A 141,831-nucleotide genomic window follows, 5' to 3' on the forward strand; every position below is an offset into this window, starting at 1 on the left:
CAAGCAACATGAATCAAACATGAACCTTTGTTTTCTACACCTGCATTGCTTGCTGTTTGGGGTTTTAGGCTGGGTTTCTGTACAGCACTTTGAGATATCAGCTGATGTACGAAGGGCTATATAAATACATTTGATTTGATTTGATTTGATTTGTTTTCAGACACCTGGTGAAATAAAGCAATATGTTGATTATGTCAACGTAGCCCAAAATCACACAATGAAATTAGGGGTTATGAGGCATACCCTATATTTGACTACTTAATTACGTCACAATATTGTTATCTACGCCAGAGCCAGTAAGAATACAGGAAGTCAACTGTTACTGTATAAAGCCGCCCTGCATAAACCGGAAATAAATAGATTAGCCAATCAGACACCTGGCTGCTGGATGGAATAAGGAAGTAATCCACCTGGGGCAGCAGGGTAGCCTAGTGGTTAGAGCGTTGGACTAGTAACCGGAAGGTTGCAAGTTCAAATCCCCGAGCTGACAAGGTACAAATCTGTTGTTCTGCCCCTGAACAGGCAGTTAACCCACTATTCCTAGGCCGTCATTGAAAATAAGAATTTGTTCTTAACTGACTTGCCTGGTTAAATAAAGGTAAAATAAATCAAAAATAGGCTAATCCTAATCCACAGACAAAGGCCATTTTAATCGTAGATCTTCTCGGCAGGCTGGGTTTGTGGGATTGATCCACCAAAGATTGGAGGATACCCTAAATCTATTTCTCCAATAGGAATCCCAGATCATGCTTGTGACAGCACACACATGGATCTAATCTTCCTCTCTCCCATTGACCTCAATACAACCACATGGTGATCTGTTCAACTACCCCTGTTCTGTAGTTGTTCATGGAAGTAATTGTTGGATGTGCCTCTAAGTTTAAACCCTCTCTGACTCTCTACCAACTACAGGTAGTAACCGGCTTCTGCACAGAAGGCTGTAGTGAATGGAGGTGGATGGAAGCGCCTTTGATGTGGTTTAGATAATCTATTGTTTGCTTTTGGCTGTCTGGTGACATGTTCGGCAGTGTGAAGAAAATCATCTCTCTGTTTGAGACTCGACGGCAGCCTCGCCCCCTCTCTCTACCTCCTTCCCTCCCTCCATCTCTCTCTCCATCTCTAACTCCTTCCCTTCCTCCATCTCTCCCTCCATCTCTACCTCCTTCCCTCCATCCATCTCTCCATCCAATCTCTAACTCCTTCCCTTCCTCCATCTTTTCCCCAATCCCCTCCCTTCCTCCCTATCCCCTCTCTGTCCCCCTTAAAGGGACACTCTCCTTTCGCCTCCCTCTCCGACTACCCTTCCTCCCTCTCCCCCAGTTGTAGTTTTTCACAGTGAGAGAAAGAGAGAGAGCGAGAGAGATAGAGAGAGAGGAAGCTGACAGAGTCTCAGTCCCTGCACACAAATATTCCCTGGCCTGTTTACCAACAAAAGGCAACCACCATGACTACCATGACTCATTCATGACTCATACCACATGGATGTGGCCGGACATACACTGTTCACCACGGCACATTGAAGGCAGGTATACACACAAACACACTATAATATATGCCATTTAGCAGCATGGAGCACAGACATACAGACACGCACACACACACACACACACACACACACACACACACACACACACACACACACACACACACACACACACACACACACACACACACACACACACACACACACACACACACACACGGTCCTGAGGTTGGCACCAGAATGGTTGTAGAGGAACATTTTCCCAACACATCCCAAGTGTAGTGGATGTTTAGTAAACCATGTCCATTGACAGCAGTTAACAGTAATGTTACCATGTCATATTTTTCTACTGACGAAACCAAGACCAGTCTAGGATATCTGACTGTCAGTGCTAGTTGTCTGAGAAGGTTGTACAGGGTAACAGCCTGAACAGAGCAGCAGACCAGACTGGTAGTGTTTACAGCATTCCTGTGGTCAGCTGTGTTCCAGTCAATACTCTTTTAGTTCATTGTAGTTCTATGCTGTGGTGGGTGGCAGTTGGATTATTTGCTTTCTGCTTGTTTCCCTTCTGTACAGTTACCTTGGCTACCCTACCTGGGTTCTATCTTTGACAGGAAGGATCTATGTTTTCTGTTTGTAACATGTTGTTTTTGTTTTAATGGAACAGAAAGTGCCAGGGAAGCTCAGCTGAAATATGTGTTTTCAAATCATGGATAATTTCTCCACTTCATGGGTGGTACTGTACTACGGTATTCCACTACTGTTATGCTCCTGGCAGCCCAGAAGGGTCCCACACTGTGTGTGTGTGTGTGTGTGTGTGTGTGTGTGTGTGTGTGTGTGTGTGTGTGTGTGTGTGTGTGTGTGTGTGTGTGTGTGTGTGTGTGTGTGTGTGTGTGTGTGTGTGTCCTAAAGCCTAAAGCAATATCTCTTCTTCTTAGACACACACACACACAGACACACACACACAGATAAATTCAATTGCAGTGAGTCATCAACTTTGTTACACAATGACACAAACATAACAGAGTTTATTCTCCTGACTCCACCCATATCCCCACCCCTCTCCCTCTCTCTCTCTCTCTCTCTCTCTCTCTCTCTCTCTGTCTCCCTTTCGCTCTCTCTCTCTCTCTCTCTCTCTCTCTCCCTCTCTCTCTATCTCAATTCAATTCAATTCAATTCAAGAGGTTTGTCTTCAAATTCTTTGTTGATCTGTGTAATCTGAGGGAAATATGTCTCTCTAATATGGTCATACATTTGGCAGGAGGTTAGAAAGTGCAGCTCAGTTTCCACCTCATTTTGTGGGCAGTGAGCACATACAGTAGCCATGTCTGCCTACGGCGGCCTTTCTCAATAGCAAGGCTATGCTCACTGAGTCTGTACATAGTCAAAGCTTTCCTTAAGTTTGGGTCAGTCACAGTGGTCAGGTATTCTTCCACTGTGTACTCTCTGTGTAGGGTCAGTCACAGTGGTCAGGTATTCTGCCACTGTGTACTCTCTGTTTAGGGTCAGTCACAGTGGTCAGGTATTCTGCCGCTGTGTACTCTCTGTTTAGGGCCAAATAGCATTCTAGTTTGCTGTTTTTTTTGTTAATTCTTTCCAATGTGTCAAGTAATTATCATTTTGTTTTCTCATGATTTGGTTGGGTCTAATTGTACTGCTGTCCTAGGGCTCTGTGGGGTCTGTTTGTGTTTGTGAACAGAGCCCCAGGACCAGCTTGCTTAGGGGACTCTTCTCCAGGTTCATCTCTCTGTAGGTGATGGCTTTGTTATGGAAGGTTTGGGAATCGCTTCCTTTTAGGTTGTTGTGGAATCTCTTTTCTGGATTTTGTTCATTAGTGGGTATCGGCCTAATTCTGCTCTGCATGCATTATTTAGTGTTCTACGTTGTACACAGAGGATAATTCTGCAGAATTCTGCATGTAGAGTCTCAATTTGGTGTTTGTCCCATTTTGTGAAATCTTGGTTGGTGAGCGGATCCCAGACTTCACAACCATAAAGGGCAATGGGCTCTGTGACTGATTCAAGTATTTTTAGCCAGATCCTAATTGGTATATTGAATTTTATGTTCCTTTTGATGGCATAGAATGCCCTTCTTGCCTTGTCTCTCAGATCGTTCACAGCTTTGTGGAAGTTATCTGTGGCGCTGATGTTTAGGCCAAGGTATGTATCGTTTTTTGTGTGCTCCTGGGCAATGGTGTCTAGATGGAATTTGTATTTGTGGTCCTGGCGACTGGACCTTTTTTGGAACACCATTATTTTGGTCTTACTGAGATTTACTGTCAGGGCCCAGGTCTGGCAGAATCTGTGCAGAATATCTAGGTGATGCTGTAGGCCCTCCTTGGTTGGTGACAGAAGCACCAGATCATCAGCAAACAGTAGACATTTGACTTCAGATTCTAGTAGGGTAAGGCCGGGTGCTGCAGACCTTTCTAGTGCCCGCGCCAATTCGTTCATATACAGTGGGGAGAACAAGTATTTGATACACTGCTGATTTTGCAGGTTTTCCTATTTACAAAGGATGTAGAGGTCTGTAATTTTTTATCATAGGTACACTTCAACTGTGAGAGACAGAATCTAAAACAAAAATCCTGAAAATCACATTGTATGATTTTTAAGTAATTAATTTGCATTTTGGAGAAGCTTGGCCAGTTTGGAGAAGTTTTGCCGGTTTGGAGAAGCTTGGCCAGTTTGGAGAAGTTTTTCCAGTTTGGAGAAGCTTGGCCAGTTTGAAGAAGTCTTTCCGGTTTGGAGAAGCTTGGCCAGTTTGGAGAAGCTTGGCCAGTTTGGAGAAGTTTTTCCGGTTTGGAGAAGCTTGGCCAGTTTGGAGAAGCTTGGCCAGTTTGGAGAAGTTTTTCCGGTTTGGAGAAACTTGGCCAGTTTGGAGAAGTTTTTCCAATTTGGAGAAGCTTGGCCAGTTTGGAGAAGCTTGGCCAGTTTGGAGAAGTTTTGCCAGTTTGGAGAAGCTTGGCCAGTTTGAAGAAGTGTTGCCGGTTTGGAGAAGCTTGGCCAGTTTGGAGAAGCTTGGCCAGTTTGGAGAACGCTGCAGTGTTACTACATTCTTCTTAACTGAAAAGTAGTTTGATGAATAACTACAGTCAGAATAAGAGGTATTCACTCTCTTTCAAAGACATTAGACATATGCAGGGATTTCTCCTTTCTGTATGTTTTCTGTTGTTGTTTGGTTACCATGGTGATACAGTCATGTGACGTAATTACTAACTTTAGAAAATATATATGCCTAGTATAATTTGTTCAGTAACTACTTCACATGAAGAAGAGAACAGAACATTGCAGTTTCCATTTCCATCAGATCAAGAGGGACAAGGAGAGGAAAGGGGAGGGGAGAGTGGGGTGTGGTAATCAATGTTTAAAACCAACAGCCCATCCCTCTCTTCCTCACTCCCTCTCTCTCTCTTTCTCTGACTGTCCAACTCCTCGCACAACTTCGGTGAGTGAAAACTAAACCTAGTAAAACATGTACCTGAGTGCCTCGCTGATAAAATGCTTCAGTTTGTTTTAGCTGTGTGTGTCTCTGATATGTTAGATGTGCCAAATTATACATTCTCAATGGGGGGATTACAACATTTATTTGCAATTGTGTGTAGTTTAATGTTTTATACTTGACTGCAAAAGTATGAATGACTTCAGGATGTGCTTTGCAACAGTTAGTAAGCTCCTGTCTACACTGTTTGTGCTCTTGAGCCGAGCTCTGCGGAGGGCGTAACTCTGTCTGCCTTTCCATTCAAACATGTGTGGGTGCTACTCAGAGCACTACGCAGTTTAAATGAAAGAATCTCTCTTCTCTTCCTCCTCCTCCCCTCTCTCTCTTCCTCCCTCAATCCTTCCATAGTGCAGAACACTACCTCTTTATATCCTCCACACCCCCCCCCCTCTCTCTCTCTCTCTCTTTCCTTCACTCTGTCCTTACCATAAACTCTCTCTCCCCTCACTCTGACCATTCTGTGAGTAGATTGTGTTTCTAGTTATCAGATGGGCAGTCAGGGGGGGGGGGGGGGGGTAAGAAGGTGTGTCTGGTTGGATGCCTGCTGGTCCTGGGGCAGCAGACAGTGACTCAGAGAGAGATCAGTGGAGTCCACCACAGTGACTGGGATTGTTCCTTACAACTATAATGTTGTGCTTACCATGTTCATACTGTATGGTTGCTTCAACGTCCTTATTTGACCACACTTACTGCAAGTCACACTGGAGAGGAGGGTCAGATAAATGAGGGATTTACTTTACAGAAGCTTCCTTAAACTCAAGAACTAGACTATGGGTAGGCAGAGAAAGAGAGAATAGAGCGAGCCACCTCCCTATATAGTGGTGAGATATGTGAAGGGACAGAGTGAAGAGACACACCTTAACCTAACTAGATAGAAAGAGGGTGGAGACAGGTGAGGGGTGGGGGAGGTGCTGGGATTTCTATGTTATCGTTTGCCTGAAATTACCAACGCGGCTTTCAGCCTGCCCACCAATGTCCTCCCATCTGTCTTTTTGTCTATGTGTCTGTCCCTCTCTCTCTATCTTTCTCTTTATATATATATATACTTTCTATCTTTCTCTCCTTAAAATCCCCCAGAGTTAATGAGGGAGACATGCAAGGGCGTTGGCTAGAGCCATGTCTGTTTGTGTTTAAACAACTCAGACCCCTCTTCTCTTCCTTTCTCCACTCTATATCCGCCTCTCTCTCTTACCTCTCTCCGCCTCTCTCCCTCTCTAATTGCCTCTGTTGCGTTGCTCTCCATCTCTCCTCCCCCTCTCTTCCTCTTCCTCCCTTTGTGGTAGAGATGTAGAACTTGTTTGCAGTAGTGGGGTGTGGTGTGTGTGCAGTTAAGTCTTTGCTGCGTGTGCAACAAGCGTTAATATTCTTTAAACCCTCTATTCAACCTGAACCGTATGTTTAAACATGATTAAACCAAAGCCAACATGACTTTATTTCTTGGAATGGTGATCCGGATGTAAAATAAAAATAGATTCGAATTGGATTACTCAGTCAACAATAAGACATTTATCCCTTTAACTTATTTTCTGGGATTTCACATTTCAAAAAGTCAAATAAATTAATCAAATATGTCATATAATGTTGATAATATTAGATGTATTATACTGTGAATACAGAGTAAGCAAACATTCCTCTCTCTGTGCGTGGACATCATGTCCACCAGCATCCTGCTATCATAATAAAACATTGATAATACTGCAAATTAATAACCTATACTTGTACCTCTCTCTCTCTCTCTCTCTCTCTCTCTCTCTCTCCTCTCTCTCTCTCTCTCTCTCTCTCTCTCTCTCTCTCTCTCTCCTCTCTCTCTCTCTCTCTCTCTCTCTCTCTCTCTCTCTCTCTCTCTCTCTCTCTCTCTCTCTCCTCTCTCTCTCTCTCTCTCTCTCTCTCTCTCTCTCTCTCTCTCTCTCTCTCTCTCTCTCTCTCTCTCTCTCTCCCTCTCTCTGTGTGTGTGTGTGTTGTAGTCACCATGTCACAGGTCCAGCAGGCTATGGCATTGCTCATCTCAGCCTTCCACAAGTACTCTGGCAAGGAGGGCGACAAGACGACCCTGAGCAAGGGAGAACTCAAAGATCTGCTCAACGCTGAGCTTGGAGAGATCATGGGGGTGAGTGGATCCTAGGAACAGTTCAGTTCAATCATGCTTTATTAGCAGCACGACCAAATACAATACTGCTAAAGACAGACACTATTGAAATATTGAATTGCTTGGAACATCACAAACACATGACCCGCCTCATCCAATAGAATAACTTAATCTCTCACACCTTTATAAACAAATAACAACTGTGTGGATTCTAGTTTTAACTTCTGAAATCAAAGTCTCACCTATTACCTCTCTCTCTCTCTCTGATCATTATAACAGAAAAACACTGACCAGGCAAAGGTTGACAAGATCTTCAAAGATCTGGACGCTAACTCAGATGGCAGTGTGGACTTCCAGGAGTACGTCACACTGGTGGCCTGCCTCACCATGATGTGCAATGAGTTCTTCACCAAGAAGTGAAACAGCTCCCCCTGCCCACTCTCCACAGAACAGCAGCTCTTGCTCCATGAGTGAATTCATGATAAGATTAGCAAGATCCTCAATGCAGGTTCAGAGGGACAGAGATGTAGGTTTACACACATACACAGAAAAAGGGTTGGGTTGATTATACACACCACACATAGACAGACAGGTGAAGGACACAGACACTGACCTGTACACATACAGACATATAGGCTACTATCTCATGAGATGGAGAGGAAGCTCTTTGGTTTGTTTAAAATGAAAAATGAAATAAACTATTTTAATATGTTTAGAAGAAAGCTGACTTATCATTTGTGCGTGTGTGTGTGTGTGTGGTGTGTGTGTGTGTGTGTGTGTGTGTGTGTGTGTGTGTGTGTGTGTGTGTGTGTGTGTGTGTGTGTGTGTGTGTGTGTGTGTGTGTGTGTGTGTGTGTGTGTGTGTGTGTGTGTGTGTGTGTGTGTGTGTGTGTGTGTGTGTGTGTCTGTGTTTGTGCATGTGTGATTGCCTGTGTATGTCCTAAATAGGATAGAGCAAGCAACATGAATCAAACATGAACCTTTGTTTTCTACACCTGCATTGCTTGCTGTTTGGGGTTTTAGGCTGGGTTTCTGTACAGCACTTTGAGATATCAGCTGATGATACTGTATCGCAGGTCTCCATATAGAACCTATTGGACAATACTGAAGATGAAAATTAAGATTAGCCGTAGTCCAGCAATCGCCCAGTCTTAGATTAAACCTAAAACAAGGCTGCGTATGGAAGTTTGTACATGTCTATCACCAGACGATCATCGCCGCGGGTCAGAGCAGAGAGGAAGGGGAAAGCAACAGCGGCTACATAAAAACTGTGTGTAAAGTAGCACGCAGTAGAAGGAAAGGTTGTTCAGGTGTCAGGAACAGGTGTCCTGAGAGTGTGTGGCTGTATGTTTTAAGCGTCTCAGAGTAGGAGTGCTGATTTAGGATCCGTTTTGCTTTTTTAGATCAATATGAATGATACTACTTGGACAGAGGGGGACCTGATCCTAGATCAGCACTCCTCCTCAGAGACTCCATGTCAAATTCAACTGATGAGAATTGAAATTGCCTGACACAACTCTGGTGTCAATAAAAATAACATTTAGGCCTACAGTAATCCAGGGTACTTGATATGTGAGTGTGAGACTAGAAGGTGGATGTTGTTGTGCTCCAGTCCAGTGCAGGGAGCCGGAGCCGGAGCAGAGGAGACCGACAGGGCCAAGTGAGGCCAGGAAAGAGTGAGGCTGTTCTGAGCTGAGCTCTTGGCTGTTCTCTCATCCATCAAGGTTTCGGCCAGAACATCTGAGCAGAACCCCCAGTGGGTTCTCATTACTGTTTGTGTGTTCATTTTACAGAGTAGGTTGATTGAGAACACATTGTATTTTATTTGGCACCTATTCCTTCTAGGCCTTCACCGGTTCTTGTGATGATTGAAAAGACAGGGGGCATTCAGGGACATTCACCATCAGACCATAGGAGCTTGTGTTAGGATTCAATACTCTTCACAATCAACAACATACACAGATAGATTGGCTTAACACATACGTCTGAGACATGTGACCATCAGTTTTATTAATTTATTCATGTGGTCTGTCCAGAGGAAGGAGGACAAAGGCAGTGGACATATTTTTATGGATGTCAATACTTGTCGTACTGGGAAACTAATTATCATACGCTCAGTGGCAGTGGGCAGGCAAGGAATGCCACAAACTTTGTCATTGGCTGAGGCAGTGAGTAGGCGGAGGTTGGAATGAGAGGGTTCCTGTAAGAGCCTATCAGAGTGCCAGACAGTGGGGTGTGCGTGGGGGAGAAGTAAAACAGTCTCTCATCATGTGAGAGCTCAAAGACACACACACACACATGCTCCTCACCATGGAAACGCTTCTCACCTCTGGGTTGTCGTGGAGACACTCCCCACCTGGACAGTAGACTCCGCCCTGCATTAACCGGAATTATATAGTTTAGCCAATCAGACACCTGGCGGCTGGATGGAATAAGGAAGTAATCTGCATAGGCTAATCCTAATCCACAGACAAAGGCCATTTTAATCGGAGGTCTTCTCGGCAGGCTGGGCTCGTCTGGCTGGACCTGTAGGATTGATCCAGCAAAGATTGGAGGATACCCAAAATCTATTTCTCCAATAGGAATCCCAGATCACGCTTGTGACAGCACACACATGGATCTAATCTTCCTCTCTCCCATTGACCTCAATACAACCACATGGTGATCTGTTCAACTACCCCTGTTCTGTAGTTGTTCATGGAAGTAATTGTTGGATGTGCCTCTAAGTTTAAACCCTCTCTGACTCTCTACCAACTACAGGTAGTAACCGGCTTTTGCACAGAAGGCTGTAGTGAATGGAGGTGGATGGAAGCGCCTTTGATGTGGTTTAGATAATCTATTGTTTGCTTTTGGCTGTCTGGTGACATGTTCGGCAGTGTGAAGAAAATCATCTCTCTGTTTGAGACTCGACGGCAGCCTCGCCCCCTCTCTCTACCTCCTTCCCTCCCTCCATCTCTCTCTCCTTCTCTTCCTGCATCTGTTTCTTCATCTCTTCCCCAATCCCTCCCTTCCTCCCTATCCCCTCTCAGGTCCAGTAAAAAAGCCCCCCAGTCCCCCTTAAAGAGACACTCCTCTCCTTCTGCCTCCGTCTCCGGCTGCCCTTCCTCCCTCTACCCTCAGACCAAACCCAGACCCCCCCTTAACCCCCCACCTGTCCACCAACCACTACAACTTCCTGCTAGATGGAGAGTAGGAGAAGAAGGCAGGGAGGGAGTGAGTGATACGGGTTGGGGTCATGGAGGGCTGAGAGGTCGTGGGGGGGTCAGGGTTAGGAACTCATGGCCGAGCGGACGGCAGGAGCTTCAGATAAGAAACCAAACATCTGTCACCATGGAGATTCCACAACACTTTTGGACCGCAACTAAACCTCAACTCCAGACCACTACTCAACCCCAACCTCAACCCCAGACCACTATTCAACCGCAGACCACTACTAAACTCCAGACCACTACTCAACCTCAACCCCAGACCACTACAAAACCAAAACCTCAACCGCAGACCACTATTCAACCCCAACGTCAACCCCAGACCACTGTTCAACCCCAACCTCAACCCCAGACCACTACTCAACCCCAGACCACTACTCAACCCCAACCTCAACCGCAGACCACTATTCAACCCCAGACCACTACTCAACCTGAACATCAACCGCAGACCACATCTAAACCTCAGACCACTACTCAACCCCAACCTCAACCCAAGACCAATACTCAACCAAAACCAAAACCTCACCCGCAGACCTCTACTCAACCCCAGACCACTACTCAACCCCAACCTCAACACCAGACCCTGGCCCCGCTCCCATCCTGGTCGCTGTGTCTGAAGGGTACACCTTCTGTCCGGAATGCTGAGGCAGCCCTGCTGCTCTTCTGCCACAGGTAACCATGGAAATGGCCTGGCCATTTATTGTCGGGAGGTGACTGTGTTCAGGAATAGACATCAATGTGAACCATGTGCACTAAGACACAATCTCCTTTGTTGTTGTTGTTGTTGTTGCAGTGGCTCCAGTAGCAGTAAGATTGCAATTGACAACAAGATTGAGCAAGCCATGGTAGGACAGTGTGTTTATGGTTATAGTGTCTGTAATGTGTTGTATTGAAGGACTTGGTGAAGACCCATCTGTTGCTGGAAGAATTGTGACATATTTGATGATATGCTATAATGATATGTTGTATATTGCTGTAGGACTTGGTGAAGAGCCACCTGATGCTGGCTGTGAGAGAGGAGGAGGAGCTACTGAGGAAGCGGATCAACCAGCTGTCAGAGAGGAACGCCCAGCTGGAGAGAGAGAACTACATACTGAGAGCACTGAGAGACAGACAGACACACTAACGCACTCATCCACGCACACATACACGCACACATACACAAAGAGAAGTTAACAGTATTAGTACATGCCTTTCATTTTCTATTTAAAGGGGTGTTTTGATTAGTCCTGTAAAATGTGTATTTATATTTAACCTTAATGTACCCAGGTGAGTCAAGAACATATTCTTATTTACAATGACAGCCTGGCTATGATGATGATGATGTAGTCTCGTGTAATGATGATGATGTAGTTATGAAGAGGCCTGGTTGCCAGTCTCTATAACGTACCATTTCTTAGTATATTCCATGTCGTGTGCCAATGGCAGTTAATGAGTGGAATGTTAGCTAAACGGAGACTGGTAACCAGGCTAATGAAGGGGGGTTCTGAAAGAGAAAGTGTGGTGTGCATATTCTGTAATTCTGCAAAAAAAATATGAGTCAAATAAATAACTGTTACTAAAGAAGAGTTTGACTTGTGCTCTAGAGTCCACCACTTACACAAGCACACGCAATGTAACATGCACGCCAAGGGGCGCCATTGTATAATTTCCTACTAACGAAGAAACCGGAAGTGTGATTGTTTTGTTCTGTAGAAGGTGTTATGTCGGCGCCAGTGGAGGGAATTTCAAAAGTGAGCAGATCCTGCTAAAGAGTCAATCTAACCTCGTGTATTAACAGTGAAAACAACAAGAAACGCGTGAGCTGTCATTCGGGACGCTTCCTCATAACAGTAAGCGGAGAATAAACGACATGATTGAATTTGCATAGCTTTAGTTAACGTTAGCTAGCTAATTAGCCAAACAACCCCTATAACGTTAGCTGGCTAGTAGTACAACAAGTAAAGTTAGCTGGCTAACTTGGTGACTGGTGAACTTTCTAGAATGTCTGCTGTCGTCGTTAGCTAGCTAGCTGGCTGTGTGCTGAAAGCTCCCACTGAATGGAATCTAGCCAGAGATCTAACGTTAGCTAGATAACGTAACATCGTCATATCTGGTTGGAAGTGTAAAGTTAACGTTATTCAACCTACATTACAGATCCAACAATGGTAAGGGACTGGGTTGGGCATAGGACTCAAAATATGTTCAGTTTGCTCCATCAGAAAGGTTAGGTTAGGGGGTGTTAGGCAAAGTGTAACTGCCATTCAGAACCATACAACATATTTTGCCTTGTATCTTACCTAACATCAGTAACAGAGCCGTCGCCCAAAGATAAAGACCCAGACTGGTGACCTAAGATGACCAGAGTAGGTCCCCTGCAGCAGCGTCCTCTAGCAGGGTGCAATGACCCAGACATCCGACTGGTCCCAATGCCTGCCCCGGTGCCCCTGGTCCCTGCTAGCCTCCTACGGTGCCCGGAACTGGACCTGTCTCTCCCCCTCAGCCCAGACCCGCCACGACCCAACCCAGCTAGCCTGCTGAGAGGACGCAGCCACCGGCAGGTCAGTCTGACACACACACACACACTGACGGATAGTCACAGATGGTGCTTTTCTCAGTTGTCAAGACAGCCGTAGAAATTATGAGAGATCTGTGTGTGTCGGTCTGTGTTTTTGGAGAGACATCACTGAAGTGTGTGCCCCTGACTCTACAGGTGCGATTTGCCTCTGAGGAGCCTGTGGTTGTCACGGTGATAGCAGAGCCTAGCAAAGACCCTCCACCTTGGCAATGCCCTGGACACTCCAGCAGTTACTCAAAGGGGAAAAGACTCCATGGTAACTAACCCTCCTGGTCTAGAGTCTGATGTACTCATGTTCCCCTGCACAGGAGTTGCATGCATCAACCAATGGTGGTGTGCCACGTCATGGACTGTGCCGTCGCACCAGATTGCTATAACGTGATGTGGTTAGGTTGATACGTAAAATACCTATCCAGGTGTTATAAGATCTGGCATGAGTCAGCAATGTCTGAGCAGAGGACTGGTCAATATCTCTTTCTGTATTCCTCACATAGGTGGAGATCTGTGTTGGAGGGCAAGGTCAGCAACCAATGAGGAGGCTCCCTGTGAGGAGAGGGGTGGCAGCCTCCCTGAAGGGGCGGAGTTAAATACTACTCTGGCTCTGAGGGCTGAGCTAGATAATGTGGCAGGGGCAGAGTTTAACTCCCAGAAGGCTGTGCAGGAGCAACTACAGAAGTCAGACAGAACCAAGAACAGCATCAGCGCCCGGGCTACAGAGGGTAGCACACAGAAACACACACATGCAGACATATACACACACACACACACAGAAACACACACATGCAGACATAAACACACACACACACACACACAGAAACATACACACGCAGACATAAACACACGCAGACAGAAACGCACACACACAGAAACACACACACACAGAAACACACACACAGAAACACACACATGCAGACAAACACACGCAGACATAAACACACACATGCAGACATAAACACACACATGCAGACATAAACACACACCACACACTAACTAAGTGTATGTCTTGTCTTTGTCTATAGGGGTGAATGTCCCTCCATCCCAGCACCTCTACAGGGCATTGGTCAATGTGAATGTGGAGGAGGAGGAGCTTATCAGCCAGGCTCTACGTGACAGGCTTCAGCTGGTCTCGCCCACATGCAGCCATGGCAACAAGGCAAGTCCCTCTCACTGACCCCATCTGATTACATTTACGTGTGTGTGTAAGTAATATGTAAATAAAGGTGTGTGTAGAGCGAAAGCACTCATGACCTGCAACTAGTCCATAACTGTATTTGTAATCCGTGTGTGTGTGAGCAGAAAGAGGACAGTCCTGACCTGCAGGTTTTCTTCAGGGGGGATCTGCTGAGAGAGAAGCCCCTCCTACCAGGGGAGGAGATTACCATACCACGCCCCCAGCCCATCCCACGCCCCGCAGACACAACCTTCGACCTCTACCACAGACACACATGCTGGGAGGCTGGACCCTGACACACACACACTTACTCTGAACCTCTAGACTGAAAGGCCCTGTCCCAAAACTTAAGAAGAGCATTATCCCTTCTTTCCCTCCCTACCTCCGTCATTCTCAGATATAAATATTGTATTTTAAACTAATTGAAGATATTAAAGGAATGAACCTGTATCATGTTGTTGAGCGATCTTTACTGCTTGCGTGTGTGCTTGAGCCTTCGTTTGCGCTTGCTTGCATGCGTGTACAAGTTGTGGGTGTTGGAGAGCGAGGGAGGAGGTAGAGGTGGTAGAGGGATGAAGAGGTGAGGGAGAGATTGTCCAGGGATCGAAGACGGCTGCGAGGTGAGTACACAGCTTCAATTCACACTGCTGGGTGTGTACTGTTTGTAACGGGGGTATAGAGAGCAATAGTAATGGTGTCTCTTGTAGACACTAACGGAAGCTAACTCTGCCATGGCTTGTTGGCCAAAGCCTATGGGGACATGTATGGGTTTTTTGGAGGGTTTGAGGATAAATGCCAAAGCATTTAAAAACAAGCACAAAGGCATTATCAAATCAAAGTTTGCTTGTCACGTGTGCCGAATACAACAGGTGTAAACCTTACAGTGAAATGCTTACTTACCGGCCCTAAATAGGTATTAGGTGAACAATAGATAAGTAAAGAAATATTTTTTTTTTAAACAACAGTAAAAAGACAGTGAAATAACAGTAGCGAGGCTATATACAGTAGCGAGGCTATATACAGTAGCGAGGCTATATACAGTAGCGAGGCTATATACAGTAGCGAGGCTATATACAGTACCGAGGCTATATACAGTAGCGAGGCTATATACAGTAGCGAGGCTATATACAGTAGCGAGGCTATATACAGTAGCGAGGCTATATACAGTAGCGAGGCTATATACAGTAGCGAGGCTATATACAGTAGCGAGGCTATAACTCAGACATATAATGTTAACTGACTGATGATATTCTATGTATAAGATCTAAGCCTGTGTTAACCTCAGACCTTATTTTCTATGTTTATCCCAAAACGCTATTCTTTCCCCATTTAATTTCCCCAATAGGAATGGCTGAACGAACCAGAGGTTAGTGTGTTTATCATGTAGTGTGTGTAACAGGGAGTTTTGTGTTGGTGTGTGATTGATAACATCGAGCAAGTCCTTTCCCTACCACAGGATAACATGTTTGTGTTTCAGTGGTGGTAACAATTCTGTAATTTTGTGAAAATGGTACTCCATCTCCCAGATTAACTCAATTGACATGGAATTGAGCCCAAATCACCTAGATATGTTGTTTTATATCCTAGATGTGTTGTGTTTTACATCTCCTAGATGTGTTGTGTTTTACATCTCCTAGATGTGTTGTGTTTTACATCTCCTAGATGTGTTGTGTTTTACATCTCCTAGATGTGTGGTTCAGGACCATCTCCAGTTAGAATCCATCAGCCTACGTCACCCTGTGCTGTAACCTGGGTGATATAGACCATCCACACTCTCTCTCACACACACACACACAGGCACGCGTCTACCATCTCAGCTCACCTCTCTCTCTCACGCACACACCCCAGTCTCTGAGACCCGGGCATCTCTCTCTGACCATGGACGTGTCAGCGCTGGGCAGTGGGAGCAGCTGTTCAGAGGATTGTGTGCTAGGGTCTGGCTGTCTGGAGGACTGTGGGAACCAGAGTGACCAGACTGACTGGGAATGGGAGGACTTCAGTGGGGCTGAGCTGGTGTGTGTGACAGCCGTGTGTGTGCTGCTGCTGGCCCTGGGCATCGCAGGAAATATGTTAACCATCCTGGTAGTTTGGCTCCGGCCACACCTGAGAAGCACCACCTACCTCTACCTGAGTAGTATGGCTGTCTCCGACCTCCTCATACTGCTTCTGATGCCTTTAGATCTGTACTACAAGGTAAGGGGGGTCTCTCTAGCTATGGAGGTTCCCTCCCTGGGGTTTAGCTAGCTGATACTGCGTGTGTGTGTGTGATTTGTGTTTCTCTCTCTCTAGCTGTGGAGGTTCTGGCCCTGGGGGTTAGACGATATAGTGTCTGAGCTGGGTTGTGTGTGTGTAACCTATCTGTGTGTCCGTCCCTCTAGCTGTGGAGGTTCCGGCCCTGGGATCTGGGTGATGCAGTGTGTAAGCTGAGTGTGTTCATCAGTGAGAGTTGTACCTACTCCTCCATCCTCCACATCACCGCCCTTTCTCTGGAGCGCTACCTCGCTGTCTGTCGACCACTCACAGCCAAGACCCTGGTCACACGGACCCGCGTCCGCACTCTCATTGGCTGCCTGTGGGTTGTGGCCGTGATCAGCGCTGGGCCGGTGTTTGCTATAGTAGGGGTAGAGGAGCTGGGGGGAGGTGAGGGGGAGAGCGAGTGTCGCTGTACGGACTACGCCGTCTCCTCAGGCCTGCTGGGGGCCATGATGTGGCTCTCCAACCTCTACTTCCTGGTGCCGCTGGGAATTCTGGGAGTTGTGTATGGTCTGATCGGCAGGAAGCTTTGGCTCCGCCCACAACGCAGCAGCCGAGACCGCGCCCAGCGACACACCATCAAGATGCTCGGTGAGGCTGTGAGAGAGTCTCTATATTTTAAAGTTACTTTGATTGACTGGTTTGGGCCTCAGCAATACTACAGCTAAGCAGCTATTGTGAACCATCTATATCACACATACAGTAATAATGAGTTCTAATGTCAACTCTTTCTGTCGCTCCATCCCATATTCTCCTCTCTCTCTAGGGATGATCGTGCTGGCGTTTGTTCTGTGTTGGCTGCCGTTCCACGTTGGTCGGACGTTGTTCTCTGTGACTCTGGGCTCCAGCGCTGATATGTACTACATCTCTCAGTACTTTAACCTGGTCTCCTTTGTGTTGTTCTACCTCAGTGCTGCTGTCAACCCTATCCTCTACAACACCATGTCAGCACGCTACCGCCACGCTGTCCGCAGCCTGCTGCGCTCACACACACCCCGCTCCCACCACCCCCCACTCACGCCACAACACTCTACCACCACCCTGTAACTCACACACACCCCGCTCCCACCACCCCCCACTCACCTCACAACACTCTACCACCACCCTGTAACTCACACACCCCCCACTCCCACCACCCCCCACTCACCCCACAACACTCTACCACCACCCTGTAACTCACACACACCCCGCTCCCACCACCCCACAACACTCTACCACCACCCCCCACTCACCTCACAACACTCTACCACCACTCTGTAACACACACACACACACAGAAAACCTTGGAGATAGATGGAGGAATAAGGCTTTGTTTAGAGGCACATTGTCTTTAGTGAGACATACTGTCAGATTTATTGTATAATATTTGGTTCATATATATTTTCCATTTTGATGACTGTTGGTTCTAAACCCCTGAAGGTGTGTGTGTTCTCAGAGTGATGTGTAATAAACTGTAATTCCAGCCTTTTGTCTTTGTGATACTTTAGCTCTGGTGTGTGTGTGTGTGTGTGTGTGTGTGTGTGTGAGTGTCACCATGGTGACTGGTGAGGGTAAGAATGGCCCCTGGGGAGTATTGGCGGGTTGGAAGATTGATTAGAGGGGGTTACTGGGATTATTGGTTAATGTGAGGGAGGGAGGGATGTAAGGTGTGTGTGTGTAGCAGTAGGAGGTTGCAGCCTTTGAGTTGACAGCGTGCTCAGAGTTCCACTCTTTCTCATCACAGACTGACTGATTTAGCAGACTTGACACCTGTAAGCCCACCCACCCCACTCTCTCACACAGCTCCTGGGAAGCTCTTGGGGGCCCCCATTCTAGGAAATCAGTGACATCAATTAACAAGGGAGACAAGGACACTAGGGGCTACTGCAAACCTCCAGGCTCAGTTCTGATTATCACAGCAATGGTTTTTTAAAGGCCCTTTTTTCACATCACAGTACAACATAGTCAGTCCTCTACTGTGCATTTGAGTATTTTGTATTAATGTACATTTTTGAAGTTAATCTAAATCAAACATTTGACTGATAATAAACCTGCACTCTTCATTGACTGATAATAAACCTGCACTCTTCATTTGACTGATAATAAACCTGCACTCTTCATTTGACTGATAATAAACCTGCACTCTTCATTTGACTGATAATAAACCTGCACTCTTCATTTGACTGATAATAAACCTGCACTCTTCATTTGACTGATAATAAACCTGCACTCTTCATTTGACTGATAATAAACCTGCACTCTTCATTTGACTGATAATAAACCTGCACTCTTCATTTGACTGATAATAAACCTGCACTCTTCATTTGACTGATAATAAACCTGCACTCTTCATTTGACTGATAATAAACCTGCACTCTTCATTTGACTGATAATAAACCTGCACTCTTCATTTGACTGATAATAAACCTGCACTCTTCATTTGACTGATAATAAACCTGCACTCTTCATTTGACTGATAATAAACCTGCACTCTTCATTTGACTGATAATAAACCTGCACTCTTCATTTGACTGATAATAAACCTGCACTCTTCATTTGACTGATAATAAACCTGCACTCTTCATTTGACTGATAATAAACCTGCACTCTTCATTTGACTGATAATAAACCTGCACTCTTCATTTGACTGATAATAAACCTGCACTCTTCATTTGACTGATAATAAACCTGCACTCTTCATTTGACTGATAATAAACCTGCACTCTTCATTTGACTGATAATAAACCTGCACTCTTCATTTGACTGATAATAAACCTGCACTCTTCATTTGACTGATAATAAACCTGCACTCTTCATTTGACTGATAATAAACCTGCACTCTTCATTTGACTGATAATAAACCTGCACTCTTCATTTGACTGATAATAAACCTGCACTCTTCATTTGACTGATAATAAACCTGCACTCTTCATTTGACTGATAATAAACCTGCACTCTTCATTTGACTGATAATAAACCTGCACTCTTCATTTGACTGATAATAAACCTGCACTCTTCATTTGACTGATAATAAACCTGCACTCTTCATTTGACTGATAATAAACCTGCACTCTTCATTTGACTGATAATAAACCTGCACTCTTCATTTGACTGATAATAAACCTGCACTCTTCATTTGACTGATAATAAACCTGCACTCTTCATTTGACTGATAATAAACCTGCACTCTTCATTTGACTGATAATAAACCTGCACTCTTCATTTGATTCACTTTCTTTCATGACAGACTCACTCAACCTGCCATGATGGAGAGAGAGAATGAAGGAATCTGAAATGTGTCTTTATATTGTCTGTATCTTGGGCTCTGTTTCAGAGTAGAGTTCCTATTCAGCCCATCCATCCCCCTCTACCTGCCTAGCACCATCATGGCACATTTGTCTTCTAGCCTCTGCTATTCTTCCTGCTTCCATTCTACTATACCTCTCAGGAGGAGAGCTGATAGATGTGGTATCAGGCCAATGGAAATACATTGTCCCCCAGCAAAATGAGTTGACATTTAGGCTATTGTTTATATGTGTATTTTACACTATGTTGTGGTAAAAATCAGAACATAATAGTTGTCTGGATGTCAAGCCCAACACATATCATCGTCACCAATCAACTGCATTGCAGTTAAAAAACTGACTACCACCACTGACTTCCGTATGCTAACTATACTACCAGCTTATACGAACGGGAGTTGGCATTTAAGTCACTTTTTGAAGAGGAAAAACTTCTAAATGTTATACAGCGAAAACAACCAAATATATCCAAATCGGACATTAGTAGATCTGTAAAGGGCCTGTTACAGGACATCAATCATGACCAGTGGCGACCCGTCATTCAGGGCAGGTGGGTCTAAGTTTTGAGCCCTACATGTTTTGCAAAACAAATGGGTGGGCTTGCCTGTTTTGCATGTTCTTTTGGCATTAATAGGTGTCACATATCAGTTTTGTAAACAACGTTAAAAAAAATATATACATATAATTGAGTTAATAAAGCTGATAGCAAACAGGTAGCTCCAAAATGCAGGTGTTTCAGCCTAGCTCAGTCCTTTCTGTAGTGGTGGGGCGGGCCAGCAGAAAATAGGAGCATTGCACAGTGATTGGCTCAGTGTTCTGTCACTCATGGGGATACTGTCACCCGCCTTTAGTAAGGTTAGACATTGTTATAATTTGGATATGTAGACGGACGAGTCGGTCAAGGATCGATTCAGACAAGGTGGTAAATTGTATGACAAGCTACAGTTTATTCAGAGTGAAGATATCTAGAACAGCGTAATTACGGCTCTCCCGCTGGTTCGTACGGAAGCGCAGACGAAGAAGAGGCCGATACAATCAGTACACCACTTATATATAGAACAGAAAGTAGGTTGATTCTGGAAGATCGGATCTTTGGATTGGTTCAGCTGGGGTGTAGTCTGTAGTCTTCCGCCATTGGCTCAGTTGTCTGTCCGTCATCGTAGAATCCTCTTCGGGCATTCAACGTTCAGCTACAACGGAGATCATGTGTGTGTGCGCTGGTTTTGGCCATTAGTGTAATGCGGGAGCTATCCTGTAGGGGACCCCACAGGCTCAACTCTGAGTTGTAGCCCTTTATCAACAATAGTTTGGTCACCTACATAAGAATTAGCATTTCTCTACAACATCAATAATGTGAGCCCTTTGGGTGCTGCATAGAGTTACATTAGAAGTGCCCTTCCAAGAAGCCTCACGGTCATTGGCCACAGAAATCACGTCAAATCACGTAGCTTTGATTGGACTGATCATGTCAACATCTTACTTTCACAATCTTAGCTTGCAGTCATCATCACGAATCAAGTCTACTGGCAAATCCTTTTTAATCCTTGTCATATGAAGATAAATAATGAAGAGAAAATATAGACAAAACGTATCGGTGCTCATCGGTCATTGGACATAAACATTACACAACAATTTGAAGATCGCAAATTCAACAATGAGTGGTTTGTAAGGAATCGGTGACAGTGACTAACTGCAAGCTTTGCAACTGGGAAGTCGGGAATAATACATTTTGAACGGTCATTCAACTCGGAATTTGTTAGAGTTGCGTAAATTCGAATCTGGTATCAGGATAAATATAACAATGAGTCACCGATTGTATACTATGTATTTTTTATTAGCTAAGTAATAAATGGCAAATGCAACTTTCGTATATACGGGCTCACTGTAATACCACGCAGGGCAGAACAGAGAACTGACAAGATGTATGTAAACAGTATTCTTTATACTGTGATAGACAGTTCCAACCCGTCTGTTGGCCTATCACAGTAGAGACTGGGCGTGGTTTAAACTTGCCCAGCCTATCGCAGGCGCCCCGCCTCTTGGCGCTTCTGTTGATAGATGTAACTGTTGCTGTGAAGAACATCCATGCACTCATGCTCCATACCGTTATCTCGCACCTGGCTCCTGTTATCTAACAAAAGACAGCTTGTTCTGCAACCCCATGCAACTCTGTATTTTTCCATCATGAGAAAGGCCCATGGCCCTGTAACTGTTAATGTTTCAAGTCAGCTATGTTGCATAACACATACATACATCCACACAAGCCAACAGCAGATAATATTCAATCATATATATGGTAATGGCTATAATGTAAAACACAGGATCCAACAGTCCCCCTTTTTCACACCTCCATGGGTGTGAACAAAAATTCAGCAATGAATCATATAACAGTTACAAAGTTTAAAATACCTTCATGTCCTCCATTCGATCCCACTATGTACTAGATTGGCTACCAGCCACCTAGGAACTTAAAACCCTCATGTCAAAAGAGAACAACAGCTCATTTAAAAACAGAATAAAAGAAAATGGTGTTAAATTTAAGTCCCCCTTTTGACACCTGCTAGGGTGTCTCATTATCCTTTATTTCAGCGGTCCCAACATAGTAATATGTTAATAGCATTTCATGAAAATAATAAAGCGTTTATTATTAATAAAACATTGTTATTATTATTATTTAATTTGGTACAGAAAAAGAGAAAAGAAAAATCATCCAAGAAAGAAAACAAATCAACAAGTGATATATGCTTTTGTCTCCCCCTTTTGACAGAAACAGGATAAGACTTTATTGTTTATTGACATGTAAGATGTAGGATAAAACTTTAGTCATGGAAAACAGAGCAAAGCATTATTATAAACCATCTGGTCCTCTCAGCTACTCCTATCCTGCACCAGGTGGGCACCATGCCACCCAGGGACTCCAAACCTTCACAACAGGGAGAACAAACATACTGGAAAGAACTTAACAAAACAAAAATGTAAAACAAGGAACTGTGGTGGTGTAATATTTATTCTACTACCTCACCCACAGCATACCATGGGTCATCCTCAGTCAGTCCCATCCTCCCCTGAAAGCTTGATTCAGTATCAGCATCTCCAACTGGAGCATCAAGCAAAGCCTTCACCACATCTGTAACAGACTTCTTAAAACACGGTATGATGCAAGCAGCACAACACATCAATAACAAAAATACAAGAATTAGGGTCAGAAATCCAGTAAACACCATACTAGTGTACTTACCAAACCAGGTTCCCAACCAAGAGAACAGTCCAGACTCCTCCACCCCCGCCATGGTCCTCATCTCAGCAGATAGTGCATCAAGCCCATTAAGGGCCTTAGATATACTACCATCTGGACTGGTGTTATTAGGAATATACGTGCAACATTGTTCACCGAACATCTTGCAGACACCCCTCTGACTGGCAAGAAGCATATCCAAAGCAAATCTATTCTGGAAACCCTAGATGTGGCCTCAAGCTGTTCAGACATACCAGTGAGTGCATCACGGGAGTAATTCACAAAACGCTGTTGATTATAGTAGATATAATTTATCCATGCAGTCTGTCTTGATTCCACTATGGCTGGACCTATAATAGGTAGTAAGTGCCAGAGTCCATCATTCCTACCCAAGGCCTGAAACTCATGAGGAACCCCCACTGGCACACCCAACAGATTATTGTGTATGTCAACTACATCCTCCGTCCATGGAGCACTACGTCTATGTCTCCCATGGGATGGAATGTTTTCAGGCCCCCTGGATACAGAACCCAACAGCTGCTCAGCAGTAACATCAACAATGGTCAGTGGAATTATCAAACTGGTCAGAGCACACGTACCTTGCCAGTCTCCTCTAAGAATGGGTCTCAGTACTCTTTTGGGTCCACATATCCACCACATATCAGCCAGACCACTAGTTTGGTTTAGACCTGCAACTGGCCAAGTGGCATTAATGGTTATGGTACTGCTGCAATCAGCTTCAGGCAATCTCCCATAGTCCATGCCACTACCTGTACCCGTGATGCAACTGTACTTGCCATGCCTAAACATAGCCATGCCTAAACACAGCTATATCAACACCCTTCTAGTGTAACAGGTCCTTGTAGCCATGCCTAAACACAGCTATATCAACACCCTTCTAGTGTAACAGGTCCATGGAGCCATGTCTAAACACAGCTATATCAACACCCTTCTAGTGTAACAGGTCCATGTAGCTAAGCCTAAACACAGCTATATCAACACCCTTCTAGTCAATGTAACAGGTCCTTGTAGCCATGCCTAAACACAGCTATATCAACACCCTTCTAGTGTAACAGGTCCATGTAGCCATGCCTAAACACAGCTATATCAACACCCTTCTAGTGTAACAGGTCCATGTAGCTGAGCCTAAACACAGCTATATCAACACCCTTCTGGTCAATGTAACAGGTCCATGTAGCCATGCCTAAACACAGCTATATACTCTCAGAAGGACGGCTCACTCTGTTTGCACTTGACACCACTCTCCTCCAGGTCTCACTCTGTTTGCACTTGACACCACTCTCCTCCAGGTCTCACTCTGTTTGCACTTGACACCACTCTCCTCCAGGTCTCACTCTGTTTGCACTTGACACCACTCTCCTCCAGGTCTCACTCTGTTTGCACTTGACACCACTCTCCTCCAGGTCTCACTCTGTTTGCACTTGACACCACTCTCCTCCAGGTCTCACTCTGTTTGCACTTGACACCACTCTCCTCCAGGTCTCACTCTGTTTGCACTTGACACCACTCTCCTCCAGGTCTCACTCTGTTTGCACTTGACACCACTCTCCTCCAGGTGTCACTGTTTGCACTTGACACCACTCTCCTCCAGGTGTCCCTCTGTTTGCACTTGACACCACTCTCCTCCAGGTCTCACTCTGTTTGCACTTGACACCACTCTCCTCCAGGTCTCACTCTATTTGCACTTGACACCACTTGTCACACCCTGACCATAGTTTGCTTTGTATGTTTCTATGTTTTGTTTGGTCAGGGTGTGATCTGAGTGGGCATTCTATGTTTGTCTGTTTCTGTGTTTGGGCCTGATATGGTTCTCAATCAGAGGCAGGTGTTAGTCATTGTCTCTGATTGGAAACTATATTTAGGTAGCCTGTTTTGTGTTGGGTTTTGTGGGTGGTTGTTTCCTGTCTTTGTGTTTGTTGCACCAGATAGGGCTGTTTCGGTTTTGCCACATTTATTGTTTTGTATTATGTTGAGTTTACCTATTAAAAAACATGAACTATAACCACTCTGCATTTTGGTCCGCCTCTCCTTCCCAGGAAGAAAGCCGTTACACCACTCTCCTCCAGGTCTCACTCTGTTTGCACTTGACACCACTCTCCTCCTGGACTCACTCTGTTTGCACTTGACACCAATTTTCTTCGACACCCAATGTCCATTTTTATCACCATCATCCTCAAATCCAACCTCTGCTGTCCTCATTTTCTTCAACCACTTCTTCCTCTTTTTCTCCCCTCCATTATTCCTCAGATATCCACCTTTGTGTCCAAAACATGTGAATACCAATTAATGTAAAACCCACAATAGCAAATAGGACTAAATAAGATTACATAACCTTGCCTACTAGCTATACTAATGATCTGCTGTCCAGAGCGTAACAGCAATCGATGTGTTCCCGCAGTAAAATAAATTGAAAGGAAGTCACGCTTCTTGCTTAGCAAGTACCATTTCCCCCCGATTCGGCCCATACGAGACCTCTGCCTTGCTAGCACACATGACTGCCCTCTTGAAGCATCTTACCAGTCAGCGCCACGTGACAAGCTAGCCAGTCACTGGCAAAAGTGGGGACACCTCAAGCTGAGGAGTAAGTTTCACACATCCCCATGTGTTACATAAGCTCACTGTTGACTCAAGATAAACTAATCAGTCAGTCTCTGAAACTTCTCAAAAAGCCAGCCCAAACTAATACAGCTAGCTAGGGTAGCTACAAGTCAAGTCGGCTACTTGAAGTAGACTACTCGCCCACAGACACAAACAAGCACTTTCAAGAATTCCTAGCTTTACCATCTAACTTAGTTAGCTAGTTATAACTAGTCAGCTAGACTGTTGGTTTATAAAAGTCAAAGAAGGCTTAATTCGTCTTTATCAATTTCTCATGCATTTAAATGGATAGACAAATCAACCACTAATGTAGCCATCTAGCCAGGCTAATGTTGCTAACTAGCTAGCTAAATGTAAGCTAGCTAGATAACAGGTATTGTGTCAATTTAAAACTTGCCCAAGACTGTTCACAGAATTGTCAATTTAAATGAATGTATTAATTACTGAATTGAGCATTAGATAGATAACATTAGATAGTTAATCCAGAGATTCTTACCTTTGCCTCGTTTCGGCAGTCTAGTCCAGATCATCATAGCCCTGGTGAGTAATGCTAAGCTTCAGACAGGCATTTGTAGTTCTGTATGATAGCCACAAATAGCAGCTAATTTGCTATTCATTTTTGGGGGGGTAAATACAGGCAATTATATTTATAAAAGTCACCTTGTTCGAGAGAGAATTACAGTTATGAAAACGTCCCGCCAAGGTAAGTCTACACGAAACACAGACCTTATTTGAAGTGTTTCTAAAATCCCCTATAAGAAAAATGTATGGTAAAAAAATCTATTGGAACCATTTCTGTGTTTGACCGCTAGGTTTTATGGGTATTATGACTCATACAATGGTACTCTATCGCCACATTCACATGCTAGATGGAACTAGGAAATGTTGAAATTTCCAACTTGCTGATTCGTTGAACTCGGCAAGTATATAACTACAACCAGTTAGCAAGTCGGAGATTTCAGAGTTTCCTAGTTCCGAAAAGGAAATAAAAGCGGCATATGCAACATACTTTGGAAGGCGTGACCCTATGGTGACAATATCATGCCAAATTTATTTGTGAACTCACAGCATGCATTTTATATTTAAGTATCATGATCTGTACAAATAAGTACCAATCCACAAATGTAAATCACCAATCCACAAATGTAAATCACCAAAACAAATGTAAATCACTTTCCACAAATGTAAATCACTTTCCACAAATCTAAATCACTATCCACAAATGCAGTTTACTAACAAACAAAAAAAGTTCCCACGCGTGTAAAAACAAAAGTTCTCACATGTAGAAAGAGATGTGTAGTCGTAGAAAAAAAGATCTCACATGTAGAAAGAGATGTGTAGTCGTAGAAAAAAAGTTCTCACATGTAGAAAGAGATGTGTAGTCGTCGAAAAAAAGTTATCACATGTAGAAAGAGATGTGTAGTCGTCGAAAAAAAGTTCTCACATGTAGAAAGAGATGTGTAGTCGTAGAAAAAAAGTTCTCAAGCATAAAAGGTGATTTGACGCCATAGAAAAAAGGTTATCTCACGTAGAAAGTGATGTGTCGACATAGAAAAAAGGTTTGTACCCATAAAAAGTGATTTCTATAAATCGCTGGCAGCCTCTCGTTTGGAAATGTTGCTGCCTTCCTTTCAACGCTGCAGAAATTATAGTATGGTAACCATAATATGTTAACCATATGTGTAGCCATAGTATTGTCATGCCCTGACCTTTTGGGTGTTGATATATGCTCCAGATCTCCAGTGCGCCTCCACGGCCCAGCATATCCTGCACCGGCTCTACGCACTATGCCTCCATTGCGCCTTCATAGCCAAATGCGTCTTGTGCCAGCTCTCCACACTCACCGAGCTGGAGTAGGTTTCCAGCCAGGACGTGTTGTGTCAGCTCCCCGCACCAGGCTTCCAGTACGTCTCCTCAGTCTGGTGAGACCTGTTCCGGCTCCACGTACAAAGCCTCCAGTGATGATCCATGGCCCGAAGCCTCCAGTGATAATCCATGGCATGAAGCCTCCAGTGATGATCCATGGCACGAAGCCTCCAGTGATAATCCATGGCACGAAGCCTCTAGTGATGATCCATGGCATGAAGCCTCCAGTGATGATCCATGGCACAGAGCCTCCAGCGGCTGTCCCCAGTCCGGAGCCTCCAGCGACGGCCTGCAGTCCGGAGTCTTCAGCGACGAGCTGCAGTCCAGAGCCTCCAGCGGGGGTTCCCAGTCCAGAGCCTCCAGCGATGATCCACGGTCCGGTTCCTCCGGCAACGATTCACGGTCCGGAGTCCCCAGGAACGATCCACGGTCTGGTTCCACAGAAGCAGAGGGATCAGCGTAGGGAGCGGGGGCTACATCCCGAGCCGCCACCGAGGGTAGATGCCCACCCGGACCCTCCCCTATAGGTTCAGGTTTGCGGCCGGGAGTCCGCACTTTTGGGGAGGGGGGGGGGTTCTGTCACGCCCTGTCCTTAGAGAGACGTTTTATTTCTCTATTTGGTTAGGTCAGGGTGTGATTTGGGGTGGGCATTCTATGTTGTCTGTTTCTTTGTTTTGGCCGAGTATGGTTCCCAATCAGAGGCAGCTGTATATCGTTGTCTCTGATTGGGAATCATACTTAGGCAGCCTTTTTTCCCACCTGTGTTTTGTGGGTAGTTTATTTTTCTGTTTAGTCTCTGTTACCTGACAGAACTGTTCGCTTCGTTTTGTTACTTTGTTCGAGTGTTTTTTGATAATCATGAACACTTTTCACGCTGCGCTTTGGTCCACTCCTTCCGACACCAGGCGTTACAAGTATGTCCAACGTAAATAATCAAAGCCCTAGATTACTCTATATTTGCAACACTATTGCGGAGTACACCAGTTCATCATCCAAATAGTTGAATTAGCTGGCCAGTGTAATAGCACCAATACTTTTGGCATGATATTGATTCCATACATATCCTTCACATTTAGTGGTGCTATCACACTGGCCAGCTAATTCAACTATTTGGGTGATGAACGGGTGTACACTGCAATAGTGTTGCAAATACAGAGTTATTTTTCTATGACTACAAATCGCTTTCTAAGTGTGAGAACCTTTTGTCTTTATGGCAGTCATTTTACTTAAGGCCCTTGGAAATTACCTGCAATCTGCAGGTATAAAACCATTCTAATGCAATATATCGATTTACAAATACAAATAAAAACGTGTTTGTTTGTGGATAGTGAATTGCATTTGTGGATAGCGATTTTCATTTGTAGAAAGTGATTTACATATGTGGACTGGTGATTTTGTTGCAACCCCTATTACCAGTCTGTTCAATCTCTTTTTTGTATCATCTGAGATTGATAAAGATTGGAAAGCGGTCGCGGTCATCCCCCTCTTCAAAGGGGGAGACACTCTTGACCCAAACTGTTACAGACCTATATCCATCCTGCCCTGCCTTCATAAAAGTCTTCGAAAGCCAAGTGAACAAACAGATCACCGACCATTACGAATCCCACCGTACCTTCTCCGCTATGCAATCTGGTTTCCAAGCTGGTCACGGGTGCACCTCAGCCGATATCATAACCGCGATCGATAAAAGACAGTACTGTGCAGCCATCTTCATTGACCTGGCCAAGGCTTTCGACTCTGTCAATCACAGTATACTTATCGGCAGACTCAACAGCCTTGGTTTCTCTAATGACTGCCATGCCTGGTTCACCAACTACTTCTCAGATAGAGTTCAGTGTGTCAAATCTGAGGGCCTGTTGTCCAGACCTCTGGCAGTCTCTATGGGGGTGCCACAGGGTTCAATTCTCAGGCCGACTCTTTTCTCTATATATATCAATGATGTCGCTCTTGCTGCTGGTGATTCTCTGATCTACCTCTACACAGATGACACCATTCCGTATACATCTGGCCCTTCTTTGGACACTGTGTTAACAAACCTCCAAATGAGCTTCAACGCCATACAACAATCCTCCAACTGCTCTTAAATGCTAGTAAAACGAAATCCATGCTCTTCAGCCGATCGCTGCCCGCACCTGCCCGCCCGACTAGCGTCACTTCTCTGGACGGTTCTGACTTAGAATATGTGGACAACTACAAATACCTAGGTGTCTGGCTAGACTGTAAACTCTCCATCCTGACTCACATTAAGCATCTCCAATCCAAAGTTAAATATAGAATTGGCTTCTTATTTCGCAACAAAGTCCTTCACTCATGCTGCCAAACATACCCTTGTAAACTGACCATCCGACCGATCTTGACTTCGGCGATGTCATTTACAAAATAGCCTCCAACACTACTCAGCAAATTTGATGCAGTCTATCAGTGTCATTTGTTTTGTCACCAAAGTTCCATATACTACCCATTGTTGCGACCTGTATGCTCTCATTGGCTGGCCCATGCTACATATTCGTCGCCAAACCCATTGGCTCCAGGTCATCTATAAGTCTTTGCTAGATAAAGCCCCGCCTTATCTCAGCTCACTGGTCACCATAGCAACTCCCACCAGTAGCACGCGCTCCAGCAGGTATATTTCACTGGTCATCCCCAAAGCCAACACCTCCTTTGGCCACCTTTCCTTCCAGTTCTCTGCTGCCAAAGATTGGAACCAATTGCAAAAATCACTGAAGTTGGAGACTTATATCTTATATATGATTTACACTTGTGGAAAGGGATTTACATTTGTGGATTGGTACTTATTTGTACAGATCATGATACATGAATACAAAATGCATGCTGTGAGTTCACAATACATTTGGCATGATATTGATCCAATAGTGACCATCGATTTGAGAAAATGTATCCACTCAAATGAGCCCAGTATCTTGATGTTGCGGTTGCGCAGTAGAGACCCACTCTAACCAGACGATGGGCGGGTTCCAGGGAGGGCAGTCTCTCAAGTCAAATCGGTTTTCGTTTACTTGGTCGCTCCTCCTCTCTCCATCGTTTCTAGCAAGCTAGCTAGATAACTAGGAGAGCTACCTTGAAGTTTGGAGACTCAAAGTGGATAAGGGGGAAACAGGCTGACGGAAAATGGCAGACGTCGAGGGAGAGGGAATTAATTCGGTGGCACCTCCTTTAGTTCAGCCATCCTCTCCTAACGGCTCCGGTGCCAGCCCAACGCAGGGCACCGGCAGTTGCCAAACGGTGACTACCGTTACGTCAGGCCCGCGACTGGTGCGGATAGTCAAGTCTGACTCGGGATATGGCTTCAATGTCCGGGGACAGGTTAGCGAAGGAGGACAACTACGGAGCATCAACGGGGAATTGTATGCCCCGCTACAGCATGTTAGTGCTGTTTTACCGGGAGGTGCAGCGGACAGAGCCGGTATCTCGAAAGGGGACCGGATTCTGGAAGTGTAAGTAAGAGTTCGCTTGCTATCTGGTAGCTGCTAACTACATGCTGACCACAGCAAAGTTAAAAAAGGACGGTAATTGTTATGTCAGCTCCTCTGCACTGCAGTTGGTTCGTGAAACAAACGTGTTCTGCTGTCCCAAATTTAAGCTCGCTAGCTAACGTTAACTCCATAATTCACAAGCTGTTGTCCTCGGCTCAGTGCAACGCCATAAACGATCATAGCTAGCAACGTTAAATGACATGTTTCACTTGACCTGGAGACTAGGTTAACAAAGCCTTGCTAACTCATGCATCTGTGCTTGTGCCAGTCTTATCGGGAGTGTACAGGGCAGAAGTGCCGGTTCATCCTAATGAAAAGACGGTCTGTGTGAGAGCATGTGATCATTACGAATTCCAGTCACACTGACTCTCTGAACTTGGATACAAGCTAACTATATTAACACCAGCACACACACAGGTTCCTTCCTTCCCTGCACATCACGTTACCCGAAAAACAGCATCTGTCATTCTTATTAACAACAGAACCAGATAATGGAAAAATGCCCATTCAATGCGTGCACATTAATAGTCCGCTACTATTTTACCTACTTGCCTTGATGATAATAGGTATTTTATTAGTGTGCCCAAATGCTTTCTATCTAGTCTCAATTAAATTGGGACTTAACATTTCCTAATTGTAATAGATCAACAATAGCCATAGTATGCCATCTGTGTCTGGATGCGGATGCCGCAATATATAGAGTGCAGCGTGTCTGTCTGGTCTTTGCGACAGGTTTAGTATGCACAAGGGTAGCTAGCTTGGTGATGTTAGGTTCTGTTGCCATGGCAAGGAGCAGGCAGCATACAGCTCAGCATCAGTACCAGTGTGTGTGTGTGTGTGTGTGTGTGTGTGTGTGTGTGAGAGAGGGGAAGAAAAAGTGAGCGAGGGGGGTTGCTGGATACGGGATACATAGGGCTCATCTGATTGGATGTGCTCTAGGTAATTCTCTGTTTTGATTCGTTGGCTCACTGTTTGCTGCTTTATGATTGGGTGCCGTGCAGTAGCCTGGCAGCTTGTTGACTCTAATATTGGTGTGCGTGCACGGGTGGTTGCACGCCCATTGTGTGTGTGTGTTGAGCAACACAATTATCTATGCCAGCGAGAGACACCTGCCCATGTGCTCCATATGCTCACACACAGCAGTCCCTCAGTGTTAGCTGCAGTGCTTGTGGAGCATCTCCACTGCTCTCCAAAATCCACACTCCTCAGTAACACAGTCCCAGAGAGAACACACACACACACACACAGTCCCAGAGAGAACACACACACACAGTCCCAGAGAGAACACACACACACAGTCCCAGAGAGAACACACACACACACACACAGTCCCAGAGAGAACACACACACACAGTCCCAGAGAGAACACACACACACACACAGTCCCAGAGAACACGCACACAGTCCCAGAGAACACACACACACACAGTCCCAGAGAACACACACACAGTCCCAGAGAACACACACACAGTCCCAGAGAACACACACACACACAGTCCCAGAGAGAACACACACACACACAGTCCCAGAGAGAACACACACACACACAGTCCCAGAGAGAACACACACACACACAGTCCCAGAGAACACACACGCACACAGTCCCAGAGAGCACACACACACACACAGTCCCAGAGAACACACACAGTCCCAGAGAACACACACACACACAGTCCCAGAGAACACACGCACACACACAGTCCCAGAGAACACGCACACACACAGTCCCAGAGAACACACACACACATACAGTCCCAGAGAACACACACACACACATACAGTCCCAGAGAACACACACACACACATACAGTCCCAGAGAACACACACACACACATACAGTCCCAGAGAACACACACACACACACACACATACAGTCCCAGAGAACACACATACAGTCCCAGAGAACACACACATACACACAGTCCCAGAGAACACACACACAGTCCCAGAGAACTTCTGCCTCTCAGCCCCCTACCCATGCCTTTATGACAGCCTCCAGTCCAGTCCAAACACGCATGGTTATATGACCCACAGTTGTTCCTGAATTCTAACCAGACTAGACTGGAGAAAGACTTGGAAGTGTTTTTGTCTGTCTTTCTGTGTGTGTGTGTGTCTCGGTCCAGTCTGTATGTGTGTGTGTTTGTCTCGGTCCAGTCTGTCTCTGTATGTCTGTCTTTCTGTGTGTGTGTTTGTCTCGGTCCAGTCTGTCTCTGTATGTCTGTCTTTCTGTGTGTGTGTGTGTGTTTGTCTCGGTCCAGTCTGTCTCTGTCTTTCTGTGTGTGTGTGTTTGTCTCGGTCCAGTCTGTCTCTGTATGTCTGTGTTTGTCTCGGTCCAGTCTGTCTCTGTCTTTCTGTGTGTGTGTGTGTGTTTGTCTCGGTCCAGTCTGTCTCTGTATGTCTGTGTGTGTATGACTACCTCAGCAGCTTTCAGTTAAACATTAGCCAGCCGAGAGACTAGTGATTAAAGGAAATGAGTCTGTGTTTTTTGACACCTGTAAGGGATACATGTAGTGATCAACATGTTAGGACACATAACACACACAGGCCCACAGATGACAGAATGGACCTACTGTGTTCTCGACCCACACACACTGATTAGGAGTTGTGCCGGCTGTGCGCACACTGTCAGTTTCCTTGATGAAACATTGGAGTGTGTGTATCTCTGTCATTGTCTGTTTGTTTTATGGCCCCAGTGTCTTCCTCAGTGTTAACTGCAGTGCTTGTGGGGCATCTCCACTGCAGGTGGTCTGTCTGGCAGTGTTGTGTGTTGATGCTGTAATCTTTGGCCTGCTTTCTGTTCCTCTGTCACTGATGTAACAACATGATAGTTAGCCTGGGTTTACTAGGCAAAGGGCTACTTTATCATTTATTTTCCTGTGAACTTATACAGAAATATCACGTTGACATCATGTGTATCCTGAAGGTAGGATTGGGTTCTTCTGTATCAATAGTTTCTACTGTGTGAACTGTGAGCCTAACTATAGTTGGTAACTGTAATATTTACTATAGGCTGCTGCAGTGCAGACGTCAGCACTCCTGCTGCTTACACACACACACACACACACACACACACACACACACACACACACACAGTCTCATGCCCTGGCAAGCTGCCATCTGAGTGGCCCAGTCTCTCTTTCTCTCACACACACACACACACACACACACACACACAGAGTCCCTGTAGAGGTCACAAGTCCAGCTTACTAGCTCATGCTCTGACGCACAATCATCTGAGTGACGTGACCCCCACCGTGACCCCGTTGCCATGGGAGACGTCAGAGTTCCGGCTGAGGTGAACATTAGACTTGCTGACAGCCTTATCATGACGTCTACTGACTGACCCTTAATATATGATAATCACTGTTATACAAGAGGGCTCGTCCATTCACTCCCAGACACACACAGACTGGTACTTAATATAGGATGATCACTGTTATACAAGAGGGCTCGTCCATTCACTCCCAGACACACACAGACTGGTACTTAATATAGGATGATCACTGTTATACAAGAGGGCTCGTCCATTCACTCCCAGACACACACAGACTGGTACTTAATATAGGATGATCACTGTTATACAAGAGGGCTCGTCCATTCACTCCCAGACACACACAGACTGGTACTTAATATAGGATGATCACTGTTATACAAGAGGGCTCGTCCATTCACTCCCAGACACACACAGACTGGTACTTAATATAGGATGATCACTGTTATACAAGAGGGCTCGTCCATTCACTCCCAGACACACACAGACTGGTACTTAATATAGGATGATCACTGTTATAGAAGAGGGCTCGTCCACTCACTCCCAGACACACACAGACTGGTACTTAATATAGGATGATCACTGTTATACAAGAGGGCTCGTCCATTCACTCCCAGACACACACAGACTGGTACTTAATATAGGATGATCACTGTTATAGAAGAGGGCTCGTCCACTCACTCCCAGACACACACAGACTGGTACTTAATATAGGATGATCACTGTTATACAAGAGGGCTCGTCCATTCACTCCCAGACACACACAGACTGGTACTTAATATAGGATGATCACTGTTATACAAGAGGGCTCGTCCATTCACTCCGAGACACACACAGACTGGTACTTAATATAGGGTTTGTCCACTCCCCAAGACAGACACTGACTAGGCAGCAAGAAACGTCAACAACACAATTCATTTTAGGCAGAAAGAACCAATGCTAGTTTCTAATTATGTATGAGTGCTGCTGCTCATTTGCAATGATGACTCAGTATACCCTAGCCCAATTATGAATGAATATTCAATCTCTACCTCCCTTCATCTGCCTCTCTCTCTCTCCATCTCTCCTCTCAGTAATAGTGTGAACGTGGAGGGGGCGACCCATAAGCAGGTGGTGGATCTGATCCGTGCGGGGGAGAGGGAGCTGATGCTGGCCGTGCTGTCTGTACCTCCCCAGGAGGCTGACTGTCTGGACCCTGGAGACGACGGCTCAGCCCAGTCCTGCTATGACTACAGCGACAAACAGGCCGTCCCCATCTCCGTCCCCACATACAAACACGCTGAACTCAACCAGGAGAGGTTTGTGGTGAGTAGATGGACAGAAGGAGAAAGAAAGGAAGGGGTGTGTGGAGAGAGGGAAGGAGTGGTGCGAATAACCTGTCCACATCTGTCCCAACATGCAAATACACTGAACGCAACCAGGAGAGAGAGGGAGGGAGAGATAAAATGACTGAGGAAAGATGTACATAACATGTAGGTATTGCCACAGGTAGCCTAGTGGTTAGAGCGTTGGGTTAGGGGACAGCAGGTAGCCTAGTGGTTAGAGCGTTGGGTTAGGGGACAGCAGGTAGCCTAGTAACCAAAAGGTTGCTTGATCGAATCCCAGAGCTGACAAGGTAAAAATCTGTCGTTCTGCCCCTGAACAAGGCAGTTAACTCACTGGTCCTGGCCGTCATTGTAAATAAGAATTTGATCTTAACTGACTTGCCTGGTTAAATGAAATAAAAATGCCAGTATATTTGAACTGTGTGTCTCTGTTTGCAGGTGTATAATGTGTACATGGCAGGCAGACAGCTGTGCTCTAAGAGGTACAGGGAGTTTGCTATCCTCAACCAGAACCTGAAGAGAGAGTTTGCCAACTACACCTTCCCCAAAATACCTGGCAAATGGCCTTTTTCCCTGTCTGAACAACAACTAGACGCTAGACGCAGGGGACTGGAGGAATACCTGGAGAAAGGTGAGGAAAGGGTGGAATGAGAGATGGAGGGATAACTGGAAGAAGGTGGAAGATGATGCAATAAATAGAGGAGGAAGAAAAATAAATGTGGAAAGGATTAGAGAGGAGGTAGAGATGGTCAGGATAACAGGCTACTCCTAGAGGAACTCATGGGAGTGTCTTAGAGAGGAGGTAGAGATGGTCAGGATTACAGGCTACTCCTAGAGGAACTCATGGGAGTGTCTTAGAGAGGAGGTAGAGATGGTCAGGATTACAGGCTACTCCTAGAAGAACTCATGGGAGTGTCTTAGAGAGGAGGTAGAGATGGTCAGGATTACAGGCTACTCCTAGAGGAACTCATGGGAGTGTCTTAGAGAGGAGGTAGAGATGGTCAGGATAACAGGCTACTCCTAGAGGAACTCATGGGAGTGTCTTAGAGAGGAGGTAGAGATGGTCAGGATAACAGGCTACTCCTAGAGGAACTCATGGGAGTGTCTTAGAGAGGAGGTAGAGATGGTCAGGATAACAGGCTACTCCTAGAGGAACTCATGGGAGTGTCTTAGAGAGGAGGTAGAGATGGTCAGGATAACAGGCTACTCCTAGAGGAACTCATGGGAGTGTCTTAGAGAGGAGGTAGAGATGGTCAGGATAACAGGCTACTCCTAGAGGAACTCATGGGAGTGTCTTAGAGAGGAGGTAGAGATGGTCAGGATTACAGGCTACTCCTAGAGGAACTCATGGGAGTGTCTTAGAGAGGAGGTAGAGATGGTCAGGATAACAGGCTACTCCTAGAGGAACTCATGGGAGTGTCTTAGAGAGGAGGTAGAGATGGTCAGGATAACAGGCTACTCCTAGAGGAACTCATGGGAGTGTCTTAGAGAGGAGGTAGAGATGGTCAGGATAACAGGCTACTCCTAGAGGAACTCATGGGAGTGTCTTAGAGAGGAGGTAGAGATGGTCAGGATAACAGGCTACTCCTAGAGGAACTCATGGGAGTGTCTTAGAGAGGAGGTAGAGATGGTCAGGATTACAGGCTACTAAGAGAGGCTCATGGGAGTGTCTTAGAGAGGAGGTAGATGGTCAGGATTACAGGCTACTAAGAGAGGCTCATGGGAGTGTCTTAGAGGAGGTAGATGGTCAGGATTACAGGCTACTAAGAGAGGCTAATGGGAGTGTCTTAGAGAGGAGGTAGAGATGGTCAGGATAACAGGCTACTCCTAGAGGAACTCATGGGAGTGTCTTAGAGAGGAGGTAGAGATGGTCAGGATTACAGGCTACTAAGAGAGGCTCATGGGAGTGTCTTAGAGAGGAGGTAGATGGTCAGGATTACAGGCTACTAAGAGAGGCTCATGGGAGTGTCTTAGAGAGGAGGTAGATGGTCAGGATTACAGGCTACAAAGAGAGGCTCATGGGAGTGTCTTAGAGAGGAGGTAGAGATGGTCAGGATTACAGGCTACTAAGAGAGGCTCATGGGAGTGTCTTAGAGAGGAGGTAGAGATGGTCAGGATAACAGGCTACTAAGAGAGGCTCATGGGAGTGTCTTAGAGAGGAGGTAGAGATGGTCAGGATAACAGGCTACTCCTAGAGGAACTCATGGGAGTGTCTTAGAGAGGAGGTAGAGATGGTCAGGATAACAGGCTACTCCTAGAGGAACTCATGGGAGTGTCTTAGAAAGGAGGTAGAGATGGTCAGGATTACAGGCTACTAAGAGAGGCTCATGGGAGTGTCTTAGAGAGGAGGTAGAGATGGTCAGGATAACAGGCTACTAAGAGAGGCTCATGGGAGTGTCTTAGAGAGGATGTAGAGATGGTCAGGATAACAGGCTACTCCTAGAGGAACTCATGGGAGTGTCTTAGAGAGGAGGTAGATGGTCAGGATTACAGGCTACTAAGAGAGGCTCATGGGAGTGTCTTAGAGAGGAGGTAGAGATGGTCAGGATTACAGGCTACTAAGAGAGGAACTCATGGGAGTGTTTACAGTGGGATCTGCCTTTCTCAGTGTTTCTACTTTCTCTCTCCCCTCCTTTTCACCATCCTGCTGCCCATTCTCCCTTCTCTCTTCACAGTGTGTTCAGTGAGGGTGATTGGGGAGAGTGATGTCATGCAGGAGTTTCTGTCTGATGAGTCTGATGAGGTAAGCGTGTCATTCTGAGTGTGTTTGCTTATTCCTCTCTCTAAGATGTATTCTTGTTTTAGACTCTTTCTCTCTCCTCTCATCCTATCCTCTGGGATGTGTGGTGTGTGAGGTGGGGCTGGCATCTGTCCTTTTTTCTTCTTTTTGGTTTCCTCTCTTCTGCTTCTCCATCTCTGTCTACACTGTGTGTGTGTGTGTGTGTGTGTGTGTGTGTGTGTGTGTGTGTGTGTGTGTGTGTGTGTGTGTGTGTGTGTGTGTGTGTGTGTGTGTGTGTGTGTGTGTGTGTGTGTGTGTGTGTGTGTGTGTGTATGTCTGGCCTATGAGTGGTCCTATGACCGCCTTCTCAACCGTCTGGCCGTAAGTCATCTCTTGCCACCCCCCATTCTCCGTAGAACTATAACGGCGTATCAGATGTGGAGTTGAGGATAGCCATGCCTGATAAAACCACCGTCACAGTCCGAGTCCGCAAGAACTGTACAACTGACCAGGTCTACCAGGTAACACACCCCTAACCTCTAGTTACACATACAGCCCTCACACCTAGTCCCCAGGACCATCAGCCCACAGCCCTCACACCTAGTCCCCAGGACCATCAGGCCACACCCTCACACCTAGTCCCCAGGACCATCAGGCCACACCCTCACACCTAGTCCCCAGGACCATCAGGCCACACCCTCACACCTAGTCCCCAGGACCATCAGGCCACACCCTCACACCTAGCTAGTCCCCAGGACCATCAGGCCACACCCTCACACCTAGCTAGTCCCCAGGACTATCAGCCCACACCCTCACACCTAGTCCCCAGGACCATCAGCCCACAGCCCTCACACCTAGTCCCCAGGACCATCAGGCCACACCCCCACACCAAGTCCCCAGGACCATCAGGCCACACCGAGTCCCCAGGACCATCAGGCCACACCTAGCTAGTCCCCAGGACCATCAGGCCACACCTAGCTAGTCCCCAGGACCATCAGGCCACACCTAGCTAGTCCCCAGGACCATCAGGCCACACCTAGCTAGTCCCCAGGACCATCAGGCCACACCTAGCTAGTCCCCAGGACCATCAGGCCACACCGAGTCCCCAGGACCATCAGGCCACACCCTCACACCTAGCTAGGACCATCAAGCCACACCCTCACACCTAGCTAGTCCCCAGGACCATCAGGCCACACCCTCACACCTGGTCCCCAGGACCATCAGGCCACACCGAGTCCCCAGGACCATCAGCCCACACCCTCACACCTAGTCCCCAGGACCATCAGCCCACAGCCCTCACACCTAGTCCCCAGGACCATCAGGCCACACCCCCACACCAAGTCCCCAGGACCATCAGGCCACACCGAGTCCCCAGGACCATCAGGCCACACCGAGTCCCCAGGACCATCAGGCCACACCGAGTCCCCAGGACCATCAGGCCACACCGAGTCCCCAGGACCATCAGGCCACACCGAGTCCCCAGGACCATCAGGCCACACCCTCACACCTGGTCCCCAGGACCATCAGGCCACACCCTCACACCTGGTCCCCAGGACCATCAGGCCACACCCTCACACCTTGGTTACCACTTGGACCCACATTAAGCAATTCTAGGCTGGACCGTAAATGGCCTCCTTGTTAATGCACAGGCCTCCTTGTTAATGCTCAGGCCTTTCTCACTCTCCCACAGGCTGTGGTCATGACAGTAGGAATGGACAGCATAACAGCCAGCTACTTTGCTCTGTTTGAGGTCATCAACCACTCCTTTGGTAAGTGTGAGGGTGAGATCTTTTATTTCATAGTACTAGTCTTGACAATCTGGACCCTCTATTTCTGAAACTATCTGCCACCATTGTCGCAACCCCTATTACCAGCCTGTTCAACCTCTCTTTCATCTCGTCTGAGATCCCCAAGGATTGGAAAGCTGCCGCAGTCATCCCCCTCTTCAAAGGGGGAGACACCCTGGACCCAAACTGTTACAGACCTATATCCATCCTGCCCTGCCTATCTAAGGTCTTCGAAAGCCAAGTCAACAAACAGGTCACTGACCATCTCGAATCCCACCGTACCTTCTCCGCTGTGCAATCTGGTTTCCGAGCCGGTCATGGGTGCACCTCAGCCACACTCAAGGTACTAAACGACATCATAACCGCCATCGATAAAAGACAGTACTGTGCAGCCGTCTTCATCGACCTCGCCAAGGCTTTCGACTCTGTCAATCACCATATTCTTATCGGCAGACTCAGTAGCCTCGGTTTTTCGGATGACTGCCTTGCCTGGTTCACCAATTACTTTGCAGACAGAGTTCAGTGTGTCAAATCGGAGGGCATGCTGTCCGGTCCTCTGGCAGTCTCTATGGGGGTGCCACAGGGTTCAATTCTCGGGCCGACTCTTTTCTCTGTGTATATCAATGATGTTGCTCTTGCTGCGGGCGATTCCCTGATCCACCTCTACGCAGACGACACCATTCTATATACTTTCGGCCCGTCTTTGGACACTGTGCTATCTAACCTCCAAACAAGCTTCAATGCCATACAACACTCCTTCCGTGGCCTCCAACTGCTCTTAAACGCTAGTAAAACCAAATGCATGCTTTTCAACCGGTCGCTGCCTGCACCTGCATGCCCGACTAGCATCACCACCCTGGATGGTTCCGACCTAGAATATGTGGACGTCTATAAGTACCTAGGTGTCTGGCTAGACTGCAAACTCTCCTTCCAGACTCATATCAAACATCTCCAATCGAAAATCAAATCAAGAGTCGGCTTTCTATTCCGCAACAAAGCCTCCTTCACTCAAGCCGCCAAGCTTACCCTAGTAAAACTGACTATCCTACCGATCCTCGACTTCGGCGATGTCATCTACAAAATGGCTTCCAACACTCTACTCAGCAAACTGGATGCAGTCTATCACAGTGCCATCCGTTTTGTCACTAAAGCACCTTATACTACCCACCACTGCGACTTGTATGCTCTAGTCGGCTGGCCCTCGCTACATATTCGTCGCCAGACCCACTGGCTCCAGGTCATCTACAAGTCTATGCTAGGTAAAGCTCCGCCTTATCTCAGCTCACTGGTCACGATGGCAACACCCATCCGTAGCACGCGCTCCAGCAGGTGTATCTCACTGATCATCCCTAAAGCCAACACCTCATTTGGCCGCCTTTCGTTCCAGTACTCTGCTGCCTGTGACTGGAACGAATTGCAAAAATCGCTGAAGTTGGAGACTTTTATCTCCCTCACCAACTTCAAACATCAGCTATCTGAGCAGCTAACCGATCGCTGCAGCTGTACATAGTCTATTGGTAAATAGCCCACCCTTTTCACCTACCTCATCCCCGTACTGTTTCTATTTATTTACTTTTCTGCTCTTCTGCACACCAATATCTCTACCTGTACATGACCATCTGATCTTTTATCACTCCAGTGTTAATCTGCAAAATTGTAATTATTTGCCTACCTCCTCATGCCTTTTGCACACATTGTATATAGACCCCCCCTTCGTTTTCTACTGTGTTATTGACTTGTTAATTGTTTACTCCATGTGTAACTCTTTGTTGTATGCTCACACTGCTATGCTTTATCTTGGCCAGGTCGCAGTTGCAAATGAGAACTTGTTCTCAACTAGCCTACCTGGTTAAATAAAGGTGTTCTCAACTAGCCTACCTGGTTAAATAAAGGTGAAATAAATAAAATAAAAATAGTCTTTTTCCATGTGCTAACTCTAGCATTAACCTGAATCACCTGAGACTTTGGCCTCTGCCCAGAGAGAGGGCGTGCGCGGTCCTCTTACTACATTCAGATTGAGAGTGGACCTGAGAGATCTGTAAAAAGCTCTATGACGCTTTAATGGCCTTAATGAATGATTGATAGCTAATGTTGGGTTGTTCTAACTTTGATATGGTCAGAATCTTCCCCCTAAAGCACATTTTACTCACATACAGAGTCGTTAAAGGGACAGTTCACTCAAGTCTCAATAGTCAAGCTAAAGTGTGTATGTTGTTTGTATATCCTGCTACAGTGGGTAGCATTGCTCATCTTTCCCATTAATTTGGGGTAGAGACCTGCACATTTCTCCCATGAATGTACCAACATGTAGACACCAGGATCTCTGGTGCCAGTCTTTCATTCATTTAATGAAGTCTGTCTCCACTCAGTAACATCTGTTGAGTCAGCCCTGTCCCTCTTCCATCAAAGACAGGCTAACGCCTACTCCTGTGTGTCTGTCTGTGTGTGTCTGTCTGTGTGTCTGTCTGTGTGTCTGTCTGTGTGTCTGTCTGTGTGTCTGTCTGTGTGTCTGTCTGTGTGTCTGTGTGTCTGTCTGTGTGTCTGTCTGTGTGTCTGTCTGTGTGTCTGTCTGTGTGTCTGTCTGTGTGTCTCTGTCTGTGTGTGTGTCTGTGTGTGTCTTTAATCATAGAGGCTAATGCCTACTCCTGTGTGTCTGTCTGTGTGTGTCTGTCTGTGTGTCTGTCTGTGTCTGTCTGTCTGTCTGTGTGTGTGTGTGTGTGTGTGTGAGTGTCTGTCTGTGTGTGTCTTTAATCATAGAGGTTAACATTCCTTCCCAGGAGCTTTGTTGATTGAATCACTTCTTCATGATGTTGCTGTTGAGGGAGTTGTGGTGTCTGGTTGGTTGGGATATGAGCAAAGCATTTCTATTTGTAGCGAAACACAGTTTTGATTAGATGGTATACAGATTGGCTTTTCATAGCCGCGTTACGAGAACTTACGCAGCAGGTTAGGAGAATTAACGTAGTGGGTTAGGAGAACTTACGCAGCAGGTTAGGAGAATTAACGTAGTGGGTTAGGAGAACTTACGCAGCGGGTTAGGAGAATTAACGTAGTGGGTTAGGAGAACTTGCGCAGCAGGTTAGGAGAATTAACGTAGTGGGTTAGGAGAACTTACGCAGCGGGTTAGGAAAATTAACGTAGTGGGTTAGGAGAACTTACGCAGCAGGTTAGGAGAATTAACGTAGCGTGTTAGGAGAACTTACGCAGCAGGTTAGGAGAATTAACGTAGTGGGTTAGGAGAATTAGGTTAAGGTTAGGAAAAGGGTAAGGGTTAGGTAAAATACTACATTTTTCCTTGACGCAACTGAAACACGGAACTTTCCTTCGGTAGCTGTATATCATCTAGCCACAACCGGAAAACACCCACCGACCTAACCCTGTCGCTCTCTGTCTCTCTCCCACCCACCTAACCCTGTCGCTCTCTGTCTCTCTCCCACCCACCTAACCCTGTCGCTCTCTGTCTCTCTCCCACCCACCTAACCCTGTCGCTCTCTCTCTCTCTCTCTCTCTCCCACCCACCTAACCCTGTCGCTCTCTGTCTCTCTCCCACCGACCTAACCCTGTCGCTCTCTCTCTCTCTCTCTCTCTCTCTCCCACCCACCTAACCCTGTCGCTCTCTGTCTCTCTCCCACCCACCTAACCCTGTCGCTCTCTCTCTCTCTCTCTCTCTCTCTCTCTCTCTCTCTCTCTCTCTGTCCCACCCACCTAACCCTGTCGCTCTCTGTCTCTCTCCTACCCACCTAACCCTGTCGCTCTCTCTCTCTCTCTCTCTCTCTCTCTCTCTCTCCCACCCACCTAACCCTGTCTCTCTCTCTCTCTCTCCCACCCACCTAACCCTGTCGCTCTCTCTCTCTCCCACCCACCTAACCCTGTCGCTCTCTCTCTACTCTCTCTCTCCCACCCACCTAACCCTGTCGCTCTCTCTCTCTCTCTCTCTCTCTCTCCCACCGACCTAACCCTGTCGCTCTCTCTCTCTCTCTCTCCCACCCACCTAACCCTGTCGCTCTCTCTCTCTCTCTCCCACCGACCTAACCCTGTCGCTCTCTCTCTCTCTCCCACCGACCTAACCCTGTCGCTCTCTCTCTCTCTCTCCCACCGACATAACCCTGTCGCTCTCTCTCTCTCTCCCCACCGACATAACCCTGTCGCTCTCTCTCTCTCTCCCACCGACATAACCCTGTCGCTCTCTCTCTCTCTCCCACCGACATAACCCTGTCGCTCTCTCTCTCTCTCTCCCACCGACATAACCCTGTCGATCTCTCTCTCTCTCTCTCTCTCCCACCGACCTAACCCTGTCGATCTCTCTCTCTCTCTCTCTCTCTCTCTCCCACCGACCTAACCCTGTCGATCTCTCTCTCTCTCTCTCCCACCGACCTAACCCTGTCGATCTCTCTCTCTCTCTCTCTCTCTCTCCCCACCGACCTAACCCTGTCGATCTCTCTCTCTCTCTCTCTCTCCCACCGACCTAACCCTGTCGATCTCTCTCTCTCTCTCTCTCTCTCCACCGACCTACCCTGTTCGATCTCTCTCTCTCTCTCTCTCTCTCTCTCTCTCTCTCTCCCACCGACCTAACCCTGTCGATCTCTCTCTCTCTCTCTCTCTCTCTCTCTCTCTCCCACCGACCTAACCCTGTCGATCTCTCTCTCTCTCTCTCTCCCACCGACCTAACCCTGTCGATCTCTCTCTCTCTCTCTCTCCCACCGACCTAACCCTGTCGATCTCTCTCTCTCTCTCTCTCTCCCACCGACCTAACCCTGTCGATCTCTCTCTCTCTCTCTCTCCCACCGACCTAACCCTGTCGATCTCTCTCTCTCTCTCTCTCCCACCGACCTAACCCTGTCGATCTCTCTCTCTCCCACCGACCTAACCCTGTCGATCTCTCTCTCTCTTTCTCCCACCGACCTAACCCTGTCGCCCTCTGTCTCTCTCCCACCGACCTAACCCTGTCGATCTCTCTCTCTCTCTCTCTCTCTCCCACCGACCTAACCCTGTCGCCCTCTGTCTCTCTCCCACCGACCTAACCCTGTCGATCTCTCTCGCTGTCTCTCTCTCTGTATCTCTCTCTGTCTCTGTCTCTCAGTGCGTAAACTGGCTCCTAATGAGTTCCCCCACAAGCTGTATGTTCAGAACTACACATCTGCTGTCCCTGGGACCTGCCTCACCCTGCGCAAGTGGCTCTTCACCACCGAGGAGGAGATCCTGCTCAATGACAACCAACTGGCCGTCAGCTACTGCTTCCACCAGGTGTGTGTGTGTGTGTCAGGGGAATGTGCATTGTGTGTCAGGGGAATGTGCATTGTGTGTCAGGGGAATGTGCATTGTGTGTCAGGGGAATGTGCATTGTGTGTCAGGGGAATGTGCATTGTGTGTCAGGGGAATGTGCATTGTGTGTCAGGGGAATGTGCATTGTTTGTGTGTCAGGGGAATGTGCATTGTGTGTGTGTCAGGGGAGTGCGCATTGTGTGTGTGTCAGGGGAGTGCGCATTGTGTGTGTGTCAGGGGAGTGCGCATTGTGTGTGTGTCAGGGGAGTGTGCATTTTGTGTGTGTAAGGGAGAGTTCAGTTGGTTTGTCCATCATTACTCTCTCTCTCTCCCCCCACCTCTCTCAGGCGGTGGATGATGTGAAAAGGGGATTTATCAAGGCAGAGGAGAAGTCCTACCAGCTACAGAAATTAGCAGAACAGAAGAAGATGGCCATGGTTAGTGTCTCTCTCTCCCTCTCTTCTAGTCACTAGATGGCCATGGTTAGTGTCTCTCCCTCTCTCTCTGCTAGTCACTAGATGGCCATGGTTAGTGTCTCTCCCTCTCTCTCTGCTAGTCACTAGATGGCCATGGTTAGTGTCTCTCCCTCTCTCTCTGCTAGTCACTAGATGGCCATGGTTAGTGTCTCTCCCTCTCTCTCTCTGCTAGTCACTAGATGGCCATGGTTAGTGTCTCTCTCTCCCTCTCTTCTAGTCACTAGATGACCATGGTTAGTGTCTCTCCCTCTCTCTCTGCTAGTCACTAGATGGCCATTGTTAGTGTCTCTCTCTCGCTCTTCTAGTCACTAGATGGCCATGGTTAGTGTGTCTCTCTCTCTCTCTTCTAGTCACTAGATGGCCATGGTTAGTGTCTCTCCCTCTCTCTCTTCTAGTCACTAGATGGCCATGGTTAGTGTCTCTCTCTCTCTCTCTGCTAGTCACTAGATGGCCATGGTTAGTGTCTCTCTCTCTCTCTGCTCGTCACTAGATGGCTATGGTTAGTGTCTCTCGCTCCCCCTCTGCTAGTCACTAGATGACCATGGTTAGTGTCTCTCTCAATTCAATTCAATTCAAGGGCTTTATTGGCATGGGAAACGTGTTAACATTGCCAAAGCAAGTGAGGTAGACAACATACAAAGTGAATATATAAAGTGAAAAACAACAAAAAATTAACAGTAAATATTACACATACAGAAGTTTCAAAACAGTAAAGACATTACAAATGTCATATTATATATATATATACAGTGTTCTAACAATGTACAAATGGCTAAAGGACACAAGATAAAATAAATAAGCATAAATATGGGTTGTATTTACAATGGTGTTTGTTCTTCACTGGTTGCCCTTTTCTCGTGGCAACAGGTCACAAATCTTGCTGCTGTGATGGCACACTGTGGAATTTCACCCAGTAGATATCTCTCTCCCTCTCTTCTAGTCACTAGATGGCCATGGTTAGTCTCTCTCTCTCTCTCTCTCTTCTAGTCACTAGATGGCCATGGTTAGTGTCTCTCCCTCTCTCTCTTCTAGTCACTAGATGGCCATGGTTAGTGTCTCTCTCTCCCTCTCTTCTAGTCACTAGATGGCCATGGTTAGTGTCTCTCTCTCTCTGCTGGTCACTAGATGGCCGTGGTTAGTGTCTCTCTCTCCCTCTCTTCTAGTCACTAGGTGGCCATGGTTAGTGTCTCTCCCTCTCTCTCTTCTAGTCACTAGATGGCCATGGTTAGTGTCTCTCCCTCTCTCTTCTAGTCACTAGATGGCCATGGTTAGTGTCTCTCTCTCCCTCTCCTCTAGTCACTAGGTGGCCATGGTTAGTGTCTCTCCCTCTGTCTCTGCTAGTCACTAGATGGCCATGGTTAGTGTCTCTCTCTCCCTCTCTTCTAGTCACTAGATGGCCATGGTTAGTGTCTCTCCCTCCCTCTCTTCTAGTCACTAGATGGCCATGGTTAGTGTCTCTCCCTCTCTCTCTGCTAGTCACTAGATGGCCATGGTTAGTGTCTCTCCCCCTCTCTCTGCTAGTCACTAGATGGCCATGGTTAGTGTCTCTCCCTCTCTCTCTGCTAGTCACTAGATGGCCATGGTTAGTGTCTCTCCCTCTCTCTCTGCTAGTCACTAGATGGCCATGGTTAGTGTCTCTCCCTCTCTCTCTGCTAGTCACTAGATGGCCATGGTTAGTGTCTCTCCCTCCCTCTCTTCTAGTCACTAGATGGCCATGGTTAGTGTCTCTCCCTCTCTCTCTGCTAGTCACTAGATGGCCATGGTTAGTGTCTCTCCCTCTCTCTCTGCTAGTCACTAGATGGCCATGGTTAGTGTCTCTCTCTCCCTCTCTTCTAGTCACTAGATGGCCATGGTTAGTGTCTCTCTCTCCCTCTCTTCTAGTCACTAGATGGCCATGGTTAGTGTCTCTCTCTCCCTCTCTTCTAGTCACTAGGTGGCCATGGTTAGTGTCTCTCCCTCTCTCTCTTCTAGTCACTAGATGGCCATGGTTAGTGTCTCTCCCTCTCTCTCTTCTAGTCACTAGATGGCCATGGTTAGTGTCTCTCTCCCTCTCCTCTAGTCACTAGGTGGCCATGGTTAGTGTCTCTCCCTCTGTCTCTGCTAGTCACTAGATGGCCATGGTTAGTGTCTCTCTCTCCCTCTCTTCTAGTCACTAGATGGCCATGGTTAGTGTCTCTCCCTCCCTCTCTTCTAGTCACTAGATGGCCATGGTTAGTGTCTCTCCCTCTCTCTCTGCTAGTCACTAGATGGCCATGGTTAGTGTCTCTCCCCCTCTCTCTGCTAGTCACTAGATGGCCATGGTTAGTGTCTCTCCCTCTCTCTCTGCTAGTCACTAGATGGCCATGGTTAGTGTCTCTCCCTCTCTCTCTGCTAGTCACTAGATGGCCATGGTTAGTGTCTCTCCCTCTCTCTCTGCTAGTCACTAGATGGCCATGGTTAGTGTCTCTCCCTCCCTCTCTTCTAGTCACTAGATGGCCATGGTTAGTGTCTCTCCCTCTCTCTCTGCTAGTCACTAGATGGCCATGGTTAGTGTCTCTCCCTCTCTCTCTGCTAGTCACTAGATGGCCATGGTTAGTGTCTCTCTCTCCCTCTCTTCTAGTCACTAGATGGCCATGGTTAGTGTCTCTCTCTCCCTCTCTTCTAGTCACTAGATGGCCATGGTTAGTGTCTCTCTCTCCCTCTCTTCTAGTCACTAGATGGCCATGGTTAGTGTCTCTCTCTCTCTGCTGGTCACTAGATGGCCGTGGTTAGTGTCTCTCTCTCCTCTCTTCTAGTCACTAGGTGGCCATGGTTAGTGTCTCTCCCTCTCTCTCTTCTAGTCACTAGATGGCCATGGTTAGTGTCTCTCCCTCTCTCTCTTCTAGTCACTAGATGGCCATGGTTAGTGTCTCTCTCTCCCTCTCCTCTAGTCACTAGGTGGCCATGGTTAGTGTCTCTCCCTCTGTCTCTGCTAGTCACTAGATGGCCATGGTTAGTGTCTCTCTCTCTCCCTCTCTTCTAGTCACTAGATGGCCATGGTTAGTGTCTCTCCCTCCCTCTCTTCTAGTCACTAGATGGCCATGGTTAGTGTCTCTCCCTCTCTCTCTGCTAGTCACTAGATGGCCATGGTTAGTGTCTCTCCCCCTCTCTCTGCTAGTCACTAGATGGCCATGGTTAGTGTCTCTCCCTCTCTCTCTGCTAGTCACTAGATGGCCATGGTTAGTGTCTCTCCCTCTCTCTCTGCTAGTCACTAGATGGCCATGGTTAGTGTCTCTCCCTCTCTCTCTGCTAGTCACTAGATGGCCATGGTTAGTGTCTCTCCCTCCCTCTCTTCTAGTCACTAGATGGCCATGGTTAGTGTCTCTCCCTCTCTCTCTGCTAGTCACTAGATGGCCATTGTTAGTGTCTCTCTCTCTCTCTTCTAGTCACTAGATGGCCATGGTTAGTGTCTCTCCCTCTCTCTCTTCTAGTCACTAGATGGCCATGGTTAGTGTCTCTCCCTCTCTCTCTTCTAGTCACTAGATGGCCATGGTTAGTGTCTCTCGCTCCCCCTCTGCTAGTCACTAGATGACCATGGTTAGTGTCTCTCTCAATTCAATTCAATTCAAGGGCTTTATTGGCATGGGAAACATGTGTTAACATTGCCAAAGCAAGTGAGGTAGACAACATACGAAGTGAATATATAAAGTGAAAAACAACAAAAAATTAACAGTAAATATTACACATACAGAAGTTTCAAAACAGTAAAGACATTACAAATGTCATATTATATATATATATATACAGTGTTCTAACAATGTACAAATGGCTAAAGGACACAAGATAAAATAAATAAGCATAAATATGGGTTGTATTTACAATGGTGTTTGTTCTTCACTGGTTGCCCTTTTCTCGTGGCAACAGGTCACAAATCTTGCTGCTGTGATGGCACACTGTGGAATTTCACCCAGTAGATATCTCTCTCCCTCTCTTCTAGTCACTAGATGGCCATGGTTAGTGTCTCTCTCTCTCTCTCTCTTCTAGTCACTAGATGGCCATGGTTAGTGTCTCTCCCTCTCTCTCTTCTAGTCACTAGATGGCCATGGTTAGTGTCTCTCCCTCTCTCTCTTCTAGTCACTAGATGGCCATGGTTAGTGTCTCTCTCTCCCTCTCTTCTAGTCACTAGATGGCCATGGTTAGTGTCTCTCTCTCTCTGCTGGTCACTAGATGTCCGTGGTTAGTGTCTCTCTCTCCCTCTCTTCTAGTCACTAGGTGGCCATGGTTAGTGTCTCTCCCTCTCTCTCTTCTAGTCACTAGATGGCCATGGTTAGTGTCTCTCCCTCTCTCTTCTAGTCACTAGATGGCCATGGTTAGTGTCTCTCTCTCCCTCTCCTCTAGTCACTAGGTGGCCATGGTTAGTGTCTCTCCCTCTGTCTCTGCTAGTCACTAGATGGCCATGGTTAGTGTCTCTCTCTCCCTCTCTTCTAGTCACTAGATGGCCATGGTTAGTGTCTCTCCCTCCCTCTCTTCTAGTCACTAGATGGCCATGGTTAGTGTCTCTCCCTCTCTCTCTGCTAGTCACTAGATGGCCATGGTTAGTGTCTCTCCCCCTCTCTCTGCTAGTCACTAGATGGCCATGGTTAGTGTCTCTCCCTCTCTCTCTGCTAGTCACTAGATGGCCATGGTTAGTGCCTCTCCCTCTCTCTCTGCTAGTCACTAGATGGCCATGGTTAGTGTCTCTCCCTCTCTCTCTGCTAGTCACTAGATGGCCATGGTTAGTGTCTCTCCCTCCCTCTCTTCTAGTCACTAGATGGCCATGGTTAGTGTCTCTCCCTCTCTCTCTGCTAGTCACTAGATGGCCATGGTTAGTGTCTCTCCCTCTCTCTCTGCTAGTCACTAGATGGCCATGGTTAGTGTCTCTCTCTCCCTCTCTTCTAGTCACTAGATGGCCATGGTTAGTGTCTCTCTCTCCCTCTCTTCTAGTCACTAGATGGCCATGGTTAGTGTCTCTCTCTCTCTGCTGGTCACTAGATGGCCGTGGTTAGTGTCTCTCTCTCCCTCTCTTCTAGTCACTAGGTGGCCATGGTTAGTGTCTCTCCCTCTCTCTCTTCTAGTCACTAGATGGCCATGGTTAGTGTCTCTCCCTCTCTCTCTTCTAGTCACTAGATGGCCATGGTTAGTGTCTCTCTCTCCCTCTCCTCTAGTCACTAGGTGGCCATGGTTAGTGTCTCTCCCTCTGTCTCTGCTAGTCACTAGATGGCCATGGTTAGTGTCTCTCTCTCCCTCTCTTCTAGTCACTAGATGGCCATGGTTAGTGTCTCTCCCTCCCTCTCTTCTAGTCACTAGATGGCCATGGTTAGTGTCTCTCCCTCTCTCTCTGCTAGTCACTAGATGGCCATGGTTAGTGTCTCTCCCCCTCTCTCTGCTAGTCACTAGATGGCCATGGTTAGTGTCTCTCCCTCTCTCTCTGCTAGTCACTAGATGGCCATGGTTAGTGTCTCTCCCTCTCTCTCTGCTAGTCACTAGATGGCCATGGTTAGTGTCTCTCCCTCTCTCTCTGCTAGTCACTAGATGGCCATGGTTAGTGTCTCTCCCTCTCTCTCTGCTAGTCACTAGATGGCCATGGTTAGTGTCTCTCCCTCCCTCTCTTCTAGTCACTAGATGGCCATGGTTAGTGTCTCTCCCTCTCTCTCTGCTAGTCACTAGATGGCCATGGTTAGTGTCTCTCCCTCTCTCTCTGCTAGTCACTAGATGGCCATGGTTAGTGTCTCTCTCTCCCTCTCTTCTAGTCACTAGATGGCCATGGTTAGTGTCTCTCCCTCTCTCTCTGCTAGTCACTAGATGGCCATGGTTAGTGTCTCTCCCTCTCTCTCTGCTAGTCACTAGATGGCCATGGTTAGTGTCTCTCCCTCTCTCTCTGCTAGTCACTAGATGGCCATGGTTAGTGTCTCTCCCTCTCTCTCTGCTAGTCACTAGATGGCCATGGTTAGTGTCTCTCTCTCCCTCTCTTCTAGTCACTAGATGGCCATGGTTAGTGTCTCTCCCTCTCTCTCTGCTAGTCACTAGATGGCCATGGTTAGTGTCTCTCCCTCTCTCTCTGCTAGTCACTAGATGGCCATGGTTAGTGTCTCTCCCTCTCTCTCTGCTAGTCACTAGATGGCCATGGTTAGTGTCTCTCCCTCTCTCTCTGCTAGTCACTAGATGGCCATGGTTAGTGTCTCTCCCTCTCTCTCTGCTAGTCACTAGATGGCCATGGTTAGTGTCTCTCCCTCTCTCTCTGCTAGTCACTAGATGGCCATGGTTAGTGTCTCTCTCTCCCTCTCTTCTAGTCACTAGATGGCCATGGTTAGTGTCTCTCCCTCTCTCTCTGCTAGTCACTAGATGGCCATGGTTAGTGTCTCTCCCTCTCTCTCTGCTAGTCACTAGATGGCCATGGTTAGTGTCTCTCCCTCTCTCTCTGCTAGTCACTAGATGGCCATGGTTAGTGTCTCTCCCTCTCTCTCTGCTAGTCACTAGATGGCCATGGTTAGTGTCTCTCCCTCTCTCTCTGCTAGTCACTAGATGGCCATGGTTAGTGTCTCTCTCTCTCTCTCTCTCTGCTCGTCACTAGATGGCTATGGTTAGTGTCTCTCGCTCCCCTCTGCTAGTCACTAGATGGCCATGGTTAGTGTCTCTCTCTCTCTCCCCCTCTGCTAGTCACTAGATGGCCATGGTTAGTGTCTCTCCCTCTCTCTCTGCTAGTCACTAGATGGCCATGGTTAGTGTCTCTCCCTCTCTCTCTGCTAGTCACTAGATGGCCATGGTTAGTGTCTCTCTCTCCCTCTCTTCTAGTCACTAGATGGCCATGGTTAGTGTCTCTCCCTCTCTCTCTGCTAGTCACTAGATGGCCATGGTTAGTGTCTCTCCCTCTCTCTCTGCTAGTCACTAGATGGCCATGGTTAGTGTCTCTCCCTCTCTCTCTGCTAGTCACTAGATGGCCATGGTTAGTGTCTCTCCCTCTCTCTCTGCTAGTCACTAGATGGCCATGGTTAGTGTCTCTCCCTCTCTCTGCTAGTCACTAGATGGCCATGGTTAGTGTCTCTCCCTCTCTCTCTGCTAGTCACTAGATGGCCATGGTTAGTGTCTCTCTCTCTCTCTCTCTCTCTGCTCGTCACTAGATGGCTATGGTTAGTGTCTCTCGCTCCCCCTCTGCTAGTCACTAGATGGCCATGGTTAGTGTCTCTCTCTCTCTCCCCCTCTGCTAGTCACTAGATGGCCATGCTTAGTGTCTCTCTCTCTCTCTCTCTCTGCTAGTCACTAGATGGCCATGGTTAGTGTCTCTCTCCCTCCCTGCTAGTCACTAGATGGCCATGGTTAGTGTCTCTCTCTCTCTCTCTCTCTCTCTCTACTCGTCACTAGATGGCCATGGTTAGTGTCTCTCTCTCTCTCCCCCTCTGCTAGTCACTAGATGGCCATGCTTAGTGTCTCTCTCTCTCTCTCTCTCTCTCTGCTAGTCACTAGATGGCCATGGTTAGTGTCTCTCTCCCTCCCTGCTAGTCACTAGATGGCCATGGTTAGTGTCTCTCTCTCTCTCCCTCTCTGCTGGTCACTAGATGGCCATGGTTAGTGTCTCTCTCTCTCCCGCTCTGCTGGTCACTAGATGGCCATGGTTAGTGTCTCTCTGTCCCTCTCTGCTCGTCACTACATGGCCATAGTTAGTGTCTCTCTCTCTCTCTGCTAGTCACTAGATGGCCATGGTTAGTGTCTCTCTCCCTCCCTGCTAGTCACTAGATGGCCATGGTTAGTGTCTCTCTCTCTCCTTGTCTGCTAGTCACTAGGTGGCCATGGTTAGTGTCTCTCTCCCTCTCTGCTAGTCCTAGATGGCCATGGTTAGTGTCTCTCTCCCTCTCTGCTAGTCACTAGATGGCCATGGTTAGTGTCTCTCTCCCTCTCTGCTAGTCCTAGATGGCCATGGTTAGTGTCTCTCTCCCTCTCTGCTAGTCACTAGATGGCCATGGTTAGTGTCTCTCTCTCTCTCTCTCTCTCTCTCTCTCTCCCTCTCTGCTTGTCACTAGATGGCCATGGTTAGTGTCTCTCTCTCCCTCTCTTCTAGTCACTAGATGGCCATGGTTAGTGTCTCTCCCTCTCTCTCTGCTAGTCACTAGATGGCCATGGTTAGTGTCTCTCCCTCTCTCTCTGCTAGTCACTAGATGGCCATGGTTAGTGTCTCTCCCTCTCTCTCTGCTAGTCACTAGATGGCCATGGTTAGTGTCTCTCCCTCTCTCTCTGCTAGTCACTAGATGGCCATGGTTAGTGTCTCTCCCTCTCTCTCTGCTAGTCACTAGATGGCCATGGTTAGTGTCTCTCTCTCTCTCTCTCTCTCTCTGCTCGTCACTAGATGGCTATGGTTAGTGTCTCTCGCTCCCCCTCTGCTAGTCACTAGATGGCCATGGTTAGTGTCTCTCTCTCTCTCCCCCTCTGCTAGTCACTAGATGGCCATGGTTAGTGTCTCTCCCTCTCTCTCTGCTAGTCACTAGATGGCCATGGTTAGTGTCTCTCCCTCTCTCTCTGCTAGTCACTAGATGGCCATGGTTAGTGTCTCTCTCTCCCTCTCTTCTAGTCACTAGATGGCCATGGTTAGTGTCTCCCTCTCTCTCTGCTAGTCACTAGATGGCCATGGTTAGTGTCTCTCCCTCTCTCTCTGCTAGTCACTAGATGGCCATGGTTAGTGTCTCTCTCTCTCTCTCTCTCTGCTCGTCACTAGATGGCTATGGTTAGTGTCTCTCGCTCCCCCTCTGCTAGTCACTAGATGGCCATGGTTAGTGTCTCTCTCTCTCTCCCCCTCTGCTAGTCACTAGATGGCCATGCTTAGTGTCTCTCTCTCTCTCTCTCTCTGCTAGTCACTAGATGGCCATGGTTAGTGTCTCTCTCCCTCCCTGCTAGTCACTAGATGGCCATGGTTAGTGTCTCTCTCTCTCTCTCTCTCTCTCTCTCTCTCTACTCGTCACTAGATGGCCATGGTTAGTGTCTCTCTCTCTCTCCCCCTCTGCTAGTCACTAGATGGCCATGCTTAGTGTCTCTCTCTCTCTCTCTCTCTCTGCTAGTCACTAGATGGCCATGGTTAGTGTCTCTCTCCCTCCCTGCTAGTCACTAGATGGCCATGGTTAGTGTCTCTCTCCCTCTCTGCTGGTCACTAGATGGCCATGGTTAGTGTCTCTCTCTCTCCCGCTCTGCTGGTCACTAGATGGCCATGGTTAGTGTCTCTCTGTCCCTCTCTGCTCGTCACTACATGGCCATAGTTAGTGTCTCTCTCTCTCTCTCTGCTAGTCACTAGATGGCCATGGTTAGTGTCTCTCTCCCTCCCTGCTAGTCACTAGATGGCCATGGTTAGTGTCTCTCTCTCTCTCCCTCTCTGCTCGTCACTAGATGGCCATGGTTAGTGTCTCTCTCTCTCCTTGTCTGCTAGTCACTAGGTGGCCATGGTTAGTGTCTCTCTCCCTCTCTGCTAGTCCTAGATGGCCATGGTTAGTGTCTCTCTCCCTCTCTGCTAGTCACTAGATGGCCATGGTTAGTGTCTCTCTCCCTCTCTGCTAGTCCTAGATGGCCATGGTTAGTGTCTCTCTCCCTCTCTGCTAGTCACTAGATGGCCATGGTTAGTGTCTCTCTCTCTCTCTCTCTCTCTCTCTCCCTCTCTGCTTGTCACTAGATGGCCATGGTTAGTGTCTCTCTCTCTCTCTCTCTCTCTCTCTCTCTCCCTCTCTGCTAGTCACTAGATGGCCATGGTTAGTGTCTCTCTCTGCCTCTCTTCTAGTCACTAGATGGCCAGAGAAGAAACCTCAGACATTACTGTCACAACTAATGAGCAAATACAGTACATGACTGTCAAAAAGAAAGGAGGACCAAGGCCCTCTTCAGATAATGCATTAAAATGCCTTTTTTTGTATGGCATGTTCAATGGAAACAGATTTAAACTCTGACACGTTTCAACTGCATGGTCCTCGTCAGGGAGTACATGACTGGTCTTCCATTGTGGTTAAGGGCTGTAATAGATGGGAATACACTAGGTCATGTAGCGTAAGACTTGGTATATATATGGCATCTATAACCAAATAGACATGGAACATAGGATGGTTTCTAGAAGCAGTTGTCTGGCCCCCTAAATGTTCTCTCTTTCCCCCAGTATCTCAGTATGTTACGGGGCTGTGAAGGCTACAATGAGATCATCTTCCCACACTGCTCCTGTGACTCCCGACGCAAAGGCCACGTCGTCACAGCCATCAGCATACACCACTTTAAACTGCACGCCTGCACAGAAGAGGGAACGCTAGAGGTATGGAGAACGTGTGTGTGTGTGTGTGTGTGTGTGTGTGTGTGTGTGTGTGTGTGTGTGTGTGTGTGTGTGTGTGTGTGTGTGTGTGTGTTGACCCTGTCTCTCTATAACAGAACCAGGTGATCGTGTTTGAGTGGGTGGAGATGCAGCACTGGGACACTGATGAGGAGGGCATGGCCTTCTGCTTCCAGTACGCCAGGGCAGAGAAGAAACCTCGCTGGGTCAAGATCTTTACTCCCTACGTGAGTCTCACACACACTCACAGTACATACCTTTTCAGAGTCCCAACGAATGTCTGAACATGATGTATCAATGTGCAGAGAGTTAACCCTTTGTTGTCCTGTGCTGTGTCCAGTTCAACTACCTGCATGAGTGCGTTGAGAGAGTCTTCTGTGAACTCAAGTGGAGGAAAGAGGTGAGAAGAGGGTTGTGTACTGCCATGTACTGTCTACTGGCTAACCAGCAGTCTTATACTGCCATGTACTGTCTGCTGGCTAACCAGCAGTCTTATACTGCCATGTAGTGTCTACTGGCTAACCAGCAGTCTTATACTGCCATGTACTGTCTACTGGCTAACCAGCAGTCTTATACTGCCATGTACTGTCTACTGGCTAACCAGCAGTCTTATACTGCCATGTACTGTCTACTGGCTAACCAGCAGTCTTATGCTGCCATGTACTGTCTACTGGCTAACCAGCAGTCTTATGCTGCCATGTACTGTCTACTGGCTAACCAGCAGTCTTATGCTGCCATGTACTGTCTACTGGCTAACCAGCAGTCTTATGCTGCCATGTACTGTCTACTGGCTAACCAGCAGTCTTATGCTGCCATTTACTAGCTAACCAGCAGTCCTATGCTGCCATGTACTGTCTACTGGCTAACCAGCAGTCTTATACTGCCATGTACTGTCTACTGGCTAACCAGCAGTTTTCTACTGCCATGTACTGTCTACTGGCTAACCAGCAGTCTTATGCTGCCATGTACTGTCTACTGGCTCACCAGCAGTCTTATGCTGCCATGTACTGTCTACTGGCTCACCAGCAGTCTTATACTGCCATCTACTGTCTACTGGCTAACCAGCAGTATTATGCTGCCATGTACTGTCTACTGGCTAACCAGCAGTCTTATACTGCCATGTACTGGCTAACCAGCAGTCTTATGCTGCCATGTACTGTCTACTGGCTCACCAGCAGTCTTATACTGCCATGTACTGTCTACTGGCTAACCAGCAGTCTTCTACTGCCATGTACTGTCTACTGGCTAACCAGCAGTCTTCTACTGCCATGTACTGTCTACTGGCTAACCAGCAGTATTATACTGCCATGTACTGTCTACTGGCTAACCAGCAGTATTATGCTGCCATGTACTGTCTACTGGCTAACCAGCAGTCTTATGCTGCCATGTACTGTCTTCTGGCTTACCAGCAGTCTTATGCTGCCATGTACTGTCTACTGGCTCACCAGCAGTCTTATACTGCCATCTACTGGCTCACCAGCAGTCTTATACTGCCATGTACTGTCTACTGGCTAACCAGCAGTCTTATGCTGCCATTTACTAGCTAACCAGCAGTCCTATGCTGCCATGTACTGTCTACTGGCGAACCAGCAGTCTTATACTGCCATGTACTGTCTACTGGCTAACCAGCAGTTTTCTACTGCCATGTACTGTCTACTGGCTAACCAGCAGTCTTATGCTGCCATGTACTGTCTACTGGCTCACCAGCAGTCTTATACTGCCATTACCTGGCTCACCAGCAGTCTTATACTGCCATGTACTGTCTACTGGCTAACCAGCAGTCTTATGCTGCCATTTACTAGCTAACCAGCAGTCCTATGCTGCCATGTACTGTCTACTGGCTCACCAGCAGTCTTATACTGCCATGTACTGTCTACTGGCTAACCAGCAGTTTTCTACTGCCATGTACTGTCTACTGGCTAACCAGCAGTCTTATACTGCCATGTACTGTCTACTGGCTAACCAGCAGTCTTATGCTGCCATGTACTGTCTACTGGCTAACCAGCAGTCTTATACTGCCATGTACTGTCTACTGGCTCACCAGCAGTCTTATACTGCCATGTACTGTCTACTGGCTAACCAGCAGTCTTATACTGCCATGTACTGGCTAACCAGCAGTCTTATACTGGCTAACCAGCAGTCTTCTACTGCCATGTACTGTCTACTGGCTAACCAGCAGTATTATACTGCCATGTACTGTCTACTGGCTAACCAGCAGTCTCCTACTGCCATGTACTGTCTACTGGCTAACCAGCAGTATTATACTGCCATGTACTGTCTACTGGCTAACCAGCAGTCTTATGCTGCCATGTACTGTCTTCTGGCTCACCAGCAGTCTTATGCTGCCATGTACTGTCTACTGGCTCACCAGCAGTCTTATACTGCCATGTACTGGCTAACCAGCAGTCTTATACTGCCATGTACTGTCTACTGGCTAACCAGCAGTCTTATGCTGCCATTTACTAGCTAACCAGCTGTCCTATGCTGCCATGTACTGTCTACTGGCTAACCAGCAGTTTTCTACTGCCATGTACTGTCTACTGGCTAACCAGCAGTCTTATGCTGCCATTTACTGACTACTGGCTCACCAGCAGTCTTATGCTGCCATGTACTGTCTACTGGCTCACCAGCAGTCTTATGCTGCACATTTCACTTGTGTAATATTGTGTGTCTCCAGGTGGAAGAGGAGGCTGTGGATAAGGACAATAAGAACTGCAGTAAAGAAGGTATGTGTAGCAAGGTAAGGCTTTGCCTGCCTCTGTCTCTGGTACAGCAGTAGCGGCTTGGGCCTGGGCCTGGGCCTGGGCGTGTGTGTGTGTGTTCATGTTCATGTTCATATTGTGCATTCTTGCCAGCCTGCGCATGTTGTTGTTTCCTGAGCCGTGTGTCTGTTTCAGAATATCTTCCAGCTGTTGAGACACAGAAGGGATGGAGGCACCTAGGAGGAGAGATCATCACCTCCTAAACATGCTCTCCTCCATCCGTCCCTCTGGTCTGGTTCGGCCCGGAACTACCACCACTACCTGTCCTCACACAACTACTACTACACCAACTACAAACTACAACTTCTACATGCCAATAACAGCAACTACAGATCAACAACCACCACACACCATCAAACTACATCAAACTACAAATGGTCTGACTGAAGGAGAAACAACGACGCACACTACAACTTAAGCTGTTATTCACCATGAACCCTTGAATACAACCCAAGCACACGATATAAACACAAGCCAACAGGAAGCTACAGTAGAAACATATAGCAGGTTTGTACAGGTGAATAAGTAACTCTAAAGACTTAGATACATGCCTTCATACATCACCTCTTTGGTCAAAACTCCATGGAGACCTGTGACTATTGGCTAAGGAGGCTAACGTCTTGTGGTGGGCTTGGATGAAGGAGATGGTTCTCTGGGACGATATTGGACAAGGGATTTGACACGTGCAACGCCATTGGGTGTTTTGTGGCCACTTTGGAGTGCTCTGGACTGGAACAGAGTGCAGTGGAAGAAGAGAACAAAAGAGGGTTACAGATGTTGGAACAGAACCTGTCCTAAAAGAGGAAACGGCTGGTGGTGTTGGAACAGAACCTGTTCTAAAAGAGGAAACGGCTGGTGGTGCTGGAACAGAACCTGTTCTAAAAGAGGAAACTGCTGGTGGTGATGGAACAGAACGTGTTCTAAAAGTGGAAACGGCTAGTAGTGATGGAACAGAACCTGTTCTAAAAGAGGAAACGGCTGGTGGTGATGGAACAGAACCTGTTCTAAAAGAGGAAACGGCTAGTAATGATGGAACAGAACCTGTTCTAAAAGAGGAAACGGCTGGTGGTGATGGAACAGAACCTGTTCTAAAAGAGGAAACGGCTGGTGGTGATGGAACAGAACCTGTTCTAAAAGAGGAAACGGCTGGTGGTGATGGAACAGAACCTGTTCTAAAAGAGGAAACGGCTAGTAGTGATGGAACAGAACCTGTTCTAAAAGTGGAAACGGCTAGTAGTGATGGAACAGAACCTGTTCTAAAAGAGGAAACGGTTAGTAATGATGGAACAGAACCTGTTCTAAAAGAGGAAACGGCTGTTGGTGATGGACTGAGGAGACGCATCTGAAAAGTTCTAAAACAGGAACTGTGTGTGTGTGTGTGTGTGTGTGTGTCGACTGATTATGGACAGCTGTGAGAGTCTAGGTTGGAACCCTGGAGGTAGAAACAACCCTTCTCTCTGACTCTGAACTGAACTCCCAGAATGAGTCTAGACAGACGGACGGAGGGAACCGGCCCCATGATACAAGAGACTGGACTCATATGAACCACACAGACAGATTGACATATGGATATTATCTCCTGTTTGTAGCCACTATCTCCATTTCAAAGAGATCTACTGAAGAGACTATTACAGAGAGAGAGAGAAACCATACATTTCCTTTATTTGTGACTATTGGGCCGAGCAGAACCAAGGGTAGCATGTGTGTTTCAGCTGCTGGTTCTGTTTCGGTTTACAGATGCTGAAATTGCCCTGAAGCCATTTTTGAATACACAAACCTTCTCATTAAACACACACACACACACACACACACACACACACACACACACACACACACACACACACACACACAGAATGTTCATCATGAATTGGATCCCAGGAAAGTATTCTGCCATCTTGACAGATACCTGAACAAGGAACATGTTTACTTCACCTGTGTGTTTTGTGTACCTCCTAAAGACATATATATATATATATATCATTTTTAATGTGGACATTTCAGACATTGGACAGAATAGCACAAAAAGAACCCTGTAAGATGTTGACCACATTAAGCTCAATATGTATTCATTCTATGCTAGGGTCTCATGAAGACTGTATTTATACTGGGTTGTAAATAACACTGAACTCAAAGTGCATCTCGATTTACATGTTTTGTGTCTTTCTGTTCTTGAGAAAAGGTGTGATGCTTTAGAAAACACATCGTGATTGTCAGTCTGTAGGATATGTCTATGGTGTTGGTTTAGGTGAGTCTTTGGTTCAATTGATATATTGGTCCTTGTGTATCTGAAGGAGCTGCAGTGCTCAGAACGACCTGCAGGGGTCTCCCTCCCACTGAGAAACACTAGATCAGTTACTATAGAACAGGGCTGGCCAGTATTCTAACAGAGGGCCAGTGTGGGTGCAGACTTTTGCCCCAGCCAAGCAGTAACACGCCTGATTCAATATCTGGTGGATGTTATCGTCGGATGCTGATGCAACACCACACACATCTTTAAATGCAGTTTTAACCTACAGCAGGGTTTAAACAGTGGTGTAGTAGGAGCTACACGGAGGTATACACCCTAAACCCCACAGAGGTTTAAATAAAGGTTCAGTAAAATAAATATGCACAAAACCCACTTTTTGTTCAGTGGACATTGGGTCTAGTCACTTCCAGCTCACAGCTGGTAGGGTAGGTAGGACTTGCCTAGTTAAATAAAGGTTAAATTAATCAAATAAAGAAACAATGGGTAAGCAAACCAGGTACTGAAACAGTTTGGTCCAAAGTCTTGGTTGAATCTTTGCAGTGCTCAATTCAGTCATGTGCTGTTTTGAATGAACATTTCCAAATGCTTTCCCAAGGAAAACTTCCTAATTAAAGCTGCAATATGTAAATTTGGGCGACCCAACAAGTTCATAGAGGTTGAGAATGTACAAAGACTCTCTGTACAATTACTTATTGTTTTGTCACAAACTGAAATTAGGCGAACTTAGAATTTTAGCAACCAGGAAATGGCGGAGCTATTTCTGTATAGTGCATCTTTAAATGTTGACTGCAAATTAGGCCTACATGATATAATTATGATTGTATCAATCTGGAGGGCATTTATTTTGAAAACTCTGTAATCACATGTACTCTACTGTAGGCCTACATTGTAGAGTACAGACACTGCGAGCCACATGGTATTTTGCTTAATTATTTTAAAGGGCAACTAGACCCTCCCAAAAATATTATTTTATATTTTTCCCAGACCTAAAAAATGGTCTCCTTGTGCGGTATAAGCATTGATGTGGGCTTAACATGCATTTGTTGTTTTTCTATGAAAGATTTTCTGGCAAAATGATGGTGTACTCACTTCTCCAGGCACTGCTACACCAATGGGTTTTCCTGTATCTGTGAGTGATTTGATTTGGGACCTGAATCTCCAACAGGCTTAGGCTGTTTACGCAATGGATCATCATGTCTCACTCCCATAGGCTGCTTCACTTGTCAATCATGTCTCTGCTATCTTGCCCTGTAATCTGCGATATCTCTCTCAAACACTCCTCTGTCCCTCGTCTTCAACTCTTTATTTAAGATATTAGGCAAGCTCTACTTCTCTTATCCTACAGTATCTTCACCTGTCTGACAAATCAAGCAAATGAGAAAATGAAACAATCTGAAGAGAACCACACAGGGTTGAATTGATGAAAGCTGAAGTCATTTAACTTGTTGACTTATTGTAATGAATTGTAACATTATTTTAAATGAAATGATTTATTAATGCAAAACATTGATGTCTTCTCTCCTTTGGTGTCTCCAACTCTAATCTCAATTACCCAGTTTCTAGTGCCCAAGAATGGAAAGTGTGTGTGGGGGGGCACTTGACACCAGACTGTGATTGTGTTTGTCCATCGATTATTTCATTGATAAACACCCTGGTAGATATCAGGTGATGAAGAGATAATAATGTATTGTTCCACTGAAGCCAAATGCAATCTAAGATAAGTCGGACCATTTCCACTATTACACCATTTTCTACGCATCTTAAATCAGAATGGACATATTACCACCCCCAGCTGCTCTCTCTTCCTCTCTCTCTTCCTCTTCTCTGCCTTTCCTCCCCCTCTTCCTCTTCTCTGCCTTTCCTCTCTCTCTTCCTCTTTTCCTGTAATGAGAGTTTTAAGACAATTATCCGCTGGACAGAAAGTGTCTCCTTATCGACCCACAGAGAGCCATCTACAACCACTAATCAAGCCGTATTGATTAGAGGGGGTGTTGATATCACATACCACTATCTGACTGACACAGAGAGACACTAAATATACACTCTGTTTTGAAACACTGACTTGAAAAGTTGTCTCTCAACTCTAAACAGAAAAGATTCAGTTGATATGTCTTTGGGTCCTTTAGCCCAGGAGAAATCCAACCTGAACGTCCCTATAGACGTTGCGACTATAAATCATTATTTATCTTCATTCTTTTCCCTCTTTTCTCATTTTCCAACTGAGCAGACACAAAATCTGATAGCATTGCACAAAGAGGTGGGTGTGTGTGTGGATGCATCCCTGTGTAAATGTGTGAACTGTGACAGGACAGAGGACTTGCTGCAGTCACATCCTGGCACTGTGTTACTAGTTGTCCTGTGTGTGTGTGTGTGTGTGTGGGTGGATGCATCCCTGTGTAAATGTGTGAACTGCGACAGGACAGAGGACTTGCTGCAGTCACATCCTGGCACTGTGTTACTAGTGGTCCTGTGTGTGTGCATGTTCATATCTGCATGTACAGGGCCTTCAGAAAGTGTTCACATTCCTTGACTTTTCCCACATCTTGTTACATTACAGCCTTATTCTAAAATGTATTAAATAGAGTCACTGGCCTACTCATTACCCCATTTATCCATTATTTTACCAGGTAAGTTGACTGAGAACACATTTTCATTTGCAGCAAAGACCTGGGGAATAGTTACAGGGGAGAGGAGGGGGATGAGTGAGCCAATTGTAAACTGGGGATTATTAGGTGACCATGATGGTTTGAGGGCCAGATTGGGAATTTAGCCAGGACACAGGGGTTAACACCCCTACTCTTACAATAAGTGCCATGGGATCTTTAATGACCTCAGAGAGTCAGGACACCCGTTTAACGTCCCATCCAAAAGTTGTCACCCTACACAGAGCAGTGTCCACAGTCACTACCCTGGGGTATTGGGATATTTTTTTATACCAGAGGAAAGAGTGAATCCTACTGGCCCTCCAACACCACTTCCAGCAGCATCTGGTCTCCCATCCAGGAACTGACCAGGACCAACCCTGCTTAGCTTCAGAAGCAAGCCAGCAGTGGTAAGCAGGGTGGTATGCTGCTGGCCTGAATAACATCAAAGAGGAATTATGTTTTTCCAAATCTTTAGGAGTAAACATGTTCTTAACAATTCACATAAGTTGCATGGCCTCACTCTGTGTGGGATAATAGTGTTTTAACACGGTTTTTGAATAACTACCTCATCTCTGTACCCCACACACATAATTATATTAAGGTCCTTCGTTCAACCAATGAATTTAAAACACAGATTCAACCACAAAGACCAAGGAGGTTTTCCAATGCCTCATAGAGAAGGGCACCTATTGGTAGAAGGGTAAAACATTTAAAAAGTTGCCATTTGTATTTATTGAGGCTCCCCATTAGCTGCTGCCAAAGCAGCAGATTCTCCTTCTGGGTTCCAGAACATTAAGATAGTTATATACAATACAAAATATGACATTACATTTCATTACACTGTTCACAACATATTAAGTGTGTTCCCTCAGGTCACTACTCTACTATCACATATCTACAATACAAAATCCATGTGTGTGTGTGTGTAGAGTGTGTGTATCTTCACAGCCCCTGCTGTTCCATAAGGTGTATTTTTATCTGTTTTTTAAAATCTAATCCTACTGCTTGCATCAGTTACCTGATGTGGAATTGTAGCCATGGTTCCATGTACTGTAGTACCGTGTGCCTCCCATTGTCTGTTCTGGACTTTGAATATCCCTTTGAGCAGGGTGAAATCATTAATTACACTTTGGATGGTGTATTAATACACCCAGTCACTACAAAGATACAGGTGTCCTTCCTAACTCAGTTGCTGGAGAGGAAGGAAACCATTCAGAGATTTCACCATGAGGACAATAGCGACTTTAAAACAGTTAGAGTTTAATGGCTGTGATAGGAAAAAACTGAGGATGGATAAACAACATTGTAGATACTCCACATAATCCATAAGAAGGAAGCCTGTACAGAATACAATTTTCCAAAACAAGCATCCTGTTTGCAACAAGCTGCTTAAGTAATACTGCAAAAATTGATTGTTGAAAAACAATGAACTTTTTGTCCTGAATGTTTGGGGCAAATCCAATACAACACATTACTGGGGGCGGGTGGTTCAGGAGAAAAACAGAAACTGAATGAAGCTAAGCACAGGAAAAATCCTAGAGGAAAACCTGGTTCAGTCTGCTTTCCACCAGACACTGAGACATGAATTCACCTTTCAGCAGGATAATAACATAAAACACATGGCCAAATATACTCACAGCTCTTAGAGACATACCCAGAGAGACTCACAGCTCTTAGAGACTTACCCAGAGAGACTTACAGCTCTTAGAGACTTACCCAGAGAGACTCACAGCTCTTAGAGACTTACCCAGAGAGACTCACAGCTCTTAGAGACTTACCCAGAGAGACTCACAGCTCTTAGAGGCTTACCCAGAGAGACTCACAGCTCTTAGAGACTTACCCAGAGAGACTCACAGCTCTTAGAGACTTACCCAGAGAGACTCACAGCTCTTAGAGACATACCCAGAGACTCACAGCTCTTAGAGAATTACCCAGAGAGACTCACAGCTCTTAGAGACTTACCCAGAGAGACTCACAGCTCTTAGAGGCTTACCCAGAGAGACTCACAGCTCTTAGAGACATACCCAGAGAGACTCACAGCTCTTAGAGGCTTACCCAGAGAGACTCACAGCTCTTAGAGGCTTACCCAGAGAGACTCACAGCTCTTAGAGACATACCCAGAGAGACTCACAGCTCTTAGAGACATACCCAGAGAGACTCACAGCTCTTAGAGACTTACCCAGAGAGACTCACAGCTCTTAGAGACATACCCAGAGAGACTCACAGCTCTTAGAGACATACCCAGAGAGACTCACAGCTCTTAGAGGCTTACCCAGAGAGACTCACAGCTCTTAGAGACTTACCCAGAGAGACTCACAGCTCTTAGAGACTTACCCAGAGAGACTCACAGCTCTTAGAGACCTACCCAGAGAGACTCACAGCTCTTAGAGACATACCCAGAGAGACTCACAGCTCTTAGAGACATACCCAGAGAGACTCACAGCTCTTAGAGACGTACCCAGAGAGACTCACAGCTGTAATCAAACCCAGAGAGACTCACAGCTCTTAGAGACTTACACAGAGAGACTCACAGCTCTTAGAGACTTACACAGAGAGACTCACAGCTCTTAGAGACTTACACAGAGAGACTCACAGCTGTAATCAAACATGTTTTCACTTTGTTATTATGTGTGTAAATGGGTGAGAAAGTATATTTTGAATTCAGGGTGTAACACAACAAAATGTGGAAGAAGTCAAGGTGATTGAATTCTTTCTGAAGGCACTGTATGTGTTTAACCTTTTTGTCTCTCTCCACTCAATAAGGCCCTGTCTCGCTCATAATGCTACATTGAAGCTGTTTAGTACTGCTGTCAGATATAGAATCGCCAATCACCCTCTCCCCCGCCCCCTCCTCCATTAATTCTTATGGCTGCAGGGGCAGTATTGAGTAGCTTGGATGAAAGGTGCACAGAGGTGCCCATATTCAACGGCCTGATCCTCAGTCATAGTCGCAAATATTTGCATATTATTATTAGTATTGTATAGAAAACACTCTGAAGTTTCTAAAACTGTTTGAATGATGTCTGTGAGTATAAAAGAACTCACAGAAATTCCACTTCCTGTTTTTTTTCTGGTGGTGGCAGATTTTCAACCAAGCTCGTGTTGAAATTACAGCGAGATATGGATGAGTTTTCACTTCCTACACCTTCCACTAGATGTCAACAGTCAATATAACTTTGTCTGATGACTCTAATGTGAAGGGGGGGGTCGAATAACACAGGAAATAGTCACCACTGCCACGAGTTGACCATGCATTCACTATGCGCGTTCACAGGGGATGGACCTGCGTTCCACCGCTCATCTGAAGTCATTCTAATTCTCCGGTTGGAACGTTATTCAAGGTGTATGTAACCAACATTCTAAAGATTGATTCAGTACATCGTTTGACATGTTTATACTGACTGTTACGGAACTTTTGGACATTTCGTCACGTTATACTGGACGCGCTTTCTGACTTTGGAATTGTTTACCAAACGCGCTAACCAAAGTAGGTAATTGGACATAAATAACAGATTTTCTAACATTTTCTAACAAATCAAGCATTTATTGTGGACCTGGGATTCCTGGGACTGCATTCTGATGAAGTTCATCAAAGGTAAGGAAACATATATCATGTATTTTCTGGTTTCTGTTGACTCCAACATGGCGGCTAATTTGGCTTCTGTTCTGAGCGCCGTCTCAGATTATTGCATGTGTTGCTTTTTCCGTAAACTTTAAAAAGAATCTGACATAGCAGTTGCATTAAGGAGAGGTATATCTATAATTCCATGTGTATAACTTGTATTATCATCTACATTTGTGATGAGTATTTCTGTTGAAACGATGTGGCTATGCAAAATCACTTGATGTTTTTGGAACTAATGAATCTAATAAGCCAATGTAAACTGAGATTTTTTTATATAAATATGAACTTTATCAAACAAAACATGCATGTATTGTGTAACATGAAGTTCTATGAGTGTCATCTGATGAAGATAATTTAAGGTAAGTAATTAATTTTATCTTTATTTCTGCTTTTTGTGAATGCTATATTTCGCTGGAAAATGGCTGTGCTCATTGTGGTTTGGTGGAGACTTAACATAATCGTTTGTAGTGCTTTCGCTGAAAAGCCTATTTGAAATCAGACACTTTGGTGGGATTAACAACAAGATTACCTTTTAAAATGATATAAAACACATGTATGTTTTAGGAATTGTAATTATGAGATTTCTGTGGTTTGAATTTGGCGCCCTCTATTTTCACTGGTAGTTGTCATATCGATCCCGGTATTGGGATTGCAGCCATAACAAGTTCTAATGACCAATCAGTTAAATCTCTGTTTCTCTACCACTTGCGATGTCAGCACCCACCTCTACCCCCCCCCCCCTCTCCCCTCTAAATCTCTCTGCATCTCTCTCTTGTCCTCTCCCTATCTCACAATGCATCACTCAATCTCTCTGCCTATCTATATCCCATATCGCTCTCTGCCTCTGCCTCTCTCTCTCTACCTATCTCTATCCCATATCGCTCTCTGCCTCTGTCTCTCTCCATCTCTGCATCTCTCCCTCTCCTTCCCTTCCTCCACCTCTCCCTCTGCATCTCTCCCTCTCTTTCCCTTCCTCCACCTCTCCCTCTCCTTCCCTTCCTCCACCTCTCCCTCTGAATCTCTCCCTCTCCTTCCCTTCCTCCACCTCTCCCTCTGCATCTCTCCCTCTCCTTCCCTTCCTCCACCTCTCCCTCTCCTCTCCTTCCCTTCCTCCACCTCTCCCTCTGCATCTCTCCCTCTCCTTCCCTTCCTCCACCTCTCCCTCTGCGTCCCTGTTAACTACTCTCTGTCTCTGCATCTCTCCCTCTGCGTCCCTGTTAACTACTCTCTGTCTCTGCACCTCTCCCTCTGCGTCCCTGTTAACTACTCTCTGTCTCTGCACCTCTCCCTCTGCGTCCCTGTTAACTACTCTCTGTCTCTGCATCTCTCCCTCTGCGTCCCTGTTAACTACTCTCTGTCTCTGCACCTCTCCCTCTGCGTCCCTGTTAACTACTCTCTGTCTCTGCACCTCTCCCTCTGCGTCCCTGTTAACTACTCTCTGTCTCTGCATCTCTCCCTCTGCGTCCCTGTTAACTACTCTCTGTCTCTGCATCTCTCCCTCTGCGTCCCTGTTAACTACTCTCTGTCTCTGCACCTCTCCCTCTGCGTCCCTGTTAACTACTCTCTGTCTCTGCACCTCTCCCTCTGCGTCCCTGTTAACTACTCTCTGTCTCTCCACCTCTCCCTCTGCGTCCCTGTTAACTACTCTCTGTCTCTGCACCGCTCCCTCTCCTTCCCTTCCATCTTTCCCTCTGCGTCCCTGTTAACTACTCTCTGTCTCTGTTAACTACTCTCTGTCTCTGCTAACTACTCTCTGTCTCTGCGTCTTCAATCAGAGGGACACCGTCCAGAAAAGACATAAAAAAGTAGAAAATAAGATTATTTATTTTGAGATGCAAAACGTAGACTGACACCTATATTGTAGTTCCTCCAGACAGTCTGTCAACAACCAGTTATGTTTTATTTAATAGTGTGTGTTCGTGTGTGTGTGGTTCTTTTGTTTGAAGCAGTGCTGAGCTGAGCTGAAGCCACAGAACCTGGTGCCAGCCCAATATGACTTATGTCCCCTCTCTGTCCAGTTCCCATCATCACACATATCACATTCATTAACACATGGCCAAAGGACAAAAACATCATCATCAGTGAAGGATTTGACACATAACTCCCTACATTAGCCAAACTGGGCATGAAGACCCGGAAAACAGAAGAAATGCACAGTAATTGCACAGAATTTAAATTCAATATCATAATACAAATTCAAAATTATGGAATTCAAATACAATTTATGTTCCCACTGAAATTGCTCCATAGTCTCCCACTCCCTTTCTGGGGGGGGGGGGGGGGGGGGCATGCTCCCCCGGGATGTTTGTTAAATATTTTTTTAGGACTGTTAGATGGTCACTTCTGGTGACTTTTTAAGAGGACATTCTACAAAATGTCTCCTTTAAAATAATTATACCCTGTAGCCCAACTGATGCAGCATAGCAGCTTTAAATAAGCTTAAGCATGGGTTTGCCAATCTCCATTTACCCCAAAAAGACTCTGAATGCATCAAATGCAATAAATATGCGTTATAACTTGTCAATCTGATCTTAAAAGCGCATCTTGGCAGAAATATGGATATATGTTGTTGTTGTTTTTTTGAGTGGTTGCAACGATTTAGAAGCAGCAGCTCCTTCTCAGAAGAAGTCCTTGGAGGCGGCCTCTGCAAAGTTGGGTGCGGCCATGAGGATTGCAATGGTACAAATGATGTTGAACACACTGAACCCCACCAGACACAAACGGTCGATGACCACTGCTGCAAACTGCCACTTCTCTGCCACGCTCACCCTGCGGTCCTGCTCACGGAGACCCTCGGCCAGGAACCGCACCTCCACCAGCAGGGCCTGGAGCTGGGCCTCTGCTTCCCCAGCCTGGAACACCCTGGCCTGGGCATGGCAAGTACTTGTCCCAGCCCCATCCTCCACACAGCTGGAACCTGAGGATGAGGGGTCAGGGTCTGGAGATGTGGGGGGTTGTGGCAGGGGGCTCCCCAACATTGTGGAGGAGGGTGGGTGGTGGTGGAGGATGCGGGTGTTAGAACCCCTTCTTTCTTCTCCTCCTCCTCCTCTCCAGGTGACAGCAGGGTCAGGTTCAGGAGGACTCTGGAAGCCCATGTATGGCAGGTGTCCATTCGGCTGAGCGTGGGGGATGGAGGGGAGATTGGGGTGTAGGTTAAGAAGGGGCTGGGGATATCGATTTGGGTTAAGGTGGATATTAGGCTGGGGGTTTGGATTATAGTTGGGATAGGACTGGAGGGTAGGGTTGGAAGGTGGGTGTGGTAGGGGCTGGCTGAGCTGGCTTAGACTGGCCTGCAGAGAGGTGAGGCTCTGGGGGAAGGTTAAGGGGGCTGGGGTGGTGGTGGTGGGGGAGGCAGAGGAGCAGGTCTTGGTCTGGGGGTTGGAGGGGCTGTGGTGGGGTGTGAGCTCACCCCACTCTTCTGGACACTTCATCCTCAGAAACCATGGAACCCACTGGAGTAGAACCAACTCAACCTGAGAGACACACACACAGTAAGTAAGTAAGTAAGTGGACCCAGGGACCTTCTGTGCCAGAACCAACTGAGAGAGGGAGAGGACACACACAGTAAGTAAGTAAGTAAGTAAGTGGACCCAGTGACCTTCTGTGGCAGAACCAACTGAGAGAGGGAGAGGACACACACACACACACACAGAATACAATGCATTCAGAAAGTATTCAGACCCCTTTCCTTTTTACACATTTTGTTATATTACAGCCTTATTCTAAAATTGATTAAATAAACATTTTTCCTCATCAATCAAAACAAAATACCCCATAATGACAAAGCGAAAACAGGTATTTAGACATTTTTGAAAATGTATGAAATATAAAAACAGAAATACCTTATTTCCAGAAGTATTCAGACCCTTTGTTATGAGACTCAAAATTGAGCTCAGGTGCATCCTGTTTCCATTCATCATTCTTGAGATGTTTCTACAACTTGTTTGGAATCCACCTGTGGTAAATTCAATTGATTTGACAAGATTTGGAAAGACACCAGTTTTATTTAGATTTATTTTAAATTTTTATTTCACCTTTATTTAACCAGGTAGGCTAGTTGAGAACACCTTTATTTAACCAGGTAGGCTAGTTGAGAACACCTTTATTTAACCAGGTAGGCTAGTTGAGAACACCTTTATTTAACCAGGTAGGCTAGTTGAGAACACCTTTATTTAACCAGGTAGGCTAGTTGAGAACACCTTTATTTAACCAGGTAGGCTAGTTGAGAACACCTTTATTTAACCAGGTAGGCTAGTTGAGAACACCTTTATTTAACCAGGTAGGCTAGTTGAGAACACCTTTATTTAACCAGGTAGGCTAGTTGAGAACACCTTTATTTAACCAGGTAGGCTAGTTGAGAACACCTTTATTTAACCAGGTAGGCTAGTTGAGAACACCTTTATTTAACCAGGTAGGCTAGTTGAGAACACCTTTATTTAACCAGGTAGGCTAGTTGAGAACACCTTTATTTAACCAGGTAGGCTAGTTGAGAACACCTTTATTTAACCAGGTAGGCTAGTTGAGAACACCTTTATTTAACCAGGTAGGCTAGTTGAGAACACCTTTATTTAACCAGGTAGGCTAGTTGAGAACACCTTTATTTAACCAGGTAGGCTAGTTGAGAACACCTTTATTTAACCAGGTAGGCTAGTTGAGAACACCTTTATTTAACCAGGTAGGCTAGTTGAGAACACCTTTATTTAACCAGGTAGGCTAGTTGAGAACACCTTTATTTAACCAGGTAGGCTAGTTGAGAACACCTTTATTTAACCAGGTAGGCTAGTTGAGAACACCTTTATTTAACCAGGTAGGCTAGTTGAGAACACCTTTATTTAACCAGGTAGGCTAGTTGAGAACACCTTTATTTAACCAGGTAGGCTAGTTGAGAACACCTTTATTTAACCAGGTAGGCCAGTTGAGAACACCTTTATTTAACCAGGTAGGCTAGTTGAGAAGACCTTTATTTAACCAGGCAGGCTAGTTGAGAACACCTTTATTTAACCAGGTAGGCTAGTTGAGAACACCTTTATTTAACCAGGTAGGCTAGTTGAGAACACCTTTATTTAACCAGGTAGGCTAGTTGAGAACACCTTTATTTAACCAGGTAGGCTAGTTGAGAACACCTTTATTTAACCAGGTAGGCTAGTTGAGAACACCTTTATTTAACCAGGTAGGCTAGTTGAGAACACCTTTATTTAACCAGGTAGGCTAGTTGAGAACACCTTTATTTAACCAGGTAGGCTAGTTGAGAACACCTTTATTTAACCAGGTAGGCTAGTTGAGAACACCTTTATTTAACCAGGTAGGCTAGTTGAGAACACCTTTATTTAACCAGGTAGGCTAGTTGAGAACACCTTTATTTAACCAGGTAGGCTAGTTGAGAACACCTTTATTTAACCAGGTAGGCTAGTTGAGAACACCTTTATTTAACCAGGTAGGCTAGTTGAGAACACCTTTATTTAACCAGGTAGGCTAGTTGAGAACACCTTATTTAACCAGGTAGGCTAGTTGAGAACACCTTTATTTAACCAGGTAGGCTAGTTGAGAACACCTTTATTTAACCAGGTAGGCTAGTTGAGAACACCTTTATTTAACCAGGTAGGCTAGTTGAGAACACCTTTAATTTAACCAGGTAGGCTAGTTGAGAACACCTTTATTTAACCAGGTAGGCTAGTTGAGAACACCTTTATTTAACCAGGTAGGCTAGTTGAGAACACCTTTATTTAACCAGGTAGGCTAGTTGAGAACACCTTTATTTAACCAGGCAGGCTAGTTGAGAACACCTTTATTTAACCAGGCAGGCTAGTTGAGAACACCTTTATTTAACCAGGTAGGCTAGTTGAGAACACCTTTATTTAACCAGGTAGGCTAGTTGAGAACACCTTTATTTAACCAGGCAGGCTAGTTGAGAACACCTTTATTTAACCAGGCAGGCCAGTTGAGAACACCTTTATTTAACCAGGTAGGCTAGTTGAGAACACCTTTATTTAACCAGGCAGGCTAGTTGAGAACACCTTTATTTAACCAGGTAGGCTAGTTGAGAACACCTTTATTTAACCAGGTAGGCTAGTTGAGAACACCTTTATTTAACCAGGTAGGCTAGTTGAGAACACCTTTATTTAACCAGGTAGGCTAGTTGAGAACACCTTTATTTAACCAGGTAGGCTAGTTGAGAACACCTTTATTTAACCAGGTAGGCTAGTTGAGAACACCTTTATTTAACCAGGTAGGCTAGTTGAGAACACCTTATTTAACCAGGTAGGCTAGTTGAGAACACCTTTATTTAACCAGGTAGGCTAGTTGAGAACACCTTTATTTAACCAGGTAGGCTAGTTGAGAACACCTTTATTTAACCAGGTAGGCTAGTTGAGAACACCTTTATTTAACCAGGTAGGCTAGTTGAGAACACCTTTATTTAACCAGGTAGGCTAGTTGAGAACACCTTTATTTAACCAGGTAGGCTAGTTTGAGAACACCTTTATTTAACCAGGTAGGCTAGTTGAGAACACCTTTATTTAACCAGGTAGGCTAGTTGAGAAGACCTTTATTTAACCAGGAGGCTAGTTGAGAACACCTTTATTTAACCAGGTAGGCTAGTTGAGAAACACCTTTATTTAACCAGGTAGGCTAGTTGAGAACACCTTTATTTAACCAGGTAGGCTAGTTGAGAACACCTTTATTTAACCAGGTAGGCTAGTTGAGACCTTTACAGGTAGGCTAGTTGAGAAACACCTTTATTTAACCAGGTAGGCTAGTTGAGAACACCTTATTTAACCAGGTAGGCTAGTTGAGAACACCTTTATTTAACCAGGTAGGCTAGTTGAGAACACCTTTATTTAACCAGGTAGGCTAGTTGAGAACACCTTTATTTAACCAGGTAGGCTAGTTGAGAACACCTTTATTTAACCAGGTAGGCTAGTTGAGAACACCTTTATTTAACCAGGTAGGCTAGTTGAGAACACCTTTATTTAACCAGGTAGGCTAGTTGAGAACACCTTTATTTAACCAGGTAAGCTAGTTGAGAACACCTTTATTTAACCAGGTAGGCTAGTTGAGAACACCTTTATTTAACCAGGTAGGCTAGTTGAGACACCTTTATTTAACCAGGTAGGCTAGTTGAGAACACCTTTATTTAACCAGGTAGGCTACTTGAGAACACCTTATTAACCAGGTAGGCTAGTTGAGAACACCTTTATTTAACCAGGTAGGCTAGTTGAGAACACCTTTATTTAACCAGGTAGGCTAGTTGAGAACACCTTTATTTAACCAGGTAGGCTAGTTGAGAACACCTTTATTTAACCAGGTAGGCTAGTTGAGAACACCTTTATTTAACCAGGTAGGCTAGTTGAGAACACCTTTATTTAACCAGGTAGGCTAGTTGAGAACACCTTATTTAACCAGGCAGGCTAGTTGAGAACACCTTTATTTAACCAGGCAGGCTAGTTGAGAACACCTTTATTTAACCAGGTAGGCTAGTTGAGAACACCTTTATTTAACCAGGTAGGCTAGTTGAGAACACCTTTATTTAACCAGGCAGGCTAGTTTGAGAACACCTTTATTTAACCAGGTAGGCCAGTTGAGAACACCTTTATTTAACCAGGTAGGCTAGTTGAGAACACCTTTATTTAACCAGGCAGGCTAGTTGAGAACACCTTATTTAACCAGGCAGGCTAGTTGAGAACACCTTTATTTAACCAGGTAGGCTAGTTGAGAACACCTTTATTTAACCAGGTAGGCTAGTTGAGAACACCTTTATTTAACCAGGTAGGCTAGTTGAGAACACCTTTATTTAACCAGGTAGGCTAGTTGAGAACACCTTTATTTAACCAGGTAGGCTAGTTGAGAACACCTTTATTTAACCAGGTAGGCTAGTTGAGAACACCTTTATTTAACCAGGTAGGCTAGTTGAGAACACCTTTATTTAACCAGGTAGGCTAGTTGAGAACCCTTTATTTAACCAGGCAGGCTAGTTGAGAACACCTTTATTTAACCAGGCAGGCTAGTTGAGAACACCTTTATTTAACCAGGCAGGCTAGTTGAGAACACCTTTATTTAACCAGGCAGGCTAGTTGAGAACACCTTTATTTAACCAGGCAAGGCTAGTTGAGACACCTTTATTTAACCAGGTAGGCTAGTTGAGAACACCTTTATTTAACCAGGTAGGCTAGTTGAGAACACCTTTATTTAACCAGGTAGGCTAGTTGAGAACACCTTTATTTAACCAGGTAGGCTAGTTGAGAACACCTTTATTTAACCAGGTAGGCTAGTTGAGAACACCTTTATTTAACCAGGTAGGCTAGTTGAGAACACCTTTATTTACCAGGTAGGCTAGTTGAGAAACACCTTTATTTAACCAGGTAGGCTAGTTGAGAACACCTTTATTTAACCAGGTAGGCTAGTTGAGAACACCTTTATTTAACCAGGTAGGCTAGTTGAGAACACCTTATTTAACCAGGTAAGGCAGTTGAGAACCACCTTTATTTAACCAGGTAGGCTAGTTGAGAACACCTTTATTTAACCAGGTTAGGCTATTGAGAACACCTTTATAACCAGGTAGGCTAGTTGAGAACACCTTTATTTAACCAGGTAGGCTAGTTGAGAACACCTTTATTTAACCAGGTAGGCTAGTTGAGAACACCTTTATTTAACCAGGTAGGCTAGTTGAGAACACCTTTATTTAACCAGGTAGGCTAGTTGAGAACACCTTTATTTAACCAGGTAGGCTAGTTGAGAACACCTTTATTTAACCCAGGTAGGCTAGTTGAGAACACCTTTATTTAACCAGGTAGGCTAGTTGAGAACACCTTATTTAACCAGGTAGGCTAGTTGAGAACACCTTTATTTAACCAGGTAGGCTAGTTGAGAACACCTTTATTTAACCAGGTAGGCTAGTTGAGAACACCTTTATTTACCAGGTAGGCTAGTTGAGAACACCTTTATTTAACCAGGTAGGCTAGTTGAGAACACCTTTATTTAACCAGGTAGGCTAGTTGAGAAACACCTTTATTTAACCAGGTAGGCTAGTTGAGAACACCTTTATTTAACCAGGTAGGCTAGTTGAGAACACCTTTATTTAACCAGGTAGGCTAGTTGAGAACACCTTTACAGGTAGGCTAGTTGAGAACACCTTTATTTAACCAGGTAGGCTAGTTGAGAACACCTTTATTTAACAGGTAAGGCTAGTTGAGAACACCTTATTTAACGCCAGGTAGGCTAGTTGAGAACCCCTTTATTTAACCAGGTAGGCTAGTTGAGAAAACCTTTATTTAACCAGGTAGGCTAGTTGAGAACACCTTTATTTAACCAGGTAGGCTAGTTGAGAACACCTTTATTAACCAGGTAGGCTAGTTGAGAACACTTTATTTAACCAGGTAGGCTAGTTGAGAACACCTTTATTTAACCAGGTAGGCTAGTTGAGAACACCTTTATTTAACCAGGTAGGCTAGTTGAGAACACCTTTATTTAACCCAGGTAGGCTAGTTGAGAACACCTTATTTAACCAGGTAGGCTAGTTGAGAACACCTTTATTTAACCAGGTAGGCTAGTTGAGAACACCTTTAATTTAACCAGGCTAGGCTAGTTGCGAAACACCTTTATTTAACCAGGTAGGCTAGTTGAGAACACCTTTATTTAACCAGGTAGGCTAGTTGAGAACACTTTATTTAACCAGTAGGCTAGTTGAGAACACCTTTATTAACCAGGTAGGCTAGTTGAGAACACCTTTATTTAACCAGGTAGGCTAGTTGAGAAACACCTTTATTTAACCAGGTAGGCTAGTTGAGAACACCTTTATTTAACCAGGTAGGCTAGTTGAGAACACCTTTATTTAACCAGGTAGGCTAGTTGAGAACACCTTTATTTAACCAGGTAGGCTAGTTGAGAACACCTTTATTTAACCAGGTAGGCTAGTTGAGAACACCTTTATTTAACCAGGTAGGCTAGTTGAGAACACCTTTATTTAACCAGGTAGGCTAGTTGAGAACACCTTTATTTAACCAGGTAGGCTAGTTGAGAACACCTTTATTTAACCAGGTAGGCTAGTTGAGAACACCTTTATTTAACCAGTAGGCTAGGCTTATTTAACAGGTAGTTGAGAACACCTTTATTTAACCAGGTAGGCTAGTTGAGAACACCTTTATTTAACCAGGTAGGCTAGTTGAGAACACCTTTATTTAACCAGGTAGGCTAGTTGAGAACACCTTTATTTAACCAGGTAGGCTAGTTGAGAACACCTTTATTTAACCAGGTAGGCTAGTTGAGAACACCTTTATTTAACCAGGCAGGCTAGTTGAGAACACCTTTATTTAACCAGGCAGGCTAGTTGAGAACACCTTTATTTAACCAGGTAGGCTAGTTGAGAACACCTTTATTTAACCAGGTAGGCTAGTTGAGAACACCTTTATTTAACCAGGTAGGCTAGTTGAGAACACCTTTATTTAACCAGGTAGGCTAGTTGAGAACACTTTATTTAACCAGGTAGGCTAGTTGAGAACACCTTTATTTAACCAGGTAGGCTAGTTGAGAACACCTTTATTTAACCAGGTAGGCTAGTTGAGAACACCTTTATTTAACCAGGTAGGCTAGTTGAGAACACCTTTATTTAACCAGGTAGGCTAGTTGAGAACACCTTTATTTAACCAGGTAGGCTAGTTGAGAACACCTTTATTTAACCAGGTAGGCTAGTTGAGAACACCTTTATTTAACCAGGTAGGCTAGTTGAGAACACCTTTATTTAACCAGGTAGGCTAGTTGAGAACACCTTTATTTAACCAGGTAGGCTAGTTGAGAACACCTTTATTTAACCAGGTAGGCTAGTTGAGAACACCTTTATTTAACCAGGTAGGCTAGTTGAGAACACCTTTATTTAACCAGGTAGGCTAGTTGAGAACACCTTTATTTAACCAGGCAGGCTAGTTGAGAACAAGTTCTCATTTACAACTGCGATATGGCCAAGATAAAGCATAGCAATTCGAGACATACAACAACACAGAGTTACACATGGAATAAACAAAACATACAGTCAATAATACAGTAGAACAAAAGAAAACAAAAAGTCTATATACAGTGAGTGCAAATGAGGTAAGTTAAGGAAATAAATAGGCCATGGTGGCGAAGTAATTACAATATAGCAATTAAACACTGGAATGGTAGATCGGCAGAAGATGAATGTGCAGGTAGAGATACTGGGGTGCAAAGGAGCAAAATAAATAAATACCAGTATGGGGATGAGGTGGGTAGATAGATGGGCTGTTTACAGATAGGTTAAGTACAGGTGCAGTGATCTGTGAGCTGCTCTGACAGCTGGTGCTTAAAGCTAGTGAGGGAGATGTGAGTCTCCAGCTTCAGAAATGTTTGCAATTCGTTCCAGTCATGGGCAGCAGAGAACTGGAAGGAAAGACGACCAAATTTGGAATTGGCTTTGGGGGTGACCAGTGAGATATACCTGCTGGAGCGTGTGCTACGAGTGGGTGCTGCTATGGTGACCAGTGAGCTGAGATAAGGCGGGGCTTTACCTAGCAGAGACTTGTAGATAACCTGTAGCCAGTGGGTTTGGCGACGAGTATGAAGCGAGGGCCAACCAACGAGAGCGTACAGGTCGCAATGGTGGGTAGTGTATTGGGCTTTGGTGACAAAACAGATGGCACTGTGATAGACTGCATCCAGTTTGTTGAGTAGAGTGTTGGAGGCTATTTTATAGATGACATTTATAGATGACACCGAAGTTGAGGATCGGTAGGATGGTCAGTTTTACGAGGGTATGTTTGGCAGCATGAGTGAAGGATGCTTTGTTGCGATTATAGGAATCCGATTCTAGATTTAATTTCGGATTGGAGATGCTTAATGTGAGTCTGGAAGGAGAGTTTACAGTCTAACCAGACACCCAGGTATTTGTAGTTGTCCACGTATTCTAAGTCAGAGCCGTCCAGAGTAGTGATGCTGGACGGGCGAGCAGGTGCGGGCAGCGATCGATTGAAAAGCATGGATTTAGTTGTACTTGCGTTTAAGAGCAGTTGGAGGCCACAGAAGGAGAGTTGTATGGCATTGAAGCTCGTCTGGAGGTTAGTTAACACAGTGTCCAAGGAGGGGCCAGAAGTATACAGAATGGTGTCGTCTGCGTAGAGGTGGATCACCAGCAGCAAGAGCAACGTCATTGATGTATACAGAAAAGAGAGTTGGCCCGAGAATTGAACCCTGTGGCACACCCATAGAGACTGTCAGAGGTCCGGACAACAGGCCCTCCGATTTGACACACTGAACTCTATCAGAGAAGTAGTCGGTAAACCAGGCGAGGCAATCATTTGAGAAACCAAGGTTGTCGAGTCTGCCAATAAGAATGTTGTGATTGACAGAGTCGAAAGCCTTGGCCAGGTCTATGAATACGGCTGCACAGTAATGTCTCTTATCGATGGCGGTTAGGATGTCGTTTAGAACCTTGAGCGTGGCTGAGGTGCACCCATGACCAGCTCTGAAACCAGATTGCATAGCGGAGAAGGTATGGTGAGATTCAAAATGGTCAGTAATCTGTTTGTTAACTTGGCTTTCGAAGACCTTAGAAAGACAGGGTAGGATAGATATAGGTCTGTAGCAGTTTGGGTCTAGAGTGTCACCCCCTTTGAAGAGGGGGATGACCGCGGCAGCTTTCCAATCTTTGGGAATCTCAGACGATACGAAAGAGAGGTTGAACAGGCTAGTAATAGGGGTTGCAACAATTTCGGCAGATAATTTTAGAAAGAGAGGGTCCAGATTGTCTATCCCGGCTGATTTGTAGGGGTCCAGATTTTGCAGCTCTTTCAGAACATCGGCTATCTGGATTTGGGTAAAGGAGAAATGGTGGGGTTTTGGCGGGTTGCTGTGGAGGGTGCCGGGTAGTTGACCGGGGTAGGGGTAGCGATGTGGAAAGCATGGCCAGCTGTAGAGAAATGCTTATTGAAATTCTCAATGATAGCGGATTTATCGGTGGTGACAATGTTTCCCAGCCTCAGAACAGTGGGCAACTGGGAGGAGGTGCTCTTATTCTCCATGGACTTTACAGTGTCCCAGAACTTTTTTGAGTTAGTACTACAGGATGCAAATTTCTGTTTGAAAAAGCTTGCCTTATCTTTTCTAACTGCCTGTGTATATTTGTTCCTAACTTCCCTGAAAAGTTGCATATCACGGGGGCTATTCAATGCTAATGCAGAATGCCACTGGATGTTTTTGTGCTGGTCAAGGGCAGACCGGTCTGGCGTGAACCAAGGACTATATCTATTCCTAGTTCAAAATGTTTTGAGAGGGGCATGCTTATTTAAGATGGTGAGGAAGGCACTTTTAAAGAATAGCCAGGCATCATCTACTGACGGGATGAGGTCAATGTCATTCCAGGATACGGCCAGGTCGATTAGAAAGGCCTGCTTGCAGAAGTGTTTCAGGGAGCGTTTTACAGTGATGAGTAGAGGTCGTTTGACCGCTGACCCATTACGGATGCAGGCAATGAGGCAGTGATCGCTGAGATCTTGATTGAAAACAGCAGAGGTGTATTAGGATGACATCTATGAGGATGCCCGTGTTTACTGATTTGGGGTTGTACCTGGTAGGTTAATTGATAATTTGTGTGAGATTGAGGGCATCAAGCTTAGTTTGTAGGATGGCCGGGGTGTTAAGCATGTCCCAGTTTAGGTCACCTAGTAGCACAAGTTCAGAAGATAGATGGGGGAAATCAGTTCACATAGAGTATCGAAGGCACAGCTGGGGGCAGAGGGAGGTCTATAGCAAGCGGCAACAGTGAGAGACTTGTTTCTGGAAAGGTGAATTTTTAGAAGTAGAAGCTCAAATTGTTTGGATACAGACTTAGCAAGTAATACAAAACTCTGCAGGCTATATTTTCAGTAGATTGCAACACCGCCCCCTTTGGCAGTTCTATCTTGGCGGAAAACATTATAGTTAGCAATGGAGATTTCAGGGTTTTTGGTGGTTTTCCTAAGCCAGGATTCAGACATGGCTAAAACATCTGGGTTGGCAGAGTGTGTAAAACAAACTTGGGGAGTAGGCTTCTAATGTTAACAACATGCATGAAACCAAGGCTTTTACGTGTACAGAAGTCAACAAATGAGAGCACCTGGGGGGTGGGAGTGGAGCTAGGCACTGCGGGTCCTGGATTAACCTCCACATCACCAGAGGAACAGAGGAGAAGTAGGATAAGGGTACGGCTAAAGACTATATGAACTGGCCGTCTAGCACGTTCAGAACAGAGTGTAAAAGGAGCAGGTTTCTGGGCACGATAGCATAGATTCAAGGCATAGTGTACAAACAAAGGTAAGGTAGGATGTGAGTACATTGGAGGTAAACCTAGGCATTGAGTAATGAAGAGAGAGATATAGTCTCTAGAGATGTTTAAACCAGGTGATGTCATTGCATATGTAGGAGGTGGAACAACATGGTTGGTTAGGGCATATTGAGCAGGGCTAGAGGCTCTACAGTGAAATAAGACAGTAATCACTAACCAGGACAGTAATTGACAAGGCATATTGATATTAGAGAGAGGCATGCATAGCCAAGTGAACTAATCAAATCAAATTTGTCACATACACATGGTTAGCAGATGTTAGTGCGAGTGTAGCAAAATGCTTGTGCTTCTAGTTCCGACAATGCAGTAATAACCAACAAGTAATCTAGCTAACAATTCCAAAACTACTACCTTATAGACACAAGTGTAAGGGGATAAAGAATATGTACATAAAGATATATGAATGAGTGATGGTACAGAGCGGCATAGGCAAGATACAGTAGATGGTATTGATTGCAGTATATACATATGAGAAGAGTATGTAAACAAAGTGGCATAGTTAAAGTGGCTAGTGATACATGTATTACATAAGGATGCAGTAGATGATATAGAGTACAGTATATACGTATACATATGAGATGAATAATGTAGGGTATGCAAACATTATATTAGGTAGCATTGTTTAAAGTGGCTAGTGATATATTTTACATCAATTCCCATCAATTTCCATTATTAAAGTGGCTGGAGTTGAGTCAGTGTGTTGGCAGCAGCCACTCAATGTTAGTGGTGGCTGTTTAACAGTCTGATGGCCTTGAGATAGAAGCTGTTTTTCAGTCTCTCGGTCCCAGCTTTGATGCACCTGTACTGACTTCGCCTTCTGGATGATAGCGGGGTGAACAGGCAGTGGCTCGGGTGCTTGCTGTCCTTGATGATCTTTATGGCCTTCCTGTGACATCGGGTGGTGTAGGTGTCCTGGAGGGCAGGTAGTTTGCCCCCGGTGATGCGTTGTGCAGACCTCACTACCCTCTGGAGTGCCTTACGGTTGTGGGCGGAGCAGTTGCCGTACCAGGCGGTGATACAGCCCGACAGGATGCTCTCGATTGTGCATCTGTAGAAGTTTGTGAGTGCTTTTGGTGACAAGCCGAATTTCTTCAGCCTCCTGAGGTTGAAGAGGCGCTGCTGCGCCTTCTTCACGATGCTGTCTGTGTGGGTGGACCAATTCAGTTTGTCTGTGATGTGTACGCCGAGGAACTTAAAACTTACTACCCTCTCCACTACTGTTCCATCGATGTGGATAGGGGGGTGTTCCCTCTGCTGTTTCCTGAAGTCCACAATCATCTCCTTAGTTTTGTTGATGTTGAGTGTGAGGTTATTTTCCTGACACCACACTCCGAGGCCCCTCACCTCCTCCCTGTAGGCCGTCTCGTCGTTTTTGGTAATCAAGCCTACCACTGTTGTGTCGTCCGCAAACTTGATGATTGAGTTGGAGGCGTGCGTGGCCACGCAGTCGTGGGTGAACAGGGAGTACAGGAGAGGGCTCAGAACGCACCCTTGTGGGGCCCCAGTGTTGAGGATCAGCGGGGTGGAGATGTTGTTGCCTACCCTCACCACCTGGGGGCGGCCCGTCAGGAAGTCCAGTACCCAGTTGCACAGGGCGGGGTCGAGACCCAGGGTCTCGAGCTTGATGACGAGCTTGGAGGGCACTATGGTGTTAAATGCCGAGCTGTAGTCGATGAACAGCATTCTCACATAGGTATTCCTCTTGTCCAGATGGGTTAGGGCAGTGTGCAGTGTGGTTGAGATTGCATCGTCTGTGGACCTATTTGGGCGGTAAGCAAATTGGAGTGGGTCTAGGGTGTCAGGTAGGGTGGAGGTGATATGGTCCTTGACTAGTCTCTCAAAGCACTTCATGATGACGGAAGTGAGTGCTACGGGGCGGTAGTCATTTAGCTCAGTTACCTTAGCTTTCTTGGGAACAGGAACAATGGTGGCCCTCTTGAAGCATGTGGGAACAACAGACTGGGATAGGGATTGATTGAATATGTCCGTAAACACACCAGCCAGCTGGTCTGCGCATGCTCTGAGGGCGCGGCTGGGGATGCCGTCTGGGCCTGCAGCCTTGCGAGGGTTGACACGTTTAAATGTTTTCCTCATGTCGGCTGCAGTGAAGGAGAGTCTGCATATTTTAGTTGCGGGCAGTGTCAGTGGCACTGTATTGTCCTCAAAGCGGGCAAAAAAGTTATTTAGTCTGCCTGGGAGCAAGACATCCTTGTCCGTGACAGTGTTGGTTTTCTTTTTGTAATCCGTGATTGACTGTAGACCCTGCCACATACCTCTTATGTCTGAGCCGTTGAATTGAGATTCTACTTTGTCTCTATACAACTGTCAATGTTGTCGTCTGACGCAATACGGAACATATCCCAGTCCACGTGATGGAAGCAGTCTTGGAGTGTGGAATCAGATTGGTCGGACCAGCGTTGAACAGAACTCAGCGCGGGAGCTTCTTGTTTTAGTTTCTGTCTGTAAGCAGGGATCAACAAAATGGAGTCGTGGTCAGCTTTTCCGAAAGGAGGGGGGGCAGGGCCTTATATGCGTCGCAGAAGTTGGAATAGCAATGATCCAAGATTTTTCCCGCCCTGGTTGCGCAATCGATATGCTGATAAAATTTAGGGAGTCTTGTTTTCAGATTAGCCTTGTTAAAATCCCCAGCTACAATGAATGCAGCCTCCGGATATATGGATTCCAGTTTGCAAAGAGTCAAATAAAGTTTGTTCAGAGCCATCAATGTGTCTGCTTGGGGGGGAATATATACGGCTGTGATTATAATCGAAGAGAATTCCCTTGGTAGATAATGCGGTCTACATTTGATTGTGAGAAATTCTAAATCAGGTGAACAGAAGGACTTGAGTTCCTGTATGTTGTTTTGACCATACCACGTCCCGTTAACCATAAAGCATACTCCCCCACCCCTCTTCTTACCAGAAAGATGTTTGTTTCTGTCGGCGCGATGCGTGGAGAAACCAGCTGGCTGCACAGTCTCCTATAGCGTCTCTCCAGTGAGCCATGTTTCCGTGAAGCAAAGAACGTTACAGTCTCTGATGTCCCTCTGGAATGCTACCCTTGCTCGGATTTCATCAACGTTGTTGTCAAGAGACTGGACATTGGCGAGGAGAATGCTAGGGAGTGGTGCACGATGTGCCCGTCTCCGGAATCTTACCAGAAGACCGCTTCGTTTTCCCCTTTTTCGAAGTCGTTTTTTGGGGTCGCCGGCTGGGATCCATTCCGTTGTCCTGGGTGAAAGGCAGAACACAGGATCCGCTTCGCGAAAGTCATATTCTTGGTCGTACTGATGGTGAGTTGATGCTGCTCTTATGTTCAGTAGTTCTTCTCGGCTGTATGTGATGAAGCCTAAGATGACCTGGGGTACTAATGTAAGAAATAACACGTAAAAAAAACAAAAAACTGCATAGTTTCCTAGGAACGCGAAGCGAGGCGGCCATCTCTGTCAGCGCCGGAAATCGAGACCCCCCTCATAAGGGTCCAGTGAGTGGTTGGGCTGCCCGGGGACACGGCGATTCAGACAGTTAGCAGGCTAACAAGCTATCCTTGATGAAAACCTGCTCCAGAGCGCTCAGGACCTCAGACTGGGGCAAAGGTTCGCCTTGCAACAGGACAATGACCCTAAGCACACAGCCAAGGCAACACAGAAGTGGCTTCAGGACAAGTCTCTGAATATCCTTGAGTGGCCCAGCCAGAGCCCGGACTTGAACCCGATCGAACATCTCTGGAGACACCTGAAAATAGTTGTGCAGCGAAACTCCACATCCAACCTGACAGAGCTTGAGAGGATCTGCAGAGAAGAATGAGAGAAACTCCCCAAATACAGGTGTGCAAGCTTGTAGCGTCACACCCAAGAAGACCCAAGGCTATAATTGCTGATAAAGGTGCTTCAACAAAGTACTGAGTAAAGGGTCTGAAAACTTATGTAAATGTGATATTTCATTTTTTTTAAATATATATATATATATATACACACATTTGCAAACATTACTAAAAACTGTTTTTGCTTTGTCATTATGGGGTATTGTGTGCAGATTGATGGGAAAAAAACGATTTAATCAATTTTAGAATAAGGCTGTAACGTAACAAAATGTGGAAAACGTAAAGGGGTCTGAATACTTTCTGATTGCAGTGTAAAGTAAGTAGATAAGAGGAACCAGGTAATGTACTGCAGCAGAACAAACTGCACCTGATAGAAAAGGACAGGACACACAAGGTGCAGACATTCACACATATGAGAGGAACACACACAGACAGTCACAGATACACTTCAGAATCAGTAGACAGACAGAGAGCCTCACCCATTGAGGCATGTCTCCACTGTTGGGGTCGTGGTGATGGTACTGAAGTACAACTACAGTCGCCACCACTGACATCCCTACGGTAACCATGGTACTCACAAAATACTGACCTAGGATGGAGACACAGTATTATAGTACACTTATACAGAGACACACACCCACACACACACACAGTTACTGACCTATCAGTGGTATGCAGTCTGAGGTAGCTGGCATAATCTCAGCCACAAGCAACATGAAGAAAGTCTGAGAGAGAAGAATTGTAATGCCTGGAGAGAGAGATGGGGAAAAGGATATTATTACACTGGGAAATACAACAATACTTGTGGGTAGTACAATTCTCCATCTCTCTGCCAACTCACCCCACCCATCCATCTCTCCCTCCATCTCTGTCCTTCCCCTCCACACTCTCCTTCTCTCTCCCCATCTCTTTCCCTCTGCTGTGCTCCCCACCCCTCTTCTTCTCCCTCTATCACTGTCCCTCACCTCCCCACCCCTCTTCTCTCCCTCTATCACTGTCCCTCACCTCCCTGCCCCCTTCTCTCTCTCTATCACTGTCCGTCAGATCCCCGCCCCTTCTTTCCCTCTATTACTGTCCCTCATCTACCCACACCTGTTCTCTCCCTCTTTCTGTCCCTCCCCTACCCACACCCGTTCTCTCCCTCTCTCTGTCCCTCACCTCCCCGCCCCTTCTTTCCCTCTATCACTGTCCCTCACCTCCCCGCCCCCCTTCTCTCCCTCTATCACTGTCCCTCAGATCCCCGCCCCTTTTCTCCCTCTATCACTGTCCCTCACCTTCCCACCCCTTCTCTCCCTCCATCACTGTCCCTCACCTCCCCAACCCTTTTCTCCCTCTATCACTGTCCCTCACCTCCCTGCCCCCCTTCTCTCCCTCTATCACTGTCCCTCACCTCCCCGCCCCTTCTCTCCCTCTATCACTGTCCCTCACCTCCCCGCCCTCCTCTCCCTCTCTCTGTCCCTCCCCTACCCACACCCGTTCTCTCCCTCCATCTCTGTCCCTCCCTTACCCACACCGTTCTCTCCCTCCATCTCTGTCCCTCCCCTCCCCACACCCGTTCTCTCCCTCCATCTCTGTCCCTCCCCTACCCACACCTGTTCTCTCCCTCTCTCTGTCCCTTCCCTACCCACACCCGTTCTCTCCCTCCATCTCTGTCCCTCCCCTCTCTTACCCACACCGTTCTCTCCCTCCATCTCTGTCCCTCCCCTACCCACACCCGTTCTCTTCCTCCATCTCTGTCCCTCACCTACCCAGACTGTTCTCTCCCTCCATCTCTGTCCCTCCCCTACCCAGACTGTTCTCTCCCTCCATCTCTGTCCCTCCCCTCCCCACACCCGTTCTCTCCCTCCATCTCTGTCCCTCCCCTACCCACACCCGTTCTCTCCCTCCATCTCTGTCCCTCCCCTACCCAGACCCGTTCTCTCCCTCCATCTCTGTCCCTCCCCTACCCAGACCCGTTCTCTCCCTCCATCTCTGTCCCTCCCCTACCCACACCCGTTCTCTCCCTCCATCTCTGTCCCTCCCCTACCCACACCGTTCTCTCCCTCTCTCTGTCCCTCCCCTACCCACACCGTTCTCTCCCTCATCTCTGTCCCTTCCCTACCCAGACCCGTTCTCTCCCTCCATCTCTGTCCCTCCCCTACCCACACCCGTTCTCTCCCTCCATCTCTGTCCCTTCCCTACCCACACCCCTTCTCTCCCTCCATCTCTGTCCCTCCCCTACCCACACCCGTTCTCTCCCTCTCTCTGTCCCTCCCCTACCCACACCGTTCTCTCCCTCATCTCTGGCCCTTCCCTACCCAGACCCGTTCTCTCTCTCCATCTCTGTCCCTCCCCTACCCACACCCGTTCTCTCCCTCCATCTCTGTCCCTCCCCTACCCACACCGTTCTCTCCCTCCATCTCTGTCCCTCCCCTACCCACACCGTTCTCTCCCTCATCTCTGTCCCTTCCCTACCCAGACCCGTTCTCTCCCTCCATCTCTGTCCCTTCCCTACCCAGACCCGTTCTCTCCCTCATCTCTGTCCCTTCCCTACCCACACCCGTTCTCTCCCTCCATCTCTGTCCCTCCCCTCCCCACACCCGTTCTCTCCCTCCATCTGTCCCTCCCCTCCCCACACCCTTTCTCTCCCTCTCTCTGTCCCTCTCCTACCCACACCCGTTCTCTCCCTCCATCTGTCCCTCCCCTCCCCACACCCTTTCTCTCCCTCTCTCTGTCCCTCTCCTACCCACACCCGTTCTCTCCCTCCATCTCTGTCCCTCCCCTCCCCACACCCATTCTCTCCCTCCATCTCTGTCCCTCCCCTACCCACACCGTTCTCTCCCTCCATCTCTGTCCCTCCCCTACCCACACCGTTCTCTCCCTCCATCTCTGTCCCTCCCCTACCCAGACCCGTTCTCTCCCTCCATCTCTGTCCCTCCCCTACCCAGACCCGTTCTCTCCCTCCATCTCTGTCCCTCCCCTACCCACACCCGTTCTCTCCCTCCATCTCTGTCCCTCCCCTACCCAGACCCGTTCTCTCCCTCCATCTCTGTCCCTCCCCTACCCACACCCGTTCTCTCCCTCCATCTCTGTCCCTCCCCTACCCACACCGTTCTCTCCCTCCATCTCTGTCCCTCCCCTACCCACACCGTTCTCTCCCTCCATCTCTGTCCCTCCCCTACCCACACCGTTCTCTCCCTCCATCTCTGTCCCTCCCCTACCCACACCGTTATCTCCCTCCATCTCTGTCCCTCTCCTACCCACACCCCTTCTCTCCCTCCATCTCTGTCCCTCCCCTACCCTCACCGTTCTCTCCCTCCATCTCTGTCCCTCCCCTACCCTCACCGTTCTCTCCCTCCATCTCTGTCCCTCCCCTACCCTCACCCGTTCTCTCCCTCCATCTCTGTCCCTCCCCTACCCTCACCCCTTCTCTCCCTCCATCTCTGTCCCTCCCCTACCCTCACCGTTCTCTCCCTCCATCTCTGTCCCTCCCCTACCCACACCCCTTCTCTCCCTCTATCTCTGTCCCTCCCCTACCCACACCGTTCTCTCCCTCCATCTCTCTCCCGCTTTCTGATTGTAAAACTCACTTGAGGTTTTCTTGGACCGCAGAGAAACAATAAAATAGAGGGCAGGTACGGAGAGAGAGAGAGAGAGAGAGACAGAGAGACAGAGAGACAGAGAGACAGAGAGACAGAGAGACAGAGACAGAGTCATACAGCAGGACCATTATCTCATCTCTAACACCTGATTTATTTTTCATCACTCTGAACTATCATTTCTTTCTCTTCTATCTTTCCCTTACACCTTGTCATCTTCCCTTACACCTCGTCATCTTCCCTTACACCTCGTCGTCTTCCCTTACACCTCGTCGTCTTCCCTTACACCTCGTCGTCTTCCCTTACACCTCGTCGTCTTCCCTCTTTTCATCATATTTTACACTTTCCAGCGCCTCAGACCTCCCCTTTTCACCTCCAACATCTCTCCTGTCTCCATCCCTTCTCCCTTTTATACTCCTCTTCTCCCTCCCCCTGTCCTACGCCTCTCCCTCTGCCTCTTCCTTCTCCCTCCTCCTCTCCCCCTCTCCTCCTCCCCCTCTCCTCACCCAGACCGATCTTCTCCCCCGATTGGGCTGGCAGTAGAAACACCAACAGTGTCAAGGAGGAGATGAGAACACAGGGGACGAGGAGGTTGAGAGCATAGAACAGAGTTCTCCGTCGTAGGGTCACAACAAAGGTCACATCAGAGTAGGGCTCTGTACAGCACTCATAAAATATCTCATGACGATCACCTGGTACACCTACAAGAGGGGGGAGGGGAGGAAAGAGGGAGTGAGAGATTAGAAAATAAGAGGAGAGAGAGCTACAAGAGGGAGGGTAAAGGAGGAGGGACAACCTGGGTCAAGGGCAGACAGAGCTCTCTCACCCAGCAGTTCCCACTCTCCATTGGACATGTATCCTGACAAGTCAGCCTCCTGCATCTGGAGGTCCAGCAGCCAGCCGTCAAACGTCCACGAGCCAAACTTCAGCTCACAGTGCTGGACGTCAAAGGGAAACCAACGCACGTCCACTTCACACGCACTGCTGAAAATACCTGGGACAGGAAGAGGGGGGAGGAGAGATGTGGGGGAGAGGGAGTGAGAGAAGGGAAAGGGGGAGAAAATAAAATAGAGATTGAGAGAGAAGTGCATTATCAGTAGGGGAGAGTGGGGTAAGTTGAGGGTTTGTTACATTCAACATCAAAGGAAACATAGCATTCTTTCTAATAAAGATATCTACATATATTTCGGGATGTTGTGTATCACTGGAAATAATCTGAATTAATGTAAATGCTACAGTTTTGAAAACACAGCTTGTCCAAAAAAAGGCTTAACTTACCCCAAGGCCATTGGCCCGACTTACCCCAAGGCCATTGGCCCGACTTACCCCAAGGCCATTGGCCCGACTTACCCCAAGGCCATTGGCCCGACTTACCCCAAGGCCATTGGCCCGACTTACCCCAAGGCCATTGGCCCAACTTACCCCAAGGCCATTGGCCGACTTACCCCAAGGCCATTGGCCCGACTTACCCCAAGGCCATTGGCCCGACTTACCCCAAGGCCATTGGCCCAACTTACCCCAAGGCCATTGGCCCGACTTACCCCAAGGCCATTGGCCCAACTTACCCCAAGGCCATTGGCCGACTTACCCCAAGGCCATTGGCCCAACTTACCCCAAGGCCATTGGCCCGACTTACCCCAAGGCCATTGGCCCAACTTACCCCAAGGCAAACATTTTGACTATATTTGCCCACACAGCTACCCCTTGGTAGCTTCAAGATCATGTACTTTCATGCTTGTTTTAGGACCTCATATTGAAGCTTATAGAGACCCCAACTGATCTATAGAACAATCTTTAAATGATCTACTTTGGTTTAGATATAAGCATCATGAAACATCTAACACAATATATTTGTTTGACTTGGTGAAAATACTTTTTTTTGACCTAACTTGCTTACCACTTTTTCCATGTTGTCATGACTCCCACCGAAGGTGGCTCTCGGCGGTTGTCGTCGCCGGTCTACTAGCCGCCACCGATCCCTTTTTCCTTTTAGTTTCTGTTTGTCTTATTGGTTGCACCTGTTCCCTGTTTCGGTTCTTGATTTCTGTCTATTTAAGCCTGTTAGGTCCGCCTAGGTTTGTGCAGGATTGTTACTCTGTTGGTTGTGGATGTGTTTTCGTGTTTGTTTTCTCCAGACTGTTTGGTCCTGTGTTTGGGCTGGTCTGTTTGGTCCTGTGTTTGGGCTGGTCTGTTTGGTCCTGTGTTTGGGCTGGTCTGTTTGGTCCTGTGTTTGGGCTGGTCTGTTTGGTCCTGTGTTTGGGCTGGACTGTTTGGGCTGGTCTGTTTGGTCCTGTGTTTGGGCTGGTCTGTTTGGTCCTGTGTTTGGGCTGGTCTGTTTGGTCCTGTGTTTGGGCTGGTCTGTTTGGTCCTGTGTTTGGGCTGGTCTGTTTGGTCCTGTGTTTGGGCTGGTCTGTTTTGTCCTGTGTTTGGGCTGGTCTGTTTCATGCGCCCTGTATTTTGGCGTGACCGTTTTGTGCCGGAGAATAAATTACGATTTACCAAACCCTCTGCTCTCTGCGCCTGACTCCAACCCAACACTCCTAGTAAACTCTGAAACATGTAGGTACTTCCTTCCCAGACTCCTTGCAATGACCTCTTCCTAAATATTTGATCAAATTATAAATGTTGTGTGTGATTTATTAGAAACCAGCGTGGCTCAACTTACTCCTTGTCTCAACTTACCCCACTCTCCCCTATATCTATGTTAAACTAAAATGAGAGAGGGGAAGGTCAGGGAAGAATAAAAAGAGAGAAAGGTTGATCTATAGACTTACCTGGAGGTAGGTACTCACAGAATCCACTGGAGTTGACCAGCACATAGCTCTTAAAGGTGGCATCAAATTTATCATGGGCACTGAGAAGGACAAAGAAAGAGAAAAGAAAGATCAGCAAGGTGTTTGTGTGTGTGTGCGTGCGTGCACTTTAACTTAACCAGTTGCTTAATCAGCGTTTTTCTCTGGGTTGAGTGAACTTCAAAATAGCATTGAAATTGATTCAAATTAAAATATCAAGGCAACCAGCTGCCATAGGATTTCTAGTTCTCAACACTAGATTCTAGTTTGCTCAAAACCATGCCCATCATTAACATATTTCCCAGCATGCTTTATTGCAGGATGATTTTCAGAATTGTTTGTTTTAATACCTGTGTTTTTGCATACATATTGTTTGGTTGATTAAGCTTATGCTACACAAAGACAAAAGGCATTTTTCTAAACTAATCCAATCTATTAGTCTGGATATCTTCACTCTGGCTAGATTCTAATAGGAATTACACAGTTTTGCAAGCCAGCAATTATGTGACTTGCAGGCTTGATGTGGCCTGTAAACCAGGAGTTTCAGATCACTGTGTTAGGGTATAACTAGTGATGAGTATTTTTCGGGAAGCCAGGTCTTTGGTGCCATTCACCTAAATGAGCCGTTCATTTGGCTCCCAAACGGCTCTTTATTTAGTAGTGCATAAAAAAATGTGTGAAACATAAAAAATATAATATTTCTCATTTAAAGCCTAAAATGTTCCCTACCATTATGCAGAGAGTGAAATGTGAGTTCAAATACATTTTAAATGATGGAATTAGATTGCTTGGCTCTCTCCTCACTACCTACTGTTCCTGAAGTGAGGAATGAATAGCTTCAGAGAATGGTTGTCTGGAGCTCATAAAGCAGTAGTAGCAGGGAGTCAAATGAACGCCTCATTCACAGATACAATATGGTTCCAGACGCTCACCAAAAAGATCTGTTCAAAAAGAGCTGTTCATTTGCGAACAACTCATCACTAATATGTAACTTATTATAATGTAGGTCATAAAGTATTCACAACCTTTCACATTGTCTAATGATAGGAGACAGGCGCAGGAATACGTAATAGGGGGTTTATTCTCTCCACACAAACAAAAGAGCTTCTAAATAATACACGGGACGAGACCCGTAAAACAAGTACACAATGACACGTAGCATGGAAGCTGAAACAACAGCACAGGTACTCACAGGACCAAGGGACATGGTAACAGTAACACGTAGCATGGAAGCTGAAACAACAGCACAGGTACTCACAGGACCAAGGGACATGGTAACAGTAACACGTATCATGGAAGCCGAAACAACAGCACAGGTACTCACAGGACCAAGGGACATGGTAACAGTAACACGTATCATGGAAGCTGAAACAACAGCACAGGTACTCACAGGACCAAGGGACATGGTAACAGTAACCGACAAGGACATTGGGAACAGAGGGCACATATATAACATACTAATCAGGAGGAATGGGAACCAGGTGTGCGTAATGAGACAAGACAGTCCGGGGTTGGCGGTAATGAATCCAGTTCAGTGATGTCTAGAAGGCTGGTGACGTAGACCTCCGGAGCTGGTGAACGGAATGAGCAACAGTACCGGGGGTTGATCCGTGACAGTACCCCCCCCCCCCGACAAACCGCAGGCTCAGCTTCCGGCAGGGCAGGCAGAGGGGCAGGTTCCGAGTGGAGAGCCAGACCCGGTCACCTGGAGAGAAGACAGGTGTCTCACTGTGGTGGCGGTTGGCCTGTTCCTTGTGCCGATGCACGGCCCACTGGAGATGAGTGTGAGCAGCGTTCCAGGTCTCCTCAGCGCGCCAAAACCACTTGTCCACCGCAGCAGCCTCGGTCTCGGATGCCAAGGCACCAGGGCCGGCTGATACCCCAACACGCAATGGAAAGGAATGAGGTTAGTGGAGGAGTGGCGGAGGGATTTCTGCGCTTACGCAGCCCAAGGTAGAAAACCTGCCCACTCCCCCAGCCGGTCCTGACAGTAACGCCTCATGAACCTGCTCACTTTGTGACTGACCCTCTCCAACTGCCATTTAGCTTGAGGATGGTACCCAGAGGTGAGGCTGACAGTGACCCCCAGGTTCCATGAACGCTTTCCATACATGTGAGATGAACTGAGGGCCACGATCTGACACAATGTCCTCCGGGATCCCATAGTGCTGGAAGACGTGCGTTAAAATGTAATTTTAATTATTATTATTTTTTGTAAAATTTTACCTTTTATTTAACCAGGCAAGTCAGTTAAGAACACATTCTTATTTTCAATGACGGCCTGGGAACAGTGGGTTAACTGCCTGTTCAGGGGCAGAACGACAGATTTTGTACCTTGTCAGCTCGGGGGTTTGAACTCGCAACCTTCCGGTTACTAGTCCAACGCTCTAACCACTAGGCTACCCTGCCGCCCCAAAATACCCTCCATGGTTTGAATGGCCGGTGGTAGCCCAGGCAGAGGAAGGAGGCGACAAGCTTTGGAAAACCACAACAACAAGAACGGTGGTGTTCCCCTGGGAGGGGGGAGAAGGTCAGTGACAAAGTCCACCTAGAGGTGAGACCAGAGTCATTGTGGAACCGGCAGGGGAAGGAGCTTTCCATAAGGGAGGTGTCTGGGTGTCTTTGACTGAGCACAGATGGAGCAGGAAGAGACGTAAACCCGGGCGTCCCTAGCCAAGTTGGGCCACCAGTACTTCTCCGTACGGCAGGCAAGTGATGGTATGGCTTATCCCAGGATGACCCGACACAGGCGCCATGTGCGCCCAGGCAAGGAGGCGGTCCCACACACCCATGGACATATAGGCGTGGTTCTGCAGGCACTGTGTAGGTGTGGGTTCCGTGCGCAGGGCCTGCCGTATGTTGGTGTCCATGTCCCACACCACTGGCGCGATGATACGGGATGGAGGGATGATGGGGTCTCCTCTCCCTGCCTCTCCTCTGCGTCATAGAGGCGAGACAGGGCATCCGCCTTCACGTTCTTTGAGCCTGGCCTATAAGAAAGTGAGAATTGGAACCTGGCAAAGAATAGAGCCCATCTGGTCTGTCTCGGGTTTAGCCTCTTCGCTGCCCTGATGTACTCCAGGTTGCGGTGGTCCATCCACACCAGGAAAGGGTGTTTGGACTCCTCCAGCCAGTGCCTCCACGCCTTCAGAGCCTCCTTGATCGCCAAGAGCTCTCGGTCCCCTACTTCCTCCGGGCAGGGCTCAGCTGCATGGAGTAGAAGGAGCAGGGCTGCAGGTTTGGAGGGGTTCCGGTGCGCTGGGACAGCACTGCCGCGACTCCTACTTTGGAGGCATCCACCTCGATGATGAAGGGACACGAGGGGTCGGGATGTGCCAGCACGGGAGCAGTGGTGAAAGGTGAAATGTGCCTTCAGTGTCTCGAACGCCCTCTCCGCCTCCGCCGTCCAACGAAGCCGCTGTGGACCTCCTCTCAGCAGGAGGCGCGACCACCATGCTGAAGCCCCGGAAATAGTTGGCGAACCCCAGGAATCGCTGGACTGCTTTCCCAGAATTGGGGATGGGCTATGACCTGACTGCGCTGACGCGTTGCTCCTCTATCTCCACTCCCTCCGTGGATATGAGATAGCCAAAAAAGGACATGGACCACTGGAAAAACAAACACTTCTCTTGTTTAACGTATAGATTATGCTCCAACAGTCTTCCCAGCACAGACCTGACTAATGAGACATGCTGGGCGTAGTCAGCAGAATAGACCAAAATGTTGTTTATATAAACCACTACGCCCAGCATGTCCCAAAACACTTTGTTAATAAAGACCTGGAAGACTGAAAGAGCATTAGACAGGCCAAAAGGCATTTCGAGATACTCGTAATGGCCTGTGGTCGTGGAAAAGGCCGTTTTCCATTCATCGCCTGCACGAATGCGCACCAGATTGTAGGCGCTCCTCATGTCCAGTTTCACTAAGTACTGCGCCCTGTGCGTTTGTTCGATGACGTTTGGGATGAGGGGTAAAGGATAGCTGAACTTAACGGTAATCAATACATGGGCACAGTCCCCCTTCTTTCTTTTTAACAAAAAAGAAGCTTGAGGAGGCTGGTGGTGATGAAGAGGGGCGGATAAGACCCTGCTGGAGGCTCTCCTGTGCATAGATCTTCATGGCCTCTGTCTCTGCATAGGAGAGGGGATCGACGTGTCCACTCGGGAGGGCTGCGTCAGGCAGCAGGTCAATGGCACAGTCCCAGGGACAATGAGTAGGCAGGCGTGAAGCCTGGGAAAACCCGGTGCAGATCCTGGTGTTCCTCCAGTAACTCCACTTGAGGGACGTGGTCCGGACATTCCACCGTAGTGGTGTTGACAGACACCACGAGACACCTCCCCTGACACCCCTGCGACCAACCCAGCAGTCTCTCCTCAGACCAGGAAATAACTGGGTTACGCCAACTCAACCAGGGGAGACCGAAAACAATCAAAAAGGTGATAGGTTCTAAATGAGTCCCATGGGTCAGCAGAGAAAAGGGAACAGTGATGTGATGTACGAGACCTGTCCCTATTGGACGATTATCCAGGGCTCGAACTGGAATGGGTGACTGTAGGGCAACCAAAGGAATGCGTAATGCAGTGGCAAAAGATTGCCGGGCAGCTCCGGAATCAATCGGGGCTAATGGGAGTGAGGGGCTAGGGTATTCAGGGAATCCAGAGTGAAGTCCTAGATCCTGGCGTAATCGGAGTAGACGTTCATCCCATTTTCGGCCGTCCACAGGATGTACAGGTCGCAATGCAGAAGGAATCCCTTGCATCTCGCTGGCGTGCCGTCAAAGCGCTCCGGGAGGGACAGGAGTATTCCGCGGACTGGCTCAGATGGGACAGAGGCATGTAGTGGTGTTGGGGCTTGTGTCGGAACCGGTGCTGGAGACTGGAGGGACTGTACATTGCCCTCCAAACGCAGAATGGTTGCCAACACGCTGTCCATGTTGCTGCTGAGTCTGGAGAGACAGACCTTTTGATTCTGGACTGCCTCTACGATGGTCGACAGCTCGGTTGTTCCTGCTGTCTCCATTTCAGGGGTTGGTTATTCTGTCATGTTGTCTAATGATTGGAGACAGGTGCAGGAATACGTAATAGGGGTGTTATTCTCTCCATCCAAACAAAAGAGCGAGGTGGAAACCTCTAAATAATACAAGACCTGTAAAATAAGTCCACAATGACACGTATCATGGAAGCTGAAACAACAGCACAGGTACTCACAGGACCAAGGGACATGGTAACAGTAACCGACAAGGACAATGGGGAACAGAGGGCACATATATAACATACTAATCAGGGGGAATGGGAACCAGGTGTGTGTAATGAGACAAGACAGTCCAGGGTTGGTGGTAATGAATCCAGTGACGCCTAGAAGGCCGGTGATGTAGACCTCCGGAGCTGGTGAATGGAATGAGCAGTAGAACCGGGGGGATCCGTGACACAACCCCTTGACTTTATCCACATTTTGTTGTGCTACAGCCTGAATTTAAAATGGATTACTTTGAGATTTTGTGTCACAGGACAACACGAAGTACCCCACAATGTGAACGTTTTTTAGAAATGTTTTTAAATTAATTAAAAAATAAAAAGTCAATAAGTATTCAACTTTTAAAATATATATATATTGCTTGCTCTGTGTGCAATATTAGTGTTTAACATGGTTCTTTACCTAATCTCTGTACCCCACACATACAATTATCTGTAAGGTCCCTCAGTCGAGAAGTGAATTTCAAACAGATTCAATCACAAAGACCAGGGAGATTTTCCAATGCCTCGCAAAGAAGGGCACCTATTGGTAGAGACGTAAAAAAAAATCTGACATTGAATACCCCTTGGAGCATGGTGTTATTAATTCCATTTTGGATGGTGTATCAATGCACCCAGTCACTACAAAGATACAGGTGTCCTTCCTAACTCAGTATATAGTACAACACACGTGTGTAAAGCTCTTGCTATCTATCCTATACAGTTGAGCAAACTATAAATCCTATTGCAGCTGGTTGCCTTGACATTTTAAGTTAAATAAACAAATACATTTTTAGAGAGAGAGAGAGACCCACACCTGTTGTACAGTAGTATATCAGGTATCCAGACCTGGTCAGTAGTGAAGCGAAGGGTTTTCACTCCAGGGTACTCTGACTGGTTCCACTGAAGGTAGTGGTCAAACCATTGCTATACAAATCCAGTCAATAAATGATTAAGGTTACAGGGGCTGGTTAGACAGGCAGACCAATTCTGATATCTTTCCACTAATTGGTATTTTGACCAATCACATCAGATCTTTTCAGAGCAAAATACCAATTAGTGAAAGAAATATCAGAATTGGGCTGCCTGTCTAAACGCAGCCAGGGAGCCACACACACACACACACACACACACACACATGCAGGGTCATCCTCACCATCTGAAGCCAGGCATTAGTGGTGAGAATCTGGTTTTTCTCATCCTGGAATAAGATGAAGACAGTTCAGTGTGTGTGTGTGTGTGTGTGTGTGTGTGTGTGTGTGTGTGTGTGTGTGTGTGTGTGTGTGTGTGTGTGTGTGTGTGTGTGTGTGTGTGTGTGTGTGTTTATGAAAGTGTAAGAGAACATGGTAGCGTACCACATTCATGACTTGTAAGAGAGTGTAGGAGAATCGGACAGTGAGTGGTAGAGAGTCGTTGGCAACAGGTCTCTCCATACGGTTATAGTCCCTCAGTAGCTCCCTCAATAGATTACGCTGGTGGGGACCCTGTTCAGATACTGAGAGGGGGGGAGGGGGATAAGGAGTAGAAAGGAGGGAAAGGGATGAGGATGAGGGAGGAGAGCGGGAGAGAGAGAGAGAGAGGGCAATGACGAGAGGGAAAGAATAAGAAGACAGAGGAGACAGAATGGACCGTTCCAAAGAGACAACTACATTCCTGTAGACAGAATGGACAGTTACAAAGAGACAACTACATTCCTGTAGACAGAATGGACCGTTACAAAGAGACAACTACATTCCTGTAGACAGAATGGACCGTTACAAAGAGACAACTACATTCCTGTAGACAGAATGGACAGTTACAAAGAGACAACTACATTCCTGTAGACAGAATGGACCGTTACAAAGAGACAACTACATTCCTGTAGACAGAATGGACAGTTACAAAGAGACAACTACATTCCTGTAGACAGAATGGACAGTTACAAAGAGACAACTACATTCCTGTAGACAGAATGGACCGTTACAAAGAGACAACTACATTCCTGTAGACAGAATGTACCTATAATTTTCATCACTTCAACTATGACAGACAAAATTAGAAAAAAAATCCAGAAAATCACATTGTAGGATTTTTAATGCATTTTTTGCAAATTATGGTGGAAAATAAGTATTTGGTCAATAACAAAAGTTTATCTCAATACTGTTATATACCCTTTGTTGGCAATGACAGAGGTCAAATGTTTTCTGTAAGTCTTCACAAGGTTTTCACACACTGTTGCTGGTATTTTGGCCCATTCCTCCATGCAGATCTCCTCTAGAGCAGTGATGTTTTGGGGCTGTTGCTGGGCAACATGGACTTTCAACTCCCTCCAAAGATTTTCTATGGGGTTGAGATCTGGAGACTGGCTAGGCCACTCCAGGACCTTGAAATGCTTCTTATGAAGCCACTCCTTCATTGCCCGGACGGTGTGTTTGGGATTATTGTCATGCTGAAAGACCCAGCCACGTTTCATCTTCAATGCCCTTGCTGATGGAGGGAGGTTTTCACTCAAAATCTCACGATACATGGCCCCATTGATTCTTTCCTTTACACGGATCAGTCGTCCTGGTCCCTTTGCAGAAAAACAGCCCCAAAGCATGATGTTTCCACCCCCATGCTTCACAGTAGGTATGGTGTTCTTTGGATGCAACTCAGCATTCTTTGTTTTTACCCAAAAGTTATATTTTGGTTTCATCTGACCATATGACATTCTCCCACTCTTCTTCTGGAGCATCCAAATGCTCTCTAGCAAACTTCAGACGGGCCTGGACATGTACTGGCTTAAGCAGGGGGACACGTCTGGCACTGCAGGATTTGAGTCCCTGGCGGCGTAGTGTGTTACTGATGGTAGGCTTTATTACTTTGGTCCCAGCTCTCTGCATTCACTAGGTCCCCCCATGTGGTTCTGGGATTTTTGCTCACTGTTCTTGTGATCATTTTGACCCCACGGGGTGAGATCTTGCGTGGAGCCCCAGATCGAGGGAGATTATCAGTGGTCTTGTATGTCTTCCATTTCCTAATAATTGCTCCCACAGTTGATTTCTTCAAACCAAGCTGCTTGCCTATTGCAGATTCAGTCTTCCTAGCCTGGTGCAGGTCTACAATTTTGTTTCTGGTGTCCTTTGACAGCTTGGTCTTGGCCATAGTGGAGTTTGGAGTGTGACTGTTTGAGGTTGTGGACAGGTGTCCTTTATACTGATAACAAGTTCAAACAGGTGCCATTAATACCGGTAACGAGTGGAGGACAGAGGAGCCTCTTAAAGAAGAAGTTACAGGTCTGTGAGAGCCAGAAATCTTGCTTGTTTGTAGGTGACCATAAATTCATAAAAAATCCTACAATGTGATTTTCTGGATTTTTTTTTCCTTATTTTGTCTGTCATAGTTGAAGTGTACCTATGATGAAAATTACAGGCCTCTCTCATCTTTTTAAGTGGGAGAACTTGCACAATTGGTGGCTGACTAAATACTTTTTTGCCCCACTGTATATATATATATATATATATATATATATATATATATATATATATATATATATACACAGTGCCTTGCGAAAGTATTCGGCCCCCTTGAACTTTGCGACCTTTTGCCACATTTCAGGCTTCAAACATAAAGATATAAAACTGTATTTTTTTGTGAAGAACCAACAACAAGTGGGACACAATCATGAAGTGGAACGACATTTATTGGATATTTCAAACTTTTTTAACTAATCAAAAACTGAAAAATTGGGCATGCAAAATTATTCAGCCCCTTTACTTTCAGTGCAGCAAACTCTCTCCAGAAGTTCAGTGAGGATCTCTGAATGATCCAATGTTGACCTAAATGACTAATGATGATAAATACAATCCACCTGTGTGTAATCAAGTCTCCGTATAAATGCACCTGCACAGTGATAGTCTCAGAGGTCATTAAAAGCGCAGAGAGCATCATGAAGAACAAGGAACACACCAGGCAGGTCCGAGATACTGTTGTGAAGAAGTTTAAAGCCGGATTTGGATACAAAAAGATTTCCCAAGCTTTAAACATCCCAAGGAGCACTGTGCAAGCGATAATATTGAAATGGAAGGAGTATCAGACCACTGCAAATCTACCAAGACCTGGCCGTCCCTCTAAACTTTCAGCTCATACAAGGAGAAGACTGATCAGAGATGCAGCCAAGAGGCCCATGATCACTCTGGATGAACTGAAGAGATCTACAGCTGAGGTGGGAGACTCTGTCCATAGGACAACAATCAGTCTAATATTGCACAAATCTGGCCTTTATGGAAGAGTGGCAAGAAGAAAGCCATTTCTTAAAGATATCCATAAAAAGTGTCGTTTAGCCACCTGGGAGACAAACCAAACATGTGGAAGAAGGTGCTCTGGTCAGATGAAACCAAAATTGAACTTTTTGGCAACAATGCAAAACGTTATGTTTGGCGTAAAAGCAACACAGCTCATCACCCTGAACCTTCCATCCCCACTGTCAAACATGGTGGTGGCAGCATCATGGTTTGGGCCTGCTTTTCTTCAGCAGGGACAGCGAAGATGGTTAAAATTGATGGGAAGATGGATGGAGCCAAATACAGGACCATTCTGGAAGAAAACCTGATGGAGTCTGCAAAAGACAATGGAATGGTTCAAAAATAAACATATCCAGGTGTTAGAATGGCCAAGTCAAAGTCCAGACCTGAATCCAATCGAGAATCTGTGGAAAGAACTGAAAACTGCTGTTCACAAATGCTCTCCATCCAACCTCACTGAGCTCGAGCTGTTTTGCAAGGAGGAATGGGAAAACATTTCAGTCTCTCGATGTGCAAAACTGATAGAGACATACCCCAAAAGGTGGCGCTACAAAGTATTAACTTAAGGGGGCTGAATAATTTTGCACGCCCAATTTTTCAGTTTTTGATTTGTTAAAAAAGTTTGAAATATCCAATAAATGTCGTTCCACTTCATGATTGTGTCCCACTTGTTGTTGATTCTTCACAAAAAAATACAGTTTTATATCTTTATGTTTGAAGCCTGAAATGTGGCAAAAGGTCGCAAAGTTCAAGGGGGCCGAATACTTTCGCAAGGCACTGTATATAAGTCGGAAGTTTACATACAACTAGGTTGGAGTCATTAAAACTTGTTTTTCAACCACTCCACAAATTTCTTGTTAATTAACAAACTATAGTTTTGGCAAGTCAGTTAGGACATCTACTTTGTGCATGACAATAGTAATTTTTCCAACAATTGTTTACAGACAGATTATTTCACTTATAATTCACTGTATCACAATTCCAGTGAGTCAGAAGTTTACACACAAGAAGTTGATGTAACGGGATTCGTCCTCCTCTGACGAGGAGTATGAGAGATCGGACCAATATGCAGAGTGGTACGTGTTCGTCATGTTTTAATGAACAAAATCACTGAACACAAAAATACAAAATAACAAATAGAAAGACGGAAACGAAAACCGAAACAGTTCTGTGTGGAACACACAGACACAGAAAACAATCACCCACCAAACACTGGTGGGAAAAGGCTACCTGAGTATGACAACTAACGACATCTGCCTCTGATTGAGAACCATACCAGGCCAAACGCAAAATACAACATAAACAAACAGACTGCCCACCCCAACTCACGCCCTGACCATACTAAAACAAAGACAAAACAAAGGAACTAAGGTCAGAACATGACAGTACCCCCCCCCCCCCCCCCCCAAAGGTGCGGACTCCGACCGCAAAACCTGAACCTATAGGGGAGGGTCTGGTGGCCGTCTGTCCGCGGTGGCGGCTCTGGCGCGGGACGTGGATCCCACTCCACCATAGTTTTTATCCGCCTCTTTTCCCGCCTCCGTGGCCTCTTAACTTCTTGGATATAGGGGGCGCTCTTTTAATTTATGGATAAAAAAACGTGCCCGTTTTAAGCGCAATATTTTGTCATGAAAAGATGCTCGACTATGCATATAATTGGCAGCTTTGGAAAGAAAACACTAACGTTTCCAAAACTACAAAGATATTATCTGTGAGTACCACAGAACTCATGCTACAGGCGAAACCAAGATGAAACTTCAACCAGGAAATGGGCAGAATTTTTGAAGCTCTGTTTTCCATTGGCTCCTTATATGGCTGTGAATGCGCCGGGAATGAGCCTACCCTTTCTATCGTTTCTCCAGCATTGTGACGTATTTGTAGGCATATCATTGGAAGATTGGCCATAAGAGACTACATTTACCAGGGGTCCGCCCGGTGTCCTTTGTCTAAATTGGTGCGTAATCTACAAGCTGCACGCAGTCATCCAGTGATTGAGAGGAGAGAGTAGGCTTTCAACGAACGATATATATATCATGAAGAGATATGTGAAAAACACCTTGAGGATTGATTCTAAACAACCTTTATCATGTTTCAGTCGATATTATGGAGTTAATTTGGAAAAAAGTTCAGCGTTTTGAAGACTGAATTTTCTTTTTTTTTTGGTAGCCAAACGTGACGCACCAAACGGAGCAATTTCTCCTAAACAAATAATCTTTCAGGAAAAACTGAGCATTTGCTATCTAACTGAGAGTCTCCTCATTGAAAACATCTGAAGTTCTTCAAAGGTAATGATTTTATTTGAATGATTTTCTGGTTTTTGTGAAAATGTTGCCTGCTAATGCTAACGCTAAATGCTACGCTAGCAGCGCTAGCTGTTACACAAATGCTTGTTTTGCTATGGTTGAGAAGCATATTTTGAAAATCTAAGATGACAGTGTTGTTAACAAAAGGCTAAGCTTGAGAGCTAGCGTATTAATTTCATTTCATTTGCGATTTTCATGAATAGTTAACGTTGTGTTATGCTAATGAGCTGCGGGGATAATTACACTCCTGGATACCGTTTTTTTTCGTAGCTAAACGTGACGCACCAAACGGAGCGATTTCTCCTAAACAAATAATCTTTCAGGAAAAACTGAGCATTTGCTATCTAACTGAGTCTCCTCATTGAAAACATCTGAAGTTCTTCAAAGGTAATGATTTTATTTGAATGATTTTCTGTTTTTTGTGAAAATGTTGCCTGCTAATGCTAACGCTAAATGCTATGCTAGCTGCGCTAGCTGTTACACAAATGCTTGTTTTGCTAAGCTTGAGAGCTAGCATATTAATTTCATTTCATTTACGATTTTCATGAATAGTTAACATTGCGTTATGGTAATGAGCTTGAGGCTGTATTCACGATCCCGGATCCGGGATGGCTCGACGCAAGAAGTTAAAAACGGCGACCCTCGCCGCCGACCTCGGACTGGGGACCCTAGCCCCGGGTCCCGAATGGACGGGAGTTTCCGGCAGCACCAGACGGACGGGTGACTCCGGCAGCGCCGGCGTGACGGACGGCTCTGGCAGCTCCTGGCTGACTGACGGCTCTGGCATCTCCTGGCTGACTGACGGCTCTGGCAGCCCCTGGCTGACTGACGGCTCTGGCAGCTCCTGGCTGACTGATGGCTCTGGCAGCTCCTGGCTGACTGACGGCTCTGGCAGCTCCTGGCTGACTGGCAGGTCTGGCAGCTCCTGGCTGACTGGCGGCTCTGGCAGCTCCTGGCTGACTGACGGCTCTGGCAGCTCCTGGCTGACTGACGGCTCTGGCAGCTCCTGGCTGACTGGCGACTCTGGCAGCTCAGGACAGACGGGGGAATCTGGCAGCTCAGGACAGACGGGAGACTCTGGCAGCTCAGGACAGACGGGAGACTCTGGCAGCTCAGGACAGACGGGAGACTCTGGCAGCTCAGGACAGACGGGAGACTCTGGCAGCTCAGGACAGACGGGAGACTATGGCAGCTCAGGACAGACGGGAGACTCTGACAGCGCTGGGCAGGAGGAAGACTCTGGCAGCAGTGGACAGGCGGGAGCACCTGTAGGAAGGAGACGGAGAGACAGCCTGGTGTGGGGGGCTGCCACCGGAGGGCTGGTGTGTGGAGGCGGCACAGGATAGACCGGACCGTGGAGGCGCACTGGAGCTCTCGAGCACCGAGCATGCCCAACCATACCTGGTTGAATGCTCCCCGTAGCCAGGCCAGTGCGGCGAGGTGGAATAGCCCGCACTGGTCTGTGCTGGCGAACCGGGGACACCATGCGTAAGGCTGATGCCATGTACCCCGGCCCGAGGAGACGCACTGGAGACCAGATGCGCTGAGCCGGGTTCAACAAAATCACTGAACACGAAAATACAAAATAACAAATAGAAAGACAGAAATGAAAACCGAAACAGTTCTGTGTGGAACACAGACACAGAAAGCAATCACCCACCAAACACTGGTGGGAAAAGGCTATCTGAGTATGACAACTAAGGACACCTGCCTCTGATTGAGAACCATACAAGGCCAATACAACATAGAAAAACAAACATAGACCGCCCACCCCAACTCACGCCCTGACCATACTAAAACAAAGACAAAACAAAGGAACTAAGGTCAGAACATGACAGTTGACTGTGCCTTTAAACAGCTTGGAAAATTACAGAAAATTATGTCATGGCTTTAGAAGCTTCTGATTGGCTAATTGACATAATTTGAGTCAATTGGAGGTATACCTGTGGATTCAAATTTCCAAATGCCTGAATGTACCACGTTCATCTGTACAAACAATAGTACGCAAGTATTAACCCCTTGGGACCACGCAGCCGTCATACCGCTCAGGAAGAAGACACGTTCTGTCTCCTAGAGATGAACGCACTTTGGTGCGAAAAGTGCAAATCAATCCCAAAACAACAGCAAAGGACTTTGTGAAGATGTTGGAGGAAACAGGTACAAAAGTATCTATATACACAGTAAAACGAGTCCTATATCAGCATAACCTGAAAGGCCGCTCAGCAAGGAAGAAGCCACTGCTCCAAAACCGCCATAAAAAAGCCAGACTACGGTTTGCAACTACACATGGGGACAAAGATCATACTTTTTGGAGAATTGTCTTCTGGTCTGATGAAACAAAAATATATTTTTTGGGCCATAATGACCATCGTTATGTTTGGAGGAAAAAGGTGGAGGCTTGCAACCCGAAGAACACCATCTAAACTGTGAAGCACGGGGCTGGCAAAATAAAGTGGTGATCCTGACCTAAGACAGGGAATTTTTTACGAGGATTAAATGTCAGGAATTGTGAAAAACTGAGTTTAAATGTAGTTGGCTAACATGTATGTAAACTTCCGACTTCAATTGTACATCAGTCAAGAGTAAAGAGTAGCCAGTTTCTGATCTGCTTGCTTTTTCAACTCGGAGAGCGCAACACATATGGACTGACAGCATCTGCCTCTGTTCAACGTTCCAGTGCTGGTCCAGCCAGCCTTTCAGAAGCTGGGCCTTTACACAGCCTGTCCGCCTGCTCTGTGGTGTCCACGTGGTCCTAAATCCAGCTGGCTTAAACCTCCAAACAGCCTATCCAACTGCTCTAAGGTGTCCGCATAGTCCTAAAGCACACAGAAGCTGTTTTTCGTATCACAGTGCAATGATAAAACTGGGGGGAACAAAAATGCATTTTCAGAATGTGGGGGTATCATTACCCCTCTGTCCCCAATGAAAGTTGCACCCCTGGAAAAATGAGAGAGAGAAATATATAGAAGAAGGTGTAGAACGAAAGTGATATAATTGCACAGATAGAGATGAAGAATATCTAAAACGGGGAAGAGATGAGCTGTAGGAGAAGAAAATATGAATCCAGAAGGGAGTGAGAATAATAAAAACATAATGAGAAGAAAGACACCAAAAAAAGAAGAAATCATCTGAATGGAACGGTTTCAAATCGTTTTAAACAAAGCTGCTTTGAAAACGAGTACAGAGATTTATAAATGACTGGAAGAGGAGAATCAAGAAGAGAGAGTGAAGAGAGGGAGAAAGAGGAGAGAGTGAAGAGAGGGAGAAAGAGGAGAATCAAGAGGAGAGAGTGAAGAGAGGGAGAAAGAGGAGAATCAAGAGGAGAGAGTGAAGAGAGGGAGAAAGAGGAGAATCAAGAGGAGAGAGTGAAGAGAGGGAGAAAAATGAGGCGAGAGAAGAAGAATGAGGAGAATCAAGAAGAGAAAGTGAAGAGAGGGAGAAAGAGGAGAATCAAGAGGAGAGAGTGAAGAGAGGGAGAAAGAGGAGAATCAAGAGGAGAGAGCGAAGAGGGGGAGAAAAATGAGGCGAGCGAAGAAGAATGAGGAGAATCAAGAAGAGAGAGTGAAGAGAGGGTGAAAGAGGAGAATCAAGAGGAGAGAGACTGAAGAGAGGGAGAAAGAGGAGAATCAAGAGGAGAGAGAGTGAAGAGAGGGAGATAGTCTCCAGACAGGCCCATTAATTGTTAAAGGTAGAGTCAGCAATATGACATAGCTGAACAAAGTAAACAGCATAGTGGGTCAATTTCTGCAACAACCAAGAATGTTGGAGAGTGAGGTTAAACCCCTCTTTTGGTCCAGTGGCTACCATGTTGTAATAGCGTGAAGCGAACCTGTGCACAAAAGCAGATACTGTGTGTGACTGTGTGAGAGCAAAGTCTTGCATCTTGCTCATCGTAATATATGCGGTACTGCTCGTGCAACGTCATTCCGCTGACTCTACCTTTAAGGGGATTGACTAGTCTCTCTGTGGCCGTTAAAACATCTGATCTATTCCACACTGGAAATAGTGACGCCTTAAACACTAAAACCCTCCACCCTTCTAGCAGCTCCATCGTGGACTGATTTCACTCATTCCTGTTTCACAACTGTATCAGACTTAATGTATCTGTGCAGTTGATGAAATTCGGAAGCAATGTCTAACTAAACATCTAATCAAATCAAATGTTATTAGTCACATACACATATTTAGCAGATGTTATTGCAGGTGTATTGCAGTAGTATCTAACAATTCACAACAATACACACAAATCTAAAAGTAAAAGAAAGGAATTAAGAAATATATAAATATATAGAACTAGTGAATGTAATGTAGACCCACATAGAATCGAGTACAGTCTTTATAACAGCATGTTGTGTTTGTATGTAATATGCTATTATGTACCACAAAGCTTGTAAACGGCCTTTGTGGAGATTCATTTGTTGTGTTTTATTGCAATGTATTGCATTGTATTACTCTGGTGAATATCACCCCACAGAAAGAGCATTCCAGGTGGTACCATATCAATATGCAGTCACAAGATGGTACCATATCAATATACAGTCATAAGATGGTACCATATCAATATACAGTCACAAGATGGTACCATATCAATATACAGTCATAAGATGGTACCATATCAATATGGAGTCACAAGATGGTACCATATCAATATGCAGTCACAAGATGGTACCATATCAATATACAGTCACAAGATGGTACCATATCAATATACAGTAATAAGATGGTACCATATCAATATGCAGTCACAAGATGGTACCATATCAATATGCAGTCACAAGATGGTACCATATCAATATGCAGTCACAAGATGGTACCATATCAATATGCAGTCACAAGATGGTACCATATCAATATGCAGTCACAAGATGGTACCATATCAATATGGAGTCACAAGATGGTACCATATCAATATGCAGTCACAAGATGGTACCATATCAATATGCAGTCACAAGATGGTACCATATCAATATACAGTCATAAGATGGTACCATATCAATATGCAGTCACAAGATGGTACCATATCAATATGCAGTCACAAGATGGTACCATATCAATATGCAGTCACAAGATGTTAGCCATCTAAGATACTGCTGCTGGTGCAGAGAGGAACACATCAACCAATGATGGATTAAAACAGACAGGAGAGTTGGATTTTACAACTGTGATGAACAACATTCTAACCTGTAAGCTCTGTGATCATTCCTCTCCCTTGTCTCTCTTTATTCCTGCTCCTCTTCTCTCCTCCCTCTCTGTTCATTTCCCTCTCCTCTCTTCTCTCTCTGCTATGCAGCTGGAACTGTGCGGTTGAGTTCTCATATATCAATGGACTTGCACATAGTGTACGTACACATAGAAGCACATACACAACACACTCACACACACACACAGAGAAAACATGAAAGTCACTCACCGTGGAGCAGAGCTGAGAGTCCAAACAGACAGATAGCCACAGACTGCCTCATGTTGCACCACTGAACATAGAGAGCAGAGAAAGAGATGGGAAACAACAGAGAAGAGAGAGAGAGGCAGGGTAGAGTGGAATAGAGAGGGAGGGAGGCAGGGTAGAGTGGAATAGAGAGGGAGGGAGGCAGGGTAGAGTGGAATAGAGAGGGAGAGAGGGAGGGTAGAGTGGAATAGAGAGAGAGGGAGGCAGGGTAGAGTGGAATAGAGAGAGGGAGGGTAGAGTGGAATAGAGAGGGAGAGAGGGAGGGTAGAGTGGAATAGAGAGGGAGAGAGGGAGGGTAGAGTGGAATAGAGAGAGAGAGAGGGAGGGTAGAGTGGAATAGAGAGAGAGAGAGGCAGGGTAGAGTGGAATAGAGAGAGAGAGAGGCAGGGTAGAGTGGAATAGAGAGGGAGAGAGGCAGGGTAGAGTGGAATAGAGAGGGAGGGAGGCAGGGTAGAGTGGAATAGAGAGGGAGGGAGGCAGGGTAGAGTGGAATAGAGAGGGAGAGAGGCAGGGTAGAGTGGAATAGAGAGGGAGGGAGGCAGTGTAGAGTGGAATAGAGAGGGAGGGAGGCAGGGTAGAGTGGAATAGAGAGGGAGGGAGGCAGGGTAGAGTGGAATAGAGAGGGAGAGAGGCAGGGTAGAGTGGAATAGAGACGGAGGGAGGCAGGGTAGAGTGGAATAGAGAGGGAGGGAGGCAGGGTAGAGTGGAATAGAGAGGGAGAGAGGCAGGGTAGAGTGGAATAGAGAGGGAGGGAGGCAGGGTAGAGTGGAATAGAGAGGGAGGGAGGCAGGGTAGAGTGGAATAGAGAGGGAGGGTTTAAGACAAGGGTTTAGCGATCTTGGAATTAAGAACAAATCCAATAACTTTATTTTCAAGAATCTAATTTCTTCTTAAATGTTTTCTAAAGGAGAAACATAAGAAATTGCACAAGAACATTTCCAATAACCTTTTCGAGGAATATGAAACAAATGGCAGTTAAGGGCCCTGAGCTCTACTGTGCTTTTTATGTCCAAACTTGTGAAACTGTAAGGGTTTTCCTTAGGTGAAGTAGAGGCGGACCAAAACGCAGCGTGGTGGTTATTCATGTTTTTTAATAAAGACACTATACATGAATAAACTAACAAAAACAATAAACGTGGAAAACCCAAAACAGCCCTATCTGGTGCAAAACACAGAGACAGGAACAATCACCCACAAACACACAGTGAAACCCAGGCTACCTAAATATGGTTCCCAATCAGAGACAATGACTAACACCTGCCTCTGATTGAGAACCATATCAGGCCAGACATAGAAATAGACAAACAAGACATCCAACATAGAATGCCCACTCAGATCACACCCTGACCAACCAAAACATAGAAACATACAAAGCAAACTATGGTCAGGGTGTGACAGAAACATAGAAATCTATGATTGGTTCAGATTTGGTCCGGTTCAGACAACCAAATTTGGTCTTGTTTGGTGGCGGAGCTCATTAAAATAATATCTGGTGTGTAAAATAATAACCAAATATGCAAAGGAGGATATTACATATTTCTATCTTTGTGTACCTATTTAGGATACATCACCATGAAGAGAATGGCATTCATATCCATAATTATTACTCTTGTTATTATACTGTATATTGTGATGTCACTTTACCCTGCCTTTATTTCCATACAGTAAATGTATCTACATCTAATACCTCGTACCCCTGCACATTGATCTGGTACTCCCTGTATATAACTTCATTCTTGTGTATTTTATTCCCCTTGAGTTTAAATTTTTTTTTGTTTTTTTACTCAGTATTGTTGGGAAGGGCTCATAAGCAAGCATTTCAAGGCAGTTGTATTCGGTGCATGTGACAAATACAATTTGATTTGGTTTCTTTCTTTCTGTGTAGTTCAGATCAGAGACCCAAGACTAAATGCTGTTACTGCAATTCTGTTACTATGTGTACATCCACTTCACTTACTGTTGTTTAATAACCCAAATAGACGTTTTCAAACTGAAGGTGCCATGTCATAGCTGACACCCCATTTTATCTGCAGACATCTTTGAATCTTAATTCGGAGCAAATAATTAAAAGGTTTTGGAAAACGTGGTCACATAAAAAAATAGATTTACCTAAATTCTGTTACCAAACTTTGCATCTGCACAGTTCTTCCAGTAAATGTGTTTTTGTAAAATGTTCAGTGTAAATTGTTAAAAGTGGTCCTTATGCATATAGATGGTTCAACTTTGAAAACATTTTATTTGTTTGGCATACATTTTAAGTGACAAAATCAGAGCCCGTTGCTATGGAATTGCCCATTCCCAATACACTACCCATCTCACTTTCTCTGTCTCTATCCCTCTCTCTCTCCTTCCCCTATTTCTCCTCATCTCACTTTCTCTGTCTCTATCCCTCTCTATCTCCTTCCCCTATTTCTCCTCATCTCACTTTCTGTCTCTATCCCTCTCTCTCTCCTTCCCCTATTTCTCCTCATCTCACTTTCTCTGTCTCTATCCCTCTCTCTCTCCTTCCCCTATTTCTCCTCATCTCACTTTCTCTGTCTCTATCCCTCTCTCTCTCCTTCCCCTATTTCTCCTCATCTCACTTTCTCTGTCTCTATCCCTCTCTCTCCTTCCCCTATTTCTCCTCATCTCACTTTCTCTGTCTCTATCCCTCTCTCTCTCCTTCCCCTATTTCTCCTCATCTCACTTTCTCTGTCTCTATCCCTCTCTCTCTCCTTCCCCTATTTCTCCTCATCTCACTTTCTCTGTCTCTATCCCTCTCTCTCTCCTTCCCCTATTTCTCCTCATCTCACTTTCTCTGTCTCTATCCCTCTCTCTCTCCTTCCCCTATTTCTCCTCATCTCACTTTCTCTGTCTCTATCCCTCTCTCTCTCCTCCCCTATTTCTCCTCATCTTCAGTTTCCATTGAGAAGGGGAGCAATGAAGTGTGGAGGCTAAAAAACAAAGGCAGCAGTATTGAACACTGCTCTGATGAAGCTGGACGCGACCGGGAGGCACATGGGGCGGCGCACAATTGGCCCAGCATCGTACGGGTTAGGGGAGGGTCTGTCCTGCAGGGATGCTCTTGTCCTATCGCGCTCTAGCGACTCCTGTGGCGGGTGGGCGCAATGCACGCTGACACGGTTGCCAGGTGTATGGTGTTTCTTCCCACACATTTGTGCGGCTGGCTTCCGGGTTAAGCGGGCATTGTGTCAAGAAGCAGAGCAGCTGCTTGGGTTGTGTTTCAGAGGACACATGACTCGACCTTCGCCTCTCCCGAGTCCATTCGGGAGTTGCAGCGATGGGACAAGATTGTAACTACCAATTGGATACCACGAAAAAGGGGTAAAAATAACTTCTAATTACAGTAAGGAAGTGACACTTTGAACATTAGCAGTATACTGTACCATAGCTTCTACTTTAGAATCTCATTATACACCCCAACACACCTGCTAGAGACTCAGTTTGTTAATATATAACTCAACCAGTATCACAAAACACATGCATATATACAGTAGTTATATCATGAACAAGCACCAAAGAACAACTGGATTTTCCATTACCAAACCCCCAGTTGGCATGTGTCCAGGGGTAGAGTTTGGGTTTGTTTGAAAATGGCCATTTGTCTCTATACTTGACTGAAATACTTATTTTAATGTTATTTTAATTTCACCTTTATTTAACCAGGTAGGCTAGTTGAGAACAAGTTCTCATTTACAACTGCGACCTGGCCAAGATAAAGCATAGCAGTGTGAACAGACAGCAACACAGAGTTACACATGGAGTAAACAATAAACAAGTCAATAACACAGTAGAAAGAAAAGAGTCTATATACAAGGCATGAGAAAGGTAGGCGAATAATTACAATTTAACAGATTAACACTGGAGTGATAAATGATCAGATGGTCATGTGCAGGCAGAGATACTGGTGTGCAAAAGAGCAGAAAAGTAAATAAATATAAACAGTATGAGGGGATGAGGTAGGCAAATTGGGTGGGCTATTTACCGATGGACTAAGTACAGCTGCATCGATCGGTTAGCTGCTCAGATAGCAGATGATAATGATAATATGATGCACTGACTGTAGCCGACTGGACATTACAGTGATGTATTTCAGGTTGATCCGCTGTGACTTTGAGCAGGGCAGAGCAGGACAGAGGACACAATGGAGTGGTGCTGACACCTACTGGGGGATGTAATAAGTGCAATTTTGCAGGAAACAGTTTGAACATGGATCCAGTCGGGTCCATTGATTGGTGGATAGTATAGCAGCCTATAGCTCTATGGGTTGGTGAGCGTCCAGGTGCTGCAGTAGGCTGTGCTGCTGTAACGTGATGTGCTGATCTGTTCCCACTGCCTCTGTGAATCATGCTGTAAATAGTTCATTAACAAGATACAGGCCTCATGTTTGTATTTTGTTGGATTCCCCCTGCAATATATGGGGCCTTTTTTCCCTACTGCCTTCTCTCACCTCTATCCAGCCAGCCATGCTTTGGGTCTTGAGTCTGGTTCCTCTCAAGGTTTCTTATAGAAAGTAAATCCCGATAAGATGTACTAGGTCTTTGCAGGGTTCTTGGCCGGGTTTGTGGCAAATAGATTTGTGGAAGGTTTTGTAGCATACATATATTACATTTGATTATTTTTTTGAGATCTGATTAATCCAGTCCCAATCCTAAACAAGGGAATGCAATAGCAGTGGCTTGGAGGTACTGCTATTCTCTACATGTCCTATTCACCTGCCTAAATGAGTCCAATCGACCTGCCGCAGCAAAGATATTCCACCTTGTGTGATGTTCTGTTTTGGGGGGACCGCACTCTGCAGTAAAACGGGCGGCGTCACTCCAAATGCGCCAGGTAAACTGTCGCAAATTAGTGATGTCATATGCGCCCCCCTAACCCCCTTGTTTCTTTGTCGACACTGTCGCTAGCGAGCAGGAACTCGGACTGATACAAAGCTTCAATCGAAAACCCAGGTAAATGAATTACATTTTTAACTCTATTTTTTACCTTTCGTGTTAGTTCAATTGAGATCTATATTTGGTTTCGCGCTAACTGAATAGCTTTCAAATGCGACTATGGTTGTTTGCATGCTTGTGCCGCAGTGATGCTCAATCAACGCTAACGTTAGCTGGCAAGCTATATAGCTAGCTAGTCAATCCGCGCTATGCATAATTATCATTATTTTCACTGCGCGTTGCATAGTTGTTTACACTTGGGAGTTCATTGGGAAAGTGTTTCTGGAACAAATCGACAGTTGTGCATGTAATTTGCGATGCACAACCGCGGTTCTACGTTACCTAGCTAGTGAACCCGCTTGGAGCATCCATCTGCGCAATATCTTGTTCGGAACATGCGTGCGCAGTCCATACGACAACGATGGCAGATGAGTCCATCTCTGCTAGCAGGTTGCTGAGAGAAATAAAATATTTACCAGGGTATTCAACGTGTAGTGTCAGTTAAAACCAAGATCGCTTGCCTAACTCGTAGCTAATTTCAGGTTAAATTCATGGAGGACTTCAGTCAAGGGATAAACGCCTGTAAAAAAGGGAATTGAGGATTAAGGGAGATTTACTGAAAAACTACTAAAATGACCAATTGGATCCTATGTTCATCCAGCGACATACAGCGTTGGGGGTCGGAGGCGGGATGAAATTGCACACTGATAGTTGATCCTCCTCTTGTCCACCTAGCTAACTAGTTGTGCGGGGTTCACTTTGACTGGGGGGGATTGAAAATGGTGTGCATCAGAACCATCCCATGGCAAAATTAAACATGGGATGGTTATTCAGTGGCATCCTTAATTCCACACTCAAACTGATGGCAGCAGTGATTATTAGTTAGGTTTTGTTTCTTTTTCAACCGCGCCAGAGATGCTCTCGCGTGGCGGTGTTTGAGTGCCCAATTGTATGCATGCGTATCCCTGCGTGATGGAATTGGGTTTGATGCTGCGTTCAAAACAACTGGAAACTCTGAAATCTCATACCTCAGTGCGTTCAGAGAACTGGGAACTCCCGCCTGGGAAAATCATTGTTTTGAACGTTCATCCAAGTCGGAAACACGTGCATCTTTCTAGAGCTCCGACCTCAAGATTACTGACGTCATGCTTTGACCTCGTTATTTTAACCCCGAGTTCCCAGTTGTCTTGAAAGCACCAATATCTGGGTACAGTGGCCACTAGCTATATTCGGCAGCTGCTGCGTGCTCAATTAAACTGTTCTGGTGTTTTTGTCACAACAATAGTTCCACGCAACAGCAGCTGTGAGACATGACAACTAAGAGGCCATTTTGAATGATCATATTTTAAAAAAAATAGGGAGGGGGGTTTGAATGTTTTGGAGTTAGCCTATTCATATATAGACGTAATTTCTGAAGATTTTCTTGTCCAGATTGATATTTTCTAAAAATGTCATGTAATTGTCTGTGCCTAGAGGGGATGCATTGTATAATAAATATTGGCTTACTGGATAATACATAGAAAAAACGATTGCCTTCGCATTTCAATCAATATACTGTATCCTCTAACAAGAAATACAGCCTGTTTGACATACCACTACGGCACGTTTTCATTCACATGACAGGGACCGATTCTTTTTTTATTATTATTTGACAAAATTGTATTATAATATCCACATGTTGTGAGAGAAATACATTTGATGTCCATCCAAGTATTCAAACAGCCTAGGCCTTGGTACCTTGAGTTTGCACCAGTCATTACTCTAGCCATTAAAACCTATCATAGGAACTATTGCATCACGTGACTCACCCAGACTGGCTACACGACGTGTCTAGAGAAAGGAAAACGAAACTATTCTGCCCTTTTGTGCTGTTTCTCGTGTTAAGAAACTGTAAATACAGACTTTATATGCGTTTTTAATAGGCCTATCCATCATTTCACATTGTAACGTCTGGTATAAGTATCTTGAATGGTAGGGGTACGAGATGTCTCTTTGAAATTGAGAAGCGCTCGTGCGGTATGTAAAAAAATACAACACAAACGTTTTTTGGGGGGATGGTAAAATACATAGAATTTTGAGAAATATAGCCAAGTGGTTGAATTAGTTTAGTATTTTGATAGAACGTAACTGTTTATATCTAGACTGTTTGAAGTGTAGTCATCTTCTGACCCCGGCAGCGCGCCCGCGGACCTCAAGATCTCTCTGCCATTCAAAAGTGACTGAAACCTACTCTCCTTCCTGCTGCCTTCAGGCCAGGTGGTGAGGTAGTAAATCTGTATTTTATCCCGCGAACTTTCAGGTACGTTCATTGAATTAGTTAATGTCTTTCTACTGTCATCGAATCGTTTATGCAACCCACTAATTATGAACTTGATTTATAACACGTTGACCAGGGCGTATACCCCAATAGAAATGACTCATCAATAATCCAGGAACGGGAACATACCGAAAACGAGGCCAAACAATGTCTGGTCCATAGGCCAAAGACGTCCTAATATTTAATGTGCAGCTCTGAATATTCATATTACCTAGGGAAGTAGCAGAGGCAACTGAAGTTGAGCCGTACTGGGTTGTTATTTTGGCCGTCTGTTGCCGGCTTGCATTAGGGTCAGCCAGATCCCGCTTTGACCTGGGTCACCTGACCCAGTGCTGCTGCTGCTGTCCGTTAACATTGCCGTGAAATAACTCGATCCTGCTCGTGGTTATATTATTATTATTATTAATAATAATATGGTGGCATTCATAGCAATCGTTTCAGGAGCAGCATGACAGAAGTTTATGTTGGCTAGCACCATGCCTGGCAGGGCTGAAATCTGAGGAGCAGGGTTGAGTGTCTTCCTGTGGTCGTTTAGCCTAGTCTGTCAAAAGTTAGTGCAGCAACTCCTGTCCTTCACTGACCACCTTGAATCTTTTATTTCCTTCTGCCTCACTCACGTCCTATGTGAAGCTGCAAATCATCCGTTAAACCATAAATAAAACACTGAAGTCACAACCATGAATTATACATTTCTGACCTTTTTATACATGGATCTCGTTGTGGCCAATTGGGTCCAACAGCATGTGACACTGGGGCTGTATTGGAGACAGGATGGAGTACAGTGAGACTGTGTGTAATATATATATATGTTATTTGTCATAAGCCCTTTGATCTACACTGTGTTTCTCTCCTGCCCTTTTTCCATTTCCATCAGGATTTTCCACTAGATTTTGACCAGTCTTATGTCCCTAGTTTCTTCATCATATTGCTTTATATTTGGCTCTTTATTTTTAATTTCATGGCCCTTTTCCTCACCCACTCAGTCACTTTTGCTTTCGCTCACACCCATCTCGTCCTCTCTCTCAGGTGCTGACTGCCACTTTGCGATCATCGCCCACCCGGCTGTTCTGCCAGACTGTGTTGTTGCATCAGTATCCAACACAGAGACACATCCTCCTATCTGCTGCGTAACAGGCGGCCCTGGTCCCCCCTCAACCTGCCCCCTGCGCTATGAGCAGAGGACGAGGAGGGCCCCCCATAGAGCATTACCACCGACCCCCTCTCCCCCAACTGCAGGCTAAGCAACAATACTACAGAGCTGGACCCCTGGGATTTCACCCCAGAGCCCCCCCGCAACAGGCCCCACACCCAAACGTCCATTCATACCTGAGCCCAGTTCCCCCTCTAGTACCACCCAGTGCCCACTCTCAGCCTCTCTACCCCTCTGTCCCTCCCCCACCCGGTCACAGCCCAGCCCTGAATCAGCAGAGCTCTTGTCCCAGTGGTCCTAACTCCTTCAGGCAGCAGCAGGTCCACTTCCTGAGGGGACAGAACACTGAGGCTCCCCAGTTTAGGGTGAGCCCCAGAGGAGGGGCGCAGAGCTTGGGTCGAGGGGGACCGAACGGTCTCTATAACGAATCGAACCAGACCCAGGCAGGGTACAGCAGATACTCCCAAAACAGCTCTAGGGGGAGAGGGGGATACAGCAGCGAGCGAGGCAGAGGGAACGGTAGGGACTTCGGGTACCCGCCCAGTCAGGGACCCCCTAGAGGACCAACCGGCCCTAGATTCTGGAACCAGAAGCAGACTTCAACCCAAAAGCAAGGCTTCAACAGACAGTGGAGCCTTCATGCAGACTGTGCTGACAGGCCGTCTTTCTCAGAAGGCTTTCAAAGTTTATCCTTAGACAGAGAGAGGTCCTACAGAGGAAGAGTTGACCGAGGCGACAACTTTGACAAAGCTTCTGTTGGTAGTAGTAATAATTCAAACAACAAGAGTGTCCCTACATTTCAGCCACCTGACATCCGAGAGCAAGTTTTGCAAGCCTTAGCAGATTTGATCCCCGGTGAAAAGCTACAAGCAAAGTGTTTGGCGAAAACGCTGCGGTTGCCCAAAAAGTTTATCAACCAGGCCCTTTACGGTCTCGAGCGTGATAAGAAAGCTTCAAAACACGGTGAAAGTCCTCCAGAGTGGACTGCCTACGTAGAACCACAGGAAGAACCGGAAAGTAGAGATTCTGATCCGGAAAGCCCACGTTCCCAACCGAGGGAACGTTCTGTGGAGTCACAGGAAAGGCCTTCAGAAGAAGATTGCTCTCACTTCCTGTCTGTGAAGGAGGAGGACGTTGTCATTGAGGCTGAGATCCAGCAAATTGAAGCGCAGGGTCCTGAGGGCGACAAAGAAGAAGATTACTACGTAGAATCTGATTCACACTCCTCTTCCTCAGAACCATCTGAGTCATATCGGCAACATTCCCAGTCCCAAACCCAACAACCCAGTATCAACAGCAGCAGTAACGAAGAGCTTGACCTAGACCTTGACGAGAGCGACATGGCGGACTGCGGCAGTAATCAGAAGGAGTTGATCCTGCAGTATCTGCTGGAGGCAGGGGAGGCCACAGCCCTGGTGATCTCCAAGAACCTGGGCCTGAGGGGCGCCAAGCAGGTCAACCCCACCCTATACGCCATGGAGAAGCAGGGCGACGTGAGCCGCAACGCAGAGGTGACTCCTCACATCTGGGAGCTATCTGTCCATCGCAGGGAGAGGATGGAGAGGAGCCTCAAGGCGGAGCGCAGCGCCCCTGCAAAGGTCGAAGGAATGGGGTCCGGATTCCAGGCAGTGCCACCTGGATTGGAGTGTCTAGAGGCCAACGCTGAGGCGGTAGGTGGACACTCTCACACAGTGAGGGGGGGTGGTGGGGGGAGTTCGGTTGGGGAATTCATTGACGTCTTCCTGAATTTGGGAGACCCCCTCGCTCACTTGGAGCCCGTCTCCTACGAAGAGTTGGAAGGGGAGGAGGAGTTCGGCAGTTACCCTTGTAACATAATGTTGGTTGGAACATTGAGGGGTGAACATAGCTCTGTAGATTCTGAGCTGAGAATGCCAGGTCTGGAGCCCTTAACCGCCTGACACCGATTTCCCCCCCCCCCCCCCCCCCCCCCCAACTTCTGCTTCACTTCTTTCTTTCCTCACCTACTTCCTCCTCTTCATCCCTCTATCAGGAGGACGAGTCGAACGGAGGGCAGTGGGCGACCGACGATATCCCCGAATTCCTCAACGCCATCAGCCGGGATGGAGGGGGGACAGTAGCAGTCTCCTTGGCAGCGCCCCCACCTCAGAACCTCCGTGCCAAACTCCAGGAGGTGAGGGCCAAGAACCCCGTCAGCGGCCTGATGGAGTTTGCCCAGTACCAGGGACACAATTGCGAGTTCTTGCTCCTCGACCAATCAGGGCCCTCACATGACCCCAGGTCAGTGATGTCATAATGTTCCCAACCAATCATGGTTGGCTGTTGCTGGTATGTCTAAGAGAGAACCAGCTGATTAAATTAGCAAATTCATTAAAACAAAATTGCAAGAGAAAGTGTGACAAAGAAATATAAAAAAAAGTGTTGCCCCTGCTCTTTCTCACTACCTCTCACTCCCTTGTATTTTTCTCCCTCTCAGATTCCGTATGCAGGTCATGCTGGACGGCAGGTTGTTTCCTGTTGCTGAGGCATCTAATAAAAAGGTGGCTAAGAAAGATGCTGCTGCAGCAACCCTGAGGATTCTGCTGCGTGAGATAGAGGGGGGAGGGGCTGAGGAGGGGCTCACTGCAGGGGTGGACCAGGCCATGGACCCCACCTCTGACGTCCCTGTAAGTCTGAAGTGTGTTCGTGTGTGTGTGGAGGTTAGTAATAATCAATGTGCTCTGTTGTGGTTGATTGTGTTGTAAAGGCCAAAGATTTATGTCTCTTTTTTTCCCCCAATCCTTTTCTAACTCTCTGCTCTCTCCCTCCCTCGCTGTCTCGCTCCCTCTCTGTCAGGAGGTGGTGGAGGGTCCGCCCCAGGCCCTGTCCCGTTCCCTGCCGGGGGGTAAGAACCCAGTGTCCATGCTAATGGAGTACAGTCAGCGCACTGGAAACCCCATCGAGTTCATCAACACTGGACAGGAGGGCCCACCTCACGACCCACGGTATCCATCTGTCTACATCCTCATCAGGGATGGGGTCAATTCCAAATGAAGTCAGTCAATTTAGGAAATAAACTGACATTCCAATTCAATCATTGAAAAAATAGCATCCATTTTCAATGATTTCTCAATCAACTGAAAAGGAGAAGCTATTTATTTCAAGTTTTCCATTTTTGAATTTAAATTCAAATCACTTCCTGAATTGAGTGACTTCAATTAGAATTGAGCCCAACCCTGCTTCTCATTTTTCTCTCCCTGGTTCTCTCTTCTATACATAAATGAATCATTAGGAAAGGTGGGCCTGCCCTCACCTCTCTTTCTCTCTCTCCCACTGGAGCGGTTATTTGTGTCCTGTATGACTTTCATACTGCAGCAGTCTGCTGACTGGATGATACAACAGCACCTCTGTCTCTCTCTGCATATAACCTTCCCCTAGGCACCTACTGTACTGTCCCGCAGTAATCTGATACTGGGAAGTGTGACCATCTTTGTCCCTCTTCCCCTCTTCCTGAGTGCTGTAGTCTCTGTGAAGGAGATTCACAGCTCTACTCTGATGCCTCCATGTGGTTAGAGAGGAATGTCCTCTTACCTCTCTCACCAATGTATGATTAGGATGTATAAGTTAGTCTCTGCTCTCTCCTCAGGTTCATGTTCAGGGTGAAGATCGGGGAAAGCCTGTGTGCTGAGAGCTCAGCCCCCAGTAAGAAGGCTGCCAGGCAGCTGGCTGCAGAGGAGGCAGTCAAGGAGTTAATGGCCGACGGGAGACTGCAGCTCAACAAGGTGAGTAAAGGAGACAAACATGGGACTGAAAGATGTTTCAACTAAATGGATGGTTCCCTGAAATAAACACTACCCCATCTATTTAGGATTTAGGCTTGTCAAGCTAGCTAGCTGTTTAGCTATGGACCGACAGAATGTCATAAGACCCCGGCATGTGGACTTCTCTCATTGTGCCTCCAGGCCGTAATTCTAAGAAAAGATCCTCCGAACACTAAGATCACTCTTCCCTCTTCCCACCTCCTCTCCTCTGTCTTTTCACTACCTTATCTCTCTTCTCCTCTCTCGCTCTCCATTTACCCCGTCCTCTCCAGCCCCAGTTTCCCCTGTGTCTGTCTGGTGATGAAGGGGGCTTCATGCCCGCTTGCCCATCCCTGCCCCCGCTGACAGAGGAGGAGCTGCGTTCTGCCCACGAGGCGGGGGTTGGTGACCTCATCAGCCACCTAAACAACAACGCCGTGTCAGGCCTGCTGGAGTACGCCCGGGCCAGGGGCTTCGCTGCAGAGATACGACTGGTCGGGCAGTCAGGACCACCGCACGAGCCCAAGTCAGTACACACACGAACATACACACTCTAAGTGTAATTCAGAGTCCACAGCTGCAGAGCTGCGGTGGTCCATTGTGACATATAAAACACTATGAAAGCCAACGGTTCAATATTGTAAAACGCGGATGTGCAAACATGGATGCTTAACTCCCCTCTCTCTCAGGTTTACCTACCAGGCTAAACTAGGGGGTCGCTGGTTCCCTCCTGTCTGTGCTTCCAATAAGAAGCAAGGGAAACAGGAAGCAGCTGATGCAGCTCTGAGGGTTCTGATTGGAGAGGCAGAGAAGGCTGCCCGCACCGGGGAACTAACCCCTGCAGAGGTCAATTTACCTCTCTTACTATACTACTTTTTAAAACTCTGGGTCAGGATCCACACTGGGCTTTGGGTGTGTTAGAGGTGGGTCGGGAGTGAGGAGACTGCACCTAGAATCACACACTATTTCCTCTTCATTTGGGTTGCTGGTAGATGATTTTGGGTCACGGGAGGACAGTGATGTTCTCATTGGGTCTGGAGCTGAAAAAGTTGAAGAATGCCTGCTATACTATGAATACACTGTTAGTACTATGATTCTGCTATAACCTACTTCTGTGACTGGTGGGCGTTCATAACCTGTTATTGTTTCTGTCTCTAGCTGCCACTGAGTGGTGGGACAATCCATGACCAGATCGCCATGTTGAGTCACCAGCGCTTCAACGCCCTCACCACACGCATACAGCACAGTCTTCTGGGAAGGAAGATCCTCGCCACCATCGTCATGAAGAGGGGGGAAGGGCTGGGGACCGTGGTCAGTCTGGGAACAGGTACCTGCCGTGTGTGTGTGTGTGTGTGTACGTACGCGCAAGAAAATAATAACAAGCCTTTTGGAATGATTTTTGTCTCAACCTTTTGAGATTTGTTTGTTTTTCTCCTCAGGAAATCGCTGTGTTAAAGGGGAGGAGCTGAGTCTTAAAGGGGACACCGTTAATGACTGCCACGCAGAAATCATCTCCAGGAGAGGGTTTATCAGGTAGGAAGTTACTGCTGCTTATTTGTCTTCCATTCTGTCCTTTTATATAACCAGTCTTTTCCCCTTCCTCCTTTGCTCTTCGTTTTGATTTCTTTCTAGCTACTCTCCCTGCCTTTCTGAAACCTCCCTTTCTCCCTCTACAGGGTGTCATATGTCAGCTGGGAAGTCATTACAGACTATGATGTGTGTTAATGTGACTGGAGTCCATCTGGTTAGTGTAGAGTATTAACGCCACTTACCAGATCCTCTGTTTCTCCACCAGTCTCCCTTTATTTGTGTGTTGGATCCTGGACACTTTCACTGATCTGAATCACTCAAAGGTGGATTCTACCTCCCCCCTCCAGGTTTCTATATGCTGAGTTGCTGAAGCACTGTGAAGGAACAGAGGACAGCATATTTGAGCCAGCTGAGGAGAACAAGCTCCGGATCAAACCTGACACCACCTTCCACCTCTATATCAGGTGGGCCTACGGAGGAATGAGCCCCCATGGCTCATTCTTCTCCACCTACTGTCTTCTCTCCCCTTTCCTTCTGTGCCCTGGAACTCAACTGGGCCACCAACCCACCCCCACACACATGTTGTTCTAGGAGTTTGAGATGCCAGTGTTTTTTTTCTGCATAGAAAAGTCTTGGGCGGGCCGCTTAAGTGTTTTCGGGCCACGTATGTCAAAACAGTAAAATAAAAAGTGTCATGTTTAGATAATGATTTCTGGGGTGGAAAAGCGTTGTCAGTCTAAACTGAAGACTAAAACCAGATATAAAGTATGTAGAAAAGATAATGGCGCTATATACAGTGGGGCAAAAAAGTATTTAGTCAGCCACCAATTCTGCAAGTTCTCCCACTTGAAAAGACAAGAAAGGCCTGTAATTTTCATCATAGGTACACTTCAACTATGACAGACAAAACGAGAGAAAAAAAATCACATTGTAGGATTTTTAATGAATTTATTAGCAAATTATGGTGGAAAATAAGTATTTGGTCAATAACAAAAGTTTCTCAATACTTTGTCATTGCCAACAAAGGGTATATAAGAGGTCAAACGTTTTCTGTAAGTCTTCACAAGGTTTTCACACACTGTTGCTGGTATTTTGGCCCATTCCTCCATGCAGATCTCCTTTAGAGCAGTGATGTTTTGGGGCTGTTGCTGGGCAACACAGACTTTCAACTCCCTCCAAAGATTTTCTATGGGGTTGAGATCTGGAGACTGGCTAGGCCACTCCAGGACCTTGAAATGCTACTTACGAAGCCACTCCCTCGTTGCCCGGGCGGTGTGTTTGGGATCATTGTCATGCTGAAAGACCCAGCCACGTTTCATCTTCAATGCCCTTGCTGATGGAAGGAGGTTTTCACTCAAAATCTCACGATACATGGCCCCATTGATTCTTTCCTTTACACGGATCAGTCGTCCTGGTCCCTTTGCAGAAAAACAGCCCCAAAGCATGATGTTTCCACCCCCATGCTTCACAGTAGGTATGGTGTTCTTTGGATGCAACTCAGCATTCTTTGTCCTCCAAACACGACGAGTTGAGTTTTTACCAAAAAGTTATATTTTGGTTTCATCTGACCATATGACATTCTCCCAATCATCCAAATGCTCTCTAGCAAACTTCAGACGGGCCTGGACATGTACTGGTTTAAACAGGGGGACACGTCTGGCACTGCAGGATTTGAGTCCCTGGCGGCGTAGTGTGTTACTGATGGTAGGCTTTGTTACTTTGGTCCCAGCTCTCTGCGGGTCATTCACTGGGTCCCCCCGTGAGGTTCTGGGATTTTTGCTCACCGTTCTTGTGATCATTTTGACCCCATGGGGTGAGATCTTGCGTGGAGCCCCAGATCGAGGGAGTTTATCAGTGGTCTTGTATGTCTTCCATTTCCTAATAATTGCTCCCACAGTTGATTTCTTCAAACCCAAGCTGCTTACCTATTGCAGATTCAGTCTTCCCAGCCTGGTGCAGGTCTACAATTTTTGTTTCTGGTGTCCTTTGACAGCTCTTTGGTCTTGGCCATAGTGGAGTTTGGAGTGTGACTGTTTGAGGTTGTGGACAGGTGTTCTTTATACTGATAACAAGTTCAAACAGGTGCCATTAATACAGGTAACGAGTGGAGGACAGAGGAGCCTTTTAAAGAAGAAGTTACAGGTCTGTGAGAGCCAGAAATCTTGCTTGTTTGTAGGTGACCAAATACTTATTTTCCACCATAATTTGCAAATAAATTCATAAAAAATCCTACAATGTGATTTTCTGGATTTTTTTCCCCCTCATTTTGTCTGTCATAGTGGAAGTGTACCTATGATGAAAATTACAGGCCTCTCTCATCTTTATAAGTGGGAGAACTTTCACAGTTGGTGGCTAACTAAATACTTTTTTGCCCCACTGGATATCTCCCTCTCCCTCTCCCGCTCTACCTCTCTCGCTCTCCCGCTCTACCTCTCCCGCTCTACCTCTCCCGCTCTACCTCTCCCGCTCTCCCTCTCCACCTCTCCCTCTCCAACTCTCCCCGCTCAACCTCTCTCGCTCTCCCTCTCCACCTCTCCCGCTCAACCTCTCTCGCTCTCCCTCTCCACCTCTCCCTCTCCACCTCTCCCGCTCTCCCTCTCCACCTCTCCCTCTCCACCTCTCCCGCTCAACCTCTCTCGCTCTCCCTCTCCACCTCTCCCGCTCAACCTCTCTCGCTCTCCCGCTCTACCTCTCCCGCTCTACCTCTCTCGCTCTCCCTCTCCCGCTCTACCTCTCTCGCTCTCCCTCTCCACCTCTCCCGCTCTACCTCTGCCTCTCTCGCTCTACCTCTGCCTCTCTCGCTCTGCCTCTGCCTCTTTCGCTCTACCTCTGCCTCTCTCGCTCTACCGCTCTCGCGCCCTACCTCTCTCGCGCCCTACCTCTCTCGCGCCCTACCCCTCTCGCGCCCTACCTCTCTCGCGCCCTACCTCTCTCGCGCCCTACCCCTCTCGCGCCCTACCTCTCTCGCGCCCCTACCGCTCTCGCGCCCTACCTCTCTCGAGCCCCTACCTCTCTCGCGCCCTACCCTCGCTACCCTCGCGCTCTACCCCTCTCGCGCTCTACCCCTCTCGCGCTCTACCCCTCTCGCGCCTCTACCCCTCTCGCGCTCTACCCCTCTCGCGCTCTACCCCTCTCGCGCTCTACCCCTCTCGCGCTCTACCCCTCTCGCGCTCTACCCCTCTCGCGCTCTACCCCTCTCGCGCTCTACCCCTCTCGCGCTCTACCCCTCTCGCGCTCTACCCCTCTCGCGCTCTACCCCTCTCGCGCTCTACCCCCTCTCGCGCTCTACCCCTCTCGCGCTCCTCTACCCCTCTCGCGCTCTACCCCTCTCGCGCTCTACCCCTCTCGCGCTCTACCCCTCTCGCGCTCTACCCCTCTCGCGCTCTACCCCTCTCGCGCTCTACCCCTCTCGCGCTCTACCTCTTCCTCTCTCTACCTCTTCCTCTCTCGCGCTCTACCCTCTTCCTCTCTCGCGCTCTACCTCTTCCTCTCTCTACCTCTTCCTCTCTCGCGCTCTACCTCTTCCTCTCTCGCGCCCTACCTCTCTCGCGCCCTACCTCTCTCGCGCTCTACCCCTCTCGCGCTCTACCCCTCTCGCGCTCTACCCCTCTCGCGCTCTACCCCTCTCGCGCTCTACCTCTTCCTCTCTCGCGCCCTACCTCTCTCGCGCCCTACCTTTTCCCCACTCGCGCTCTACCTCTTCCTCTCTCGCGCTCTACCTCTTCCCCTCTCGTGCCCTACCTCTTCCCCTCTCGTGCCCTACCTCTTCCCCTCTCGTGCTCTACCCCTCTCGCGCTCTACCTCTTCCCCTCTCGCGCTCTACCTCTTCCTCTCTCGCGCCCTACCTCTCTCGCGCCCCTACCTTTTCCCCACTCGCGCTCTACCTCTTCCTCTCTCGCGCTCTACCTCTTCCCCTCTCGCGCTCTACCTCTTCCCCTCTCGTGCCCTACCTCTCCCCCAGTACTGCTCCGTGCGGAGACGGGGCGTTGTTTGATAAGTCGTGCAGCGAGGACGCGGGGGACGGCCAGGGCCACCAGCCCCTGTTTGAGAACGCCAAGCAGGGCAAGCTGCGCACCAAGGTGGAGAATGGTGAGTTACAGCCAGATGCCATCTGCAGCACCGTTCCATGAGGACCCCCTCTGTTACTGAGGACAAGCACATAGAGCCACCATGTTGCTTAACTCCCTTCTCTGCAGGCCAAACAGAGCCTGACTAAACATTCACACCTCATTTGCTGCTGCTGCCACAAACACACCTGGTAGAAAGGACAAATATCCCAACGGATTTGAATGTTCCAGTCTAGAGCACATGGACTGTGTGATTCTAGTGTACAACCATCACTTTGACCACTGGCTCTCTCATACACCCTATTCCTCATACTGCATGGCTTTGTCGTTGGAGTCAAAAGTATGCCTCAAGGGTGTCTGTGCCATGTGTAGGTGAGGGCACCATCCCGGTAGAGTCATCGACAATCGTGCCTACCTGGGACGGCATCCAGCACGGCGAGCGTCTGAGGACCATGAGCTGTAGCGACAAGATCCTTCGCTGGAACGTCCTGGGTCTGCAGGGAGCCCTGCTCTCCAACTTCCTCCATCCTATCTACCTGGCTTCAATCACCCTGGGTGAGGAAGGAACGATAGTACATAGAGGGAGATTGGTGGAAGGAGAGAAGAGATGAGGGAGGGGACAGTAAACATTTGAGGGAGGTTTGATTTGAAAAAGAGTGAGGGAGGATAGATTGAGTGTGGGAGTAAAGGGAGAGGGGGGGGGTCAACGGTCACTGTTGGCTTCAGTCATGTTTAACAAACTCAACTCATAAGTAGACAACATCTCAATCCCAAACTACATTGTCCTTATACTGTAGGAGTCATGACCAGCTAACTATCCACCCAGATAGTCCCTGGCTGACTCTGTCCTTAGCTGGTCATGATTCCTACAGTATAAGGACAGGGACTGTCTGGGTGGCTAGTTAGCTGGTCATGATTCCTACAGTATAAGGACAGGGACTGTCTGGGTGGATAGTTAGCTGGTCATGATTCCTACAGTATAAGGACAGGGACTGTCTGGGTGGATAGTTAGCTGGTCATGATTCCTACAGTATAACTAGCCACCCAGATAGTCCCTGGCTGACTCTGTCCTTATACTGTAGGAATCATGACCAGCTAACTATCCTGACTGACCCCCTCAGACATCCATCTCTTTACTCACCTCTCCTTGTCAGAGTACTCTATGATGTGATCAGCCTTGTTAATATGGAAATACACTGACTCACACACTCTTCTGTCATTCTCTTTCTCTCCCTTTTTCTTTCCCTGTCACTCTCTGCCCCCCCTCGTACCCCTTCCTCTCTATCTTCTGTTTTGTTTTTCCTGTCCTTGTCTCTTATTTGTCCTTCCAGGCTACCTGTACAGCCATGGCCACCTGACACGTGCTGTCTGCTGCCGATTGGCCAGAGACGGCGAAGCCTTCTCCAAGAGTCTACCTGCTCCCTACACACTCAACCACCCCGAGGTACACACGTACAGAAACACTCAACCGCCCCGAGGTACACACGTACAGAAACACTCAACCGCCCGAGGTACACACGTACAGAAACACTCAACCGCCCCGAGGTACACACGTACAGAAACACTCAACCGCCCGAGGTACACAGGTACAGAAACACTCAACCGCCCCGAGGTACACACGTACAGAAACACTCAACCGCCCCGAGGTACACACGTACAGAAACACACTCAACCGCCCCGAGGTACACAGGTACAGAAACACACTCAACCGCCCCGAGGTACACAGGTACAGAAACACTCAACCGCCCCGAGGTACACAGGTACAGAAACACTCAACCGCCCCGAGGTACACACGTACAGAAACACACTCAACCGCCCCGAGGTACACGTACAGAAACACACTCAACTGCCCCGAGGTACACACGTACAGAAACACTCAACCGCCCCGAGGTACACGTACAGAAACACACTCAACCGCCCCGAGGTATAAGCACAGTACACACTTAACCTCCCCGAGGTATAAGCACAGTACACACTTAACTACCCCGAGGTACACACACACACACACACACACACACAGTACTCAAACAGCCGCTCCAAGCTTCCAGCATAGCCATTAACGCAGACACAAACATTGCATTCCGCTCTGTTTTAAATGGTTGATTCATCTGAAAGGACTTATTTAGTCTAATTTCAAATTATACCTGTTATTGCAGGTATAGTGAAATGCCTGTAATTGAACACACTCTTCATCTCCCTTTACTCTTCTCCATCACTCCATCTCTGTCTCCCTTCAGGTGGGCAGGGTGAGTGTGTATGACTCGACGCGTCACACAGGGAAGACCAAGGAGTCCAGCGTGAACTGGAGCCAGCCAGACCACATCACTGTGGAGGTGCTGGATGGGACCAAGGGCAAACTGGACGGGTACGCACCCCGCACCACAACTAGAACCAGACCCTCAGACCTCATCCACCCTCATCCAGATAGCAGCACCAGGTGGTTAACCTGGGCTACACAGGGCCCCATTTCAGTAGAATAGCGATCACTATTTATACTCCATATCGAGTAGTGGCATTTAATTCATATGAAAAACATGTTGAAAATGTTTCAATCCCAGCGCAGTAGCTTCTGTGTATTCCTAAACCCTGTTTGTCTTCCCTCTAGCCCCAAACTGGACGTGTCGCGGGTCTCCAAGTCCAACATCTTCCGTCAATTCCGGTTGTTATGCCAACAGTGCGGGCGCCAGGACCTGCTGGCTCTCCCGTCTTACGCCCAAGCCAAGATGGCCGCCATGTCCTTCCAGGTCGCCAAGCAGCAGTTCTTTGATGCGCTCGGTAGCCATGGTTACGGTGCTTGGATTGGCAAGCCATTGGAGGAGAAGAGCTTTGACGAAGCGGCGGCCTCTGATGGCCAAGGGGCAGGAAGTGTTGCTAATAGCAACCAGGGATACAACAACAACAATAGCTATGGAAGCACAACCACTGACTATAACAGCAGCCAGTGGGGTAGTAGTGCGTACACACAGGCCATGTAGAAAGGAGGGAGAAGGGAGGGTTGGCTAGAAGGACATGAGCCTGGAGGACAGGGGGGAAGGGAGGAGAGGAAAGAGGAGCTAACAGCAAGTACTGGATCTTCTTGAAAGAAGGGGTAGAGGTCAGACAGATTGGAAAGGACAGAGTTACTGAGATGGAGGGAGGGAAGGGGATAACAGGCCAGCCCAAGGGGTGAGGGTCAGACAGCAGCAAGAGTGATGGAGAGAGAAGGGGTTGCTACTGCTACATAAAAGCAACAGAATATAGAAAGAGATGGGAGAATAGGGGGTTAGTAAGCATGATGACTGTGATGTAGTGACATTCAGAGCTGCATAGCATGCACTACTGCTCCACTGTAACAGTAGCCCCAGGACACTCTATCCTCACATTTACATACAGGACAAACCCTCCCTGCCCTCACGCACACAGCCCTGTCTCTCTAGTTCAGACACCCTACACCTGACCCTGTCCTACTCGCCAGCCAGCCATTCAATCACGCATGACTAGTTTAATCTGTACTTCTCAGCCTGAGCATGGATAGTAGTGATCACACTTTATATATATATATAAACCAGCCTTGTAACGTTTAGCTACTCCCCGACCTAGCTACTCCCCGACCTAGCTACTCCCCGACCTAGCTACTCCCCGGACCTAGCTACTCCCCGACCTAGCTACTCCCCGACCTAGCTACTCCCCGACCTAGCTACTCCCCGACCTAGCTACTCCCCGACCTAGCTACTCCCCGACCTAGCTACTCCCCGACCTAGCTACTCCCCGACCTAGCTACTCCCCGACCTAGCTACTCCCCGACCTAGCTACTCCCCGACCTAGCTACTCCCCGACCTAGCTACTCCCCGACCTAGCTACTCCCCGACCTAGCTACTCCCCGACCTAGCTACTCCCCGACCTAGCTACTCCCCGACCTAGCTACTCCCCGACCTAGCTACTCCCCGACCTAGCTACTCCCCGACCTAGTAACCCACCCCTTTACACTGTTGTTAATGCTACGTCTACAGGTCACAGCCTGGTCCATCCCATAACTCTCGACTGTAACATAGATTTGATGACTAACTAGCCTAGATCATAATTATTCTGTTATTGTTGTGTCCTATGTGGTGTGTATCGCTATTGTTCTTGAGGTTTTTGGTGTTGCCACTCGAGGGCCACGTCAGAAAGGACAACGGTGATGTTGAGAACTGCTGAGAACAAGTAAATCAGCTACTTGTTTTCATTTTAGGATTCATGTTATGGGGGGGGGGGGTCAAAGTTCAGGTTAGGATAAGTGATTACTCGTAGTTGTGATAAGAAGAAAAGAAAGGCTTTGCACTCTTGTCCTTCCTAGCGTGGCCAGAATGTGGCCGGCAGGTTTTATGCGGACAGGGAGAAAGACTGGTTTGTTTTTATGTTTTAGTTCAGTCTGATCAAATACATTCAAGGGTGAAGCAATATATACATCATGTACATACAAATACATAAATACACAGATGTATATGCAATAACAATGTTTGTGTAGGGTATGTATATATCTCTGTGTGTGTATGTATATGTATATATTATGTATATATTTTGTAAGTCATGCCTAAAATTGATTTTCTATTGACTCTTTTTTTGAAACGTTTTAACAAGTGAATGACAGAAAGCATTTTGTTTTATTATGTATGAAAAATCTGTCAAGTTTTAAGTGATTATAAAGACCGGCTTTGTAAAAGCTGAAATGTGTGTTTGTCTTTTTTTAAATGTATACTAAAGCCCTCAACTGAATATAGACTGTTAGCCAAGTATAAACACTACAGTCAGCACACTTGAGAATGTTTGTGTGTTTCTTCAGTCTTGTCTCATAACTGAATATAGACTGTTAGCCAAGTATAAACACTACAGTCAACACACTTGAGAATATTTGTGTGTTTCTTCAGTCTTGTCTCATAACCGTGAATATAGACTGTTAGCCAAGTATAAACACTACAGTCAGCACACTTGAGAATGTTTGTGTGTTTCTTCAGTCTTGTTTGTCTCTCTTGCAGAAAGGGGTAATTGGTCATTTAAGCGATGGACTCCATAGAGGCGTGTGTGTTATAGATTCTACTGTTTGTTTTAAAAGAGGATGTTGTCTGGTGGAGGGTTGATGATCTTTACACAACACTGATGCAGTGGAATGAGTGCTGTGTGTGTTTACCTGTTGTTCAGTCCCTCAGTGGGACTGTGAGGGCACGTTACATCAGTGTCTGTCTTGTTGATATTCTCTGACAGCTGAGTATTGCCAGGCTAGGGCCAGGGAGCTGTGAGTGACTAGAAGAGCTCTGGCTGAACTGAATATTGCCAGGCTAGGCCTGGGGAGCTGTGAGTCTGGCTGAACTGAATATTGCCAGGCTAGGCCTGGGGAGCTGTGAGTCTGGCTGAACTGAATATTGCCCGGCTAGGCCTGGGGAGCTGTGAGTCTGGCTGAACTGAATATTGCCCGGCTAGGCCTGGGGAGCTGTGAGTCTGGCTGAACTGAATATTGCCAGGCTAGGCCTGGGGTGCTGTGAGTCTGGCTGAACTGAATATTGCCAGGCTAGGCCTGGGGAGCTGTGAGTCTGGCTGAACTGAATATTGCCAGGCTAGGCCTGGGGTGCTGTGAGTCTGGCTGAACTGAATATTGCCAGGCTAGGCCTGGGGAGCTGTGAGTGACCAGAGCAGAGATGTCATGCCCCCTCAGATTTGTCCTGTTTAAAATATAATTGTTAAAGTTTTGTTTCTCTGTAATACCACGAGCCACTTAGCAATTTTATGAAGTTGGCTTTAGCTCAGATAGGTTCCCAACCCCATAACTAGCTACTAAGAAGCCATTTCAGGCTGTTCAAGTTAGAGTAGCTGGTGTGTCTATTTAGTTGACATGCCTGCTGGCAAGATTGATAGACTTTAGAAAAGCAAACAATTACTAAATGAACTGAGTAAGACATTCCTTTCAATCTTTTAGCAGAGAAGCATACTTAGTTTCTTAAAAACAATAACCACCAGTCTGAAGGATACCGACTGGTCAAGAGGTATGATTAGATCTGCAATTATGTATATTTTTGTACATAGAATGAATCATGAGTATGGCTCTAGGTTGCAGGAAAAAGCTGTTTCAGGTGTATAAAAATGATCCAAATTCCATACGCTGACCTAGCCCCCCTCCAGACCCCACCCCCCAGGCATCCTCAAGTACTTTGTGCCCCCTCAGATTTTGAAGGTGCTTTGATGCCCCTACAGAAAATATCTAAATGTTGTCAGGCCTGGGGAGCTGTGTGAACTGAATGTTGTCAGGCCTGGGGAGCTGTGTGAACTGAATGTTGTCAGGCCTGGGGAGCTGTGTGAACTGAATGTTGTCAGGCCTGGGGAGCTGTGTGAACTGAATGTTGTCAGGCTAGGCCTGGGGAGCTGTGTGAACTGAATGTTGTCAGGCTAGGTCTGGGGAGCTGTGTGAACTGAATGTTGTCAGGCTAGGTCTGGGGAACTGTGTGAACTGAATGTCAGGCCTGGTCTGTGGAGCTCTGTGAACTGAATGTCAGGTTAGGCCTGGGGAGCTGTGTGAACTGAATGTTGTCAGGCTAGGCCAGGGGAGCTGTGTGAACTGAATGTTGTCAGGCTAGGTCTGGGAAGCTGTGTGAACTGAATGTCAGGCCTGGTCTGTGGAGCTGTGTGAACTGAATGTTGTCAGGTTAGGTCTGGGGAGCTGTGTGAACTGAAAGTTGTCAGGCTAGGTCTGGGGAGCTGTGTGAACTGAATGTTGTCAGGCTAGGTCTGGGGAGCTGTGTGAACTGAATGTTGTCAGGCTAGGTCTGGGGAACTGTGTGAACTGAATGTTGTCAGGCTAGGTCTGGGGAACTGTGTGAACTGAATGTCAGGTTAGGCCTGGGGAGCTGTGTGAACTGAATGTTGTCAGGCCTGGGGAGCTGTGTGAACTGAATGTTGTCAGGCTAGGCCTAGGGAGCTGTGTGAACTGAATGTTGTCAGGCCTGGGGAGCTGTGTGAACTGAATGTTGTCAGGCTAGGCCTGGGGAGCTGTGTGAACTGAATGTTGTCAGGCTAGGCCTGGGGAGCTGTGTGAACTGAATGTTGTCAGGCTAGGTCTGGGGAGCTGTGTGAACTGAATGTTGTCAGGCCTGGGGAGCTGTGTGAACTGAATGTTGTCAGGTTAGGTCTGGGGAGCTGTGTGAACTGAATGTTGTCAGGCTAGGTCTGGGGAGCTGTGTGAACTGAATGTTGTCAGGCTAGGTCTGGGGAGCTGTGTGAACTGAATGTTGTCAGGCCTGGGGAGCTGTGTGAACTGAATGTTGTCAGGCTAGGTCTGGGGAGCTGTGTGAACTGAATGTTGTCAGGCTAGGTCTGGGGAGCTGTGTGAACTGAATGTTGTCAGGCTAGGCCTGGGGAGCTGTGTGAACTGAATGTTGTCAGGCTAGGTCTGGGGAGCTGTGTGAACTGAATGTTGTCAGGCTAGGTCTGGGGAGCTGTGTGAACTGAATGTTGTCAGGCTAGGTCTGGGGAGCTGTGTGAACTGAATGTTGTCAGGCTAGGTCTGGGGAGCTGTGTGAACTGAATGTTGTCAGGCTAGGTCTGGGGAGCTGTGTGAACTGAATGTTGTCAGGTTAGGTCTGGGGAGCTGTGTGAATTGAATGTTGTCAGGTTAGGTCTGGGGAGCTGTATGAACTGAATTGTCAGGTTAGGTCTGGGGAGCTGTGTGAACTGAATTGTCAGGTTAGGTCTGGGGAGCTGTGTGAACTGAATTGTCAGGTTAGGTCTGGGGAGCTGTGTGAACTGAATTGTCAGGTTAGGTCTGGGGAGCTGTGTGAACTGAATTGTCAGGTTAGGTCTGGGGAGCTGTGTGAACTGAATGTCAGGCCTGGTCTGTGGAGCTCTTGTGAACTGAATGTCAGGCTAGGTCTGGGGAGCTCTGTGAACTGAATGTCAGGTTAGGTCTGTGGAGCTGTGTGAACTGAATGTTGTCAGGCCTGGGGAGCTGTGTGAACTGAATGTCAGGTCTGGGGAGCTGTGTGAACTGAATGTTGTCAGGCTAGGTCTGGGGAGCTGTGTGAACTGAATGTTGTCAGGCTAGGTCTGGGGAGCTGTGTGAACTGAATGTCAGGCTATGTCTGGGGAAAGTCTGACCAGAAGAGAGATCTGCAGTGCCATCACTCACCACCAGATGGAGCCTTATCACTGACTGCAGGCCCAGGGGGTGTGTGTGTGTGTGTGTGTCAGTATGCATCAGTCCCAGGTGACCTGTTAGTCATGCTTAAGAACCTGTTAGAAACAGACAGAATCTGTGAGACTTGTCTTATGAGTACCTTGACAGTGTTTTCTGCGTTTTACATCAGTAAACCAGATTATTAAGCCGTGTTATGAATCACTATTTGGTTTGATTTGAATTCATTGCACATCTATTTTTCGCTTCCAATAACTCATAAAACAATTATAAAAGTGCTCTGTTGGTGAGTCCGTCTGCTCCATCAAGCTGCTCTCTGTGTGTGTGTGTGTCTATCTGTTCACTTTGTCTGGTCACTGACGCTTGAACACCTACCTCGAAGCGCAGTTGAGAAAGAAAAAGCCTTTAGTGTGTGTGTGTGTGTGTGTGTATATGTGTTTCCTGACCTCCTGTGTCGAGCCTATGTGCGCTTGTTAAAAAGTTATATATAATATACTTCTACCACAATCTCTTGACCTGTCAGTTGGATTTATTCTGTCAATCAGTCTCTCCAATCCAATCAGTCACCTTTAGAGGGGAGGAAGGCGTGACTAATGAGAGAGGGAGAGAGAGTGAAATACTAGTTCAGACTGAATGGCTTATCAATGCACTCAGATGGAAATAAATGAGAGAAGGGAATAAGGGAATACAAGAGGGAGAAGTAGACTGAACGAATAACAAACAATAAGAGAGGAGAAAAGTGTGTGTGGTAGTCATGGCTACAGTGGTGAAGAGCATGAGAGAGGGATCACTTTGTAGGAACAATGAGAGGATGAGAAAGTGTGTGTGTGTGTGTTTGTACATGAGAGAGAGTCTGTCAGTGTCACTTAGCCAAAAGGTTGCAGACAGCTGACTAAGTAAGAATATGTAACACCCTTTCAGATACACACACACACACTCCACCCCCATGTACGCTCACACACTCTCCTCCTGTCTCACGCTGACACTGCAAAATACTAGTTAGCCTCTGAACTACTCAAACACTTCCAAGTAGCATTAGTGACAGACACACTGACTCTTCTGATGTGACATCCCCAACAGATCATGGCAATGGCACCTCAACTTCAAAAAACCTCATACCCTGTTCAATCTTTTGTCTTGCCCTCTGAATGTCACACATACACAATCCATGTCTCAATTGTCTCAAGGTCTAAAAATCATTTTTTAACCTGCCTCCTCCCCTTCATCTACACGGACAGAAGTGGATTTAACAAGTGACATCAATAAGGGATCATAACTTTCACCTGGATTCACCTGGTCTGTATATGTCATGGAAAGAGCAGGTGTTTTGTATGCTCAGTGTATATCGCTTACTTACTTCCTCTTGTTCTTAATTCTATTTATCGTGTGTTTTTGTTCTACTTGAGTATGTATTTATTTGTTATAGTACTACTGATATTGATTACTACATTGTTGGGAAAGACCAAGCAAGAAAGGCATTTCACTGTACTTTTCCATGGGACAATAAAAACTGCAAACACAGGCAGCACATGGTGAGGCTGCATCATAGCTGCATTAGTGGGCTTGTGTCAGCAAGTAGCAAGAACAAACTGGACATAGAAAATATATTCAGCTGCTTTGGGAGAAATAATCAGTGTTGATTTATGATCAAAAACCTGTAAGAATAAAGAAACAGATACTCAAACGGGTGATGAGTCTGTTGACAACGTTTGGCAATACAGAAGACTCACTGTATCAATCAGTCACTGTATCAATCAGTCACTGTATCAATCAGTCACTGTATCAATCAGTCACTGTATCAATCAGTCACTGTATCAATCAGTCACTGTATCAATCAGTCACTGTATCAATCAGTCACTAAATCAATCAGTCACTGTATCAATCAGTCACTGTATCAATCAGTCACTGTATCAATCAGTCACTGTATCAATCAGTCACTGTATCAATCAGTCACTGTATCAATCAGTCACTAAATCAATCAGTCACTGTATCAATCAGTCACTGTATCAATCAGTCACTGTATCAATCAGTCACTGTATCAATCAGTCACTGTATCAATCAGTCACTGTATCAATCAGTCACTAAATCAATCAGTCACTGTATCAATCAGTCACTGTATCAATCAGTCACTGTATCAATCAGTCACTAAATCATTGGGAATTGGACTATATTCACTACTGACATACTGTCAAAAAGCTGTGGCTGTGTCTCCCTGTTCACTGACGCTATGACACCTAGCTCAAAACGCAGTATGAGAATGGAAGGGCCTTTAGTGTGTGTGTGTGTTACATGTAGTGTCCTTTCATTAAAAGGCGAGATGTTCTGCGCTGCTGTCTCTCCACTTAGATGGGAGCAGAAACACATTACGGAGAGCTCTCTCCCTCCATTCTCTCCCGCTCTCACTCTCATCCTTCACTATATTTTCCCTACCTCTATTTCTCTCTCTCTCCTTCTTTATATTTTCTCTATCATTTCACTGTCTCTGTTCTCTCCCCCTTCTCTCTCTCTCTCTCTGTTCTACTTGATTAGGCTATCAGATAGAGAACAGAACGCTGGGCTGTGGCTGTGGCTGTATCCATCTGCATACAGTGATTAGTATGAAGCCCTGGGTGAGCCCACACAGCTCTCAAGCCACTAATGCAATCACAACCATTAGGATATGATGGAAGCTGTGGAGCTCGGCTATTACTGACTGTCTGATGGACTGAGGCCCTGTCTAGTGCTTTATTGAGGAGGTCCTATACTTCACTTGCTCATCAGTTCACATTTGATCTGTGGCCATCTGCTCAGTGCCACTGTTTGTTCGTTGTGACGACTTAGTCAAAGGTGCTGGAACATGAACATGATCATTCAGGATTAGTTGTTAAGGCCTGTGACAAGGTTAGAAGGAAGGAAGGGAGGATGCACTTGAACGGACCTTGCACAAACAACACTGTGTGTGTGTGTGTTTGGGGGGTACTAGTGCCTCTCATCACCCTTGTAAAGGTTAAGGGGACTATGAGAGATGGAGAGATTGGAGGAATGAAAGAGACAGAGGGAGAGTGAACGAATGTGTGTGTGTGTTTTTGGCCGATCGGATCCATGGATGGGCTGATCTCTCTCTCCCTTCTGTCTATCTCCCCCTTTCTCTGTTTTGTAGCTAAATCCGTATGTAATTTGCTGTCCTTACAACACAACAACGCTGTGTTGCTTTGTACACGCTTTTATAGACAGAGAAGGGGGATAATGAATCTGTATACTGTGGGGTTGGCATAGCAACTGCCTTTCCAACCATTATTGCTCTATGTGTTGTATTATTCCTCTGTCACATCTGTTTCACACCATGTCTGACATATGCTTCAGAGGTGTGGCTTAACCTTTCCAATACAAAGCACCCAAATCACTTTTTCTCAAGGTCTACACCAATCTCTACATCTTTCTTGCAGACCCCTAACCTTTATGGGGGGCATAGGTATCCCCCTCCATCTTTCTGTCTTTCCCAATTTCTCTCTTGATCACTCACCTCTCCCCACCTCTCTCTGGGCCAGCCCTCTCCTTTTGGGCCTGCCCTCTCCTTTTGGGCCTGCCCTCTCCTTCTGGGCCAGCCCTCTCCTTCTGGGCCTGCCCTCTCCTTCTGGGCCTGCCCTCTCCCTCTGACCACTGATTGCCTCCGTCTAGTTTGTCTCTCTCTCTCTGTCTGGTAAAGTTGTATGGACAGCGGCGTCCCTTGACGTCACTGTCTTCTTCCTGGGATGTCTCTCTCTCCCGGTGACCCTTAACATTTCCCCGAGGCTTTTATTTTGGTTGCGCGATCGCTGGACCCGCCACTCTCCCGCGGTGACCTGTCGCCCTGACCCCAGAGCATCCTCACTCCTCCACACTCCTGCACTTTCCCTCCTCCTCTTCCCCTCTCCTCTCTCTCTCTCTCTCTCTTTATCAAGCTGTGAATTCAGTGACATCTTCTCTCTTTCTCCATACCTCTCTGCCCGTCTACAAACTGCCATTTAATATTATCATGACTGTTCGGTTCACTGTTAAGGCCCGGAAGTTTTGCCCCCATCCTCTCCATTACCATGACTACGGTCGGTCGGCGATGAGGCACTGGCTGTGATACAGGGAAGGAGAGTTGACATTTGGCAGGTGCCGTAATAATTTAGAAATCCGTTGGAATCGTACCCCAGACGACATGATGCGCTTTACTATCTGCAATATTCCCTAATCGCAAAGAAGATTATTAGGCTACAGGGAGAAAAGGTGCTGTCACATTTCATAATCTTCTCCTACACAACACAATTCCCACACGCGTGTTATTCCCTCATCCGGTTAGAGCGCATAGGCTTAATATTCTATTAAGAAAAAGCACAATATGGAAAACGCATGAGAGTGTGTATAGCCCCCTACACTGTGCATAATCATAGGCTCATGGTTGAAAATAAGATCATTACTTAGATAATATGCTATGACATCAAAAGTCCTAAGGCTGGTTGAGCCTACGAATGTTACTTCCGGCGCCGACAGAGATGGCCGCCTCGCTTCGCGTTCCTAGGAACCCTATCATAAGCATCATGCAGTATAGCCCTATCATAAGCAACATGCACTATAGCCCTATCATAAGCATCATGCAGTATAGCCCTATCATAAGCATCATGCACTATAGCCCTATCATAAGCATCATGCACTATAGCCCTATCATAAGCATCGTGCACTATAGCCCTATCCTAAGCATCATGCACTATAGCCCTATCCTAAGCATCATGCAGTATAGCCCTATCATAAGCAACATGCACTATAGCCCTATCATAAGCATCATGCAGTATAGGCCTATCATAAGCATCATGCAGTATAGCCCTATCATAAGCATCATGCACTATAGCCCTATCATAAGCATCATGCACTATAGCCCTATCCTAAGCATCATGTACTATAGCCCTATCCTAAGCATCATGCACTATAGCACTATCATAAGCATCATGCACTATAGCCCTATCATAAGCATCATGCACTATAGCCCTATCATAAGCAACATGCACTATAGCCCTATCATAAGCATCATGCACTATAGCCCTATCATAAGCATCATGCACTATAGCCCTATCATAAGCATCATGCACTATAGCCCTATCATAATCATCATGCACTATAGCCCTATCATAAGCATCAGGCACTATAGCCCTATCATAAGCATCATGCACTATAGCCCTATCATAAGCATCATGCACTATAGCCCTATCATAAGCATCATGCACTATAGCCCTATCATAAGCATCATGCACTATAGCCCTATCATAAGCATCATGCACTATAGCCCTATCATAAGCATCATGCACTATAGCCCTATCATAAGCATCATGCACTATAGCCCTATCATAAGCATCATGCACTATAGCCCTATCATAAGCATCATGCACTATAGCCCTATCATAAGCATCATGCACTATAGCCCTATCATAAGCATCATGCACTATAGCCCTATCCTAAGCATCATGCAGTATAGCCCTATCATAAGCATCATGCACTATAGCCCTATCATAAGCATCATGCACTATAGCCCTATCATAAGCATCATGCACTATAGCCCTATCATAAGCATCATGCACTATAGCCCTATCATAAGCATCATGCACTATAGCCCTTTCATAAGCATCATGCACTATAGCCCTATCATAAGCATCATGCACTATAGCCCTATCATAAGCATCATGCACTATAGCCCTATCATAAGCATCATGCACTATAGCCCTATCATAAGCAACATGCACTATAGCCCTATCATAAGCATCATGCACTATAGCCCTATCATAAGCAACATGCACTATAGCCCTATCATAAGCATCATGCACTATAGCCCTATCATAAGCAACATGCACTATAGCCCTATCATAAGCATCATGCACTATAGCCCTATCATAAGCATCATGCACTATAGCCCTATCATAAGCATCATGCACTATAGCCCTATCATAAGCATCATGCACTATAGCCCTATCATAAGCATCATGCACTATAGCCCTATCATAAGCATCATGCACTATAGCCCTATCCTAAGCATCATGCAGTATAGCCCTATCATAAGCATCATGCACTATAGCCCTATCATAAGCATCATGCACTATAGCCCTATCCTAAGCATCATGCAGTATAGCCCTATCCTAAGCATCATGCACTATAGCCCTATCCTAAGCATCATGCACTATAGCCCTATCCTAAGCATCATGCAGTATAGCCCTATCATAAGCATCATGCACTATAGCCTATCCTAAGCATCATGCAGTATAGGCCTGTGTGTTATTATGCCTCTTGATGTAGGCTCTCAGCAGTGGTGTAAAGTAAGTGAAAATACTATAGTTACTTAAGTCATTTTTTTTTTGCATCTGTACTTTTACTTTACTACATTCCTGAAGAGAATAATGTACTTTTTACTCCATTAATTTACCCTGATACCCAAAAGTACTTATTACATTTGGAATGCTTAGCAGGACAGGAAAATGGTCCAATTTATGCACTTATCAAGAGAACATCCCTGGTCATCCCTACTGCCTCTGATCTGGCATACTCACTAAACACAAATACTTCATATGTAAATTATGTCTGAGTGTTGGAGTGTGCTGCTGGCTATCAGTAAATAAAATTGTGCTGCCTGGTTTGCTTAATATAAAGAATTTGAAATGATTTGTAATTTTACTTTTTGTATATTTTAGCAATTGCATTTACTTTGATACTACTTAAGTATATTTAAAACCGAATACTTTTAGACTTTTACTCAAGTAGATTTTTATTGAGTAATTTTCTATGAAGATTTCTTTACTTTACCTCAAGAATGACAATTGAGTACTTTTTCCCCCACTGGCTATCAGATAGGTGGGCTAACAGCCGCTCCTCGGTCAAACTCTGATTGGGAATAGGCCTATTATTACGCGTCTCTAAGTCTCCGGTGTCGCTCTGCAAACTCAGCACCTTCATTTCCCTCATCCTGATTGCGATGTCTTATATCGGACTGACCACGGACAATTTACCCCACGAGAAGGTAGACTCCAGTTGCCTAAGTGACC

The 141,831-nt window shown here is 46.5% G+C and overlaps 6 protein-coding genes across 17 annotated transcripts; 5 read left to right on the forward strand and 1 right to left on the reverse strand.

Annotated features, from left to right (window-relative positions):
* Positions 1-4,741: 4,741 nt before the first annotated feature.
* LOC109885910 (ictacalcin-like) lies at positions 4,742-7,784 on the forward strand. The gene is made up of 3 exons (XM_031837439.1): positions 4,742-4,930; positions 6,949-7,091; positions 7,350-7,784. Exons 2-3 carry the CDS (start codon positions 6,954-6,956, stop codon positions 7,488-7,490), a joined length of 279 nt encoding a protein of 92 aa, XP_031693299.1. The 5' UTR covers positions 4,742-4,930; positions 6,949-6,953; the 3' UTR covers positions 7,491-7,784.
* A 1,574-nt stretch (positions 7,785-9,358) lies between these two features.
* Positions 9,359-14,453, forward strand: ppp1r35 (protein phosphatase 1, regulatory subunit 35). 3 transcript variants are annotated; one of them, XM_020477691.2, is made up of 8 exons: positions 9,381-10,947; positions 11,069-11,120; positions 11,255-12,107; positions 12,565-12,815; positions 12,968-13,088; positions 13,327-13,551; positions 13,852-13,985; positions 14,164-14,453. In XM_020477691.2, the coding sequence occupies exons 4-8, from the start codon at positions 12,612-12,614 to the stop codon at positions 14,317-14,319; spliced, it is 840 nt and encodes a 279-aa protein (XP_020333280.2). In that variant the 5' UTR covers positions 9,381-10,947; positions 11,069-11,120; positions 11,255-12,107; positions 12,565-12,611; the 3' UTR covers positions 14,320-14,453. The 3 variants fall into 3 exon arrangements, with proteins under 3 accessions (XP_031693312.1, XP_020333280.2, XP_020333278.1); XM_020477689.2 differs by having other exon boundaries at positions 9,391-10,947; positions 14,129-14,453; XM_031837452.1 differs by lacking the exons at positions 12,565-12,815; positions 12,968-13,088; positions 13,327-13,551; positions 13,852-13,985; positions 14,164-14,453 and having other exon boundaries at positions 9,359-10,947; positions 11,255-11,843.
* A 703-nt stretch (positions 14,454-15,156) lies between these two features.
* LOC109885909 (growth hormone secretagogue receptor type 1-like) lies at positions 15,157-17,347 on the forward strand. Its single transcript, XM_031837466.1, has 3 exons — positions 15,157-16,196; positions 16,382-16,847; positions 17,023-17,347. The coding sequence occupies exons 1-3, from the start codon at positions 15,882-15,884 to the stop codon at positions 17,301-17,303; spliced, it is 1,062 nt and encodes a 353-aa protein (XP_031693326.1). The 5' UTR covers positions 15,157-15,881; the 3' UTR covers positions 17,304-17,347.
* Positions 17,348-30,266: 12,919 nt separating this feature from the next.
* On the forward strand, positions 30,267-62,609 carry LOC116376521 (sorting nexin-27-like). 2 transcript variants are annotated; one of them, XM_031837471.1, is made up of 13 exons: positions 30,267-30,712; positions 35,096-35,327; positions 35,786-35,978; positions 38,023-38,090; positions 38,483-38,587; positions 39,757-39,835; positions 44,934-45,097; positions 45,463-45,552; positions 55,709-55,858; positions 55,972-56,100; positions 56,214-56,273; positions 58,551-58,599; positions 58,771-62,609. In XM_031837471.1, the coding sequence occupies exons 1-13, from the start codon at positions 30,387-30,389 to the stop codon at positions 58,836-58,838; spliced, it is 1,713 nt and encodes a 570-aa protein (XP_031693331.1). In that variant the 5' UTR covers positions 30,267-30,386; the 3' UTR covers positions 58,839-62,609. The 2 variants fall into 2 exon arrangements, with proteins under 2 accessions (XP_031693331.1, XP_031693335.1); XM_031837475.1 differs by having other exon boundaries at positions 30,285-30,712; positions 58,551-58,613.
* Positions 62,610-68,959: 6,350 nt separating this feature from the next.
* Positions 68,960-108,946, reverse strand: LOC116376522 (neuronal acetylcholine receptor subunit alpha-7). Its single transcript, XM_031837476.1, has 10 exons — positions 108,875-108,946; positions 98,255-98,394; positions 98,056-98,100; positions 97,717-97,826; positions 91,651-91,730; positions 89,703-89,870; positions 89,383-89,577; positions 85,960-86,046; positions 85,778-85,887; positions 68,960-70,626 (listed from the first exon to the last, which is right to left on the reverse strand). Exons 1-10 carry the CDS (start codon positions 108,924-108,926, stop codon positions 69,772-69,774), a joined length of 1,842 nt encoding a protein of 613 aa, XP_031693336.1. The 5' UTR covers positions 108,927-108,946; the 3' UTR covers positions 68,960-69,771.
* A 4,788-nt stretch (positions 108,947-113,734) lies between these two features.
* On the forward strand, positions 113,735-131,354 carry LOC116376524 (double-stranded RNA-specific adenosine deaminase-like). 9 transcript variants are annotated; one of them, XM_031837481.1, is made up of 17 exons: positions 115,659-115,860; positions 116,022-116,143; positions 117,188-118,981; positions 119,323-119,570; positions 119,767-119,989; positions 120,126-120,274; positions 120,916-121,051; positions 121,363-121,595; positions 121,759-121,915; positions 122,228-122,396; positions 122,509-122,602; positions 122,947-123,063; positions 126,561-126,688; positions 127,039-127,221; positions 127,998-128,110; positions 128,904-129,103; positions 129,272-130,942. In XM_031837481.1, exons 3-17 carry the CDS (start codon positions 117,332-117,334, stop codon positions 129,639-129,641), a joined length of 4,170 nt encoding a protein of 1,389 aa, XP_031693341.1. In that variant the 5' UTR covers positions 115,659-115,860; positions 116,022-116,143; positions 117,188-117,331; the 3' UTR covers positions 129,642-130,942. The 9 variants fall into 9 exon arrangements, with proteins under 9 accessions (XP_031693338.1, XP_031693376.1, XP_031693379.1 ...); XM_031837478.1 differs by lacking the exons at positions 115,659-115,860; positions 116,022-116,143 and adding an exon at positions 113,735-113,862; XM_031837516.1 differs by lacking the exons at positions 115,659-115,860; positions 116,022-116,143 and adding an exon at positions 113,761-113,862 and having other exon boundaries at positions 119,767-119,956; positions 128,904-129,031.
* Positions 131,355-141,831: the final 10,477 nt, after the last annotated feature.

The sequence above is a fragment of the Oncorhynchus kisutch genome, linkage group LG2 (assembly GCF_002021735.2).
Source record: "Oncorhynchus kisutch isolate 150728-3 linkage group LG2, Okis_V2, whole genome shotgun sequence".
Taxonomy (NCBI): Eukaryota; Metazoa; Chordata; class Actinopteri; order Salmoniformes; family Salmonidae; genus Oncorhynchus; species Oncorhynchus kisutch.

Coding starts and splice junctions, on each gene's coding strand:
- LOC109885909 (XM_031837466.1), top strand. CDS start 15,882: ATGGACGTGTCAGCGCTGGGCAGTGGGAGCAGCTGTTCAGAGGATTGT. Junction 16,197..16,381: donor CTTTAGATCTGTACTACAAG/GTAAGGGGGGTC, acceptor CCGTCCCTCTAG/CTGTGGAGGTTCCGGCCCTG. Junction 16,848..17,022: donor ACACACCATCAAGATGCTCG/GTGAGGCTGTGA, acceptor CTCTCTCTCTAG/GGATGATCGTGCTGGCGTTT.
- ppp1r35 (XM_031837452.1), top strand. CDS start 9,935: ATGTTCGGCAGTGTGAAGAAAATCATCTCTCTGTTTGAGACTCGACGG. Junction 10,948..11,068: donor CTGCTGCTCTTCTGCCACAG/GTAACCATGGAA, acceptor TTGTTGTTGCAG/TGGCTCCAGTAGCAGTAAGA. Junction 11,121..11,254: donor ACAAGATTGAGCAAGCCATG/GTAGGACAGTGT, acceptor ATATTGCTGTAG/GACTTGGTGAAGAGCCACCT.
- LOC116376522 (XM_031837476.1), bottom strand. CDS start 108,926: ATGAGGCAGTCTGTGGCTATCTGTCTGTTTGGACTCTCAGCTCTGCTC. Junction 89,578..89,702: donor TGGAGAGTGGGAACTGCTGG/GTGAGAGAGCTC, acceptor CCCCTCTTGTAG/GTGTACCAGGTGATCGTCAT. Junction 85,888..85,959: donor AGACTGCATACCACTGATAG/GTCAGTAACTGT, acceptor TCTCCATCCTAG/GTCAGTATTTTGTGAGTACC.
- LOC116376521 (XM_031837471.1), top strand. CDS start 30,387: ATGGCAGACGTCGAGGGAGAGGGAATTAATTCGGTGGCACCTCCTTTA. Junction 35,979..38,022: donor GGAGGAATACCTGGAGAAAG/GTGAGGAAAGGG, acceptor CTCTCTTCACAG/TGTGTTCAGTGAGGGTGATT. Junction 56,101..56,213: donor TCAAGATCTTTACTCCCTAC/GTGAGTCTCACA, acceptor TGCTGTGTCCAG/TTCAACTACCTGCATGAGTG.
- LOC109885910 (XM_031837439.1), top strand. CDS start 6,954: ATGTCACAGGTCCAGCAGGCTATGGCATTGCTCATCTCAGCCTTCCAC. Junction 7,092..7,349: donor AGCTTGGAGAGATCATGGGG/GTGAGTGGATCC, acceptor TCATTATAACAG/AAAAACACTGACCAGGCAAA.
- LOC116376524 (XM_031837478.1), top strand. CDS start 117,332: ATGAGCAGAGGACGAGGAGGGCCCCCCATAGAGCATTACCACCGACCC. Junction 122,397..122,508: donor CGTGGTCAGTCTGGGAACAG/GTACCTGCCGTG, acceptor TTTTCTCCTCAG/GAAATCGCTGTGTTAAAGGG. Junction 123,064..126,560: donor ACCTTCCACCTCTATATCAG/GTGGGCCTACGG, acceptor CCTCTCCCCCAG/TACTGCTCCGTGCGGAGACG.